The 144,179-nt window shown below is 41.8% G+C and overlaps 1 protein-coding gene and 2 long non-coding RNA genes across 5 annotated transcripts; 2 read left to right on the top strand and 1 right to left on the bottom strand.

Moving 5' to 3' along the window:
• Positions 1–35,620: 35,620 nt before the first annotated feature.
• Positions 35,621–100,414, top strand: LOC132387631 (uncharacterized). 2 transcript variants are annotated; one of them, XR_009509958.1, is made up of 4 exons: positions 35,621–35,808; positions 96,236–96,345; positions 98,603–98,783; positions 100,278–100,412. It is a non-coding gene; the product is annotated as an uncharacterized LOC132387631 (long non-coding RNA). The 2 variants fall into 2 exon arrangements; XR_009509957.1 differs by lacking the exon at positions 98,603–98,783 and having other exon boundaries at positions 100,278–100,414.
• hif1aa (hypoxia inducible factor 1 subunit alpha a) lies at positions 67,174–114,122 on the bottom strand. 2 transcript variants are annotated; one of them, XM_059959990.1, is made up of 15 exons: positions 113,815–114,122; positions 94,352–94,542; positions 92,988–93,133; positions 92,397–92,481; positions 89,932–90,044; positions 85,660–85,862; positions 83,958–84,064; positions 79,115–79,262; positions 78,518–78,735; positions 76,053–76,330; positions 75,608–75,730; positions 74,728–75,155; positions 73,577–73,694; positions 69,954–70,071; positions 67,174–68,573 (listed from the first exon to the last, which is right to left on the bottom strand). In XM_059959990.1, the coding sequence occupies exons 1-15, from the start codon at positions 113,844–113,846 to the stop codon at positions 68,422–68,424; spliced, it is 2,460 nt and encodes an 819-aa protein (XP_059815973.1). In that variant the 5' UTR covers positions 113,847–114,122; the 3' UTR covers positions 67,174–68,421. The 2 variants fall into 2 exon arrangements, with proteins under 2 accessions (XP_059815973.1, XP_059815979.1); XM_059959996.1 differs by lacking the exon at positions 113,815–114,122 and adding an exon at positions 113,582–113,710.
• A 1,630-nt stretch (positions 114,123–115,752) lies between these two features.
• Positions 115,753–128,638, top strand: LOC132387635 (uncharacterized). Its single transcript, XR_009509959.1, has 3 exons — positions 115,753–115,897; positions 125,457–125,500; positions 125,601–128,638. It is a non-coding gene; the product is annotated as an uncharacterized LOC132387635 (long non-coding RNA).
• The last annotated feature ends 15,541 nt before the right edge of the window (positions 128,639–144,179 follow it).

Below are 144,179 nucleotides of genomic sequence, written 5' to 3'. Positions count from 1 at the left end.
TATGGAAGGAGATTCAGGCAGAAAGGATAAAGATAGACCAGGTACAGAGAGAAATGGGAGAAGAGATTGAACGGATGAAATACTTAAGAGAGGAAAAGGAGTATGAGGAGTATCGGTTATACCATAGAAATAAACAGACTAGAAAGGAAAGTGGCTCATCGGGGCAGGAAGAGATGAGGCATTCAAGAGGAAGTGGAAAAAAGATAGGAGATGAGAGACTTGGAGAAACACAAGAGAGAAGGGAGTCAAGCACGAGTAAGGATCATGAGGAGTCCCTGCCACAGGTATACAGACACGGACAGGAAGAAAGAGAAGCTGACTCATTGGAGGAGCAAGAGTTAAGTGGAGAGAGAGAGGATGTGAGAATTTGTGGGGAAGAGGTAGGAGGCAGAAGCCTAGAAAAGCAGAAGGAGGCGGTAGGGGAGCGACTTGCGGAAGTAGAGAGAGAGCCAGATAAGTTACTGAGAGGGGATTGCCAGAGGAGATGTGAAAAATACTCCAGGGCCAACCAAGTATTGAATCAAGACAGAAAGGAAGGACTCCACAGGGAGACTGAGGGAAGAAGAGAACCCCGGAGACATTTGTGTGGGAGGCAGTAAAGACATACCCTGAGACAGATGGGGAGTCAGACGAGGAGGAGAGTCAGGGCAGGTGGGAAGAAGGAGGAAGAATGATGCCATTGTTAGTAAAAGGATCAGGACAAGTGCAGTATATCCCTTGGGGATCCCAGGACCTAGAAGGGCTGAAAAACACTCTGCCCAATCTACATGAAGGTGCAGGGAAATGGATTAGAGCCTTTGAAGAAGAAACAGCAGGACGATTATTGGCTATGGGAGATTTGAAGGCACTGTTGATAAGGTTGATGGGAACCTCCAAATTTAATGAACTAATGGAAATGGCTGGCATAGTAAACTCGAACGACCCAAGAACTGATGGAGATGGGTTTGACAGAGAGAGGCAGAGGGTATGGCAGGCCCTCAGAAAGCTTTATCCACCCAAAGTGGACCCCAAAGCCTTAAAAGGGGATCCACTGGGAGACACTGAAAACCCAGCAGCCTACGTAGAAAACCAGTTGAAAAGGTGGAGACTGGAGACTGAGAAAGAGGTGGAGAATAGCTTATTTATCACCACACTGTTCCGACATAGCATTTTGGACGCAATGCCTCCACAAGTAAAATCCAAACTGGAGGAAGTGGTTGGGCTAACATCAAAGACCCCACAAGAATTTAGAGACCACGTAGTCCATGCGGTTGAGAAATACCGGAAAGACAAACGAAGGCTGGCTGAGCAGCAGGAAGAGGTGCAAAGAAAGTTAATACAAATACAGCTCGAAGAACTCAAAAAGAAGGAAAAAGAGAAAAACAAAAAGATGCTGCCAGCAACCACCAGTCCAAATACAGCCATCGAACTGGACAAAGCTCTGCTATATGGAGGGACTGATCATACTGTAAGACAAGGGCTGGAAAACCCCATGCCAATAATTGTCTTTGGGGGAGCATTCCCACAAATGCCCTATCAGGAACAGACTAAATTCAAACAGCCCAGACAGGACTGGAAGTTCCAAGGAGGGGGACAGAGAAGCTATGGGCAAAGGGGACCAGTGAGGAAACGGGGAAAGAGAGGTAGAGAGATTGTGCTGGGAATGTAATCAGCCAGGTCACATGAGAAGAGATTGTCCGTTTACACTATGGCCTGTCACACACCAGCAGGAACTGATAAGAAGGGAACTAAACTTTAGCCAAGGACCAGCCTTCACAGGCCCAAGCAGACCTGTGAACCCCTATGCAAGGTATTAGGGGTGCCCCAAGAACTTGAGTGGGAAGGGACATTACCCAATGATAACAAGGGAGGCAGATGAGGAACCCATTGTTCAGGTTATGTTAGAAGGGCAACTGACACCAATGATGATAGATACTGGAGCCACGTACACTTGTGTACAGCCACAGTATGCCCGTCACCTTCCCATGTCAGGAAAGTTTATTAAGACGGTAGGGTTCTCGAAGAAAACACATGTAAAGAAGGTTTTTTCTTTGTTACTGTGTGTGTAATCAAAAGGGCTTCTTTTGTTTTGTTAACTAGCAGGAATGCTTCTTTGTTGCAAGAGAGTGCTGGGAGAATTGTATTCCTTTGTAAACCAAATGGGGATTAATGCTCTTTCTTCTGAGTCTGTAAGCTTTTGTTGACGGGCTTTTGAGAGATCGGCGCGAGGGGGTCGAGAGAGAGGACGCAATGCTGTAATCTGGGCGAGGATCGGACCCCAAGCGGGGGTCCGAGGCCGGGAGGTACTCCGAGGAGGGGGGATGAAGCTAGATGTGCTTGGTTGACCACTCGGAGGGTCCTGAGCTGTGAGTCGAGGAGTTCGGAGGGGATCGAATGGTGGCCAGAAGACTTCAGAAATTGAGCTCCAACGGTTGTGCACGAAGTGGTTTGGACTTTGATAAGTTTGGCGCCTTTTCTTTATTTTTTCTCTTCATATATACTGTATCGTTATTAATCACTTGGTTATGGTAACCTTTATAAATTGTACTCATTTAATTGCATATGGTGTACTGTCTGTTTTTTTGGCGAGGCGGGGACATCACACAGCATCCACACCAGCTGATTACCCAGTTTGGCGGGGCCGAAGGCTGCTCCCCCGAGACGGAAACGAGCTGAGTGAGCCTGAGGCGACCCAGGGGGTTACATTGTGAGGTGCTCGTCCGGGATTGATTTCTGTGGAAGCTGTGTGATCACCCTCTTTAAATTGTGTCTGCGGCGAAGAGCTGGTGTGCCTTTGTGGGTGTGAGATTGCTGGTTATCACTGCGTGTGTGTTGGGTGGGGTGGCTGCTGTTGGTAGCCTGGAGGTCGTTGTTCGAGTTCCGACTAGTGCTGACGAAATGGTGGTGGGACCATGGGCTGTCCGTACTGTTTGGAGAGTGAGGAGTGACAGGTTGGGATGTTTCAGCAGTGGTGGGCTCCGCCCGGTTGTTGGAATAATGTCCAGCCCTAAAGGGGTGGAGCGGACCCCTCAGTTGTTGCGTGAGTGGCAGTGCTTGGCTGAGGAAAAGCGACAGGGATTGGTTGAAAGTTTGAGTAGGCGGGCTGGTGACTTTGTAAGAACAGTCGGGCGCAATTACCTTGAAGTGACCGCTGCCAGTTCTGGGAAAGTGTGGGAAAATGCGTGTGGTTCGACTGGAAGTCAAATGTCGCAGCTGGGGGGCTTATCATATCCATGGCAGGAGATTGGTGGGAAGTTTTTAGGGTATCCCTTTTTGCCTAGGGGGGCAGATAAATTGCTTGTGGTGCCAAGGGAATCTGTCAAGGGGATCAGTTGTTCCGTTGATTCGAGAGGTGTCGGGAAACTTAGAGGAGGCCCAGTGGGGGAACGGCTTGGGGTCTCTGGGGGAGCACGTTCCCAGCAATGTACCAAGGAACTCCCGACAGGAGCAGACCCTATTCCTGAAGGCTTAGAGGGACCAAGCGCACAGGTGTTGTTACGTGTACAATGTCCTGGGTATGTTACTCAAAATGGCCTCTTTGGTTTGTTACAAGTAGGAATTTCTTTGTCGGATAAGTGTTTCTCTCGCCGTTGTTTCACTTTAGAATGGCTGATATGGTAATTGTATTCATTTGTTAATCAATGGGGAATGTCATTGTGTCTTGTGATGCTGGGAACTTGGGGGAGGGGTTTTCGCGGGTTTTTTTTGGAGAGGCCGAGGAAGACGCTGAGGAAGGTGGACATGTGCTGGACTGCTTGTAAGACCACCGGGGTGGTCCCAGGTGCGACGGCCGGATGGGTCGATTGGTTCGTTGATTGAGCGCCAACGAGTGCACTAAACAGACTGAACTTTGATAAGTTGGCGCCTTTTGTTTTTTTCCTTGTATATAAAGTGTATTTCATAACGGTATTTGTTGTGGGTTTGATACTGTGGGCGGGCGCGAGGCATTAACTCGATTCTCACAGCACCTGCGTGTACGGGAGGTGGGTTGGTGAGTGGCTGGATCTCCGTTTCCCCTGGACATATACCAGCCTTTTGGGTAAGTGTTACATTTGTGGGGTGCTCGTCCCGGATTGGATTGTCAGGGGCTGTGGAGTCGCGCAGGCAGCAGAGGATTGTCAGGGGCTGTGGAATCGCCCAGGCAGCAGAGCGGAGATGGACAGAGATAAGTTTGTTTGTTGGTGCCAGTTTGAAGGTGTACCAGTACAGTACGCATGCGTAGTGAGCGGAGTGGATGTTCGAGTTTCGGGAGACGCGATAGTGCGGGGTTTAAGTTCGGTGAAGGGTATGGGGCAGGTAGAATTGGTAGCTAGACGGTGTGGTAAAGAGGTAGAGTCCAGCTGGGTGTTGGTTCGTACGAGTGCTGAAGTCAGGACGGTGGAACTGCCGGCGACGGTCAGTGTACCGGGGGAGGAGGGGCCGTGGGGGCTCCACTCCTACAAGGATGAGGCTGAGGAGACATCGGAGGAGGAGTTAGAGGTGGACCCCAAGATGCACCATCAATAACTCACACTGAGATGTAAGGCGAGATATCGGCTTTTATTGACTGGAAGAAGGAACCAGGAGTGAGTGTCTATCATACAATGTCTTGGAGACTGAGGCCGAGCGTCAGGCCGCAGATCTCCTTTATACAGGGGCCTGTGGGAGGAGCCACAGGAGCAGTCAGCAGGGGCGTGTCCCGACAGGCACATAGTTCACCACACCCCAGAGAGGTGGCCGGCACTAGTAAAGGGAGGTGGGAGGAGGGAGTCGTGACTAAGCCCCGCCCCCCAGGTAGGGTGGAAGCCTCGGAGCTGGCAGCCGCACTTAATTCCCTGGTGAGGGTGGCCGAGAGGCCACGGCTGAAGCTGGGGGTGTTCTCCGGAGCCAAGCCTACTCCGGATGGGGAGGTGGACTAAGAGACCTGGATCGAGCATACATCTTTGATGTTAGAGGAGTGGCCAGGCTCGGAGGAGGAGAAGAGGCAGCGATTGGTGGGAAGTTTGAGGGGTTTAGCAGCCAAAACCGTCCGGGAGTTGAAAGCTGAGAAGCCTGGGGCCTCAGTGGAGGAATGCCTAGAAGTTTTGGAGGGAGCGTTTGGGTTGTCAGGGGAACCCTGGCTGCTTTTAGCAGAGTTTCAACGCCTGGAACAATGGAGAGGGGAAAAGTTCTCCGAGTACATATTTAGGATGGAGGGGATGCTCTCGGGGCTGCGGCGCCGGGGGGGGTTAGTGAAGGCGACTGACGTGGCTAGCGTGAGGATGAGTCAGCTATTCAGTGGCTCTCTGGAGGAGGACAAAGTGGCGTGGACTATCCGGCAGGCTTATAGGAAAGGTCCCCCTCCTTCGGGCAACTGACTAGAGAGGTGCGAGAGGAAGAGAGAGCGTTGGGGCGGAAAAGGGGCACGGGCCTACGGGAGCGATCCTCAGCGATACAGGAAGTGGTGGCTGAGTGGAGGAATGACAATCCCCCGGGGAGTAGGGAACCCCCTTTGGAGGGGAGGGACAGGGGAGATACCTACTCTCAGGGGCGATCAGTGCAGTGGATTGGGAGCAGGAGCCGTCCTGGGAGAGGAGGGGCGGCCGGCAATGTGTGCTTTAACTGTGGGAAAGAGGGGCATTTCAGGCGGGACTGTGGGCGGCCGAGGGTGTGCTATAGCTGTGGAGAGGAGGGTCACTTTAGGTGGGATTGTGAGAGACAAGGAGTCCCGCGGAGGACAAGCCCCCCTATGACTAAAAAGGGAGAGGTGTCAGGAAACTTAGGAGAGGCTCAGTGAGGGAACGGACTGGAGCCTCTGGAGGAACACGTTCCCAGAGATCAGCCGGTAGACCACCGGGTGCCCACGCCTCTGTTCCGGATGGGCTGGTAGGACCCCGTGCCAGTGTGGGTCTACGGATAGAGGGAATTTACGCAAAAGCCGTTCTTGATACGGGATCGCAGGTGACCTTATTGTACCGGTCTTTCTACAATCAATATCTAAAGCATTTGCCTGTAACACCATTTGACGCCCTGCAGATTTGGGGTGTGAGCGAGGGTGACTACCCGTACGGTGGGTGCCTATCGGTGAGATTGGAGTTCTCGGAGGGCGATGTGGGAGTGTCGGAAGCTATTGAGACGTTGGTGTTGGTGTGTCCTGACCCGGTGGAAACAGGTGGTGCTGCCCTCCTGGTGGGGACTAACTCCCCAGTTGTGCAACGGCTCCTGCGAGCTTGTAAGGAGAAAGGGGGGGGAAGACTTTCTGGAGACCCTCTCGGTGCATCCAGTGTTTCGAGCAGTGTTCGCAGAAGGGGTTGCCTTCCAAGGGCTGGACCCGGAGTGTAAACGAGGGACGGTGTGGTGTACGCAGGCGAGGCCCAAGGTGATCCGACCAGGGGAGGTAGCACTAGTGATGGGGACCCCCAGATTCCCAGGAGTGCCGACGGGAGAAGCCCTGTTAGTAGACACCCCAGACGATCTTGAAGGGGAGACCCGATTTCCGGCGGAGGCGCTGGTGAAGCCTGAAGTGCAGAGACCAGGGGTGGTACATGCAAGGCGTATAGCTATAAGTGTCAGGAACACCACGGCAAGAGAAATCACCTTTAAGAGGGGAATGCCGCTGGCACATCTGTTCCCGGTGACGGTAATGTCTAGCGCACCAGTGAGGACCCCTAACGGGGAGGGATCGGAGCATCGAAGGGAGCTGACCGCTGAAGCCTTTAACTTCGGGGATTCCCCTGTGTCGCCGGAGTGGAAACACCGGCTAGTGGAGAAGATGCTGAAGATGGAAACTGTTTTTTCTCGGGGCGAGTTTGATGTTGGCTGCGCCAAAAGCACTCGCCACACCATCCGGGTGACGGAGGACACCCCGTTCCGAGAGAGATCCCGGCGGCTGGCTCTGGCAGATGTTGAGGACGTGCGACAGCACTTGTGCAAGTTGAAGGAGGCCGGAATCATAGCTGAGTCTCGAAGTCCTTATGCGTCCCCAATAGTGGTGGCACGGAAGAAGAATGGGCGAGTGCGCATGTGTGTTGACTACAGGACGTTGAATCGGCGAACTGTCCCTGATCAATATACTGTCCCAAGAGTCGAGGATGCGTTGGCCTGCCTGAGCGGTGCGAAGTGGTTCAGTGTGCTGGATTTAAGAAGTGGGTATTACCAGATCCCGATGAGTGCGGCCGATAAAGAGAAGACCGCTTTTATCTGCCCGCTGGGGTTCTTTCAGTTCGAACGAATGTCCCAAGGCATATCGGGAGCCCCAGCCACCTTCCAGAGGCTCATGGAAAGAACTGTGGGGGATATGAATCTGTTGGAGGTGCTGGTGTACCTGTACGATTTGATAGTGTTTGGATCGACTTTGGAGGAACATGAGGAGAGGCTGTTGAAGGTGTTGGACCGGCTTAATGAAGAAGGGTTGAAGCTTTCCCTGGACAAATGCCAGTTCTGCAAGTCATCGGTTAACTACATTGGCCATATCATTTCGCGAGAGGGAGTGGCTACTGATCCAACCAAGATAGAGGCCGTGACCACCTGGCCGAGACCCCAGAAAGTGGGTGCTCTGCGCTCATTTTTGGGGTTCTGTGGGTATTACCGGCGATTTGTGAAAGGATTCGCCAAAGTGTGTCACCCGTTGACTCAGCTGTTGTGTGGCTATCCCCCGGTGGGGAAGAAGAGGACGGGGAACCAGAGGCAGGACGCTGGAGGATACTGGAACCCGGCGGAACCTTTTGGCTCGAGATGGGATGATCAATGTGAAGAGGCGTTCCGATCTTTGAAAAGGGCCCTGACCCAGGCCCCGGTGTTGGCTTTTGCCGATCCCCAGAAGCCATATGTGCTGCACACGGATGCCAGCCGAGAGGGTCTCGGGGCTGTTCTGTACCAGGAGCATGGCAAAGCATTGAGGCCAGTAGCCTTTGTCAGCCGAAGCTTGTCGCCATCGGAGAGAAACTATCCCACTCACAAGTTGGAGTTCCTGGCGCTGAAGTGGGCGGTGGTGGACAAGCTGGGCGATTACCTGTACGGAGCCAAGTTTGAGGTGAGAACGGATAACAATCCTCTCACTTATATTTTGACTTCGGCGAAGCTGGATGCCACAGGACATCGGTGGCTGGCGGCATTGTCGGTATATGATTTCAGCCTGAGGTACCGCCCCGGAAGCAAGAATGTCGATGCGGATACTTTGTCTTGTCGGGAGCCGGGGGAGGAGGAGAGGGACGAGGAGTGGGAGAGTGTCCCTGCCCCTAGAGTGAAGGCGATGTGTCAGTTTGTTATCACCGTGAAGGCTGAGGGAAGAGGGAGGCTGGAACGAGCCGTGGACTATTTGAGGGTTTTTGACGACGCCATACCCCTAGTTTACTGTAACCTGACCGCTCTGCGGACTAAACAGTTGCCGGAACTGAGTCCGGGGGAAGTGGCAACTGCTCAGCAAAATGACCCAGGCATTGGCACAGTGTGGAGAGCGGTCGAGAAGGGGGATGGGGCGTTGGCTGAGAAGACGAAACACCCATGCGTGCCTCTGTTGTTGAAGGAGTGGTCTCAGTTGAAGTTAAAGAACAAAATCTTGTACCGGGTAACGATGCCTCCAACCCCGCTGTTGGCAACTGGTCCTGCCGGAGGAGTATCGCCAGGCTGTACTCCAGCCCTTACATGATGATTCTGGACATTTGGGGGTGGAAAAGACATATGGATTACTCAAAGACCGGTTCTACTGGCCCTGGATGAGGGGGGACGTCGAAGAATACTGTAGGGGATGCCGTCGTTGCATCCAGAGGAAGACCCTGCCAGCGTTGGCGGCTCCACTGTCGCACTTGCAGAGTGCGGGACCTCTGGACCTGGTATGTATGGATTTCCTGTCGATTGAGCCTGACACCAGCAACACCACAAATGTATTAGTCATCACCGATCATTACACTCGCTATGCTCAGGCATTTCCCACCAAGGATCAGAAGGCGACGACAGTGGCGAAAGTGTTATGGGAGAAGTATTTTGTGCATTACGGCCTTCCCAGGCGAATCCATAGTGATCAGGGGCGGGACTTTGAGAGCCGCCTTATCCAGGAATTACTGACTATGCTTGGGGTTGAGAAATCCAGGACTACCCCTTACCACCCACAGGGAGACCCTCAGCCAGAGAGATTCAACAGGACCCTGTTGGATATGCTCGGGACGCTGGAGATTGGGCAGAAAAGCAGGTGGAGTCATCATATTGGACAATTGGTTCACTGTTACAATTGTACTCGCAATGAGGCTACAGGGTATTCACCCTATTATCTGATGTTCGGGCGGGAAGCGAGGTTGCCCATTGACGTGTGTTTTGGAGGTGGAGTGGGTGAATTACCTGGGAAGTCCCATCTAAAGTACGTGTCCGACATGAAGAGGGAGTTACAGTGGGCGTACGAGTTGGCCGAGGCGGCGGCTACCAAACAAAATCAGAAGAATAAGATGCGGTATGATCGAAAGGTGAAGTTTGTACAATTATTACCGGGCGACCGGGTCCTTTTACGGAATTTGGGACTCCCTGGTAAGCACAAGTTGGCAGATCGATGGGCGGCCAGCCCCTATGTAATAGAGAGCAAGATGCCGAACCTGCCCGTTTACCAGGTGAAACCTGAGGATGGAAAAGGGCCTATCAAGGTACTCCATCGGAATCACCTGCTGCCCCTGGGTCAAGCGGTGCAGGTGGATAAGGAGCCCGAGTGGGAGGTTACGCCCAGTACAAGGACTCTGCGAGGGCGCGGAGAACGGGAAGAGCCCACTGCTGAAGAGCGGGGACGGGTCCCTCACCCGGGAATGTCTACCGATTCAGAGGAGGACGACTCAGATGAGTGGGCCCTGTTCCCATTTGCTGGTGCTCCAGTACCAGGAGAGGAGGCTCCTGGCCCTTCACATACTGTATTGGGTGAGAGGAGGGAAGGTCTTGAGGGTCAGATGGAGAGGCAGCCTACATTGGTGGGAGAGAGGGTGGAACCCGAGCGTGAGCCGGAGAGATCTCAGGTGAGGGAGGACCCCTGTGAGGAAGGGGGTGCGGGTCTGTCAGGTAGACCTGGGGTGTCCGAGACAGTGGGTTCGCAGGTGACGAGGGAGCCCAGTGGGGCAGAAGGGGTATGGAGATCTCAGAGGATTAGGCGCCCCCCGGAGCGGTTGACATATGTGGTACCGGGAGAACCGAGTGTGATTTCTACTGCTCTGGGTAGTTATGTCACTGCTTTCTGCACCTGGGTTGGGTTTTGTGTGTTGCAAGAAGCTTTGGGGACCTCTAGTAATGCCATGAGGGCATGACATTTGCTGGTGGGGAGAGAATGTACAATGTCCTGGGTATGTTACTCAAAATGGCCTCTTTAGTTTGTTACAAGTAGGAATGTTTCTTTGTCGGATAAGTGTTTCTCTCGCCGTTGTTTCACTTTAGAATGGCTGATATGGTAATTGTATTCATTTGTTAATCAATGGGGAATGTCATTGTGTCTTGTGATGCTGGGAACTTGGGGGAGGGGTTTTCGTGGGTTTTTTTGGAGAGGCCGAGGAAGACGCCGAGGAAGGTGGACGTGTGCTGGACTGCTCGTAAGACCACCGGGGTGGTCCCAGGTGCGACGGACGGATGGGTCGATTGGTTCGTTGATTGAGCTCCAACGAGTGCACTAAACAGACTGAACTTTGATAAGTTGGCGCCTTTTGTTTTTTTCCTTGTGTATATATTGTATTGCCTACTATTTTTTTTAATTTTAGTAAACTCTTTAAAGTGTATTTCATAATGGTATTTGTTGTGGGTTTGATACTGTTGGCGGGCGCGAGGCATTAACTCAATTCTCACAGCACCTGCGTGTACGGGAGGTGGGTTGGAGAGTGGCTGGATCTCCTTTTTCCCCTAGACATATACCAGCCTGTTGGGTAAGTGTTACATACGGATGGATGGAAGTCAAGTTAAAGCCATCCTCGGCACCGGGACGCCGGTTAAGTTGCTGTACAGTTTGTTTTATAACCGTTATTGGAAGCATTTACCCTTGACGACATTGAGGACACTGGAGATTCGGGGTGCCAGTGCCGGTGATTATCCAGACGACGGTTGTTGGTCAGTGAAAATGGAGTTCTTAGAGGCAAATGTGGAGGAGACTGAGGTTCATGAATCGTTGATGTGTCCGGACACTGTTGAGACGGGCAGCGTTTCTGTTCTGGAGAGAACCAATATCCTGCTGGTGCGCTTGGGGGCCTGCCTGGAGGAGGCGGGTGAGCGCTGTTTGGAGGCATTGTCGATGCACCCAGAGTTTCGAGCTGCTTGTGCGGACGTGTGTAGCAGCATTGGGCTGATACCGAATTCAGACAAGAGCCAGTGGTGGTACGGCCTGGGGGAAGTATCTGAGGGTGAGACCCTCTTCGTGGACGCTGCGAAATACCACGAGGGAGGGGAGTTGACTGCTGAAGACACCTCAGAGAGAGAGAGGTTGCGGCGACTGGCCCCTACAGCCGTGGAAGACGTAGGCAACGTGTGTGTGGATTATATTGCGTTGAAGAGGCGCACTGTCAGTGACCAGAATATGGCCCTGAGGGCCAGAGAGGCGATGGCTTGTCTGAGTGGTGCGACGTGGTTTAAGGTGTTGGATCTGAGGAGTGGATGTTGCCAGATCCTGATGAGTGAGGCCGACAAAGAGAAGATGGCCGTTATAAATTCCCTAGGAGTCTTCGGGTCCGAAAAGATGCCACAGGGCATATCTGGAGCCCTTGCAACCTTCCTGCGGGGCAGGTGGAAGACCATACGGGATGTGGAGGCGTTTGGAGTTTTGGTGTATGTGGATGATCTCTTAGTATTTGGATTTGCCTCAGGAGAATATGAAGTGAGGTCGTTGCAGGAGCAGCTGAGAACTACCGAGTTAGTGTTTTCTGAACACGTGCCAGGGCTGGCAAAGGTCGCAGCTCGTGAGTGACTGTCTCTACGGAATCAAGTTTGAAATGAAGACAGAGAGACTGGAGAAAGTGATCTGGAACCATTCGCAAGACTTACAAGTTGGAGAGAATGAAGAAAGTTGTCTGACTGAGGGTAATAGCAAACTGAGAACCCAGAGAGGGGAGTTTGCGGAGGTGAAGAAATTACAGACAAATCTCAGAAGAGAGAAGCGGAAGCTTGAAGGGAACCTGAAGATGACCATCGACAGTTCAAATGAAGTGCAAAACCTGGAAGTTGATCTGGAAGAAGTCATGAGGAAGAAAAAGCTGGAGAGAAGTGCAGTGAATACTGAACAGGAGGCTGAAGAGACTGCAGGAGCAGTGCAGGCCACGTGTTTCTGTTTGGAGAAGATCAAACAGCAGCTACAGATTACAGAAATGTGGAAGAATACAGATTCGATGGATGATGTGCTGGATGTGTGGTACATGCTGCCTTTTGCTGACTTTCCCTCGATTGAGGAAGAGACCTTTGGCTCTTTGGTGTAGTGGGGAGGGTTAGCTGTGTGCAGTGGGGGGCATCAGTGAGAGGTTGAGAGAGGAGTTGGTAGTGGGCCCAGGGTATCCCCAGTTGTGTCCGAGCCTGAAGGGTTTAGGTGAGGGGGTACGGAGGTCTCAGAAGGGTTAGGGAACTCCCAGATAGTTGGCCTAAGTAGCGCCTGAGGAACAGGGCGTGAGGTTTACTGTGTGGGGAGGAGATGTCACTGTTTGTGCTTGGGTTACGGTGTGTTGGCAGGAAAGGTGGCGAGTTATTTAGTAGTCATGAGGACATGACTTTTATTTGGTGGAGTGAGAGTGTAAAGGGTTTTTTTCTTTTTTCTTTGTTACTGTGTGTGTAATCAAAAGGGCTTCTTTTGTTTTGTTAACTAGCAGGAATGCTAATTTACTGATAACGGGAATAGTATTCCTTTGTAAACCAAATGGGGATTAACGTTCTTTCTTCTGAGTCTGTAAGCTTTTGTTGACGGGCTTTTGGGAGATGGCGCGAGGGGGTCGAGAGAGAGGACGCAATGCTGTAATCTGGGTGAGGAACAGACCCCAAGCGGGGATCCGAGGCCAGAAGGCACTCCGAGGAGAGGACATGAAGCTGGATATGCTTGGTTGACCACTCGGAGGGTCCTGAGCTGCGAGTCGAGGAGTTCGGAGGGGATCGAATGGTGGCCAGAAGACTTCAGTAATTGAGCTCCAACGGTTGTGCACGAAGTGGTTTGGACTTTGACAAGTTTGGCGCCTTTTCTTTATTTTTTCTCTTCATATATACTGTATCGTTATTAATCACTTAGTTATAGTAACCTTTATAAATTGTACTCATTTAATCGCTTATGGTGTACTGTCTGTTCTTGGGCGAGGCGAGGACATCACACAGCATCCACACCAGCTGATTACCCAGTTTGGCGGGGCTGAAGGCTGCTCCCCCTAGACGAGAACGAGTGTGAGCGAGCCTGAGGTGACCCAGGGGGTTACACACAGTTGACACAGTGCACGGCTCCAGTGCAATTGAGAATGAGAAATAAAGGAATTGTTTTGCCGGTGCTAGTATTTAAAGGAACTCTGATTAATTTGTTAGGCAGAGATGCCTTATTGAAACTGGAATTAAAATTAGAATGCACCAGAAATGGGCTGAGTGTGGAAAGAGCAGGGGCTCAATTGATAGTGCGAGAAGACAAGAAGGCTAATGTCTTTTGGATAGGAGACATCGCAGATCAGATTCAGGAAATCTGGGAAAAATGGAAAAAGGGTGTGCATGCTATATTACCCAGGGCTGTAATGCCCAAATCTGAGCTACATTGTACAGTGATTTTTGACGAGACTCAGAACAGGGAGTTAGAGGAGAGATGGCACCTGGAGGTATGTACCTAACAGCACCTGGAAGGGGAGGCTGTGATAACTGGAAAGCAAGGGGCAGCTTTACAAGTTAAGTGGAACACCTTTTTAGAAAAATGGTACAGGATACCGGAGGCTGCGCCCCACGTAACGTTGTTGGTAAACATGGGATGTTAGTCTAAAGACTTAGGACCCTTAGTTAAGAGTGTTGAAACCGTAACAGTGTGGAGGAAAATCACGCCAGAGGTGTGGATATCAGAAGACAACAATTGCATTAAAATAATGGTAAGTATAGATATGGTAGGGACAGTGAGAGAGGTCGAAATAACTCCCCAACCACACATGCCCTTGCTGGGAAAGGAAAGAGGCCAGCAGAAAGATAGAAGGTTAGATGAGTTGCCGTCTATTCTGTGGTCACAGCATGACACGGACGTAGGGAAAATAAAAACAGCTAGTCCGGTGGAAATAAGGCTGAAAAAAGGAGCAATTCCACCCAGGAGACCACAATACCCTTTAAGACCAGAAGCAGAAGAGGGAATAGCATCGACAGTGCAGGGGTTGCTTGAAATAGGAGTGCTTAAAAGAACAAACAGTCCATGCAATACCCCGTTGCTGCCGGTCTTAAAGGCAGATAAACCTAAGTGGAGATTGGTGCATGATTTGCGAGCGGTAAATGATGTGGTAGAGGACTGGCCAGCGGTAGTCCCCAACCCACATGCGCTTTTGTCTAATGTTCCACCAGAAGCAAGTTACTTTTCAGTGATTGATTTGTGTTCGGCTTTCTTCAGCATTCCTCTGGCCGACCAGTGTCAGTATCTGTTTGCATTTACTTACAGAGGTGCTCAGTATACCTATACCAGAATGCCGCAAGGGTTTAAACATTCACCACACGTTTTTAATCAGGTGTTGAAGGCAGACCTAGAGGGCATGACATTGGAAAGTACATTGTTACAGTATGTGGATGACCTGTTGATTTGCTCCCACAGTAAGGAATAGTGTGAGCAGGACACCATAACTCTGTTAGAGAAGCTGGCGCACGGAGGACATAAATATCCAAAAAGAAACTGCAATTTTGCATGCAGCAAGTGGAATACTTAGGCAGGGTAATATCCAAGGGAGTGAAGGCGATAGCACCAGATCAGATTGAGGCAATAACTAAGACCCCCAAACCCCAGACTGTAGGGCAGATGATGACGTTTTTGGGAATGGCAGGGTACAGCTCAGATTGGATAGGAGAATATGCTGAGATTGTGGCACCTTTGAGAAAGATAATGAAAGAAGCAGGACATACAAATTTGAAGAACGGCTTACAGTGGAATGGAGAGGCGGAGACAGCTTTCAATACTATTAAGCAGGAATTGCAGTCAGCACCAGCATTAGCTTTGCCTGACTACGAGAAGGTTTTTCATTTGTATGTATCTAACCGACAGGAGGGTTATGTCACAGTGGTTCTAACACAAGAGACAGGCACAGGAAAAGCAAAGCAGCCAATAGCATACTACAGTACGAGACTAGATGAGGTGGCTCAGGAGTATTCACCCTGTTATCAGGGATTGGCGGCGCTGTACTATGCATATGAAAAGGCACCTGACCTCTGCGATTGGATTTACAGCTTCCTGACCAACAGAAGTCAGCAGGTAAGGATGGGACAGGTCACCTCGGATACTCGAATCACCAACACCGGCGCCCCCCAGGGGTGTGTCCTCTCTCCACTGCTGTTCTCCCTCTACACCAATGACTGCACCTCCTCCAACCCCTATGTGAAGCTTTTGAAGTTTGCAGACGACACCACCGTCATCAGACTCATCCAGAACAGTGATGAGTCTGCATATCGACAGCAGGTGGACCAACTGGCGCTCTGGTGCAGTCGGAACAATCTGGAGCTGAACACGCTCAAGACAAAGGAGATGATAGTGGATTTCAGGAGACATCCCCCCCCCATTATGTCCCCCCTCACAGTCCTCGGGAGCCCTGTGTCCCCCGTGGAGAACTTCAGGTTCCTGGGAACCACCATCTCTCAGGATCTGAAGTGGGAGCAGAACATCAGCTCCATCATGAAGAAGGCCCAGCAGCGGATGTACTTCCTGCGGCTCTTGAGGAAATATGGTCTGCCTCAGGAATTGCTGCTGCAGTTCTACACTGCAGTCATTGAGTCTGTCCTGTGCACCTCCATCACTGTGTGGTTTGGAGCCGCCACCAAGCAGGATAGAACCAGACTACAGCGCACAGTGAGGACTGCCGAGTGCATCATTGGAGCCTCCCTGCCCTCTATTGTGGACCTGTACTCTTCCAGGTTGAAGAAGAGGGCGGGGAACATCATAAAGGACTCCTTCCATCCTGCGCACGGACTGTTTGAACTGCTTCCGTCTGGTAGGCGCTTCAGATACCTCCAGACTAAGACTAATAGTCACTGGAGAAGTTTTTTTCCCTACTGCGGTCACTTTGCTGAACAGTTAACTGCCGGTTAACTGTCGGCTAACTATTACTTGGATTGCACTACCTGTATATATAATCTATATTTTCATTTATATTTATCATTATTATTGTTATGAGCAGAGAGACAACATCTGCCGGAAGTAAATTCCTTGGCTTCTCCCTAGAGCAAGGGGTTTAGATGGGATGGAGTTTGTTAGGTGTGTTCAGGAAGGTTTCTTGACACAATATGTAGATAAGCCTACAAGCGGAGAGGCTGTACTTGATTTGGTATTGGGAAATGAACCTGGTCAGGCATCAGATCTTACAGTGGGAGAGCATTTTGGAGTGAGTGATCATAATTCTATCTCCTCTACAATGGCATTGGAGAGAGATAGGAACAGACAAGTTAGAAAAGCTTTTAATTGGAGTAAGGAGAATTTTGAGGCTATCAGGCAGGATAAGTATAGAAGAAATGTGGCAAAGGTTCAGGGGATATTTGTGTGGAGTTCTGCATAGGTACTTTTTAATAAGACAGGGAATTTATGGTAGGGTATAGGAACCGTGATGTACAAAGGCTGTAATAAATGTAGTCAAGATGAAAAGAAAAGCTTACAGAAGGTTCAGATAGTTAGGTAATGTTAGAGATCTAGAAGATTATAAGACTAACAGAAAGGAGCTTAAGAAGGAAATTAGGAGAGCCAGAAGGGGCCATGAGAAGGCCTTGGTGGGCAAGATTAAGGAAAACCCCAAGGCATTCTACAAGTACGTGAAGAACAAGAGGATAAGATGTTAAGGAATAGGACCTATCAAGTGTGAAAGTGGGAAAGTGTGTATGGAACTGGTGGAAATAGAAGAGGTACTTAATGAATACTTTACTTCAATACTCTCGATGAAAAAGGATCTTGGTGATTGTAGTGCAGACTTGCAGCAGACTGAAAAGCTTGAGCATGTAGATGTTAAGAAAGAGGATGTGCTGGAGCTTTTGGAAAGCATCAAGTTGGATAAGTCTGGATGAGATGTACCCCAGGCTACTGTGGGAGGTGAGGGAGGAGATTGCTGAGCCTCTGGAGATGATCTTAGCATCATCAATGGGGAAGGGAGAGGTTCCTAAGGATTGGAGGGTTGCGGATGTTGTTCCTTTACTCAAGAAAGGGAGTAGAGATTGCCCAGGAAATTATAGACCAGTGAGTCTTACCTCAGTGGTTGGTAAGCTGATGGAGAAGGTCCTGAGAGGCAGGATTTATGAACATTTGGAGAGGTATGAACTGATTAGGGATAGTCAGCATGGCTTTGTCAAAGGCAGGTCATGCCTTACGAGCCTGATTGAATTTTTTGAGAATGTGACTAAACACATGGATGATGGAAGAGCAGTAGATGTAGAATATATGGATTTCAACAAGGCATTTGATAAGGTACTCCATGCAAGGCTTAGTGAGAAAGTAAGGAGATATGGGATCCAGGGGGGCATTAATTTGTGGATACAGAACTGGCTTGCCCACAGAAGGCAAAGAGTGGTTATAGCCATGTCATAGTCTGCATGGAGGTCGGCAACAAATGGAGTGCCTCAGGGATCTGTTCTGGGACCCTTACTCTCAGTGATTTTTATAAATGAGCTGGATGAGGAAGTGCAGGGATGGGTTAGTAAATTTGCTGATGAAACAAAGGTTGGAGGTGTTGTGGATAGTGTGGAGGGCTGTCAAAGGTTACAGCGGGACATTGACAGGATGCAAAACTGGGCTGAGAAGTGGCAGATGGAGTTCAACCCAGATAAGTGTGAAGTGGTTCATTTTAGTAGGTCAAATATGATGGCAGAATGGTAAGACCCTTGGCAGTGTGGAGGATCAGAGGGATCTTGGAGTCTGGATTGTTGCCTGGATTGGGGAGCATGCCTTATGAAAACAGGTTCAGTGAACTCAGCCTTTTCTCCTTGGAGCGATGGAGGATGAGAGATGACCTGATAGAGGTGTATAAGATGATGAAAGGCATTGATTGTGTGGATAGTCAGAGGCTTTTTCCCAGGGCTGAAATGGGTGCCACAAGAGGACAGGTTTGAGGTGCTGGGGAGTAGGTATAGAGGTGTTGTCAGGGGTAAGTTTTTTTACTCAGAGTATTGAGTGTGTGGAATGGGTTACTGGCAACGGTGGTGGTGGCGGCTACAATAGGGTCTTTTAAGAGACTTTTGGATAGGTACATGGAGCTTAGAAAAATAGAGGGCTATGGGGAAGTGTAGTAATTTCTAAGGTAGGGTCACATTTAGCACAACTTTGTGGGCCAAAGGGCCTGTAGTGTGCTGTAGGTTTTCTATGTTTCTAGATGGTAGATTATTAAAATGAGAAGGCAGAAATTTAAAGATTTGAGGGCAAGGTGTTGACACCTGGAATGAACTGCCAAAGTAGACTGTAGAAGCAGATAGAGTTACAATATATAAAATATAGGTACTGAGACAGGACCTAACTCATAGAGGGTACAGCAAATGGGAATAGCATATTTGGACATCACAGTCAACACAGAAGAGGTGAATTGAAAGAGCCCATTTCTGAGCTGAATGGTTCTATAATAATATCCAAAAGAATCAACTTTAGGTTTCTGTAATCCCCAGGAACTGTTAAACCATAAAGCCAAATAATAAAGACTCAAAGCTACACAACAGGGAACTGAGATGCTTCAGTAACAACCCGCTGAAGGAACTCGGTGGATCGAGTAGCATCTTTAGGCGGAAAGGAATCATCGGAGTGTCAGGCCGGAATCCCTGCACCAGAACCAAGAATGATGACGGGAAGGAGCTGGCATAAAGAGGAGGTGATGGGCGCCATAGATGGTTGGTGGATCGAGCAGGAGGTGAATGATAATGGACAATTGGGGAAGGGTGGAGAGTGGAGACAGGTTGATGACAGATGGAGGCAAAAATGAAGGTGGAGACAGGTACATTTACTTCCAGGCCCTCTAAAATATTTCTGTCAATCAATAACAAAACAATTGAAGAGGAGTTAATGTAATTGCTGAAATGACCTTTCCCACAATAGAGAAGCACCAAACAAACAAATTACTGTATATGGTAACCTAGATACACCAAGTGGAACATCGTGGTTTAAAATGTTATATGCGTCAATGTGCAACAATAGGGTAAGTTTAGAGGTTAGGACTACAAGATTTTAAAACTGGTACCATACGCATTAATTCACATTTCTGAGTGCGACAAAGACTTAAAAATCAGTACCCAGGATAAGATTTTTTGAGGAGTTTTAAGGTTCTATAACATAGGAAGAAAATTAAAGGGACAGAGGGAGTCAAATTAAATGAAAACCAACAGAATACTGAAAAGAAAAGAAATTTGACAAGTCAGTGTTGGACCAGTGAAGATTAAAAGTTGATTTGATGGGATGATTAAAATTCAGAAAAAGAGTTTAAAGTGGTCCTGATGAAGGGTCTTGGTCCAAATCATTGACTGTACTCTTTTCCATAGGTGTGACCTGCTGAGTTCCTCCAGCGTTATGTGGGTGTTGCTTAAAATGTTCTTGACAGGATCAAGAAGAAATATTTTTACACAGGATAAAACTCGGGCAGATAATCATGAAGGGCATATAATCATGAAGGACAGAAGGTGGAAGCCAAGTTAAGAACTCTTCACAAGACTTCATTCCAAACTGTGCAGACCCCAGACAAACTGCTGTCGTATAAGAAAAACAAAAGAGTTCTCCAGCTGATAAGTAATTTCTAGCCAAAATTAAAACTAATTGTTTCAAATCAAACTGCTACATTGAACAAATTTCCCTTATCTTCGAAAACATGAAAGGTTTTAAAAATATTTTTTGAAAACAAAGATAACTAACCGTGATAACTAAAATAGATAACCATGAGTTCTGCCCGATATGGGTTTCTTTAGAAGCTAACTCTGTTAATAAATTTTCTATTATTTCTCTTCTTGGATCCTCACTTCCTCTTTCTTTTAGTAAACTAACTGATAATTTGGTAGTTAAACATACTTTGAGGATTTGGGTACAATTTAAGAAATTCTTTGGTCTATTGAGATTTTCTTTGTCTAGTCACATTAGTTTTAACTTTTTTTAAACCTTTGGTGACCGATTCAGTTTTTAAAGAATGGGACAGATTGGGTATTAAATGCTTCCAGGATTTGTTTGTTGGAGGAAGTCTTCTTTCATTTGAGCAAATCTCAGCTAAATATAGTTTACCCAAAACTCATTTTTCTCCTTATTTACAAATTAGAGACTTTCTGCATTCTCAACTATATACATTTCCTATAAGTTCTGATAAGGACTTATTAGATGTAATTCTTAATTTGAAACCTTTTTATAATGGTTCAATATCCAATATTTATGTTATATTGATAGAAATGAGAAACGTTCCTATAGACAAAATTAAAAATCTTTGGGAACAAGATTTACAGACTTCAATTTCTGAGGAAAGTTGGAATGAAATTTTTAAATTGGTTAACAGTTCATTGTTATGTGCCCATCAGTCCCTTTTACAATTTAAAGTGGTTCATAGGGCTCACATGTCTAAAGAAAAGCTATCTCGTTTTTATTCGGATATCCCCTTTCTGTGATAGATGTAATAATGGAGAAGCTTCATTAATTCACATGTTTTGGACATGTCCGAGCCTTGAAAGATACTGGAAGGAAGTATTCCAAATTTTCTCGGTACTTTGCAAGGTGAATTTTAAGTCTAACCCTTTGACCGCATTATTTGGTATTGTTGGAGGAAAATACTTTATTTTGGAGGCACCTGATTTGCATATTATGGCTTTTACTTCCCTTATAGCTAGGAGGGCGCTCTTGCTTAAATGGAAGGATGCTGTTCCTTCTACTCATGCTCAATGGTTACGGGATGTTATGTCATGCTTAAATTTAGAGAAGATCTGATGTTCAGTTTTTGAATCTAGCCAAGACATTTTTGAGTTATTTTCAAAACCTTTGATTTGTTGTGAAAGTACAGCTGGTGGCTAATAATATATTTTATTATATGATAAGGGTCTTTCCCTTTTTTCTTGCTTTTCCTAACAGCTCTGACTTTGGTAGTGGGTTTAGATTTTTTTTCTGTATAACAAAATTATTATATTTCAATATTACGATTTAATTTTATGAATACAGGGTTTTGTGATTGTAACTGTATTTTTAATACAAAGTATTTGGTACTATTTTATGTTTTTCTTTTGACTTATATATCTTCTTGTACTCTATACTCCTTTATGCAGAAATGAATAAAAATATTGAAAGAGAAAAAGATAGCAATAACTTTTGTTTATACAGTGCCTTTAATTCTGCAAGACACTTCACAGAAACACATTCAAACAAAAAAATAATGTTGTGCACGTACCATATTAGGACAAAATTCCAAAAACTTGCTCAGAGCTGAGTTTTGCAGAAAATCCTAATGAAGGAAAGAATAATTCCTATAAAGCACTTGAGGCCAAGTAGAGTAGTGATAGCAAATCCATCTCATATAATGTACACTTGACAAACTGTCCCAAGAGTCTGCTTCTCAACATCACAATTTCAAAGCAGTAACACTGAAAGAAATTATAAATTTAATTGGTCAATTTTTTTCTCTCAAAAGTAAACAATAATATTGTTCAGGCAATTAAATTAGAGATCCTATGATGAGACACATTCATCTCACAAATTAAAATTTGTCCTGAGGATGTTCATTATTCACTATTACAAGTTGTGCCTCAGGAATGTTCAACTAATGGAAAACATGGGTTATAAACTTAAACTCTGCATACTAGCTTTCTTTTAAAACTATATCCAAAATCTATATCTCCAGAGTTACGAGATCTTCTACACGTATATTACCTGTATCACTGCTGAACCGTTTTCATTCAGGAAAATAGTTATAAGAATATTGTGGCGACCCACTTCCTAGCGCACTCGAACCGGCTCACAAATAGCCAGCGCGCCGGCACAAAGGCCAGTCCCAAAAGGGCACTAAGTCTGCTTCACCAGCAAGGAGCAAAGCCCGCTTGTGGGACAGGACTGTGAATTCGTGCCCCCTATAGCATCCCCGCCCAGGGAGGCCAGGATCAGGAAGGCTTTAAAGCGAGGCCGCGAAGTTCGAATAAAATCTCTTTTGTAACTGCAGTTCATCGACTACGTGTCGTTATTTCAGCGCTGCATGTAGCACACCGCTACAATTGGTGACCCCGATGGCCCAAACGATATTTGGGCTGAAGATGAACGACGCCACATCTGTTCATGCAGTTTCGTTGAATCTGCCAAGTTTCTGGATGCTGCGACCTCACCTATGGTTCCAGCAAGCAGAAGCCCAATTCCACATTCGGCAGATAACCTCGGAGGACACGCATTACTACTACGTGGTGAGCTCCCCCGACCAGGACAGAGCGGCCCAGGTTGAGGAGTTCATAGAATCTCCCCCAGCGGATGGCAAATACACGGAATTCAAAGCCCTGCTCATAAGGACTTTCGGACTCTCACGGCGCGAGCGAGCTGCCCGCTTACTGCACCTGGAAGGTTTGGAAGACAGACCATCGGCTTTGGTGAATGAGATGCTGTCCCTGGCCGGAGGTCACAAGCCCTGCCTCATGTTTGAGCAGGCATTCCTGGAGCAGCTGCCTGAGGACATATGCCTGCTGCTGTCCGACGCGGATTTCAGCAACCCCTGGAGGGTGGCAGCCTGGGCAGACTTGCTGTGGAACACCAAAAAGGTGAGCGGGGCATCCATCGCACAGATCTCCGGGCCACTCTCCCAGCAGCAAACCAGTCCAGGCCCAGCAGCAGAGCCCACTAGCCCCAGAGGGAGGGGTGAAGAGACCAACAAACAATGGTGCTGTAGCCCGCCCTGCAGTTCCCGGGAAACGCCAAGGCCAGCCGCCGCTGATGGCTACAGCTGCTGGCCATCGGGATAGCCTCCTGTACGTCTGGGACAAGCAGTTGGAACGCCGCTTTTTGGTCGACACTGGAGCCGAGATCAGTGTCTTACCTCCGATGAGTTACGACACCCGCAACAGGGCACTGGGTCCCACCCTGAGAGCCGCGAACGGCAGCACAGTAAGGACCTGTGGCACTCATTTGGTGCCGCTACAGTTCAGCTCCAGCCGGTTCACGTGGGACTTCACACTGGCCACTGTAGCCCAACCGCTTCTGGGCGCGGATTTTTTGCGGGCTCACAGCCTACTGGTCGACCCGCCGAGGCAGAGACTGGTCCACGCCGAGACCTTTCAGACGTTCTCCCTGGGTGAAGCCCAGTTGCCAGCCCCTCACCTCGACCCCATCACGCTGTCCGACAACGACTTCACCAGAGTCCTGGCGGATTTCTCATCGGTTCTGGCACCGCAGTTCACGGCAGCCATGCCCAAACACGGAGTACCGCACCACATCCCGACACAGAGACCACCCCTCCACGCCCATGCTCGAAGGCTTCCCCCGGACAAGCTCCGACTGGTGAAGGAGGAGTTCCAGAGGATGGAGGAATTGGGGATCATCCGGCGGTCCGACAGCCCATGGGCCTCCCCCCTGCACATGGTGCCCAAAGCAACAGGGGGCTGGAGACTATGCGGCGACTACCACAGGCTGAACGAGGCTACCACACCGGACCTGCTACCCTGTGCCACACATTCAGGACTTTGCAGCAAACCTGCACGGTGCAGGGATCTTCTCCAAGGTAGACCTCGTCCAGGGATACCATCAAATCCCGATGCATCCGGACGACGTCCCCAAAACAGCACTCATCACCCCGTTCAGCCTTTTCGAGTTCCTCCACATGTCGTTCGGCCTGAAGAATGCTGCACAGACGTTTCAGCGGTTAATAGACGCGGTGGGACGCAACCTGGACTTCGCTTTCATCTATTTGGACAACATCCTCATAGCCAGCAGCAGTCGTCAGGAGCATCTGTCCCATCTCTGTCAACTCTACGCCCGACTGAGTGAATACGGCCTGACAATTAACCCGGCCAAATGCCAGTTCGGGCTCGACACCTTTGACTTCCTGGGCCACAGGATCACTACAGATGGGGCAACCCCTCTGCCCGCTAAGGTAGACGCAGTCCGCCATTTCCCCCAACCCACCACAATCAAAGGCCTTCAGGAATTCATGGGTATGGTAAATTTCTACCACTGCTTCCTCCCTTCAGCTGCCCGAATCATGCACCCCCTGTTCGCCCTGATGTCGGGTCCGGGCAAGGACATTACCTGGGACGAGGAGTCCACCGCCGCTTTCATTAAAACCAAAGAAGCCTTGGCAAACGCCGCGATGTTAGTGCACCCCAAAATGGACATCCCTACCGCCCTCACAGTGGATGCATCTAACACGGCAGTCAGTGGGGTGCTGGAGCAACTCATCGCGGGTCGCTGGCAACCCCTGGCGTTTTTCAGCAAACACCTGCAACCACCCAAGCTCAAATACAGTGCTTTCAACTGGGATCTGTTGGCGCTATACCTGGCAATCCAGCATTTCAGGTACTTCTTAGAAGGTAGGCCCTTCACCGCGTTCACGGACCACAAACCGCTTACTTTTGCGTTCACGAAGGTGTCCGATCCCTGGTCGTCCCGCCAGCAGTGCCATCTGTCATACATCTCTGAATACACAATGGATGTCCGGCACATCTCGGGTAAGGACAATGTCGTGGTGGACGCTCTTTCTTGCCCTAACATTCATGCCCTTTCCCAAGGGGTAGACTTTGAGGCGTTGGCGGAGGCGCAGCAGGCAGACGAGGAGATCCCGAGTTGCAGAACCGCAGTCTCCGGTTTGCAGCTCCAGGACTTCCCCGTAGGCCCAGGTGAGAGGACCCTACTCTGTGACGTCACCACCGGCCAACCCCATTCCATTGTCCCGGCAGCCTGGCGCCGGCTAGTTTTCAACTCTATTCATAACTTAGCGCACCCCTCCATCAGGACAACCATCCAGATGGTCTCCAACAGGTTTGTTTGGCACGGACTCTGCAAGCAAGTCAGTGAATGGGCTAAAACGTGCATGCACTGCCAAACAGCCAAGGTGCAGCAGCACACCAAAGCTCTGCCGCAGCAGTTCCACCCCACCCACCGGCATTTCGACCACATTCATGTGGATATTGTGGGCCCCCTGCCAGTGTCACGTGGAGCGCGGCATCTCCTCACTATCGTGGACCGGTTCACAAGATGGCCAGAGGCGATCCCGCTCACCGACACCACCTCCAAATCTTGCGCCCGGGCACTGATTGCTACCTGGGTATCTCACTTTGGTGTACCGGCCCACATTACCTCCGACAGAGGCACCTAGTTCACCTCCAGCCTGTGGTCAGCTATGGCCGGCCTTCTGGGGACACAGCTGCACCACACAACTGCCTACCACCCACAGTTGAACGGACTGGTGGAGCGTTTCCACCGTCACCTAAAGTCGGCTCTCATGGCCCGTCTGCGAGGAGCTAACTGGGTGGACAAGCTTCCCTGGGTCCTGCTCGGAATCCGCACGGTGCCCAAAGATGACCTGCACGCTTCGTTGGCTGAGTTGGTATACGGCGCGCCCCTGGTCGTCCCCGGGGAGTTCATACCAGCCCCAAGGGGGCACGAGGAAGAACCCGCAGCAGTCTTGGGCAGACTACACGAGAGGCTCAGTGACCTGGCCCCCATACCCACTTCGCAGCATGGGCAGAACCCGACCTGCGTACCAAAAGACCTGCAGAACTGTATGTTTGTGTTGGTACGAAGGGGCGGACATCGGGCACTGCTACAGTGGCCCTACGAGGGGCCGTTTACGGTGATCGGAAACAACAGGTCCACATTTGTGCTGGACGTTGCGGGGAGAGAGGAGGTTTTCACGGTGGACCAACTCAAACCGGCCCATGTGGATGCAACCAGTCGAGTTTCCGGCACTGCGGCGCAGAGGCCGACCTCCTAAACAGGGTCCGGCCCAGACTGTGGACATTGGGGGGTGTATCGCCAGTTCTGGGGGGGGGGGGGCGGATTATGTGGCCACCCACTTCCTAGCGCACTTGAACCGGCTCACAAATAGCCAACGCACCGGCATAAAGGCCTGTCCCAAAAGGGCGCCAAGTCTGCTTCACCAGCAAGGGGAAAAGCCCGTGTGTGGGACAGGACTGTGAATACGTGCCCCCTATAACATCCCCGCCTGGGGAGGCCAGGATCAGGAAGGCTTTAAAGCGAGGCAGTGAAGTTTGAATAAAATCTCTTTTGTAACTGCAGTTCATCGACTACGTGTCATTATTTCAGCGCTGCGTGTAGCACACCGCTACAATATCAACAATGTCCAAGAACAATAAGAGCCTAAAAAACCGAGATCTCATGGGGCAACATTACATCTTTGAGACAGTTACTTACAAACTCATCCCTTACAAATATGGAAATATTGTTTTGGATGTGACATTAACAACAAATGCAGATTGCGGGACACTTCGTCAAACACCTCGCTCCGTCTGCCACCCAGTTCAACTCTGCTTCACATTCCCATTCGGATATGTCCATAAATGGCCTCCTCTACTGCCATAATGAGGCCAAACACAGGTTGGAGGAGCAACACCTCATATACCGTCTGGGTAGTCCCCAGCCTCTTGGCATGAACATTGAATTCTCCAACTTCCAGTAATTCCTTCTCCCATCCCAGTTTCCCTCTGCTTCCTCCTCCTCCTCCTCCAGCTGCCTATCACCTCTCTCATGGTTCCGCCTCCTTCTACTACCCATAGTGCTTTCCCCTTACATTCCTTCTTCACCTTTCCTGCCTATCCCCCCTGCTTCCCCTTCCCCCACCCCTTGATCTTTCCTCTTATTGGTTTTTCAGCTGGCACCTACCAGCCTTCTCCTTCCCACCCTCCCCCCCCCCCACCTTCGTTATAGGCCCCTGCTCCCTCCCTCTTCAGTCCTGACGAAGGGTCTCAGCCCGAAATGTTGACTGTTTGTTTCCATGGATGCGGCCCAACCTGCTGAGTTCCTTCAGCTTGTTTATACGTGTTGCTTTGACCACAGCATGTACAGTGTACTTTGTGTTTGAGCAGGAATACTCAGCCATTTTCCTGGGAATTCTGAAATAGCATCAGGTCTCAGGCATATTGCAGAAGGGCATTAGAAATTACCATACTTTTCAAAATCAGGGAGATGAGATCAGCTAAAATTCCTTTTAGTCATCTCCATCCAGTGATTCATTTTGATGAGTGTATGACAGTTGACAGGAACAACGAATAAGAAACCCTTTTCCAGGAATAGAAAAAAGAAACAAATTTAACTTTATTTTCAAGAACAAGCTTCACTTGTGTAGGACCTTTATTATTAACTATTTATAAAAGTGGGCAAGAGATTATTGCATCATATGTTATTGGACTTGTAACCCAAAGGCTTAGGTCAAGGTTTTCAAAGCAGGAGTTCAAATCCTGGAGGAACGCTGAAGAATTCAAATTCAATTACTTAAATCCTCTGGCATTTAAAACTTTAATAATTAATTATAATCATGAATCTACTAGCTTATTGTAGAAAATATTTGGCTCCCAAATGATATGGGTGAGGAAAGAACTTCCATGATTACCTATGCCATAGACCCACAGTAAAGTACAGCACAGAAACAGGCCTTTTGGCCCATCTAGTCCATGCCAAACTATTTAACCTGCCTATACCCATCAACCTGCATTGAGGACCATAGCACCCCATATCCCTGGAATCCATGTAGCTATCCAAATTTCTCTCCAACTTTGAAATCCATCTTGCATGCACCACTTGCACTGTCAGTTCAATCCACACTCATGCAATCCTCTGAGTGAAGAAGTTTCTCCTCACGGTTCCTTAAACTTTTCACCATTCACCCTTAACCCACCCGTCTCTCATTGTAGACCCAACCAACCTCAGAGGAAAAAGCCCGCTTGTATTTACCCTATTGATACCCCTCATAATTTTGTATACCTCTATCATATCTCCCCACAATATTCTACCTAGGGAATACAGTCTTAACCTATTGAATTTTTCTTTATTCAGATTCAGATTCAGTTTGTTGTCATTTAGAAACCACAAATGTAATGCAGTTAAAAAATGAGACAACATTCCTCCAGAATGATATCACAAAAGCAGATGACAAAACAGACTACACCAGAAAATCCACATAACGTTTGGCAATCCCCAATCCAGAGTCCGGAGTGGCTGCTGCGTATTAATATTGCGCTACCATCTTAGCGCGTTCCCTGGAAAGGAGCTCCAATACCACCAAACAAAACAAGACCAAAAACTAAAGCTACAAGACCTGCACAAAAACCACATAGTTACAACAGTGAAAATTATAGCATAATTGATAAAAAAAATAGACCATGGGCACAGTGAAAGTAGTCCATAGATGTTAAAAGACTACAAGTTCAAAAGGAACCACATCACAGTTTCCACAAGTCCTCAGGGTCCCGATAGACTCGTCATCCCACACAGAAGGCAGAAGGGAATACCCCTGCTATGGACTTCCACGGCGCCACCCGACCCAACCTCGTAGACACATCACACAGTGAAAGCGCTCCGACCGCAGCGGACTCCGAGTCCGTTGAACCTCCAAGCCTCCGACCATCCCCTCCGGCACAGCCTCTCAGAGCACCATTCTCTGCCGAGCGCACTAAGACACCCCCGCCAATGGCCACTGGTAACGCGACCCTGAGGACTGGGGGCCTGTTCTTCCCAGAAGAGTCCCGGACCTCACAGCAGCAGCAGCAATGAAGAGGGTCTTCCTGGAGATTTCCAGATGTTCCTCCATGCTCCCACATACGTTTTTCATCCGATTATGATTGCACATGGCACCCGGCTTCACAAATAACAGATAATCAGCTCCAGAATGGCCGCTGCAAGCTGCGTCGCGCTGCCATCTTGGATGAATTTATAACTCAGGTTCTCCAGTTCCAGCAACATCCTTGTAAATTTTCTGTGTACTCTTTCAACGTTATTTACATCTTTCCTGTAGGTTAGTAACTAAAACTGCAAATTATGCCTGACCAACATTTTATACAACTTCAACATAACATCCCATCTCCTGTACTCAAAATGTTGATTTATGAAGGTCAATGTGCCAAAAACCTTCTTTACAACCCAGTCTACCTGTGACACCACTTTCAATAAAATATGGACCTGTATTCTAGATCCTTCTATTCTACCACACTCTCTAATGCCGTAACATTGACTGTGTAAAACCTACCCTGGTTGGTTCTACTGAAGGGCAAAACCTCGCACTTAACTGCATTAAATTCCATCTGCCAGTTTTTCAGCCCATTTTTTCAGATGGTCCAGATCCCTCTACACAGTCTCTAATAATCTTCCTTTCTGCCCACTACACCCCCAGTCTGCATGTCATCCACATATTTGCTGATCCAGTTAACCACGTTGTCATCCAGATCCTTGATATAGATAAGAAACAACTCTGGACGGAGCACTGAACCCTGTGGCACTCCACTAGTCACAGGCCTCCAGTAAGAAAGACCACCACTCCCTGGCTATAGTCCACATCTATCCAAATGTTCATATATCTTAGAATACCTTCCAATAACTTTCCCATCACGTATGTCAGACTCACAGACCTATAATTTCCTGGTTTATATTTAGAGCCTTTCTTAAACAGCGGAACAACACTAGCTATTCTGCAATCCTCCGGTACCTCACCTGTTGCCAAGGATGGCTTAAATGGTAGGGTCCCTGCAACTTCTTCACTTGCCTCCCACAGGGTCAAAGGGAATACTTTGTCAGGCCCTAGGGAATTATCCACCCTAATCTGGCTGAAGACTGCAAATACCTCCTCCTCTGTAATCTGAATGTGGTCTGTGACCTCACTTCCATGTCCGTCTCCTACGTAAATATAGGTGGAAAAAAAACATTTAAAATCTCCCCTATTTCTTTTGGCTCCACACAGATTACAATTCTGTTCTTCCAGAGGACCAATTTAGTTCCTAACAATCCTTTTGCTCTTAAAGTATCTGTAGAAGCCCTTAGGATTCTCCTTCCCCTTGTCTGCTAGAGCAACCTCGTGCCTTCCTTTAACCCTCCTGATTTTTTCTTAAGTGTTCTCGTGCATTTCTTATACTCCATAAGCACCTCATTTGTTCCTACCTGCCTATACCTGCTATGCATCTCCTTTTTTTCTTAAATCTCAATATCTCTTGAATACCAAGGTTCCCTAAACCTGTTTATCTTTACCTTTCATTCTAACAGGCATTTATAAATTTTGCAATCTTAAAATTTCACTTTTGAAGGCCTCCCACTTATCAAGTACACCTTTGCCAGAAAACAACCTGTCCAATCCACACTTGCCAGATCTTTTCTGTTTCCATCAAAATTCAGAATCTCAAACTGCAAACCAGACACCTATCTTTTTCCCTATTTACTTTGAAACTAATGGCATTGTGGTCACTGGATGCAAAGTGTTCCCTGACACAAACCTCTGTCACCTGCCCTGACTCATTTCCTAACAGCAGATCAAGTATTGCACACTCTTTTGTTGGGACATCTACATACTGATTAAGGAAACTTTCTTGAACATATTTAATGAACTCTGTCTCATCTAATTCTTTTACAGTATGGGAATCCCAGTCAATATGTGGTAGGTTAAAATGACCTACTATAACAACCTTACGTTTTTTGTTCCTTTAATCCCTCTCATCTGTCATGTCTAAATCAATGGAACCCCAGAATATTGTGCTGCCAGTCCTGCCCTTTCTGTAACTGTCTCATAATCATTACAATATCATAATTTCGGGTGTTGACCATACCCTGAGCTCATCTGCCTTTCCTGCAATACTTCTTGCATTGAAGTATACACAGCTCAGGACATTAGTCACACCATGCTCAACCTTCTGATTCCTGACTTTGTCTGAGGTCTTAACAACATCATCTCCACAACTTCTCCACTGTGTGTTCTGCCACTCGGTTCCTATCCCTTGCATCTCTAATTTAACCCCCCCCCCCCCCCGCTGTGCAGCACTAGCAAACCTTCTCGCTAGGATATTACTCCCCCTCCAGTTGAGGTGCAAACCATCTCATCTGTACAGGTCCCAGCTTCCCCGGAAGAGAGCCCAAGATCTGAAGATCTAAAACCCTCCCTCCTGCACCATCTCCTTAGCCATGTGTTAAACTCTATGATCTTCTTATTTCTGGCCTCACCAGCACGTGGCACAGGTAGCAATCTTGAGATCACAACCAAAGAGGTCCTGCCCTTTCACTTAGAACCTAACTCCCTGAACTCCCTTCGCAGAACCTCACCACTCTTCCTATCTTTGTCATTGGTACCCACATGGACCATGACCTCTGGTTGTTAACCCTCCCACTTAAGAATGCTGAGGACTCTATTGGAGATGCCCTGGACCTTGGCACCCGGGAAGCAATAATATGTACCATCCGGGAATCTCATTCTCATCCACAGAACTCCTTTTTGTTCCTCTAACTAATGAACCCCCAATCATCAGAGCTACCCTTTTCTCCCCACTTCCCTTCTGAATCACAGAGCCAGACTCATGCCAAAGAGTTGACCACTGTAACTTTCCTCTGCTATGTCATTCCCCCTCCAACAGAATCCAAAGAACTGTTAAGGGGGATGAACCCAGAGGTACTCTGCACTCCCTTCTTGTCTACTCTTTCCCCTTCTTGTCACCCGTTCTCCTGTGTCCTCCATCTAGGGTGCAACTACCTCTCTGTATGTCCTATCTATCACCAACTCAGTCTCCCAAAGGATCCGGAGTTCATCCGGTTCCAGCTCCAGTTTCTTAATGCGGAGTGTTAGAAGCTGCAGCTAGATGCATTTCTCCAGGTGTAGTCATCAGAGCCACTGGAGGCCTCCCTGTCTTCCACATCCCACAAGAGGAGCATTCAACCAGCCTGCCTTACATCCCTACGGTTCTAAATGTGCAAATATAAAGAAGGAAAACAATTAATAAACTGGGGGAAAAATATGTATCTACAACCTTTTTGCCTTCTCTCACACAAGCTTCTCTTCTCTTGAGCCTTAAAGAAAAGCCTAATGGTTTTCCCTTACTTGTCTTGGAAGTGATGTGATAATGGCTGCAATCAGTATCACCAAACTGTACGACAAAGTGAGATAAGTATGTGTTTTTTCAGCCATCATTCACATCACTGCATCCAACATAAACCACACCCATCCTCAATGACACTAATGTTTTCTTAAAAACATTTGGGATTTTTTTCTATCAGGGGAAAACTACCTCCCAGGCAGATCATGCTTGCAGAATCCGGCTGATTCAGCCTGACTGCATCCTTTCAGTGATAGGGGTATGATGAAACATGATTAACCACTACCCAGAAGAAATGCTTAGGTACGATGGACCTTTAAGTTCTCATAATCCATCACCCTTGGAACTTTGGTGGTTTTGGACTGGCAGATTTTACAGTCTGTTAGCCCTATTAATACTCCAACAAACTAATTTATTTATACATTTTATAGGGTAGTATAATAATTTTTTTCAGAGAACCCAGTGAGGTACAGCTTGCCCCAACTCCAGTGTTAAAATTATCCACGTTGCCACATCCCAGTGTTCCCAGCCTTGATCCTGGCTCTTGCCACGCGCACAGTCCATGGTCCGGACAGTGGACCTAGGTGCACATCCAATCCACACTCCAGAGCCCTGCACGAAGGGTAGGCCAGGCACCAAACCATCAGATTTTCTGAACACCTGAGTACCAGGTATCTGAGTTTTATTGCACTCTAGTTGAGAGTGCAGTAATATTGCATTGTTAACCAAATCTTGTCAAAACCACAAAGAATGCAACAGCCAGACCCGGTCAGTAAACATGCTGCTGCAAGCAGGTTTCTTATGGCATACAGTACATGTACTTGTGTAGGAGACAATAAACTCAACTTTGCCTTCGAGAAAACTGAGATTAACATTAAGTTTTGCCCTCATTAGTCCACCTGTCTCAGATGCCTCTACCTTAATAATACTGATAGGAAAAGTAACCGTTGAGCCTGTGGAGGCAAATTCTCATCTTCACACAGAGCTCATGTGGTGCTACTGCCAGTTTGATGGAATGGATGCCGAATATATGGAGCACTAAACTGATTGACTTTTAGAGACTGTGCAGCCATCGCTAGAATCTGTAATCTCTTTCCTCTCATTCTACGTTGACCAACAACTTCATGAGACTGACTCCAGGTGAAGGATGGATGCGTGAGAACAGAACAGTATCAGAAGTTCCTAAAACTAACTTGCCAAGCGGATGAAGATAAAGTACAGGATTTTCTACATAATAAGCAACATGTATAATCTCCCACACAGTCACTGATCACTTTCCTCTAGAGATCCTCTCTCCAGTTTCCATCTTTAAACATTACGCAGGCTGCCTTCAATACATTCTTAAGATCAACAAACAGATGGAACCAGTCATATTCCTTCTTACCTTATCATTTCCCCTTGTCCAGTCCCCTACGGCTTACATCTATGACCCCCTCTGGCATCCTTTTCAACTTGGATAGTTTCCAATTTCCTGGTCCCAGATAGCTCATTTCATTAAGACCATTCACTTTCACCAGACCTACAACCCATCCCAAGCTGACCTACCATGAATCAGGGCCAGAAAACAGTCTTCCTCCTTTGTAATCTTCTCTTGTTTGACCAAACATATTTGTGCATTTAAAGAAAGCCAGTTTTGTTCTATTCTCCACATTTTTTCTCAAACCCTTTCTTCTTCAAGCAAGAGAAATGGTTTGGTTTTCTTTGTCTTAACTCTGCCCCCGGCCTTCCTGTTTAATGAATCACCTTCCAGAATTTGCCACTTTCAATCAGAATCAGGTTAAAATCTCCCTGGCATATGTCATGAAATATGTTGTTCTGCGGCAGTACCCATGGACCTGTACGCAAAGATTCACGGCCAATCGGTGTCATCTTGTACATTGATGTGAAAACACCGACAGTTTCATCATAGTCTCCTTCCATCACCTATGCAAACATTTCAAGAAGATTATTCCCTTTTTTCAGCTCTGGTTTACTCCCTCCATCTCCACCAACAGTAATTTCCCTTCCCCAAGCATTTTCCAAGGCAAATAGGAAATATACAATAAGAATCCTTTCCCATCATCTTGAGATCTGCACATTCCTTTCAGGGCAAGGCAGTGATTCACTTACATTCTTCCGATTTTGTGCATTGTGCTCACAACCTGGTGTGCTTCACATTGTAGAGTGCAAGTGCAAGCTGGGTGATCACCTTGCAGAACAACTTTCAAGGATTCTTAATATATCAAAATAAACTTTGACTCAGCCAAGCCCAAGCCCAGCTGCAAGAGGAGGAAGGTTAGGCAAGGGGCCAGCAACCCCATTCTGTAAAAGCCCAGAGCTATAGAAATGCCAACAGAAGCTCCAAAGATCTCCTCCCTGCGAGAGGAAGGATCTTTACCTAGATGGGTTATACCTGGGGACAACCTGAAACACTAGCCCAGGACAGAGGACTCTGGCGAGTTGCAGTGGGCAGCCGTATGCTCCAGTCCGGGTGATGGGCTCAGACAAAACAAACTTCATTCATAATAAACTAATTATTTTTCATCATGCTTGAGAATTGGAATCAGGTTCGTCCAATTGTCAAGGATGATCCCGAACTCCCCCCACCCCCCCACTTCTCACTCGCGTTCTGATCGCTATACAGCGCCTTTAGTTCCTTACACAGTAAACATAACGACCTCGGTATGAAATAGAAAGATCACACTTGATTTTTCCATAACAATGCAATTTTCCACGCCATACTGCCCGATTCCCTCAAGGTTCAGAAATTAGCTGATCTGTGTTTTGAATGAGTACAATAACTGAGCCTGAGAAACCCAAAGGTTCACAACTCAATGACTTTTCTCTATCTCAGAACTGAATGAACTATCTCGTATGGTTGGTTGACGGTCATGACAGTTGGTTCTAGAAACCAACTGAAGCAACATCCTCCCTTGTATGCAGCCTGTCAACACCTAAAATAGTTACAACAGACTCAGCCCACTGAATTTCTCTTTGTACAGGCAACTGGTTATTCCCGGAACCTGTGAAGGGACATTTCTCTGCACTCCTAACAGCACGTACCTTAAGAGACCACAAATGAAATTACGCGAGGGCTTGTTTAATGAGTCAGTGGGAGGTTCGTGAGATGGTGTATTCAGGGTGGCTCTCAGGCTTGAAAAAAGGCAGAGGCAACAATGTTGAAAAAGTGAAAGGAAGTAGTAATGAAATAACACATAATAGCAAAACGTACGCTAAATTGTTTTGTTAGACTAGTACGGCCATCACAGAATGCACGTTTTTAATGGTGCATTTTCCGCCATTTCTTCCCCCACCCCTATCGAGCAAAATCCGGGTGTGGTTCGGATTGCCAGTGCGGTTAACTGGTGAGATACCACCCGGACCCGGGCTTACGGCTAAACTCCGGCACCAGCCCCGTGCTCTTGTTGATACACGGTGTCGCTGCGATTTGATTGGTCTTTTCGACCGCTTTTGGGGGTCGGCTTGCTGCACTTGTTTTGGGTGCGATTGGCGGAATTGAGTTCCCCTCCGGCTGATGGTGGGCGTAGCTAAACATGATTGGTCGCCGTTCTTGCAGAAGGCCCATTCTGCGAAGTGATTGGTTAGTATGTGCAGCACCGGTGCAGATCCCTGCTGAATATTAGGCACGGCTGTAGTGTTAACGTTGGAGTAAAGTATCCTTGAACGTAGTAAATTTGGGAGTTTTCCTACAAATGATGACCGAGGTGGTGATACTGTGATATTCTCCAGTCCGGTAGGGAACTCAAAGTTGATGTGCTTTCGGCAACACGAGTAAGACATGGCAAAAGAGTCCTTTTCATTGTGCACTTCATGTATTTGATAAATGCTGCTGTTAAACTTCGTTGTGAGTAGCGTGATGAGAAAATGCATTTCTTGTTTTCGGCGTAAATTGTATCTCCTTTCAAATGCTTCTTCCCCCCCCCCCCCCCACATCCAAACATGAAACAAGGTAAGTAATATAATTCAATGCTTTAATTTACCCGCGCCGTCGGTACCAGAATCGAAGTGGAATGAGTTTGTCATGGCCCTTTCTTATCTACGCCCATCCTCGCTAGAAGTAATGAATGCTTATTTTTTTTATGTATTAGCAACGAGAAATGTGTGATACAATGATCTGTTGACTGATGTTTATGATAAATATTTGAAATGCAGAGTTCATTGGGAAGTGGGGTTAAATGCGTGGTCTAAAGAGAATAGGTGGAATGGTTATGTTGTTGCCATGTCAGTGGTTGGTTCATATTGCAATCTGCGTACAAACAAAAAGTTGATAAATTATGTGAAATTTTAGTTATTTTATAAATGACCATTTATGCTGTTCTGTTACTGGAATTTGGTTTTGTGATTACTGCAGATTATATTTGAATGGATCTGTGGTGAAAAGTTAGAATCCTTACATTGTATCATGGATGTTCAAAAACTACACAATAAATGCATTGTGAGAATGATTAATGAGGAGCCCAGCGATTTCATAAATGTTTCTTCATTCACCTAGTTGTAGCTTAGTGGAAAAATTGTAACTAGAAAATCATATCTATTCAAACTGATGCAGATCACCATGCGATCAAATATTGCTTGGAGCATATTGGTAAATATTAATGTCGTTCTCATGTTTTGTGTGGAAAGAATTGTACTGAGTAAGCTGTAAATGCTCAAAGACTCTGGGATGAATTGTCTTTCACTTTTTAATGATCTTTGACATCCTTTCTTTCCTGAATGTTGTTTAAGTACCACACAAGTTCTGTAAAATCGCACAACTGGTGACCTTCATTCCTGGAAATCCAGTTCCTCCATCTGTTGTTGACAATGAGTGAAAAATTTAGCTTGGGCTAATGATATGAACGAATGCTTATGTGCAACACCAATTCTATTCTTAAATATCCAGTGCTCTTCAAGACAGTTTGATGCCATGGATACATGGATAGTTTTACAGTGGGTATATTCCAAACACTCTGATTTCATGGAAAAGTACAGGTTAATCATTGATTTGCCAATTTGTTCAAGGTGATTGATGAATTTTTTTGGTGGTAGTCTTTCTGTGGACTGGCAAAACTCAGTTACTAATGATCATGCAAATAATTTGAACAAAAGTGGAAGTGCAGTGAATTGAGAACGTCGGCTGGTACATGTTATGGAAGCCAGTGCTAGAGAGTAGGGTTACAGGGATGCAGTAACTGTGATACTAGATATCTATAAAGGACCTACTAGGTTAGTGTTAATAGATTTGGATGGAGCAATATAACATGTCCAAATCAATAGATGAAGCCAGACAGGGCAAAATGAAATTCAGAGCTGGGAATGGCAATTTACACAAGTAAAGTGAATGATCAAAAATGTGGCAAATGGTTTTCATTGGTAACATGTGGTATAACCCACATTGTACTCAAAGGTAAACATTAAAATATTTTCCTCGTGGGACAAAAGGAATTGTGTGCCAGAGCACGTAACGTTAAAAGACAAAACATTGGTACAAACTATAATTTAAATCTTAGTCCAGCCTATTTGGAATATATATCTTCTGAGGTTTCAACACGAGGGAGCATTGGTTAGATCCCTAATGAAGTACAAAGTTCAGGTATTGTATTGGCATTCTGGTCTAGACAAGCTTTGTATCAATTCTAGCTTTGTATCAATTATCAAGCAGTTTCACCAATTAGGGTTGCAAATGGTTACATTTTGTGAAATCTAAAATTCACAGGCTTTGCATTTATAGAAGAATGCAAGATCTTTAATAAAGTAGGCATGTTTAGAATATCTATAGATGGAAAAATGTAGTAGAAGGAAATATACTTAAAATGAATCTGGTTTACTTAGAGCTGAAATAGTATTGTGGAAATCTGGCACTTTCTCAGAGTAGTAGGATTTTGGGTTAGTTGGAAGTGTGAGTGACTATATTTAATAATCCAAGTCTATCGAGGCATGAATAAGTACAGTTAAGGTATTAGCAGGCCATAATTGGACCGAATGCCAGAGCAGGCTGGACAGACTGAATGCTCTCTACATATTTTGCTTCTGCAGAGTGCCATTATGTTAGGAATCTTATTTGTTAGAACATAGAAATCTATGGCACATTAAAAGCCCCTTGGCCCACAATGTTGTGCCGACCATGTAACCTACTCTAGAAACTGCCTAGAATTTCCCTACTGCAAAACCCTCAATTTTTCTAAGCTCCATGTTTCTAAGAGTCTCTTAAATGACCCTATTGTATTCACCTCCCCCACAGTTGCCAGCAGCACATTCCAAGCACCCACCATTTACCTCTGACATTCCTTCTGTATCTACTTCCAATCACCTTAAAACTCTGCCCACTTGTGTTAGCCATTTCAGGAAATGGCTGGGAAAAAGCCTCTGTCTAACCCCATGATCAATGCCTCTCATTTTATACACCTCTATCAGGTCACCTCTCATCCTCCGTCGCTCCAAGGAGAAAAGGCCAAGTTGACTCAACCTATTCTCATATGGCATGCTCCCCAATCCAGGCAACATCCTTGTAAATCTCCTCAGCACTCTTTCTATCGTATCCACATCCTACATATAGTGAGGTGACTGGAAAAGAACACATTTCTCCAAGTAACCACTGTAACCAATGTTGTTGCATTTTTCATTGGACTTCATAATGCCAGATTCAATAAACATTGCCTAACTTGGAACTTTGAACCTGAGTTTGTTTATATATTAACCTCAACCTTTTGTGTTTTAACCATCAGTTTGCTTAAGGTGTCATATTTCGACCCTAAGTCAGAAAGTTATGTGATAAAGTTCCAACTCCTTCAAGAATTGGGAATGCAGTTTCATTTGCCAAGTGGTGGGTTATCTGAGATGCTATGTTTTAGATGGGAGACTAACCTTATGGTTGGGTGGATGCAGAGTTACTAGGTCACCTGCAAGTGACTTTGGGTCTCGCCAGATCACCTGGAACGTACCATGTAAGCTGTTGTATTGTGTCAGGATCCGATAAATTGACATGCTTTTTCAGTGAAAGCTTGCTGCTGCTTCTATCTCTCTGCCCCCATCTCTCTTTCATCTGGTCTGGGTTTTATTTTAATGCTACATATTGCTGGTGATGTCTTATACCCTCCTAATGTAATGAGAGTGTCAATCTGCTTCCTAATAATACGTTTCCTAAAATGCAGGAGATCCGAGATTGTTTGTCTAGAAGAGGGACTTTCATGTAATGCCTTGGCCAGCAACACTGGATTTTGCAATCACCTTTTTCTGCCTTGGCCAAATGCTAATGTCTCTAGTCCCAAACCTAGGGCAAAGAAAATATTATTCCTCTTTATCAGCTCTTTATAGCAAACGGAGAACACTTGGGATGACAGGGGAAAGTGTTGCTCACATTAGCCCCTTGGTTACATAAACTTGTTTTATGTATGGAGCCCTGGGGGCTGGCTGGGGGCGGTCGGTCCTGGAGTAGGTGGCCTGCGTTGGAGGGTTAGTGGGCGGGTGATGAATGGATACAAAAGGGGGCTTGTTGTTGCTGCTTGTGTTCTGTGGAAAGTTGTGGGCATGCTATGTTGGCACAGGAATGTGTGGTGAAACAGCTTCAGCACATCTTTGGGTGTGCTGATCGTTAGCACAAATGATGCACTTCACTTTATGTTTCCATGTACATCTGATAAATAATTCTGAATCTGTCTCAATATTGAGGTTTTAGTTGGAGATTAATTTTTTTTCCAAATTGGACTTCTATTAATTTGAAGTTCTTTAGTGACAGCCTACTTAATCCTCACCATTTGATTTTGTATTTTGACATGTGGCTCCCACACCTCAATTCGTATCCTTTCATCAGATTGGTGGTGTCCTCCACTGAAGCTTGTTTTTAAGGAAAACGTGCACAGCGATAGCAGATGTTGTTAGATGCCACCAGAGGTGGTCCAGATCTCGTGGAGCCCGCTGTGTGTCACAGCCTGGCGTGGGGAATTAGAATTCTCATAGTGCTTTACTGGGCTGTTCTTGGAAAGAGTTTTCCAAAGTTTATGTTCTTGCTCGATGTCGCAAAACATTCATTACTGGAAGGGAAACTGGAAGTTGCGGTGTCTTTAATTGCTGCATCCTGTACTCGTACAAGCAAGGACTCTGAACCCTACCCATCCTTTCAAACTGCCGTTGAGCGTAGATTTTCTGTTCTCATCAATTATGTATTAGGTTACTACCTTTGGATTTAATCGTGGATTTATGACTAACGTCGTTTTCAAACGTATTCCCAAATCCTTAGCAATTTCCGCTGCTTTTACTAACTGTTCTTGCGTGCGTACCTATAACGCAATCCAATCGTTGAATTTCGCCCATCCCTCAAAGTTAGACACTCCCCTTGGTTCTTGAAAGTTGCAGTCGTACCATGCGTTTCAGCACGTACGCATGGTTTGATTTGAGCTGGCGAGTGCGACGAGCGGTTCGGGCTGTTCTTGTGCTCGGCTCCCCTGGGGAGGCAAGTGCCTGTGATCACGTACTCCAGGGGGGCGGAGATATTGGCCGCTGCGCCGTGCATGCAGAAACAGATGGGCTGCGAATGATATGCACGGTCTGGTCTGGTCTGGAAGTGCATTTGTCGTTCCTGAAAACCATCGATCGATGCACTGCCGACTTGTTCAGCAATGATCTCTAATGGGGGGGGGGGCTTTAAATTTGTTTTAGAAGATGTTTAATAGATGAGAAAATTAAGTCAATTTTGTCAAAACAATTAAATAGGAATATGACGTCAAGCTGAAAATATTAGGAAATCTGTAGCAATAGCATTCCTAAAGTTCTATTCGCACTGTAAACCAAATCAGCATTTGACACACTGCCCTCACCCTACCCCAACCTCTTCCCGCCAAGAGCCTCTGAATTCACCTTGTTAACCAAGCTTTTACCTACGATTCTGAAACTTTCCCTTCAGTTGGGTGACAGGCTTTGAGGAGCACCTTGAGATGTTGTAAACATTAAACGTGCTTATATAAATGTAAGGCATTTAGAGTGAAGTTAATATGTCAGACGTGAGAAATCAAGTATAAGTGCTGTGTCTATTAATCTGTCCACTTGCAGTAGATGGGAATTAATGTTCCATTAAATGTTGTACTAATGATGCTTCAGCCCAATTTAAAAGTGAAATGTGTTAAGATTTACACTTTGACAATACCAGCAACTTGCTGGTCAGATTGCTAATACATGACTCATCTGCAAAACCTTTCTTTCCCTTTCCTTGCCATTCAAACAAGTGGATGTTCTGGCCATGTATAGGCTCTATGTGACTTCTGTCATTCCACTCAACTTGATGCAAAGATCACCTTTCTGCTAAGGTGATCCCTTTCAAAATCTAAACACAAAAATACAACTGCAGATGATTCCTGATGAAAGGTCTCGGCCCGAAACGTTGGCTACTCTTTTCTCACGGATGCTGCCTGACCTGCTGAGTTCTTCCAGCGTTGTGTCCCTTTCAAGATCTTTTGTATCATTGAAACAGTCAAAACATGGAAGTGAAATCTCATGGTTTACATTAAGAACTCTTAAAATACTACCCTCTTGATGAATATAGTTTTGCTTGATGCATTTCTTTTCTCACCAGTCCAATGTTAAGAGAAGCCCAAATAATTGGCAGCATTGTAGTGTAGTGGTTAGTCTAAAGCCAGCAAAAACGGGTTCAGTTCTGCCACTGTACCTTCTCATGTCCTCTTCCTGTAACCTTTGACACCCTCAATAAATCAAAAACCTATCAAACTGAAAGTTCAAAAGTTAATTTATTATCATGTACAACCCTGAGGTTAATTTTCCTGCAGGCATGCTCGATAAATCTATAGTAGAATTCAATGAAAGACCACACCAACTTGGGTGTTTAACCCAGACACAAACGAGAAAATCTGCAGATGCTGGAAATCCGAGCAACACACACAAAATGCTGGAGGAGCTCAGCAGGCCAGGCAACATCTATGGAAAAGAGTAAACAGTCAATGTTTTGGGTAGAAACCCTTCTGCAGGACTGGAGGAAAAAAAGCTGAGGAGTAGGTTTAACAGGTGGGGGGAGGGGAGAGAGAAACACCAGGTGACGGGTGAGACCTGGAGGGGGAGGGATGAAATAAAGAGCTGGGAAGTTGATGGTGAAAGAGTCGGAAGGCAGGCGGTGGTGAGCTGGTACCAGCCTCCACATCCAGCACACAATTCTCCGAAACTTCTGCCACCTCCAACAGGATCCCATCACAAAGCACATCTACCCCCCCCCCCACCCCAATTTTCTGCTGGCCAAAGAGTTCACTCCCTACATGACTCTCTTGTCCATTTGTCCCTCCCCACTGATCTACTCCTGACACTTACCCTTGTAAGCAGAACAAGTGCTACACCTGCCCCTACATCTCCTACCTCACTACCATTCAGGGCCCTAAACAGTTTTTGCAGCTGAGGCAACACTTCACCCGTGAGTCTGTTGGGGTCACATACTGTGTCCGGTGTTCCTGGTGTGGCCTCCTGTATATTGGTGAGACCTGACATAAATTGGGAGACTGCTTTGCCGGGCGCCTATGCTCCACCCACCAGAAAAAGCAGGATCTCCCAGTGGCCACCCATCTTATGTCCACTTCCCATTCCAATTATGTCCATCCATGGCCCCCTCCATTGTTGTGATGAGGCACACTTAGGTTGGAGGAACATCACCTTGTATTCTGTTTGAGCAACCTCCAACCTGATGGCATGAAAATTAATTTCTCAAACTTCCGGTAATGCCCCTCATTCACCCTCCTTATCTCCTTGCCTGCCCAACACCTCACTCTGGTGCTCCTACCCCCTCTTCTTTTCCATGGCTTTCTCTTCTTCACCAACTTCCCAGCTCTTTACTTCATTCCTCTCTCTTCCGGTTTCACCTATCACCTTGTGTTTCTCTCTCTCCTCCCCCCACCTTTTAAATCTCCTCCTCATCTTTTTTTCTCCAGTCCTTCTGAAGGGCCTCAGCTGAAACGTTGACTGTACTCTTTTCCTAGTTGCTGCCTGGCCTCGGAGTTCCTCCAGCATTTTGCGTATGTTCACCAGTGCCTTAGAAAGCCTCAGCATTACATCATTGCTTTTATATTCTAATCCTCTCGAGATGAATGATAACATTACATTTGCCTTCCTCACCACTGACTCAACCTGCAAGTTAATCTTTAGGGAATCCTGCATGAGAACTCCCAAATCCCTTTGCACCTCAAATTTTTGAATTTTCTCTCCTTTTCAAACACAGTCCCTGCTTTTATTTCTTCTACCAAAGTGCATGACCATACACTTCCCAACACTGTATTCTATCTGCCACTTCTTTGCTCTTTCTCCTAATGTAAGCCCTTGTGCAGCTCTTCAATACTACCTGCACTTTCACCCGTTTTTGTATTGTCTGCAAACTTGGTCAAAAAGCCATCAATTCTGACATCTAGATCATTGACATACAATGTAAAAAGAAGTTGTCCCAATACCGACCCAAGCAGAAATGTTGAAAGAGTTCAGCCCATCAAGCAGTGTTGTGGAAAGAGAAACCAGTTAATGTTATCTGGCATTAAGTGAACATTGCTCAGGCTGATAATGATCTGATATTCCTTTGGGTAATAGTAGGTGGGGTGAGCTGGAGAGAAATCAAATAGATAATATTACAGGCTTGGGAACCAACTTAAAAAAAACGCTTCCATATTTCTTTAAATAGACTGTTTCCGTGCTCTTGGAGCAGTTGCTGATATCTGCCTCAAGTTTCCTGACACCTCATTTCTGCTTTGCTGCTGTTTTGATTTTGGGCTGTTTATTGCAAATATTGGGGAAAACTAAAACTTCTGCAAAGTGCAAAGACAGAAGTTTTTGCAAAGAATTATTGATAAAACTTGCATTCCATGTTTTGAGTTTACAGTGACATTCACTTTTAATTCATATTGTAGTTCATCACAAAAGATACTTGAGTTCTTGCTTAAGAACCCAAGTTCCATTGTTTCTTACTGCATTCTGACAGTAGGATTCTGCCCTCTACTCTCTTCTATGTAGTCATTCACCCCTTGGGTCCTATGTATAGGGGCCACCATATAGGGGCTCTTCCTCATACTTTCAGCAGAGGGCTTTACAGAATGAATGGCTGTCTCTGTCTAGTTGAGACTCAGATTATGCAGCATAGACCTAAGCCTTTGTACAGTCCAGTTACATATCTATACTTAACTCTTGGATCATAAACTAAGAACTCAGGAACCTAATAGCAGGAGTTGGCCACCAGGCCCCTCAGAAGCTTGCTGTGTCATTAAATGTGATTAAGACTGATTGATCTATGCTGGGCTCATCTTCTCTTGTGTTCCAGTTCACCATAAACCTCAATTTCTGAATCTTCTAATCCATCTCTGCCTTAAACATGTCTAACAATCTGGCCTCTGTTACCATTGGGGACAGAGTTCCAGAGATTCACTACCCTCTGAAAGAAGACATTTATATGTGTTGTAATTTCAAATGAACAGTCTCTTATTTTGCATCAGTCTTCATTGTGGAAGACACCAGCAGTGTGTCAGGTGTTGAAGGGTGTGAAGGAAGAGAAGTGGGTGCAGTTACTATTACAAGGGAGAAGGTGCTGAAAAAGCTGAAAGACCTAAGGGCACATCAGTCATCCGAGCCAGATGACCTGCACCCTAGGGTTCTGAAAAAGAACGTGATAGAGATTGTGGAGGCATTAGTAATGATCTTTCAAAAATCATTGGCCTCTGGCATAGTGCCAGAGGACTGGACAATTGCAAGTGTCACTCCACTCTTTAGGAAAGGAGGGAGGCAGCAGAAAGGAAACTATAGACCAGTTAGCCAGACCTCAGTGGTTGGGAAGATGTTGGAGTCAATTGTTAAGGATGAGCTTGTGGGGTACTTGGTGACACAACAAGATGGGACACAGTCAGCATGGTTTCCTTAAGGGAAAATCCTGTCTAAGAAACTTGTTGGAATTCTTTGAGGAGATTACAAGTAGGATAGATAAAGTGGATGCACTGGATGTTGTATATTTGGACTTTCAGAAGGCCTTTGACAAGGTGCCACACATGAGGCTGCTTAACAAGTTAAGAGCCTATGGCAGGGGTCAGCAACCTTTACCACTGAAAGAGCCACTTGGACCCGTTTCCCACAGAAAAGAAAACACTGGGAGCCGCAAAACCCGTTTGACATTTAAAATGAAATAACACTGCATACAACTTTTTGTTTTGCCTTTATGCTATGTATAAACAAACTATAATGTGTTGCATTTATGAAATTGATGAACTCCTGCAGAGAAAACGAAATTACATTTCTGCATGCAACAAAAACATTTTGAACTCCGAAAAAAAGACGTTGGGTTGAAGGTTACTTTTAGGTAAAATACTCAACGTCTATTTGAGTCCTTCTTGTATTTATGAAAAACGCCAAACTTAAATTTGCCGCCAGCTGCAAACCAAAAATAACGTCAGCCAGCTGTCAACCTGAAAAATAAAAGGACTATTTCACTGAACAATGGAAACATATGAATATACGTAAAATAATAGGCAATTAAAATATTTATCATACTTGGTCAGGTTGACTCACACCTGACAATGCAGTCGTATTCAGTAGGGATGGATCGATGCTTAGGGGAGTGACCGGGAAGGATGATGTGTTTTTTTCCTCTCTGAACTCACAGAAGCGTTTCCCAAACGATGTTTGCATTGCGATGATTGCAGAATGTAAATACTCCGAATTTATCATGTCGTGACATTGTTTGAACTCTCTCAAATTGGGGAAGTGAGACAATGTGCCTTTTTGTAAATCTCTGGCAAGCAACGTCAACTTGCGCTCGAATGCCAAAACATCCTCCAACATGTGCAGGGCTGTACCCCGTTGAAGAGCTGTGTTCAGCGTGTTCAGGTGCGCTGTCATGTCTACCATGAAGTGTAGCTTTTCCAGCCACTCTGGCTGTTCCAGCTCAGGAAAGTTGAGCCCTTTGCTGCCCAGGAAAGTTTTCACTTCTTCCAGACACGCGACAAAGCGTTTCAGCACCTCCCCTCTGGACAGCCAGCGATAAAAACACGTTGTAGCAGTTGCTACACGCAGTCAGTAAACTACAATCAAAGATAGCTTTATTCGAACTAAACAGCCTTTTAAGCCTCCCTCAACCCGCCCCCCCATGGGCGCGGATGCTGCAAAAGACACGTACTCACAAACCCCCGTAGGCTATCTCCCTTAGCCTGAACGCTGGCTAATTGTGAGCCGGTTCCAATGTGCCAGGAAATGGGTCGCCACAACGTCTTATTTAGATTGTACAAGATCACCATAATCTTCAAATTTAGATTTACATTTCAAAAACTAACAAACTAACATAAAATACATTTTAATTAAATACTGACCATGTAGCGGTGTGCTACACGCAGCGCTAAAATTACGACACGGAGTCGGTAACTGCAGTCGAAGGAAAAAACCTTATTCGAAATCTTCAGCCTCACTTTTAAGCCTCCCTCAACCTGCCCCCCATGGCGCAGAGGCTCCAAAGCTCTGTGCTCGCAAACCCCCGTAGGCTATCTAATTGTGAATCGGTTCGGATGTGCCAGGAAAAGGGTCGCCACAACCAATTATTTCCCAAAGCAACAGGGAGCCGCAGCACAGACGTAAAAGAGCCACATGTGGCTCCGGAGCCGCGGGTTGCCGACCCCCGGCCTATGGTATTACAGGAAAGTTACGACATGGTTAGAGCATTGGCTCACTAGGAAGCAGCGAACGGGAATAAAAGGATCCTTTTCTGGTTGGCTGCCAGTGATTAGTGATGTTCCACAGGGGTCGGTGTTGGGACTGATTCTTTTATGCTGTATATCAGTGATTTAGATGATGGAATAGATGGCTTTGTTGCCAAGTTTGCAGATGACATGAAAATTGGTGGAGGGGCAGGTAGTATTGAGGAAACAGTAGTTTGCAGAAGGACTTGGATTAGGAGAATGGTGGAAGAAATAAATGTGCAGACTATTTTCTAAATGGGGAGAAAATCCAAAAATCTGAAATGCAAGGGGACTTGGGAGTCTTTGCGCAGAACATCATAAAGGTTAACTTGCATGTCGAGTTGGTGGTGAGAAAGGAAAATGCAATGTTCACATTCATTTAAAGAAGTCTAGGGATGTGATGCTGAGGATTTATAAGGCATGGCTGAGGCCTCACCTTGAGTATTATGAACAGTTTTGGGCTCCTCATCTAAGAAAAGCTGTGCTGGCATTGGAGAGATTTCAGAGGAGGTTCACAAGGATGGCTCTGGGAATGAAAGGGTTATCATACGGGGAATGTTTGATGGCTCTGGTCAGTACTCACTGGAATTTAGAAGGATGGGGTGGGGGGGGAATCTCATTGAAACCTTCCGAATGTTGAAAGGTCTAGACCAGGGGTCGGCAACCCGTGGCTCCGGAGCCGCATGCGACTCTTTCATCTCTGTGCTGCGGCTCCCTATGGCTTTGGAAGATAAATGATGACTATTTAATTAAAATGTATTTTATGTTAGTTTGTTAGTTTTTGAAATGTAATTCTAAATTTGAAGATTATGGTGATCTTGTACAATCTAAATAAAATGTGTTTTTTGTCACTATTAATATACGTCACCACTGCCAGTGCCTGACACCCACCAGTGCGCGATTTCTTTAATTTTTCGATCCAAGGTAGGCTAACTATGGAGAATTCTTAAAAAAGAAAAGTGACTGAAGAAAACAGAACGTTTAATGATACGTGGGCAGATTCATTTGCTTTCACTGCTGACAAGACTGGTTTACCAGTATGCTTAATATGCAATGAGAAACTAGCAAACAACAAAAAGTCAAAAGTCGCAAGGCATTTCCAGAATAAACACGCAGCCTTTGCTCAAAAATATCCGGATGGAGATGAGAGAAAAAAAGCCATTTCGGAACTGATGCAGAAGGTTGATCTGAGCAAAAATCATTTCAAGAAGTGGATGATGTCTGGAAAATCAACTACATATGCTAGTTTTGTTGTCGCTCAGGAAATAGTCAGGCACGGGAAGCAGTTTACATATGGTGAATATATAAAAGAATCTTTCATTAAGATTTCAGAACATCTATTCACGGACTTTAAAACCAAGAGTGAAATTGTGCAGAAAATCAGGGATATGCCCCTCTCTGCAAAGACTGTCAAAGACAGGACCATAAAAATGGCAGAAGACATAACAAGACAGTAAATTAAAGACATCAATTCAGCTGTGGCCTACTCAATTGCCTGTGACGAGTCTAAAGACAAAGGTGATATTGAACAAATAGCGCTGTTCTGCCAGTATGTAAACTTTGTCGGGCCACAGGAAGAAATGATTGAGTTGATACCTCTAAAAGGCCGAACACGGGGGGAGGACATCTGTGAGGTTGTCTTGAATTGATTAAGAGCCAAAGTAATAAAGACCACCCACCTGGTGTCAGTAGCTACTGATGGGGCACCAAGTATGACAGGAGCGCACAAGAAATTTGTGGCTTTACTGCAGAAGTCGCTGGACAGAAAGCTGCTGACTTTTCACTGCATCTTGCACCAAGAGGCACTGTGCGCTCAAACATTTCCTCCGGAATGCACAGAAGTAATGGATGTTGTCATTCAGATTGTCAATAAAATAATGGCAAAAAGTTTAAATCACCGTCAATTCCGTTTGTTACTGGACGAGCTGGAAAGCGCATATTCTGATCTCCTGCCGGTCCGGTGTCTTTCCAGAGGGGAGGTGCTGAAACGCTTTGTCGCGTGTCTGGAAGAAGTGAAAACTTTCCTGGGCAGCAAAGGGCTCACCTTTCCTGAGCTGGAACAGCCAGAGTGGCTGGAAAAGCTACACTTCATGGTAGACATGACAGCGCACCTGAACACGCTGAACACAGCTCTTCAGGGGAAAGGACGCACTGCCCTGCACATGTTGGAGGATGTTCTGGCATTCGAGCGCAAGTTGACAGTGCTTGCCAGAAATTTACAGAAAGGCACATTGTCTCACTTCCCCAATTTGAGACAGTTCAAACAAGCTCACGACATGATAAATTCGGAGTATTTACATTCTGCAATCATCACAATGCAAACATCGTTTGGGAAACGCTTCTGTGAGTTCAGAGAGGTAAAAAACACATTATCCTCCCCGGTCACTCCTCGAAGCATCGATCCATCCCTACTGAATACCACTGCATTGGCAGGTGTGAGTCAACCTGATCTTGAGATGGAACTGGCCGAAATAGCCGACAAAGACATGTGGGTGTCCAAGTTTAGACGCTTGACAGCAGAGCTTGAAGATGTTGCCCGTCAGAAGGCCGTTCTTGCTCAGAATCACAAATGGAGTGATATTGAAAACCTCCGCAAACCGGACAAACTTGTATTCGAAACATGGAATGCTATCCCTGACATTTATGTAAACATTAAAAAGTATGCACTTGGAGTCCTGTCGATCTTTGGATCCACATATGTATGTGAGCAGGTGTTCTCCAACACGAACTTTATTAAAAACAAATATCGCGCACGCCTCACAGATGACAGCTTGCCATCCTGTGTAAAGATGAAGGTGACGTCATACAGCCCTGATGTGCAGACGCTGTGCGCTGAGGTCCAGGAGCAGAAATCCCATTAACCAAGTATGATAAATATTTGAATTGCCTATTATTTTACGTATATTCATATTTTTTCATTGTTCAGTGAAATAGCCCTTTTATTTTTCAGGTTGACAACTGGCTGACGTTATTTTAGGTTTGCTGCTGGCGGACAATTTAAGTTCGGCGTTTTTCATAAATACAAGAAGGACTCAAATAGACATTATTTTACTTAAAAGTAACTTTCAACCCAACGTCTTTTTTTCAGAGTTCAAAATGTTTTTGTTGCATGCAGAAATTTCGTTTTCTCTGCAGGAGTTCATCGATTTCATAAATGCAACACATTATAGTTTGTTTATACGTAGCATAAAGGCAAAAAAAAAATACGTTGTATGCAGTATTATTTCATTTTAAATGTCAAATGGGTTTTGTGGCTCCCAGTGTTTTCTTTTCTGTGGGAAACGGGTCCAAATGGCTCTTTCAGTGGTAAAGGTTGCCGACCCCTGGTCTAGACAGAATAGATGTGGAAAGGATGTTTCCCATGGTGGGGGAGTCTAGGACTAGAGGGCACAGCCTCAGGATAGAAGGGCAACTATTTATAACAGAGATGTGGAGGAATTTCTTTAGCTGAAGGGTGGTGAATTTGTGAAATTTATTACCATAGGCAGTTGTGGAGGCTGTCGTGGTTTCTCGTGCCCCACAAATGATTAGGAGACGCAGAAGGTTCTTCAAGAAGGGTTAAACTTTAATTTGTAAATCAAATCTGAGACGGTCATTGAGCTAGTCGCTGATTGCCCACTGATCTTTGGACACAGCATTTTTTAATAGCAATCTCCTGGTCCAGTTGCTATAGTTGCATATCACACGTGCCACACGTACATCTTGTCACTATTGTTTCTACCCATTGACTTAATCATGTTCTAATCTACATCTCTTAGCTACCTCTCATTAACACACCATTGTCTTTTACATTCCTAAGATTTAATTATCTAGCAAATAGCAAGTTTACGTTCTTAATACTTGTGACTTAATCATGTTCTAATCTACATCTCTTAGCTACATTTCGTTAACACACCATTGTCTTCTACATTCTTAATATTTCATTCTGCTAAATTGGGTACATGCATAGCAAATAGCAAACTCAGAACTGACCAATGTTCTAATCTACATCTCTTTAGCTACCTTTAAACACACCATTGTCTTCTACATTCCTAGGATTTCATTTTGGATACATGCATAGCAAACTGACTACATAGTTTTGGTTACACAGCAAATAATGCAACTTTTATACTCCAATAAGGCCAGGTTGTTGGTGTATTTTAAGGTAGAACTTGATGGATTCTGGGGTTGGATATGGCATCAAAGGTTATGTGGTGAAGGCTGGGGAGTGGGGCTGAGGACTGGGTGGGGGGGGGGGGTGGAGTGTTTTGGGAAGGATCAGCCATGATTGAATGGCGGAGAAGACTCAATGGACCAGATGGCCTAATTCTGCTCCTATGTCTTATGGTCTTATTTTGCAGTTATGGCACCAAGTTGGTGACCTTCCAATGAATTAAAGCATTTATTCATCAAGCGCTCGTAGGGTCTCATGTTTGAATGTCAAGTCAAAGTCGAGATTATTTTCAGATGCATGAATGAACAAGTGCAATAAAAAGCTTACTTGCAACAGCATCAGAAGCACGTAGCGTCATGTAAGCAGAATATAGTTGAAAACAAAACATTTCAAAATGTTTGTGTGTCTTTTATTGCTTAATTATAGAGATGAAGAATGCTTCCTCTGCAGAATTAACAATGGAAAGCAAGGAGGTGCAGAAAAATCATGTCCATAAATTGTGGAAAACAGGAGTCGGAGAGAAGGGGAAATTCAAGAATATTATAATAGAGGAAAACAAATTATTGGAAGAGCGGACTGTCTGTAGTCCTGAGAAATATCAATCTTTGTCTTTATATAAAAAAAATTGGCTAGTTGACTTCAATCTTAAAATATTTCAAGATTCAAAAATGGCTCTACTAAACTGGAAAACGTCAAATGTACTCTTATTCAAAAAGTGAGGAAGGTGGAACAGAGGAAACTGCAGGCCACTTAATGTCTGCCATACTGAAAATGTTAGGAGCTATTATTTTAAACCTACTGTAGGAGAACACTTACTTTAAAAAAAAACAAAGGAGTCAGACAAAGTCATAGATTTTTAATTATTTGGAGACATAGTATTCTGGCCTAACGAGCCCTCGACACACAATTACACCCATTTGGCTTATTAGCCCACTGGTCGGTACATCTTTGTAATGTGGGAGGAAACCAGAGCACCTGAAGGAAACCCATGAGGTCATGGTGACAACATACAAACTCAATACAGACCCTGGTGGAGTTCTTTTTAAGAATTAAATTGAACCTTGAATGAAGGAGGAACCGGAGGACATTATACTTGGATTTGCAGAAGGAATTTGATGAGACGCTGCATCTGAGGTTATCATGGAATTTTTTTTTTAAATGTGTAAGAAGTAATGCATTGACATGAATGGAAGACTTTCTGGAGTACTGTACAATATTGGTCTCGTTTAATGACAAATATTTTAGGCATTGAAATTGGTCCAGAAAAGATTTACCATACCAATATTTGGAATGGATGAGTTGTCTTATGAAGAAAGGTTGGACAGATTAAACTTTTGTGGATTTAATTGAATCATATAAACTCTTGAGAGGTATTGGCAGGATGAATGTAGGGAGGATTATTTCTCTTCTGAGGTAATCTGGACCTAAATGGTGTTTGGAAGAAGGTACAGAGGAGATGTTAGGGGACAGTTTTTTACGCAGAGAGTGGTGAGTGCATGGAATGGGATGCCGTCAACTTTGGTGGAGGCAGATACAATAGGGTATTTTAAGAGACTCCTGGACAGGTACATGGAGCTCAGAAAAATAGAGGGCTATGGGTAACCCTAGGTAATTTCTAAGGTATGGACATGTTCAGCACAGCATTGTGGGCCGAAGCGCCTCTATTGTGCTGTAGGTTTTCTATGCTTCTAAATGTCACTACTAAAATTAAGGGGGTCGTGTATTTAGGACAGATGATGTGGTATGTTTTCTCTCAGGGTAAGAAGGTTTTGAACTTTTCTTCAAAAGCTGAGTGAATAGTTTATAAGGCAGATGCGGGTAGCTTCCAGTAGGCAAGGTTTAAAGGTCACTGGGAGCAGTCAGGAATGCAACTGGAGTTACAATCAGATCAGCCACCAAACTAAATGCTTGAAGGGCCAACTAGCATACCCACTTCTCTTCCTAGTTTGTATGTTCTACATTTATGGCATTAAGTAATGTATTACAAAAAAAATTTCTGTCTGTTTTATTTTGTGGTAATAGCAAGTTAACACTAAGTAGATCATAAACACGAGAAAGTCTGCATATGCTAGAAATCTAAGGCAACACACATAAAACAGTTGACGTTTTGGCCTAGTCCTGAAGAAGGGTCTCAGCCTGAAATGTCAGCTATTTATTCATTTCCATAGATTCTGTTTGACCTGCTGATTTCCTCCAGCATTTTGTGTATTACCATAAGCATATTAATCTTTAATGTACAATCTCCTTAAAATAAAGGAAACTACATGTATACTATTGTAAAAGGTTACTGAAAGTTATATTGAGTATCAAATGTCAATAGCAGGTTTTTGAGGAATTAATGGGGGTTATATTTTGAAAAGTACCATTTAATTGCAAGGCTACAGCTTGCCCTCCAATATGTTTGGCTTTTATAATGAGACTTGGCTCAAAGCTAGATGACTATCAAGTAAATTTCTTGCTCAATGTGATACTGCACCTGAGAATGTAAATTTGATTCCTGCTCAGCAGCGAGTTTTGCAAGAGTAGGTACAGCAGTTAAATTTGGCATTCTTGGGCTTTTGATAGTGGCTGGAGAGAGGTTAATGCTGCTTCAGACTTGTAAATGCTACTGAAAGTAAGATTTCTGTGTTGCCTTGGGATATATTTGGGGTTGTCTTTTTTTTGTATATATACAGTACCATCTTATCAACATTGCAAGCACTCCCTTTTGGGTGTGTTTGTCTGGCGAAGGGCACTGTGGTATTCAGTAGAAACATGTTGGATTGTTTAAGCAGAAAAGCAGGAAAAGGGTGCTTAAATGTGCCACCTTGTGTGCGAACTGTCTGCCTTGTGTACTGTAATCAAATGGCTCACAGGCCCCATTAATCTTGGGACTTGTGGAGTGTACCAGTTTGCTAGGTCACTTATTTTGGTGCAAGAACAAATGGTGGCTGTGCACACAAGTGAAATTTTACATGCCTTTGATTGTATTAATGTATTTAATGTTGGATACCGGTAACTAGTCTTTGCAAACCAATTGCCAATTTGTTTCAGTGGGTCAACACATGCATGCACACTTTCAGATGGGGCCAGTAGGTTTAAACATAAAGACAGCAAACCCAATTGACTGTGGAAAGAGATTTTTCTCTTTCATTTACAGGAAATAGAAGGTTAGGGTGAGGAGGGACGGCTAATGCAGATAACGCAGAAATAAGCAACTACGGCTGAACTTACTTGGGGACAAGTTGTCAATGATGGCTGTTAGCTGAAAATATTCAGTGCTGCAAATGAGATCTGAGACTCTTAACATATATTAAATAATTTAAGATATGACATGAGGAAAAAGTTGTCTTTGTTCAGATTCTCAAAGAAACTTTGGGTATGTGATGGTTTAATTGATTGAAAAGCATTGTATTATGTGATGTTCAAAATCTGCAGCTGAACATATTTTACAATAAAATTAGAGAAAAGACATTTCCTAATAAAGCTCTTGCTCATCTTAATTCCATCTTGGTATTTTATTTGTTTGAATTGCCATTGTCACCGCAAAGTGGCAGTGCATGGTCTAACCAGTGGTGCAAAAGATTGTCTTGGACGTTTGTATTTTGATTGCCAGACCCTATGGAACATTAAGGCAGAATACTGCAGGTCTCGTTGTTCGGTTCATTAGCAAAACCAATGACGGGGAAAGCTGTGTTGTTTCAGTTGTTGTGTTACAGTGTCACCTGTTGCAGCCAGCCAGAAGAGGAGTTGCCAAGGCAGTGTGGGAGAGAGCAGAGTCCTCAGTGGGTGCACAGAGTTTGGCCTAGCCCTTCCCACCTGTGCTGCCTTTTAGTGTTCAATCAGTGAAAGTCTAGCTGGGCCAGAGCAACGTCCCATGCACCTTCAATCTACAGACCATGTCACTCAGGGACTTTGGCTGTTTATATTTTTGTAAACGTACTTTTTTCTGCTGTCGGAACTACCGGTATTTGTGCTATATGTTGATGGCACTGCACTTTGCAGCTTGGCCCTGGAGGTACATTTTATTTTGAGCTGCATGATGAACGACAATTAAGCTTGAAGTTTCTTTAGGTGAAATTGTCATATATTTTTATATTTTAATTTTTCATTGCTCAGTTCTATTTAAATTCCATTTGAAGCTAATACAATTTCCTTACAAAGAACAAGGGATCTAACTCAACAAATAACTTTGTTTGCAGTGAGGCTCCTAACATGTCAGATTTCGGTAGTTAATGATGAAAAAAAATCATAAATTTTAATAAAATTAATAGTTATAAGTCAATAGTCATAATTTTCTATTATTTAAATTGGCTCTGTGTGAGGAGTCAGAGCCAAACATCCATTTTCTGTGTCCTTGCCATCCACCAGCTACCAATTAAAGTCATTTACAGGCATTTAATCTGTGGCCTTTCGTGACTTGGCAATAAATCTCACTAAAATATTGTGAGTACCCATTTATACCACCCATATAGGCAGTGCATTCCAGATTCCAGATACCCTGTAGTGAAAGGTTTCTTCCTTGGGTCACCATCAGTCCTTTTATGCCTGTACCCTCTAATTTCAGACATTCTTGTGATGGGATGTCATCCCCCCATCCCTTTGTTCTGACCTCTGTGCTCGCTCTTTCCAGTCCTGATGAAGGGTTTTGTCCTGAAACGTCAACTTTTCATCTCCCTCCATTGATAATGAGCTTCTCCAGATTTCCACTATCTGCAGCCTCTCTTGCATCTCAGCTATGGTAGGTAGTGTCCAATAACCTACCTTTGCTGTGCCCATCGCGATTTTGTATCCTGCTACCAGGTCTTTCCTTAGCCGGCCTTGTTTGTAAGGAAACAAATCCAGTCTCTCCCTGTGCCCAAGAGTCACCGCACTCTCAAACACAATCATGACGACTTTCTTAAAATGTAACGATCAGAACGGTACACACTGCCCTGAGCTATGGTATAAGCCAGGGGTCGGCAACGTTTACCACTGAAAGAGCCAATATGGACCCATTTCCCACAGAAAAGAAAACACTGGGAGCCACAAAATGAAATAACACTGCATACAACGGTTTTTTTTTGCCTTTATGCTATGTATAAACAAACTATAATGTGTTGCATTTATGAAATTGATGAACTCCTGCAGAGAAAACGAAATTACATTTCTGCATGCAACAAAAACATTTTGAACTCCGAAAAAAAGACGTTGGGTTGAAGGTTACTCCGTAGGTAGCCTACCTTGGATCGAAGAATTAAAAGAAAGCGCGCACTGGCGCGCATTGGCAGTTGTGATGTATATTAATAGCGATAAAAAACACGTTGTAGCGGTGTGCTACACGCAGCGCTAAAATAAAGACTGCAGTCAAAGGTAACTTTATTCGAACTAAACAGCCTTGCTTTAAAGCCTCCCTCAACCCGTCCCCGTGGGCGCGGATGCTCCAAAAGACACGTACTCACAAACCCCCGTAGGCTATCTCCCTTAGTCGGAACGGTAGCTAATTGTGAGCCGGTTCGGATGTGCCAGGAAACGGTGTCTCCGCAAAGTTTTCATATTGTACAAGATCACCATAATCTTCAAATTTCGAATTACATTTCAAAAGCTAACAAACCACGGGGAGCCGCATCACAGAGATCAAAGAGCCGCATGTGGCTCTGGAGCCGCAGGTTGCCGACCTCTGGTATAAGCAATGTATCATAACATCTCCACTTCTGAGAATAAGAGCAAGTAGTCTGGATGAGTTTGTCTTCCTGTGCTGCCACCTTCTGGAATCCTTGGACAAGTACATTAACATCCCACCATTGCCTATGATATGGCTGTTTATGTCATGAATATTTGCCCTTACAGTATTCACTCCCCAAAATTTTCAGGTACAGAATAAAATTATGATTCCAGACATTGAGGGTAAAAGGTAAATACAGAATCACTTTTTCTTTTCAACTTGTGTCTTTTGATGCAAGTCCAAATGACAGTATTACAGAATATTGCAATATGGTCTATTTTCTGGAATGCAGTACTCTACCCAATTACATGGGGATCACTGTTCCTTTCCAGGACCAAGCCAATAATTTTCCATGCCCTTTTTTAGTCTCCAGAGTGCACTAACTTACAATTAAGTAGCTTTAGTGTAATTAGTTTTACAATTTGAAATAAAATATGAAAACCAGTTAATGCTCTCCATAACCAGCTCTCAAGATCAGGGGCCCACAGTCCCCTCAGTAGGGGTTCATGACATATAAAAAAAAGTTGGGAACCCCTGATCTAGATGATCCCACCTGAAGCTTGATCATACAAAAGAAGAAAAATAAAGACCCTAATCAAAGTCTGTATTAGTCTAAATTATTAAATTTCGCCTTTGATCATATTTTGACTTTCATACTTCTTGGCTTCATCACTTCAAACTTAATTCATATCTGTTGAAATGATTAATATTTCTCTCTTGCCAACTTCTACACCATCCAATCCACAAAGCCCTGTTTCCAAGTGTGGTGTTTGCAGGTGTGTCGATGGTGTTGAGCTCTCCTTCCACCACTCACTGGCCACTCTGTTGCTCCACTTTGCATATTCAGAATTGAATGACGTGCTTCAGCGATCCCAAGACATCCAGCCTGACTCTTTCTGATTTGTTTATTCAAGCTACTGTAGTTGTGAAGTTGAACAAAGGCAGCGTTAATTTTGTGTGCTGGAACTGGGGGATGTGCTAATTTTAATTTTGGTTTTGTAAAATTGTTTTTTTTTAAATAACTTTCTTATATTGGTCAGCAGCTTTTAAGGTTTAGTACAGAGTGCGGAACTTTGTCTGTCCCCTTTAGCACTGATTCTCAATGGCTTGTTGGCCATCTAGTGGCTGATTTAGTTCCAGTCAAGCTAATTCTTGTGCTCACCCGTGGTTCAAAATTCAAAGTAACTCTTACTATCAGATTACATATATGTCACCATGTGCAGTCCTGAGATTCATTTTCCTGTACACTTCAATGATAGAGCAAATGAACGTAATGATTCCCTTTTATTCAAGAGCCTGATGGTTGAAGGATAGTAACAGTTCTTGAACTTGGTGGTGCAAGTTCTGAGGCAGTTGCACCTTCCACCTGCTGGCAGCAGAGAGCATGACCTGGGCAGTGGAGATCTCTGGTGATGGATGCTGCTTTCCTGTCGATGTCAGTGGCATCATTCTAAGGCAAGGATTTTACAAAAAGATATATTGAAGTTCCAAAACCTGGGGTAAGCTATTTATTGAGCAAGTCAGTTGCAACTTTCTGCAGGTTGCTTTTATTTTAAATGGCTTGCACTGTACTGTTGCCACAAAGCAACAAACTTCACAACAGCACACACAAAATGCTGGAGGAGATCAGCAGGTCAGGTAGCAGCTATGGTGAGGAATAAACAGCAATATTTCGCATGTTCCTCCAGCATTTTGTGTGTTTTACTCAAGATTTCCAGAATCTGCAGAATCGCAATGATAATAAACCTGGTTCTGATTCTTTGCTGAATGTTTACTTCATCAAAGTACGCAAATAAGGGAATTTGAAGATAATGAAATTGGGACCAGTATATCATTGCCATTTTTTCTCCTTTGTAGTTTTGCATTTTTTTACAGCAGGAATATAAAAGCATTGGTTTCACCCAATTTCTTTGTTTTGAGGTCTTTGAAATTAGGTCAGAGGGCTTAGTCTCTGTTGATATCATTAACATAGTGGATTACTGGGGCTCTTGACAGAAATTTTTGAATCATCTTTGGGCTCGTTTAGGGTGACAGATGCCTGGAGGTCAGTGAATGTGATGCCTTGTACTCGAGAAAGGCAGATAATCACACAGCAGTATCATCAGGCAGGGAGATTATTTGGAAAATAGTGAGGGACAGGATTAGTCTACAGTTGAAGTGCAGAATTCGATCAAATGTAGATTCAATAACTTTGTTAAAGCAAGACTGTAAGAATAATTTGACTTTTTTGAAGAAATTACTGAATTTGTCAAAGTCCTTGTAGTTGTTCACTTGGACAAGATTCAACATGGGAGGATGGTGAAAAAGTTGGAGCCCGTGGGATCCAGAGCAGTGGTAACAGAATCTGAAATTAGCTTGGTGATTGAAAGTAGCTGATGGTGCTCCTTGTGCATTTGGAAGTCTGTGGCTGGTGGTAAACCACGTTGAGCAGGGCTGGGACCCTTGTTAGAACTTGGAAATGAATGTTCAAGTTAGTTGTAAGTTCACAGATGACTCAAATTAGTGGAGTTTGTTGATGGTACAGAGGGCAGTCTTTGGCTATAGAACAGTAGTTTTGTTTTTGATAATATTAGTAGTGTAATAGAGCTTAGAACATAGAACAGTACAGCACAGGAACGGGTCCTTTGGCTCATGGTAATGTGCTGAATCAGGTAAAGAGCAAATCAAAAACACCCAAACACCAATTGCCCCTACCAACACAATGTCCATATCCCTCCATCTTCCTCACATCCATGTGCCTATCCAAATGTCTCTTGAAAGCCTCTAATGTATTTGCCTCTACAACTGTACCAGGCAGCGCATTCCACGCATCCATGACTCTGAATAAAAAAAAACTAGCCCCTCTTATCTCCTTGGAACCCGCCTGCTCTCACCTTCAATACACGCCGTCTGGTATTGGGCATTTCAGCACTGGGAAGCTGATAAGCCCTGTCTACTCTATCTATGCCTCTCATAATCTTCTAAACCTCTATCAGATCTGCCCTCGGCCTCCAGCGCTCCAGAGAAGACAACCCAGGTGTATCCAGCACATGCCCTCTTAACCAGGCAGCATCCTTAATATCAGATGGAATTTAATTCTGAAAAATGTGATGCATTTCAAGAGCTGGTAAGGGTAGGACATGCAGAGTGAAGGGGAAGGCCCTTGGAAGCAAAGAGGAACATGGGACTTTCATGTATCTGTCCAAGAATCACAGAGAAGGTGGTTAAAAAGATATATATAATATTTGCTTTCATTAGTTTGGCTCTGGAAAATAAGAGCAGAAAAGTCATTGTAAAATCATGTAAACATCAGTTGAGCTGAGTAATATGTCTTTAGGAAGGACAGATTGTGTAGTAGATTATGCAGTGTGACTCATTAGAATAACTGCTCTGATAGTGTTTCAGTTGTGAGGAGAAATTGGGGCTGGATTTGGCTTCCTTGGGGCAGAGAAGGCTGAGGAAGAATCTAGATTTAGAAGTGGTAACTGATGTCTGGTTCTTCGCTTGCAAAGATCAGGAAGGAAGAAGAGTCCTCAGAAGTGTCAGCACGGTTATTGGTTTCTCTGGAGGCCAGTTCTGGATCTGCAGACTCTAGAGTGGCAGGGACATGGGAACAGCTGGGATGTGGGTGCTCGGGTAGTAGGACCCATCCTGCATCTCCTCTTCTCTTCAGCAGTGGCTCTTCTGGATTCCTCAAAATTCTTGGCTGCTTCGTGGATCACCATTCTCCACTGGTCTCTGGCACAAGCCAGTTGCTGCCAGTATTTGACCTCTATCTCCTTAAGGGAGAGCTGCTGCTTAAATTGGCCTTGTACCCATTTCTGGAAGTCGCACATTACGAAAGAGATAAGAGTTTAGGCAGGTTACAGAAGAGATTTATCAAAACAATTGTAGGCATGGGGAATTCGAGTCAATTAAAAAAAAATGTGATTCTTCGTGAAACAGAAGACATTCGTGAGGGGATCTGAGAGGTATTTGCAATCATGGTATTTCTTGAACATGGTATTTGGAATGATGATGTTGTGGCCATTACAGGGGCAGGACTGACTGCTTGATGTTCTGGCTTTTAGATGTTTCAAAAGGGATAAGGAGGGGGGTAAAAGAGATGGAAGGAATGTATGGCATTGTTAATCAGGGATTCTATCACAGCTGCAGAATCAAGGAGGGGTTGTCTACTGAGTCAACGTGGTTAGATATCAGAAACAGGAAGGGAGCAGACATTATATTGAGAGTATTTAATAGGTCTCCAGTAAACACTTGGACAGTGAGAAGCAGATAGGTCAGCTTCTGATTTGCGGTGGGCTATTTCAAGGGTGAAGAGACAATTTCGAACGAGGTTGGAGGTGACATCGGATGCACGGCAACTCTGGCAGGGTTTGCTAGACATTACTTCCTACAAAGCAAAACCCAATAGCATGAATGACAGTGATGCTTCACTACCAGATGAACTCAGCAACTTCTATGCCTGGTTTGAAAGAGAGAATATAACTACAGCTGTGAAGATCCCTGCTGCTCCCAATGACCCTGTGATCTCTGTCTCAGAGGCTGATGTTAGGCTGTCTTTAAAGAGGGTGGACCCTCCCAAGGTGGAAGGTCCCAACTGAGTAACTGGTAAGGCTCTGAAAACCTGTGCCAAACAACTGGCAGGAGTATTCAAGAACATTTTCAACTTCTCATTGCTATAGGCAGAAGTTCCCACTTGCTTCAAAGAGGCAACAATTATACCAGTGCCTAAGATAAATAATGTGAGCTGCCTCATTGACTGTCGCCCGGATGCACTCACATCTACAGTGATGAAATGCTTTGAAAGGTTGGTCATGACTAGACTAAACTCCTGCCTCAGCAAGAACCTGGACCCGTTGCAATTTGCCTATCGCTACAATAGGTCAATGGCAGACGCAATCTCAATGGCTCTTCATACGACTTTAGACCACCTGGACAACACAAACACCTATGATAGGATGCTGTTCATTGACTATAGGTCAGTATTTAATGCCATCATTCCCACAATCCTGACTGAGAAGATGGAGAACCTTGGTTCTGTACGTCCCTCTGCAATTGGATCCTCGACTTCCTAATCGGAAGACCACAGTCTGGTCTGGTGATAACACCTCTTCCTCACTGATGATCAACACTGGTGTACCTCAGGGGTGTGTACTTAGTCCACTGCTCTTGATACCCATGACTGTGGTTAGGCATAGCTCAAACACCATCTATAAATTTGCTGATGATTGTTGGTAGAATCTCAGGTGGTGATGAGAGGGCATACAGGAGCAAGCTATGCCAACTAGTGGAGTGGTGTCTCAGCAACAACCTGGCACTCAACATCAGTAAGACAAAAGAGTTGATTGTGGACCTCAGGAAGGGTAAGACAAAGGAACACATGCCTATCCTCAGAGGGATCAGAAGTGGAGAGAGTGAGCAGCTTCAAGTTCCTGGGTGTTAAGATCTCTGAGGATCTAACCTGGTCCCAACATATCAATGCAGTTATAAAAAAGGCAAGACTGACTATACTTCATTAGGAGTTTGAAGAGATTTGGTATGTCAACAAAAACACTCAAAAACTTCTACAGATATACCATGGAGAGCATTTTGACAGGCTGCATCACTGTCTAGTACGGGGGGAGGTGTTACTGCATCGGACTGAAAGAAGCTGCAGAGGGTTGTAAATTTAGTTGCTCCATCTTGAGTACTAGCCTACAGAGTACACAGGACATCTTCAAGGAGCGGTGTCTCAGAAAGGCAGCGTCCGTTATTAAGGACCTCCAGCACCCAGGGTATGCTCCTTTCTCACTGTTACCATACTCAGTGATTCATGGACAGCTTCTTCCCCTCTGCCATCCAGTTCCTAAATGGATATTTAATCCTTGAACACTACCTAACTTTTAAAATATATTATTTCTGTTTATTTGCATGAATTTGAATCTATTCAATATACGTGTACAGTAATTTATTTATTATTATTTTTCCTTCTATAATGAATTGAAAATACACGTGGACTGAGATGTTAACTGTCCTGTGCTATCATCAGTGGGATCATCAGTTGATCCGCCACCTGACTTCAGGAGTTTCGGCCCGTTTATGATCAGGACTCCCTCGAGGCGGTGGGCCAGCAGAGCTAAAGCACCACCTCCCACTGATGAGCTTAACAACTTGGCATCTGCCTCTATCAGAGTTGCTGGTCGCTTCCATCCAACAGATAGTTCACTCTTCAGGTGTCTGTGCAGCTACTGATGAGTTTACAAAAGATGGATACACTGTCCAACTATCTGCCCCTCTGGATGTACTTAGTCCGCACCCATGATGATCCTTCCTCTGCTGCCTCAGCTACAGCCCTGCTGGTTGACTTGATCTCTCTTCTATATTTTATTTTTCCTTCTATATTATATTTTACATTGAACTGCTACTGCTAATTTAACAAATTTCATGATGTGCATTTTGGAAAGGTGCAAAAATAACAGGAATTTTGCCATGGGGACTTCAACTTCCCTAAAGATGATTGGCACCTTAGTGCAAATGGTTTAGTTGGGGCAGAATTAGTTAGGTGTGTCCGGGAAGGATTCCTGACAACATTGTGTGGACAAACTGTCTAGCGGAGAGGCCATACTGGATCAAGTACTAGCTAATGAACCTGGCCAGGTGACAGACCACCTCTTGGAGGATGAATATTTTGGAGATCATAACCACAATTCCCTAACCTTTAGCATAGCCATGGACAAGGATAGGAGTAGAGTATGGGGAAGTTTAATTGGGGAAGGATTAATTATTGATGGAACTGGGCAGGAACAGTGGAGTGTAAAATGGGGACAGATGCTCTCAGAGAAATGCATCACAGTAGTGTGGAGATTGTTGGGGGAGCACCTGCTTGTGATTCTGGACTGGTCTATGCCACTGGGGCGGTGAAAGGACAGTAGGGTGACGGAACCATCTTTAACAAGAGGTGGAACATTTAGTCAAGAAGAAGGGGAGTATACATGACTTAGGAAAAAATAATCAGACAGGGCTCTTGTGATTTGTAAACTAGCTAGGAAGGAGCTTAAGAAAATTAGGAGAGTTACAAGGGGACATGAAGGCCTTGAAGGATTAAAGAAACCCCAAGGCATTCTACATGTACGTGAATAACAGGAGGATGACTAAAAGTAAGGGTAGGATGGCTCAGGGATAAAAGAAGAAACCTGCCTTGAGTAGGAGAAGATAGGAAGGTGCTTAATAAAATCTTTGCTTCAGTATTCATCATGGAGGGGGTCTTTGAATGAGAGTCCACCATAGAATAGGCAATGTGCTGGAACATGTCGAGGTTAAGAGCCAGTTTTATAGCTTCCGAAGAGTAGGATAGATACGTCCCCGGGGTGTTGGATAAATATATAATCCTAGTTATTATGGGAAACAAAGGATAAGATTGCTGGGACATTTAGGAGTACTACCTGGGGACTGGAGGATGGAATATGTTGTTTCTTTGTTCAAGAAAGATGGGGATTATCCTGGGAATTATAGACCAGTGCATCATTGGTGGACAAACTAATGCAGCAAATTCTTGGGGACAGATTGCAAGCATTTGAAGGATAGTCTCATTGGGGATAACTAACATGACTTTGTGAGGGACAGGTTGTACCTCATGAGCTCGATTGGCTTTTTTTAAAAAAGGAGGTGACAAAGGAAATTGATGAAGGTGCAGTAATGGATATGGATTTTATTAAGGCATTTGACAAGGTTCCCTGTGATCATGAAGCCTGGGATCCATGGAAACTTGGTTGCCTGGATTCAGGTTTGGCATGTCCACATAAGGCAGGTGTTACTAGATGGATCGTCTTCTGCTTGTAGGTCAGTAACTAGTGCTGTTCCACAGGACAATAGACAATAGGTACAGAAGTAGACCATTTGGCCCCTCGAGTCTGCACTACCATTCTGAGATCATGGCTGATCATTCACTATCAATACCCAGTCCCTGCCTTGTCCCCATATCCCTTGATTCCCCTATCCGTCAGATATCTATCTAGCTCCTTCTTGAAAGGAATTTGTTTTGGGACCCCTGCTCTTTCTGAGATTTTATATATGACTTGGATGACAAAGTGGAAGGATGGGTAAGTTCACAGATGTCAAAGATTGGTGAAGTGGGTAGTATAGGAGGTTGTCATAGGTTACAGTGCGATATAGACAGGATGTGGAGGTGGGTGGAGAAGTGGTGTATTGAGTTCAATACATAAAGTGTGAAGTGATACATTTTGTAAGATTGAACTTGAAGCCAGAGTACCAGATTAATGGCAGGACTCATAGCAGTACGGAGGAACAAAGGGATCTTGATGTCCATGGCCAAAGTTGCTTCACACCTTGATGGACTGGTTAAGAAAGCATATGATGTGTTGGCTTTCATTAGTTGGGGAACTGTGTTCAAGAGCTGCAAGGTAATGTTGCGCTCGATAAAACTCTAATTAGACCACACTGAGTACTATGTTCAGTTGTGGTTGCCTCATCATAGGAAGGATTTAGAAGCTCTAGAGAAATGTAGAGATTTATCAGGATGCTACCTGGATTAGAGAATATATCTTATGAGGAAAGGTTGAGCATGCTAGGGCTTTTCTCTGCAGTGAAAGAGGATGAGAGGCAATTTGATAGAAGTGTATAAGATTGAGAGCTAAGGATAGAGTGGACAGCTAGCATCTTTCTCCCAGGGTGGCAATGGCCAATACCAGAGCACACGTCACAAGGTGAGCAAGATGTCACAGGTAGGTTCTCTACATAGTATGTACCTGGAATGCTCTGCTAAGTGTGGTGATAAACAGGCTGGCATAATAGGGATATTTAAGAGACTCTTGCTGATATAGGCCTTGGATGTAAGAAAAATAGAATGAGCTGTGTAAGTGGAAAGCATTAGATTGATTGTGGAGTAGCTTTGTATAAGTCAGCACAACATTGTAGGTTGAAGGGCTCTACTGTTCTATTTCCACTAGCAGAAGGATCAAACAACAAGGGAAGTGGAATGTGAATAATTGGCAAAGGAAACACGGGTAACAAAACTTCTGTTGAAAAATGCTTACACTCCAAAATAAACTTCCCAGAATGGTCAAATATGCAAATTCACTGGGAAGGGGGTCCTCCTTCCATGTTTTTTTTCCCTTTCTGTAATTTGGTGAAATTGACACTTCAAACACCTATTCTCTGATTTTTTTTTTCTTCTGTTTTTAGCCAGTTTGGCAAGGAGGTGGCGTATCCTGGGTTGAGTGTAAGGCTTATGTATATTGACTCTCAAATTACGAATATGTCAATTGGCAGTAAAATCCATTTGGTTTCAATTTTTATTTTGGCCAAATTAGACAGCTTGAATGTTGCACTCGCACCAAAAAAAGTGAGGGGGATATATGGCAGATGAAAAAAAATTGCTGACTTGAAAATTGGAGATTTGGAATGCAACTTGCAGATTTGAATGGTTGTTCTGCAACAATAAATGAAGTGGAGCAGCCTTGTGCAATCGGTGCCAAACAGGCACAGCTAAACCAATTAGTTAAATTTATTTTCAGTTTTTAAATTATACAAAATATAAACTATTGTCAGCATTTTTTACCCTTGTACTGAACTTGTAGAATGAGCCCATACAGCACCTACTATCCACGTGACCACTATCCTAATCCCATTTGCCTATATTAGGCTGTACCCCTTTACTCTTTCCCTATCTGAATCTTCATTTGATTATCTCTAGCATTTTTATTTTTAAATTCTATGTAGGTAAGGTCTATCAATCAGAAAATTTATTTTTTTTCCCCTCAGTAACACATTGTTTTGTACTAAACTCATATCACCTGATTCACTTTATACAGTAAAACTTTAGATAATCCAGGAAACTTGAGACTTAGTAGATCTGGGCTGGTAGGTTTTAAATGAGCTATTGCATATTGTACTGTTATTATCGAAGTATATGTTGGAATAGTACCTAAGAGAGTATATAAGAAATCACTGGATGTTTACAATGCTATATTTGTAGCTATGTCAAGCACTTGCCAAAGCTAGGGATGTTTTTATTTGGAACAAGAATTCAGGGAAAATTGGAATTGTGAAGAGCATAGATAGTATGCATAGGAAAATACTTTTAAAAAAACAGTAATTTTTTTAAACTGGGAAGATGAACAGGGGTAATTTTTCAAGTGGTGGTATCTGAGAGTAACAAGTTACGGAATGTCAGCTGTTCTCTTGGTACTTAAAAATTCTATTAAATTATAATAGCAAATAACTGCTATTTTGAATACAGTGTATACATACTGTGGGAGCTACAGTCACATTGAAGTTAGCACACTTACAGCTGGGGCAGAGTCAAGAGTTCCTGTGAGGAGTCTATGTATGCACTCCCCCGTGGAATGTGTGGGTTTCCCCTTGGTGCTCTGGTTTCCTCCCAAAGTCCAATGATGTACCAGGTCAGTTAATTGGGCACGTTTAGGTTAGGTTAATCAGAGTTGTTACAGGAGCAGGCTCAACGAGCCTACTCTGCACTAAATAAATATGATAGTAAGCAATAGATTACTTGCATCTTAAAACATTTATATCATGAGTTTAATAAGCAGCATACAGGTTCTAAATAGGATTTATTTTCAGTTAATAACTCTGGTTCCAGAACAGTAAATTTAATATGCTGTAAAATCTTTAAAAATAAATAGCACTGACACACTGTGTGAGCCTGGTCCACATATAATGTTTATTGATGTAATGAAACAATACAGTTAGTGTTAGATCCAACCACAAATAGCAAAGGATGACTGAGCAAAAACAATCCAAGTTGTACGATACAATCTCACGCACAAAGAATTTTGGGATAACTTCAAGAACTGGTGTAAGGCCAGGAAATGGTAGGGGTAGGAACGTGGTGTCAAAGGGATAGAGAAACAAAAAGGAACTTACAACCTACATGATACTTTAATTGGGAATTAAGTGACAAAGTGCTTTAGAACTGAGACAGACTAAATAACCAAACTAGGTCTTCTAATACAATGGAATCGTTACATTTACACTCTGTACTACCTAAACAATGCAGAAAAAGCAGCAGCATTTAGACTTAAGTGTTGCTTTGATATTATAGCATGAACCTCCACTACTACAGTAGGAATTACATGCACTGGAGAACAAATGACTAATAATATTAAACTTCACATTAAAAGAGACATTGCCCATATTTAAGTTGCCAACATTCTGTTTCCAACAAACAGCTGCTTAAAAGGAAGTTGGTTCTTTTAACTGTTCAATATAAGCCTTTCTAGATTAAAAATGACAAGTACAAAGTGATTATTTATGTATGCATTCCATTCCTAACCTTCATCTTAAACTAAGTAACTAAAAAAATCAAGTTGGAGCTCCTCTTTCGTAAAAACTACATATATAACTGCAAAACATATTGCATAAAGTACTGCTGGTACTTAATAAGAAAATATATTTTGTGCAATTGTGGCTACAATTAACAGCTGGCAAAGCAACAGGCAGAAATTCTGCAGTGAATCATATAAACATAATCTTTCCCATCCAGGTTAAAGAATGGTCACTAAAAGGTGCTATATCCCTTTTAGTCTTTACTCAGTCTTAGAGTAACAGCTATTATAAATTCAAGAATTAGAGACACAGATTTCAGTGCTCATTAAAACAGACCACCAAAATGTATTTACTTATACATTGTCATTCCACCTTCCCAGTGGATCCCAGGGATGTCCATCTACCTACAAACATCAAGTATCGGAAAGATATTTCAAACCAACTGGACCAAAACTGCAAATGAAGAGCAGGTATGGATGGGGTCAGTGGAGGAGCACCGCTAACTGAAAAACTGCAGTTGTAGCCAGGCTTTTATAATAATCAGATTTAGAAAATATAAATAGACTGCTTTGGGTGCTGGGGCTTTGCCATTGTCCATTATTTTGTTCAGGTCTGTGACCTTAATTGACCTGATCCAATGCTCTAAGCACTTCTTCACCCTGAAGCAGGGTTCTGTTGCCTTGGATAGGCGCATTCACTTCACAGTCATAGTTGGTAAGTGTTGGCAAGCTACTGTCCTCTGCTGAATGAGCCAAAAGTCTGGCTACTATATCTGAAAGTAAAAGATTAAAAGTAAGACAAAATATTAATCTTAACAGTTCTAAAATTTTCAAAAATTAATCATTTTGAATTGAGGTTAAATTGTCTACAATGGAATTCAGTCATATCTAATAATTTAGCCTAACTTGCCGTACTGTAACAACAGGTTGAAGAAACATTTAAAAAAAAATCTCATCACTTAAATACATTCAAAGCAGATCAATTTTCTGGAATCAATGAAATAGCTTAGACTTAAATGACTTAACTGACCTTTAGTTCTGCACTCTTGGCTAGCTAGAACTTGCCCTTCATTTTTCTAGATTCCAGAGAATACAGGCTTCAAGTGCTAGAACTCTCCTTCTAAACCAACCTTCAATCTCAATGTGATAAATCTTTGCTCTGTACCTTTTTAAGTAGGTGACCAAAATGGTACACAATACGCAGATGTGGTTACACCGAGCTGTATTGAACTGTGAGTGACATCCGTTCCTCTTGTACTTGAAATTCCCTTGCAATAAATACAACCTGCCTGTCATAACACCGATATATTAGCTATAGTGCAAGGAAACTATGGAATATCGCTTTCTTCAGCAATAACTTCTCATCCACCTACCCCACTACTGCCCGCTCACTTTAAGTTGTCTATCTCCTCTTGCATCCTCATCAATAATGATACTCCTACTTAGTTTCACGTCAAGGAAATTGAGTATAACAGTTGAGGCCCAAGCACTGATCCACTATCAAAGCTACCAACAATGGAACAATGTTTTTATTCTTACTGTTTTTTTTAATTAAACAATCTACACCAGTACACAGCCCCTAATTACATATGTAGTAACTTTGTTCACCAACATCCAATGTAGAATCTTGTGTTGCTTGAAAATCCATAGCTAATGTTCCTTCTCATCCACTTTACTAGACATATTCTCAAAAATAGTTAAATTAGTCATTCTTTTGCATCTCTGCTGATACTTCTCAAATGTCTTGGTATCACATTCTTTATTACAGATTCTTTTTCAGTATTCCTTCTCTCAAATAGTGGGGTCACAATTGCTATGCTTCAGTTTGCAGAAAATCTGGGGATGATGGAGTTGGAGGAGTGGGGAACTGGAGACTGAATGGCATTATCAGCTGAGTGATGGTGTTAAAGGTTCCCCTTCTATTAATTTTGTGGTCATCCTTTGAACTATGATGTGCTCCCAATGTCTGAGTTTTCCTTTCCCTACAGATCTAAATTTGCCAGAAAAAAATCAACAAGACATAAAGTACAGGTTTCTGTTCCATTTTTTTGATTGTTATATACAGAAATGTATGCCAGAAACAATTAGGGATGAGAAACAGATAATGGGACAAGGAAATTATTTTGTTCTTGCGTCTCCAAAACTATACTCACCAGTGGGTAACAAGACAAGTGTCTTCTGTTCACTGTTGATAGCATTAAATCCTTTTGCACGCTTTGAAGTTTGCGGTGTAGTCATTTGAAGGTTAGTGTCACTTGGGAATAATAACTCCTGTTCAAACAAACAGTTTCACATTGATACATCATTCACTGGTAACTCAACATTAAACAAAATTAACACTTTTGCACGTCATTCTTAAATTTGTTTAAAACATTTAAAATAGTTAAATACTCAATTGTATTTCACTACTTTAAATAACAGTCCTATTTACAGCATTCAACGTATTCCCAATGTGTATGGATTACAAATTCTTATAAGGCACAGTAATTTCAAAGAATACACAAAATGTTCAGAAAGATAGGTTATGAAGCATACATGTGTGGAGGGAGAAAAACAAAAGTTGAAATTGCAGGTGAATGACTGAACTTAACAGTTGTAGAATACGAATGTTGAAAAACTTAACCTTAAACTTAACAGGATTCATATTTCTTGACTCCATTTTTCCTATCTACTTACATAATAGCACATGATGCCATAGTCATTTTGAGTTTCTTGGTTTTATGTACATCAAATTTCACCATGGACATCCAATCTTTCTATACCTTTGCTTCTCCTATGAAAAGAAGCCCAACCAACCCTCCAACAGAATACTTTCTCGTTTTGATAATTTGCCATCAACTCCAATATCCAAGTTTTAGCTACAAGAATCCACATGGGTCACGGCACCCTCTGTTCTTTTTCAGTTCTACTCAGGACCTCTCTCCTTCACCCCTTTCCAGTACATCAATGATTGTTTTGTACACAGAAACTCACGTTTCTTCATACTTATTACTATGCTCCTGCCTTCACCTGATCCAACTCTTCCCTCTTATGGCATCTCTATTTCAGACGTTAATAATCAACATAAATTACAAGCTCAGACTCATAAATGTCTCTGACAACAGTTCATCTCTTGCTCTTCATTTCATAAGAATTTCAATCCATCTGTTCTAAATATGAAAATTTCCATACTAGTTTTTCCAATGTTTCTTTTCCCCTTTGGCTATTTCCTCTTCATCATGATTACAATACTGCTCGGGTCACTTCCTTACCAGCCATCAACGTCACGAATAACATTCCTCTTCTCTTCACTTTTCAATTTGACAGATTCTGCACACAGTAGATCATTCTCCATGATCATTGTTGATGTAATGTCACTCCAAAAGGACAATTCCCATCTAACAATACTTGCTCTAGAAACTCAAATACTCCTTCGACATGCTTTGACTTTCAATTTAAATGCTTTGTATTCAGTGCTGCCATGGGTTTCTTCGAAGTAAAAGAGACTACATACTATGGGCTGTCAGAGCAACATAAAGCTTCCAGTTGCCTGTCACTAATCTCTGTCCACTATAACATGCTTGGAACAGTGTCTTTCAACTAAAGTGCCTATCAAAAGTATACGGCTGCAACCCCCTTTGGAAATTTTCATGTTTTGGCTTTTTTGATACCGATCAACAAAAAAAGACACTTGTGTCAAAGTGGATACAGATCTCTACAAAGTGATCTAAATTAATTACAAATATAAAACATAAAATAATTGACTGCAAATGCAATTCTCTATGCTCATTCACATCCCAGTTTACTTTTACTTGAGGTAGATCAGCTGAGCAAAGCACGTCCTCTTCACTCTCTCAGCTAATACCAACTATTTTCTGTACCACACCCCCTGCCCAAATTATTCGGCGTCCCAGTCTCCCATCAGCTATTTCATTCCACTACAACCTACCAATGTAAAACCCAATTTTTAAAAACCATTAAGTTTAGTCTGAATAGTAAATAACTCTATCATCTGCAGTTTGTTTTACCTCAGACCAATATCCATGACTATATTTATAGAAATGGATGCAAATCACCCTATAACCACAGGTCGAAGTTAAGAACTACATGCAATAAATGGAATACCTTGATGGTTCCATTACAAATCATGATTAATAACTATAAATCTACATTTTGGCTTTAAATTGGTTAGTGCAGTAACACATAATTTATTCTTTTAATTGCACTGTACTTGGAATATTCTTAGAGGATCTGCACCTATGAGTTTTATTAATCCAGTTCCATTTAGATGTATAAATGGTTAAGGTTGTCACATACTATAAATTCATCCTAGCACAATTATTGTTAGTTTTTGATACATACTGATTTCAATTAATATTTCAAATATCAATTAATTTATTTCCCCTAAATTAGGCTTCAGACCCCATTCAGTAGAACGAGATGAGACAAAGTTAGTTTAGCTACTGTAACTTTTTTTTTACAAAGATAACATACTCAGGAAATTGCCACTTGGCATTCTGAATCTGCTCCATGACCAATTGTTTTCAATTGTGTAAGTGCTGACTATGACTTTGAGTAAGTTTTCATCTTTTTGCTTATCAAGAATCTACCTGTGTCTGTCCTAAATATTCAAAGATACTGTAACAATTTGGATAACACACCTGCTTTTTGTTCCCTGCCAAAATGGTCAATTATATATAATTGTTCATCTAAATAATTATCCATATACAGTACTTCACTAACCTCTTGAGTACTCTTCATAATTTTCTACCTATCTGTGACTATTCAGTGCCTTGATCCAGGTCATTAATATAAACTGGAGCAAGTGGAAACCCACCATTATTTCCGTGGGCAATCAGAAACATACCTGTCTACTGTTAGCCATAAAATAAGATTAGCTTTATGTGTCTTATGTAGATGCTGTGAAATGCATTGTATTGTGTCAATGACCAACACAGTCCAAGGATTGTGCTGGGGGCAGCCGGCAAGCTTCCAGTGCCAAAATAGTGTGCCCCCCAACTCTGTAACTCTAACCATACATTTTTGGAATGTGGGAGGAAACCACAGCAACTGGAGGAACCCATGCAGTCATGGGGAGAACTTGGAAACTTCTTACAGAGAGAGACAAGAATGAAACCTCATTCTCTGATCAGAATTCGATTCCCACTATTGTCTGTAAGGAGTTTGTATGTCTGTCAAAATATTATCTTAAATACAAACTACTTTTAATTTCCACCATAACTTTTGATGCAGCACCTGAAAGTGGCTTCTGGAAATCTACCAGATTACTAGTATTTAAATAAGAATGTCCCATTATAACATATTTTAACAACACCCCCACTACAAACCACTGGCCTGTAGTTTATTACTTTGTCACCTTTTTTGACTAAATTGTATTTGCTGTTTTTCAATCTATGGAACGACCACTGAATCCAGAAAATTGAAAGCAAGTATTAACAATCCCATTAACTTTTGGGATGAATTCCACTAGAGTCCAGTGATCTATCAGCCTGCTCAGTACCGCTTCCTAATTCTCAATTAGCAGCTATTTCTGAAAGGTTCCTTATTTCTACTTCAGTAAAGACTGACACAAACTGCCTGTTTACTTCTTCTGTCACCAACTTGTTTTCCATTTTTCCCATTCCTTTATAACCTCAATCCATTCTAGCTATGGTAGAGACATACTACATTTGTCCAATAGTATTTATTCCTTCTGAAACCCCAATAAAACACACTGTGTGGAAGGAATCGGAATAATTAAGCAAATTTATCAAGAGGTGTGTAAAAGTACACGTACAATTCCAACTGCTTGGAACAGAGAAGCTGCATTTTCCAGTTTGCGTTTCCTGGGTGAATTGTGCAAAGCCACTGGATGAGGACTTGTCTCTTCAGTCGGAGATGTTCCTTTTGCAGACCTTTGAGCAACCAGAACAGTTTTAGTGCAATTTCATTATTAAATATACAACAATATTAGACTTATAAAATCCTCTGCATGTTCTTTAAATACACTATACACATATACAAACTTTAGCTTTACTACACTGCCATATTTCCTTTTTCCCATACGAATTTTGCAGTGAATCCTTTTACTCAGTAAAGGCTGAATTTTACACAGTGGAAAACTTGTACACTGGGTGCAAATATGTATTAAGAGTAGGCTAGGAATACTAGCCCCCAGAAAACCACAATCACCTATTGACACACAAATGGATGCACAATACAGTTATTAATTAACCACATCACTGGCTTAAAATGAGTTGGAAGAAACTAGTATATTATCTTAAAAGACCTTCAGAGAATAGTACTTCAGTAAATAAAATAAGTAAACAGCATCCAAGGTAATATTTGTTTTGGGGTGGGCATAGGGAAATGTGTCACAGCAGAGTTTCATGGCCAGTGCTAGACAAAGACATGGTATTTTGAATTAGTTCATATCTTTTTCCCTTCCTCCGCCATTTTTTATGTTCATTGAGAAAGAATGAACTAACTGGACCTCTGTCGAATAGAGAATGTGAAGACCTGAACTGAGGTCTTCGAAATGTTGCAATTCTGTCTACTGAGTTTTTCCACTTCTGCTGAACAGCAAATTTAGATTAGTCAATAATGTATTTTGCCAGTTTAATATATACATATTAGCTTCAAAACAACACTTTTCATTAATTAGTGTGGATAGTATTAATGCATTTAGAAAGAAACTTGATGAGCTTGACAAGGAACGATTGTTGTGAAAAGGAATGGTTGAGCCAATTAATCTGTTTCTGATCTACATATTATGTGTAATTCTCTCAGTTCACGTGCTGGCTGACTGTAATTAAAGCCATACAAATGAAATCTGTCCACATCTTGCAAAGGTGCACATACATATTACCATCCCAAAACTGATCATCTGACTACATGCAGAAGGGATCAATTCCTCAAGTAAATACTGAGAACGATCAATCAATTTACCTTTTACTATAATTAAGCAATGCCTTCACTGGAGATACAGGACTCGGTGAATGTGAAGTATCACTCTGCTGTGACAGTGGTCCTTTTCTTCCAGGTCGGACAGGTGAAGTCATTCTGCTGTTGTCCTTGCAATATGATGAATCTTGGGTACTATTCATTTCACTTGTATGTATGCAAGACTTAACTGCAACCGTAGGCTCAATCTTTAAAGCCACCTGCTTTATTGCTTGCATATTCTTGTGTGGAGTGTTATTAATAGATCTTTCAGCTTGTGGAAAGATGTCAACCACATTGTTTAAACTTTGTGCGCTGGGAGGTGTGGCTGGAGAATCAGCAAGTGGTGACAGTTGGTCCAGTGATCGTAGTTGAAAATCATCATCCATTGGGATGTATGGAGCCAGCATCTCCAAATCCAAGTTATCAATATCCTGGAGAAATTAACCATTTAAATATATTAAGACTGGCATAAATTTGCCCTTGGCTTAAAATAGACTGAAACTAAATTTACACCATCAATCTAATTCAAAATATCTTGGTTTAATTATTTCATAATTATATCTATTGTGAAATGAAATTACAAAAACAGAAACCATCTCTCTGAATTCCATCTTCACAATAAATGATCTATTTTCAAAGTAAACACTTGAATTAAATGTGACTCAGGGTACCTTAACTAAAAGTGTGCTCAAGTAGCTGGCTTGGTAGGTTATACAATAAGAATGTTCAGGAACTTTCTGGACTACTCTGATGTACCTTGATGTTTTGAGTTTTCTTAGACCATAAGACATTTGGCCCATTGAATCTGCCTTGCTCTGTAATGTACTATTACGATAATGGCATTATTTGGAATACAATTCGTTATAGAGGTATTTTGTCATACCTGAACCGAGAAAGGATTCTTGGCTTCTGGATCATTTGCAAAAAGCTTTTCCACTATGTCCAGTTTGAACTCATTGGAAATGTCAGTGTCAACATTAAAGCAGTAGGGTGAGGTACTACTTGGCTGTGAAGATAATTAATAATGATTAGATGGAGTAAAAACAAATGAAGCAATTAATAAAGTACTGTTACCATTGAATTTGTGAACAAAAATATGAACATCTCTTGTATAGGGAAATAAAGTCAAACCGTAGAACTTAAATATATCCAACCTAACTGCAGCACAGTAATGGTTGAAGATACATGTGTGCATGTTTCATTTCAAAAAATACATCAGTGAAGATTTCTAAATGTAGAGTTCCTTTTAGCCGTTACAATATGTTCTGACACAAATTTAGAGGAATTGAATTAAATGATATTTGAAAAGTTTGCTGAAGAACACTTACTTGTGTTGAATTCTGACTGCTGCAAGGACAGGAAGTGCTGCTTGATTGTTCATTCATTTGTGGAATGGTAAATGAAAATTCCAGTGGCTCCTGGTTTGTTTCAAGTTTGATCATTGATTCTAAATTCAAGGACGACTCTGTGCTACTGCATAACGGCTTTGCTGTATCTGGATGAGGGAGGGGTGAAAGTGCCAGGTCTACTGTCTTCCGGTCAGTGGAGGAGGGCAACATGACATCATTGTAAAGAGGGACATCATCAAACTGCTGCATTTCTGAATCTAAAACAAAATTTCAGCTACATTTAGACTTCATGAACTTACTGTTCCCCTCTTAATTCAAGAAAATTTACGTTAAAATCTTTTCATTAGTATAAACTCATGTTATTGGTAATATTTTGAGCAATGAAGACACAAGTTAGAAATCTGCTGAAGCTGAATCTTACAAGTTTTAATTAACCCTTTCTAATCCCTTGATTGATACTAATTTCTCAAGCAAACTGTTAAATATGTTGATGGATGTCTGTGTCTTCATCTTTGGAAAATGTCTGTAAATGATTTAAGTACTTTATAAGTCAATGTTACAGAATTCCAAAGGACATCACTGACAAAATTTGAATTCCAATTTCTGTAAATGAACCCTTGACTGGAGACATTTTATGAAGTTCAAAGAAGATTAAATAAGCTATATTCTATGCGCTTTGTATTGTGGATGTGCACAGTGGAGCCACTGACAAGCTCAAGTTTCCACCCAAATAGGTGATCCCCTGTAACCTATACTTACATTGTCTTTGTTCTTAAATATGATAATGAGCTTAGATGACATATGAATATAAGATATTTTGCCACAACAAATCAGAAGCCATACATGTGCCATTCTTGTAATGCTTAGAGCACAATTGTCAAGTTAAAATTTTTCGGCCTTTCAGAGAATAATTTGCTATCAAAGGTAACAAAACCAAGACTATAGTCCATTCATATACAAGTTGACTACCCCATATCCAAAATTCAGATTGTTTTGAATGCTGACATGACATCATGAATGGAAAACTCCACAAGGCACTGGGAATGTTTCCAGATGATGCACAGGTCTCTATGCATCAGACAGTTCTGAGAAGTGACCTCACATATGTAATGAATAGAAATGAATGAAAAATTGATAAGATGCATTAAGTGAAAAATGAAGATCTCGATCATGTCTCGTTAGCATCAAAGTGAACATAATGCCACTTAACGGTATGTTGATCATGAAACAAGAAAAGGTCTAGCACAACAAAATGAAAATTGAAGGCAATTGTGAAATTTAAGTCGGCTGGTTGCAGAAATTTAAGAAAATGCACAGCATTACATTTTTAAAGTGTCTGCTGATCATGAAAATCTAACACCAGAACAAGTCTACAATGCGGATAAGTTAATATAGCTTACAATAAAACCTTAAAAAACATAGTAAAATAAAAGTAAAGTATACTGTCAACCTGGTATCATAAATGAAAGCCTACTGTTGTTTGTTATTCAATAGCTGAATGGCTATTTGCCCAGTGCAGCTGCTAAGTAAATACTGTATGTATGATGAGTAAGTGTAAAACAAAAACCGCTTACCTGTAGCGCAAAGAGTCAGTCAGAAATGACGGCAATCTCAAGCTATCTCATTATACATCACAAAATCTGGAAAAATCCAAAACACTTCCCGCCCCACAGGGTACTCAACCTGTACTTTGTACACTCACTGGAGTTTCTTACATAGAAAGGTGATCTTGAAATATATTAATTCTTAGGGACTTGATAAGACAGATGTTGAGAGAATGCATGAAACCCATCAGCCTACTCAATTGAGGTAGTTTCTTCTAAGGGCCATTAATCTTTAGCATTCTCTACTATAGATATATTGGATATATTCAAAGTCAGGATAGAGATTTTTATTTTAGAATGGAGTCAAGGATTAAGCAGCAAAGTGAAAATGAAGTCAAAATCAGATGAACTATGATCTTGGTTAATGGTGGTGTAAAATTGAGAGGTGATATGGCCTTTTACTACTATCTACCTCACAGCACACGATAGTTATTCACTGGATGTAAAGGAACAGACCTATCAAAAATACCTTTTTCTCTGTCACATCCCTGGAAAACTAATGTTGTGCAACAAGGTTGCCTGTTGGGAAAGAAAATTAATCAGGCTGGAACTCTCAATACTTGGAATACTCAATACTCAGCACTTGGAATGGCCGTAGCCTTTACATATTTATCTTTGGTTTATCAAAATTTGCTCAAAACAGAGTATTTCAATACTAATGCAAATCTGTTATCCTTATTCCTTAGAACCATAAAGAAAAGTTGAAATGAATCTTGCTCTGAGGGCTTTATATTTCATTGCTTAATCAGCTTCTATTTATGAAAGAAATATCTACTCACAAAATGAGTGGCTAGGATTCAAAATCAATAAAACACAGTATGCATGGAGATAACTTCCTACCTGAGGGGCTGAAGTCCAGTGAGACAACTGTATCACCAGCAGCAGGTGCAAGTTGAGTCAAAGCCTCTGGTTCCTCCTTCAGTTTGTCAAAAAGATCATTAGCCTCTTCATTTGTCGATTGATCAGCTGTTTTAGTAGGTTCCTCAGACTTATCGGCAGGTACTGGTACACGCTCTGTCTGATCCAGTGAAAGAACCACTTCTTTTTCAACTAGACCACTGGAAGAAATATTAGAATATTTATCCTGTGATTCACTATAAGGTAGATGCTCCTATTTCACATCTTTTCAAAAGAAGCTACAACTTGAGAAAGACAAGTTTTCTGCATTTTAAAAAAATAGTACATTAAGTTGTCACTTTCCAGATTTTGTCACACATTCTATGTCAAAATTAGGGCAAACTGGTTCAGGAAGGGATACACTCAGCATTACAATGATCTCGATTCATCCCTCCTAATGTTTGTATTAATGGGTATGTACACAGAAACAAAGGAAATAACATTTATAGGCCTATCCTTCCAAATGTTTAGTTATTAAGGACATACAATCCTTCTACCATGTACAAAAATAATTACTGTATTTTTATTATAGATCCTTACCTCAAAACGTAGTTCACACAAACAATGCACTGAGGTTGGGAATTTTTTGCATTGTAGATGACTGTGGCTTGAGTTTCAACCCAAACATAACCACCTTCCTTGCCTAACATCCTGTACTGGCCTGTAGTGGCTTGGCCTTTAGTAAACACTTAAGGAAAAAACAGACATGATTAATTGTGGTAAAGATGTCAAAGAAGCCTCTTCAGCTAATAGTAAGGCTTTCACAATCAAAAGCTGTCACAAGCAACCAGGCTTTTTACTGTGACGTTCATGAGTATGAGGAGAACCTGCATTTATAAGCTATTCACAGAAACCATTTTGGAAATCTAATTGGCCAGATTTGCGTGTAGCTGGAATAGATACCATCATTGCTTAAAGGTGGCATATGGGTGAAATGGTGGAAAATGTTTTCCACCAGAAAAGATCAAAACATGGTAGAGATCCTTAATGATATATACTGCCTCCAGAGAGCGCTCTTCGCGCTGCTGCCATCAGGAAATGGGTATAGTAGGTATAGGTCCCACACTATCAAGTTCAAGTAAAGTACTTGGAGCTATGATGTTGAGGCCATTACAAAGACTTGGATGGCTCAGGGGCACGAATGGTTACTTAGAGTGCCAGGCTTTAGATGTTTCAGAAAGGATAGGGAGGGAGGCAAAAGAGTGGGGGCATGGCACTGCTGATCAGAGATAGTGTCACGACTACAGAAAAGGAGGAAGTCATGGAGGGATTATCTACTGAGTCTCTGTGGGTAGAAGTTAGAAACAGGAAAAGATCAATAATTTTACTGGTTTTTTTTAATAGACCATCCAATAGTATCAGGGACATCGAGCAAATAGGGTGACAAGATTATGGAACGATGTAATAATAACAAGGTTGTTGTGATGGGAGATTTTACTTTCCCCAATATTGATTGGTATCTCCCTAGAGTAAGAGGTTTAGATGGGGTGGAGTTTGTTAGATGTGTTCAGGAAGGTTTTCTTTCACAATATGTAAATAAGCCAACAAGCGGAGAGGTTGTACTTGATCTGGTATTGGGAAATGAATCTGGTCAGGTGTCAGGTCTTTCAATGGAAGAGCATTTTGGAGATAGTGATCACAATTCTATCTCCTTTACCATAGCATTGGAGAGGGATAGGAGCAGACAAGTCAGGAAAATGTTCAATTGGAGTAAAGGGAAATATGAAGCTATCAGACAGGAACGGAAGCATAAATTGGGAGCAGATGTTCTCGGAAATGTACAGCAGAAACGTGGCAAATATTCAGGGGATATTTGAATGATGTTCTGCATAGGTACGTTCCAATGAGAAAGAGAAAGGATGGTAGGGTACAGGAACCATGGTGTACAAAGGCTGTTGTAAATCTGGTCAAGAAAAAAGAGCTTATGAAAGGTTCAAAAAAGTAGGTAATGATAGAAATCTAGAAAATTATAAGGCTAGCAGGAAGGAGCTTAAGAATGAAAATAGGAGAGCCTTGGCAAGCAGAATTAAGGAAAAGTCCAAGGCATTTGACAAGTATTTGAAGAGCTAGAGGATAAGACGTGAGAGAATGGGACCAATCATGTGTAACAGTGGAAAAGTGTGCATGGAACCAGAGGAGGTAGCAGGGGTACTTAATGAATACTTTGCTTCAGTATTCACAATGGGAAAAGGACCTTGGCAATTTTAAGGATGACTTACAGCAGATTGAAAAGCTTGAGCATATAGACATTTAGAAAGAGGAGGTGCTGGAGCTCTTGGAAAGCATCAAGTTGGATAAGTCATCAGGACCGGACAAGATGTACCACAGGCTACTGTGTGAGGCAAGGGAGGAGATTGCTGCACCTCTGGCAATGATCTTTGCATCATCAATGGGGACAGGAGAAGGTCCAGAGGATTGGAGGGTTGCAGATGTTGTCTTATTCAAGAAAGGGAGTAGAAATTGCCCAGCAAATTACAGACCAGTGTTTGGTAAGTTGATGGAGAAGATCCTGTGAGGCAGGATTTAAGAACTTTTGGACAGGCATAATATGATTAGGAATAGTCAGCATGGCTTTGTCAAGGGTAGGTCGTGCCTTATGAGACAATCAATTTTTTGAGGATGTGGCCAAACATATTGATGAAGTAGAGCAGTTGATGTAGTCTATAAGGATTTCAGCAAGGCATTTGATAAGGTACCCCATGCAAGGCGTACTGGAAAGTAAGGAGGCATGGGATCCAAGGGGACCTTGCATTGTGGACCAGAACTGGCTTGCCCACAGAAGGCAGAGTGGCTGTCGACAGGTCACACTCTGTATGGAAGTTGGTGACCAGTGGTGTGCCTCAGGGATCTGTTCTAGGACCCCTTCTCTTTGTGATTTTTAATAAATAACCTGGTTGAGGAAGTGGAGGGATGGGTTAGTAAATTTTCTGATGACACAAAAGTTGGGGGTGTTATGGATAATGTGGAGGGCTGTCAGGTTACAGCGGGACATCAACAGGATGCAAAACTGGGCTGAGAAGTGGCAGATGGAGTTCAACCCAGGTAAGTGTGAAGTGGTTCATTTTGGTAGGTCAAATATCATGGCAGAATATAGTATTAATGGTAAGACCCCAGGATCAGAGGGATCTTGGGGTCCGAGCCCACAGGACACTCAAAGCTGCTGCACAGGTGGACTGTGTGATTAAGAAGGCAGACAGTGCACTGGCCTTCTTCAACTGTGGGATTAAGTTCAAGAGCTAAGAGGTAATGTTGCAGCTATATAGGACCCTGGTCAGACCCCTCTTGGAGTACTGTGCTCAGTTCAGGTCACTTCACTACAGGAAGGATGTGGAAACTATAGGGTGCAGAGGAGATTTACAAGGATGCTGTCTGGATTGGGGAGCATGCCTTATGAAAATAGGTTGAGTGAACGCGGCCTTTTCTCCTTGGAGTGACAGAGGATGAGAGGTGACCTGATAGAGGTGTATAAGATGATGAGAGGCTTTGATCATGTGGATAGTCAGAGGCTTTTTCCCAGGGCTGAAATGGCCAACACAAGAGGACACAGTCGTAAGGTGCTTGGAAGTAGGTACAGAGATGTCGGGGGTAAGTTTTTTAAAAAAACGCAGAGAGTGGTGAGCGCGCAGAATGGGCAGTCCGGTCTCGGTGGTGAAGGCAGAGACAATAGGGTCTTTTAAGAGACTCTTGGATAGATAGATGAAGCTTAGAAAAATAGAGGGCTAAGGGCAACCCTGGATAATTTCTAAAGTAAGTACATGTTTGGTTAAAATTGTGGGCCAAATGGCCTATATTTTGCTGTAGGTTTTCTATGTTTCTATTATCTTCACCCATCAGGCTCCTGAACCATTGTTATCTTCATTCACCTCAACAATGAACTGATTCCACAACCTATGGACCCATTTTCAAGGACTCCACAACTAGTCAGTTTATTTATTTATAACTGCACAGATTGTCTTCCTTTGCACATTGTTGTTCATCAGTATTTGTTTCTCATTGATTCTATTATATTTCATTGTTCTACTGAGAATACCCATAAGAAAATTATTATTAGGGTGGTACAGTCGATTCTGATTAATTGGGACAGAAAAATGTTGCTGAATAATTTCTAAGCAGCGTCAAGTTGCGTGACCTTGTGTGGCAATTAGCCACTATAGCTGCTCAGAGCGAACAGTTTTTATATAGTATCGGCTGTGTGTATGTGTGTTCAGAAAGCAATGATTTTGTCACAGATAGCTGGCAAGAAATAAGTAGTAAGACAATTTAGAACTGTTTTGCTCACTGCAGTTTCAAGCATTCAGGCTTGCAGATGCCAGAAACAGCTGGGAGTCAAAATGAAACAATTTCACTATTTCAACAAGATAGGAACTACAAAAATTTGAAAGATGCGATCATTAAAAGCATTGTACGTAGGCAGTCCATTATCTGCACTAAATGTCTGTCTGTGTTATGTTGTTCACTTACAGTCAATCAAATCAACATAGCAAAGTGTTGGCTGCCTGTCGTATCTGATGATGACAGTGAAACCTGTGCGGGAGAGTTTTTAAAGTGGAAATGCCATTGCGCTAGGACAGTACTGCACTCTTGACCATAAAAGTCTGGGGCAAATGTTACTAGTAATCACAAACTGGGGTCTTCCTTAGTTGCAGTGGATAATCATGACTACTTCTGAGCCGTATCATGCCCTTTGCTCTCCATGAAGCATTGTAGAACCGGCTTTCTGGCCACTGGATCTCACAGTTGATTTCATCCGCTCAGCCCATCAGAGCTGACTTCACGTGCTAGGACACCCTACTTTACCAGGGTATGAGGCCCGTTGGCTACCGTCACTTGGTCTACGCTGCCTGTTGAAGCAGTGTGTTGGCATATGGCTACTGTACATAAAAGCAGCTACTTGGAGACACAGTTGAGAGCTGAGTATCCAGTGGGGACAAAAGGTGAGTGAGCTGCCCCATAATGGACACAACAAACCTTTTACCAGAGGTGCAATTCCTCCCAAAACACCCCATACACAGCAGCAAATATTGCATGAATTGCTCTTGTAGATAACCATTATGAAATAATAGTTTTATAATATTGTAGTTGCTTTGGTAGTATTCTAATTTATTCTGTATTTCATTTAAATGCATAATTAGTTACTCAGTTAAACAGCAGTTTTGTCTTTTTTTAAAAATAACCTTTTTAACTATTTACATGGAACTTTGGCCAATAGGGTTAAAATGTACTGGTCCAGATGTGTCCCAATTAACTGGAATCCACTGTATATGGTGACATATAGGTACTTGATAATAAATTGATTTTGAATATTTTTGTCATCTTCTGATCCATACATCAATAAAAATTGAGGAAAGAGAACAGCAAGAAGTTACCCAAATAGTATACTTACAGTCATGATGTGTTTTGGTCAGATGGTCTGAATCCATGGCATGGTAATACTCATAGACTGAACGACCCAGTAATTCTTCTGGTTGGTAACCCATTAACTCTGTTATTCTGCAAGGAAGATTAAAGGACTACATGAGAAAATTGCCTTGGTGCGCTGTACAATGCAGTACTGCATTTCTTTCAATTCAGAATTATGTTTATTCAAAAATAGTGTATTCGAGACAATTTCTGAAATAGTATTTTCCAGTGTTAACTTGTTGGTTGGGACTGCTTTTCCCTGGTCTTATCCTGATCAATTACAAACAGACTCTCCTCCGCACAGTCATCTGTCACTAAGCATCTTTTCCTTTCTTCATTAATGTGATTTCCCTCATAAATTTCTGCAGTCAGCCTGTTTCCTCAAATACACTGATAATGCTCAAAACTATGTTGCCCCGTCTTCACTTAGCAGCTGCTTAACTTTTAAAGTGTCATACAGCATGAGCAGTAAGTGTTTTATTTTGCATAAATATTTCAAGCACACAAACATCATTGTTTCATCCACAATCATAGCATCTTACATTCTAAGATGAACTTCAGAATACATTCCCACATTACGTCCAGTGATTCACATTCATATATCACTAAAACTGGTGTTTCTAAGATGACCGGCTGATCAAGGTTTTAGCCTTTGGAATTTTCTTTTTAAACTCCTTTCACTGTCATTTTTCTTCCAAATTCAATTTTGACTTTATTTCCTGCAATGAGAGGCTTCTCAAAATGAACTTTTAAATACCAAATACTGAATTATCTGCCCAATTCTGCGATGTGCCTTGTTGTTTCCCGATGTTTAAAGCACAAAATAAAAGTTGGATTGCAGTGGTTTACTAATGTGGCTATCATCCCTTGTGGATAGCCACATAAGCAATAAATGCCAGGCTAATAATTCTGACTTCCAGTCACTGAAAGACATCCAAGCAAATAATGTTACTGATTTTAATCGGACTCAGTTCCTTTTAAAAGTTGTAATTGGAAACCCTGTCATTTAGTAAACCGTGGTTAGCTTATCAAAATTTCAGACTCCGTTTATCCCTGTCTTCTTGCTCCTTTAGAAAACACCTGATATGAATTCATGACTTACGGATACCCATAAATATGAACAAGCTCATGTTATTAAACCTGAAAGTATGAATGCCAGAACTAGTTTCTACTATTATGCTCTTCCCCCCCCCCCCCCCCTTTACTAATTGCTCTTATCAGTCATGTGTGCTCTTGATGCTATTTATTGCAATACTGTAGAGGTATGGTAATCATAATAATTTTTCTTTGTATATTCTGAGTTAAAAAAAGAGCTAAATTTGAGGACTTACTCCATGCCAGCCGGTTAATTTTTGAATTGAACTAGCCTAAATATTTGAAATATTCCTATCAGTTTAAATATCAGGACACAGCAACTCTCTTCAGTCCCAATTAAAACAAATTATCTATAAACCCTAATTGTCTAATTTAACTGAACTCTTAAAAATTCAAAATTGTAAATTCATTTCTCAGCATTAAACCTTCATGATACAAAAGTAGGCTTCCAAAGCTGTTAGACCGGTCTTTTCCGTTAAGAACAAGTATAAACCCATTGAACAATTGATCTAGACTAAAACTTAAGAATGATTCAAACACAGCAGACTCAAATACATATACAGCATTATTTTTTAACTCTTTTAACTTGCCTCTCATCACAATAGGAGAATTTCATGTCCAGGCTATGACGACTTAAAAACGTCTTGCTGTCCAGTTTGACCTCTATGTTGGACGGGTGTGGAATAGGTTCACAGATCAAAACCAGACAGGTCATAGGAGGCTCCTTGTGACCACAGTGTGTCTGCTCATTACTGGATTTGTATACTCGAATGTGTCCCGTGCAATGAAGCACCTACAAAAGACAAATCCGTATTTGGAAGTTGCTAGGATTTGTGTCCTTAAGTGTAGTTAAATTGTCAAATTATTTTAACTTGGATATTGAAAATATTTCTTTCTTTTTCAATCTTTTTATTGAGTTTCATATATATATAAAAAAAACATAACATAATAATGAATAGGTTATGAATACAATAGACTTGAAATTGCATTAATAATAGGATAATAATATCCTATTATTATCCTATTAAAAAAAGGTACATTAATCAATCAAGTCTATGTAATTATATATGAAAAAAAATAATCGTCAAAAGAAAAGGAAAAAAAAATTTGAAAATATATAAAAGAAAACATATATTGAAAAAAAAACCACTAAACTAAACTAACATGGGCAATAATAACAGTTTATAAGTATATGATAGTGTCAAAAAACTCCAGAACTCCACACCTGAACAAGAATAAGCAGAGAGAAGGTCTGGAAAAGGCCAAATTAATTCATATGAAAATGTCAAGTTTCTTCAAATTTAATTGATGAGTCAAAAATAGTGCTTCTAATTTTTTCCAAGCTCAGATAAGAAATAGTTTGAGAAAACCACTGAGACGTGGTAGGAGGATTTACTTCTTTCCAATTTTGTAATATAGACCTTCTGGCCATCAATGTTACAAAAGCAATCATTCGTCTGATTGAAGGGGAAAACTGATTACCATCCTCATTTGGTATACCAAAAATTGCAGTAATAAAATGAGGTTGTAAATCGATATTCCAAATTGAGGAAATGGTAACAAATATGTCCTTCCAATAGTTATGTAAAGTGGGACATGACCAAAACATGTGGGTCAATGAAGCCACTTCTGAATGACATCTGTCACATTGAGGGTTAATATGAGAATAGAATCGAGCAAGCTTATCTTTAGACATATAAGCTCTATGTACAATTTTAAATTGTATTAAAGCATGTTTAGCACATATAGAAGAGGAATTAACCATTTGTAAAATTTTTTCCCATTTATCTGTTGATATATTGTATCGAAGTTCTTTTTCCCATTCTTGTTTAATTCTATCTGATATTTCTGGTTGTATCTTCATAATCACATTATAAATAAAAGCTACTAATCCCTTCTGACAAGGATTTAAGGTAAAAATCAAATCTGAGAAATCCATTGAAGTTGAATTGGGAAAAGATGGTAGAGCTTTATGTAAGAAATTTCTGATTTGTAAATATCTGAAAAAATTAGATTTAGGTAATTTAAATTTGTTGGAAAGTTGGTCAAAAGACATCAAAGTACCTTCAAAAAAAAAATCACGAAAACATTTTATACCTTTCCTTTTCCATATGCTAAAAGCTTGATCTGTCAATGAAGGTTTGAAAAAAAAATTAAGTAAAATAGGGCTATCAAGAACAAAGTTTTTCAGAGTAAAAAACTTACAAAATTGAAAACAAATTCGTAGTGTATGTTTGATAACGGGATTAGATATCTGTTTATTGAATTTAACTAAATCAGCAGGAAGAAAAAAAACCAAGAACGGAGAATAGAGAATATCCCTTTACCTCACTGCATTCCAAATTTACCCACTGTGGACACAATGGTGAGTCCAAATCTAATTCCCAATACGTTAGGTTACGAATATTATTCGCCCAATAGTAAAATCTAAAGTTAGGTAAAGCTAAACCACCATCTTTTTTAGATTTTTGTAATTGCCTTTTACTTAACCTGGGGTTTTTATTTTGCCACACAAATGAGGAAATTTTTGAATCAATGTTGTCAAAAAAAGATTTAGGAATAAAAATTGGTAAGGCTTGAAATAAATATAAAAATTTCGGTAAGATCATCATTTTAATCGCATTAATCCGACCAACTAATGATAGGAATAAGGGAGACCATCTTGTAGTAAGTTGTTGAATTTGATGAAGCATAGGTAAAAAATTCAGTCTAAATAAGTCTTTATATTTCTTGGTAATTTTTATACCTAAATAGATAAAGTTATCAGTAACAACTTTAAATGGTATCCTGTCATTCAATAAAGTTTGCGCGTTTAAGGGGAATAATTCACTCTTATCTAAGTTTAATTTATAACCAGAAAAGCTACCAAATTGAGCCAACAAGGATAAAATAGCGGGAATAGACCTGTCAGGATCAGAAATATATAACAGCAAGTCATCAGCATAAAGTGATAATTTGTATAACCTCATTACGGGTAATACCAAAAATATTAGGAGATTCACGAATAGCAATGGCTAAAGGTTCTAATGCGATATTAAATAATAAAGGACTTAAAGGACAACCTTGTCTCGTACCACGAGATAATTGAAAAAAAGAGGATCTATAATTATTTGTAAGAACAGAAGCAACAGGTTTATAATATATTAATTTAATCCATGATATAAAATTAGGACTAAAATTAAAATTTCTCAATGCATTAAATAAGTATGTCCATTCAACTCTATCAAAAGCTTTTTCAGCATCTAATGAGATAACACATTCTGGGGTTGTGGGTGATGAAGTATAAATTATATTAATCAATTTTCTAACATTAAAAAAGGAATACCGATTCCTAATGAAACCAGTTTGATCTTCTGAAATAATCTGTGATAGTACCTTTTCTAATCTAATGGCTAAAATTTTTGTAAGAATCTTAGAATCTACATTTAATAATGATATAGGGCGATAAGATGCACATAAAGTAGGATCTTTATTTTTTTTAAGAATTAGAGAGATAGTAGCTTCATAAAAAGATTGAGGTAATCTCTTCTTAGCAAACGCATCATTAAAGATTTCACATAACCAAGGGGAAAGCAAAAAAGAAAAAGTTTTAAAAAAATTCTACAATATAACCATCAGGGCCAGGAGCTTTCCCTGAATTCATTGATGAGATAGCCTCTCTTATTTCGGCCATAGAGATAGGAGCATCAAGCAAGCTACTATCTTCATTTATCAGTTTAGGAATATTCAAATTGTTAAAAAAATTATCCATCATGGACAGGTCACCATCAAATTCTGATTGATATAAAGATTTATAAAAATCTTGAAAAGTGTTATTGATTTCTTTATGATCAGTAGTTAAATTACCGTCTTGTTTACGAATTTTAATAATTTGTCGCTTAGTCGAAATAGCTTTTAATTGATTAGCTAACAATTTACCAGTTCGATCACTATGAATATAAAATTGAGCCCTGGTCTTGATTAATTGATTCTCAATTGAAGAAGATAATAATAAGCTATGTTCCATTTGAAGCTCAACTCTCTTCTTATAAAGTTCTTTGGTTGAAAATATTTGTCTTCCTGCAACACCAAACCTTTGCAGAATTTACCCTCATAAATAATCAGTGACTTTAATAGCAGTACTCTTCTTTAAATACTCTGGAAGAACAGTTTTAAAGTTGGTCTACCTCAATTTTACTTAAAATGGAGTTAACACTGACTCTCCAAATTCAGTTTTACCTCCTTCCTGATGATATATATTGAGTATCATATCAAGCCCTTTCAAACTCGAGTTGTTTACAGGTGTGTTTACTCATTTACACTTCAAGTTAACCTTCCACTTTGGAGGATATGGAGATGGTATCCAGAAGCTTTCAAATACAGGACACTTTACTTACAAGAATTATATTCTAAGTTTTCCATTATCCATTTTTTTTTGTTGATTCCTACTCTCCAATGAATCTATTTAGCTTCTAGTTTAAAATTGCAGATTCATCTTTAAACTGTTGCAGTATTATTTCCATTGTATACATACTCCTATTTTGTTTGCTTTTTTTCTCCCATGTGGCATATTTGCCCACATTAAACTTTTATTATTATTATTCTGTCCATATATAAATTTTAAAAAACCCAACTGTTGCTTCTGAATCCAGTACCTTTATCAACCGGAAGTTTCTTATTCTTTTTAGATTTACCTTCTATTCCCCAGATATTGTTGGAGTGCTTAACCTAACATATATGTTGTTTGTATTTAAGATAGTCACATCCATTTGTAATTTCGTGACCTCTTAGAAATCATTAAGTTGGCTGTTTGGGGTTGCATGGCCAAATCTGCTCAATCAAGAAAGATAACAATATCTCGAGATTAGAATTAAACTTCATACCTTCCATGTTGCAGATTTAATATTAACAGTACGCCCCCGACTTGTCAAAGTACATTTCATCCGCAAGAAAAAGTTACGCTCTGTATTCTGATCCTTCCCTTTCTTCAAAAGTCCTAAGTTAAGATACCATAGAGAGTTAGAAATATGTTCCCGTAACAGAAACAGTATTTCATATGATCATGGGATGGCCACTTGGCCAACAACTACATATTGTGCAATCCAATCACTTCCATTCATCAGCTTCTCTTTTATTCATTCAGGGGATAAGGACTTCATGGGTTCAGCTAACATTTAATTGTCCCATCACAAAGAGTCCTTGAGATCCCAGTGGTGAGCTGTCTTCTCAACTGCTGTAGTCCTTGTGGAGTGAGTATACCCACAATGCTATTAGGGAGGGAATTTCAGGATTTTGACTTTGTCATAGTGAAGGAACAATGTTATTTATAACATCATAACTCATTTTTTTATTATTTCCCTCAACTGCCTATCCCATTTGTTATTTATACCAGCACTGTCACAGGCAGTTAGGAATTCTTCCTTTCATTCACCCCTTGTGTTGTCCAAAATGTTATGGTCAGTACTATGAACAGCTTGGCTATCCGATTGAAAGTTATACTCCTCTAAAGCTGTGGTCAAATATGAGGAGTTGCACTTTGAAAGATCTAATGAAAAAAGACACATTTAATGGCAGGACTCTTAACGTTGATGTGCAAAGGGACCTTCGGGTCCAAAGTCATAACTCCGTGAAAGTGGCTACACAAGCCAATAAGGTGATAAAGAGGTAATGTTCAAATCTTGCCTTTATTAGTCAAGAAATTGAGGTCAATAGTCGGAAAGTTACGTTGCACGTTTATAAAACTCCAGTTAGATTGTATGTGGAACATTGCATTCCATTCTTGCTGTCCCATTATAGCAGGGGTTCCCAACCTGGGGTCCAGGGGGTGTGAGATGGAATTTCAGGGGGTGCGAGATGGAATTTCAGGGGGTGCGACAAAGAGTGACTTGTGTGCGTGAGTCATCATTCAGCCAGCTGCCAGTGTACCTTGAGAAGTGGCAGTAACGTTTGTCCCAAGCACACTCCAGTCTCCTGCTGCCCGAGTCGAGAGACATAAATTTACTCCAGTCTCCCGCTGCCTAAGTCAGCTTTGAGGATTCTCATCAGTGTTACCTGGGAGTTACACCTAAGAGTTGAGGAGTCTCATCAATTTACTGTTTACAATTTTTTCTGAATAAATTGGAATCTAATTGCTCAATTTATATTTGCATTTTATGCAGAGTTAAAAGCTTATTTTTTAAGTTCAATTTGTTCACCCGCAGTATTGTATGTGGTTCAATAATTAGAAATTAGACTACTTCATCTTCAAATGTGATAATACTTTTGTAGGGGGTGCGAACATTAATCAAACCTAGGGGTGTGGGGCATAGAAAAGGTTGGGAACCACTGCATTATAGGAAGGATGTTGAGGCTTTGGAGAGGGTGTAGAAAATGCTTACCAGGATGCTGCCTGGATTAGTGAGTATGTGCTGCAAGAGGAGTTCGGAAAAATTTGTACAGTTTTCTCTACAGCGGTAGAGAGGTTTATAAGACTGAGAGGCACAGAGAGTAGAAAGCCAGCATCTTTTCCTCCAGGGTTGTAAATATCTGATGTGAATTTAAGGTGAGAAGGGGTAAATTCAGTGGAAATGTGTAAATCATTGTTTTTAAAGAGAGAGAGAGTGATGGGTGCCTGGAATGTGCTCTCTAAAGGTTGAGGTGGTGGTGTTCAAGAGGTTCTTAGACATGCATGTGAATGTGCTGAAGTGGGAGGATACGAATTTGTCGGCAGAAGGGTTTAGTTTAGTCGGGCAGAGACTACTGTTAATTAGCTAAGCACTACACTGCAGGCCAAAGCGCTTGCTCCTGTGCTGTACAGTTCTATGTTCTATCAAATCTCCCTTAAATCCCTCACTCCAGGAAGAACTTAAGCTTTGTAATTTTTGATATTAATATCTCATACCCCTCAATGCCCATGGACTAGAAATAAGCAGTTATTTTATTTCAAGATCATCAATAAAACTCAGACCTTCAACCGGACACTGTGGCCAAAGCAAATTTATATAATTTAACACTAGGAAATCTAAAGAAATATTTACTTAACCAATGACCTTGTGGTTTTTTAAATTACACTAATTTTAGAGTATTTAGTTTTCTTATGTCACCTTGTTTTGATCCAACAATACGACAATGCTCAATTACGGACATGTAGCAAGGATACAAAAGATTACTGCAATAATTGAGAATAGACATTAGAAGTTACAAAGAGATCAGCTATGATCTTTTTGAATGATGGAACAGGCTGAAGGGGCTAAGCGGCCTGCTATTCCAGATTTATATGAAAATGTATTTAAAGAGAAATCACACAAATATACGATGCAAGCCACAACTATGTGTACTTAGTACTATAATACTAATACAGTTGTCTTACCCTGTCTATGTGAAAGCATTTCCCGCATCTCTTCATGATCACAGGGGTGAGTGAAGTCAAAGATACTGTGCCCAATCAGTTCAAACTGTTTAATAAAAATATTGATAGTTATAGGTAGTTAAGAATCTGGAGAGTTAAAACATGGCTATTAAAACAGGGGACATTAGCAACAACTAGTAAACTAATTGAAGACGACATTGCTTTTAATAATTAAGGTCAAAACAGTATATTCAGAACATAATTTGGAGCAAAAAATGCTGATGGAAATTCCGAAAAAACAAAAACTGCTGAAAGTATGGAACGGGTCAAGCATGTGGGGAGAGTCAAGATAAATTATTTGGATCAGGTATCAGAATCAGTTGACTGGCTCTTGACTCAAGCATTCTGATTTTCAGCTTACTGATGCTACTTGACATGCTACATGCTTTCAGCATTTTGTATTTGTACTAAAAAATATCAGATTCAAGAGCAATGACTGTACACTACCAAGGTGAACAAATCTTACTACGAAACTGTAGCATATCTCCCATTTTCTTTGTACAAAGGATCACAACGACATAGTACTCACGTAGCAAACATAATTATCTATACCTGCGTGAGACCCATGCACTTGTTGACATTCTCAGACATGTAGATCATATCTCCATCCTGTGTTAACACCATGACAAATCCCTCCAGAGCCTTCAAGTAAAAGCTGTTGAGTTGTTTCTCCAAGTCAGCTTCCACCTCAGCATCCCCTATACATGTTAGATACAAATCAGAGGAAATTTATTTTGTCAAGTCAATTAGTAATTTCAAACATGAAAACTTAATGCCTGATTTGAGAACAAAAGAAAGGCATTTATGTAACACCATACGCTGAAAGTTTGAACATTTTAAACAAAGCTTGTAATAAAGTTTGCTATACTTCTGCAGCCATATTGTACAGAGAAAACATAGTTGTACATCTGTAGATCTGAGATCAAAACAACAGCTGAACACTATCCAACACTAGAAACTGAACTTCTCACGCTTTCATATGAAGCTACCTGAAGCACTTACCAGTATTCCAAATAACTGAGTTCTTGGTCAATTACCAGAGCAAGACAAGGGGATAGTAAAAGGACTTGCATATTAAAGAATTTGTATTTATTTGGGATCTTTTATAGTTTAAAAAGTCCCTGTGAAGTAGCTTGAGATATATCATTTTAATGTCAGGAAACTAAAATCAAAGACATTAAAAATGCACAGATAATCAAGGAGGCACAAAAGATTGAGATGTAGAAAAGTGACTTTGCCCAAGGTTATAAAAGTAGAGGTGTGAGCACAGAGACAGGATAATCATGAAGAGATTTAACAATCTTCTTAAAGGCATTTTATGTTAAAAGGCAGAAGGAAGAAGGATCAGTGGACTTGCAGAAATCTGTAACAGAGACAAAGTTATGGAAAGGCTCAACTCTATGGAATAAAGGAAGCTAGCAAGAATTACACTAGAATAGTCACTCATGCACAAGGGTGGGAATTTCAGCAGCACTTAAAAGGTGAGTTCAGATTTATGCAGTGTAATTAGTAAAAAAAAATTGTTTCTCTTGATTTGGACTTGGGATTGAGACTTTTTTTATTTATCATATAAGTGAAGCATAATTCAATGCAAGCCTGAATGTATTCTGAACTTATAATACACATGAACTAATTTCCATTCTGTTATAATTCATCATTTGAAAAAAATCAAAATATGGACAAGTGTACATTGATTTCCAAAAGGTTTAAGGAACTAAAAGATAAAAGTAATTTGCTAATATTTTCACACGTGCAGCATGTTAAATAGTCACTATAGAAAATAAAAACTGATTGTGAACAGGGCTTTCTGTTTCTAGCTCATGTTCTCTTTACATCTCATGCAAGTCACAAATGAGCAGACAATATTCATCTGCATTTATTAAAATAACTAGCTGATTGAATTACAAACAGCTTACGATCACTGAGCAGTTTCCTCATGCGTAAGTAGCTGATAGTGAGCCTCATGATGGAGGCTTTGTCCAGGTGAGAGGTGACACTGTGCGGAAGTGGCAGTTCATGGGCCAACTCATAGAAGACCTCTGATTCTTTGCTTCTTCGACACCTGGCAGCATCACGACTCTTCTCCTTTCGTTTCTCTGAGCTACCTCTGTTGAAATTAAAAATAGAACCATTAGAAACCCATTTGGGAGATATCTCACACAAGTGATAAATAGGTTAACAATCTTAAATTCATAGCAATTTAGCAGCAAAAGCAAGTAACTTTGCCCCTTGACCCTCTTGGCCTTTCAATGATCTGCGGTGATCAAACTCCATGTAACTAAATGAGAAGGGATTTGTGTTAACCAATTTTAGATTTAAAATTAGTAACTGACCTTTCATCAAATGGTTGCATATGGCTCTGGCAACATTCGAGCAGCCTGACACCAATCAGGACAAAGCACTCCACTTGACTGACACTGTAACCAACAAACTACACATTCAGTATCTCTACAAAATCTTCCTACAGTTACAGTACTTAACTCGGTTACTGACCTCTTAAACCTGCAGACTCAGCTGTCAAGTAGCAAAAAGATATCAGGCCCATGGGAACACCATTACTTGCCTGTTTCCTTTAAGTATTATACCAGCCCAACCTAGAAAAGTATTCCTTCATCCTTCACACACAAGATGCTGGTGGAACACAGCAGGCCAGGCAGCCCCAGTCCTGACGAAGGGTCTCGGCCCGAAACGTTGACAGTGCTTCTCCTTATAGATGCTGCCAGGCCTGCTGTATTCCACCAGCATTTTCTGTGTGTTTTTTGAATTTCCAGCATCTGCAGATTTCTTAGTGTTTGTTCCTTCATCCTTGCCAGGTTTAAATCTGAAACATTTATTCAGTCTTTCACAGAAGGATCACAACAATCCTAGATTATGAGGATGGACATTTCAGTAATAGTTGACCTTGGTAGCAATACCCCAAATAAAATAAAATTAACAAGTTAGGTTATCAATTAGGTTCTTTCTCCTTGTGTCTGAATCTACTGCTCATACTGCTGTTGAGTGGTTTGTTACCTTTGTTGTTTTAAACAAATTGTTTAGAAAAACATTCAAAAGGATATATAATTGCCATTCACATTGTTGTGGGTCTAAACTCAGATCAGACAAAAATGGATGGTAGATGGTTTGTTTCTCCACATTCTGGTAGTTTTAGATTCTTCTATCTTTGGAAAATGATTGTTACCCCTCTGCACTTCGGAATTTTTATAAATTGGTCAGATTACCCTCATCCTCCTTTATTCCAGTAAGAACAATTCTAGCGGATCTAATCTCGGAATCAGATTTCATGAATTTCAATTGAGAGTTCATAACATATGCCGGTGATATTAAATCTGATTCTAATCTAACCTCTCCTTATAACTAAATTCCTTTTATTTCAGGCAGCATTCCAGTGAATCTCTTCTGCACAATCATGTGCTTTCCATAGTTCAGGGGCTAGAACCGCACACAATATTCTAAGTGTGACCTAACCAACATCTTGTACAGCTTCACTACTCTATCCATTTTCAAGGAGCTATGAACTAGGACTACGGTTGTTTCTATAAATCAACACTACTCCCTGCCAATCCACTACATTAGATGACCTACAAAGCTTAACCTCTCACTTGTCTAGATCAAATTCCATTTACCATTGCTCTCCCCAACTTTCAGATTGAATTTTTGATTAAATGGCATTAGTATTTTAAATAGTGTTAAGATTTCAAAATCTTGAATTTTTTGTATTTCATGAGGTATTTTGATGGGGTTGATAACTAGAGGGTATACCTTAGCTGATTATCAAACTTCTCAATTTTTCCCCCCAGATATTTGGTTCTCATATCATCCATTCCTGCTGAAGCTTGAGCATGGATTGAAAAGGAAGTTCTTACATTCAGTAGGCAAGAGCAACAGTGAATAGATCAGCAGTGAGTAGGTAGGTCACTACTAAGTATAAAGTATGTATGGGTCTCTGTTAAATCATTATGTTCAGTGATTAATTAATTCACCTGCTCCCTAAAGGTTTCAGTGTTCCTTTACCTGAATTATATAAAGAATTATAATGCTCTATTTACAATTCAAATTCAATTCCTTCTACCCAAAAAATGCTTGCATTAATAGTATAGATGACTTGGTGCAACCTAGTTTAGTATCTACGTGAACTCTACTTCATAAAAACACAAAGCAAACATTATTTTAGTTCAATTTCAAATGACCTAATAAATAGTCATGATTACCTGGGTCCGGTCCAAAATGGGAGAAGAAAATGAGTTGACCTCATTCTTGCATTCTATTGGAAGATTCACTTCCTTAATTCCCATCCTCACCAGTAGAGGGGGCTTTAACAAAACTTTTGAACTTCAAAATACAAGTTGGACAGAGGTTCAAAGATAGTTTCTGATATTTAGTATGGAAAAATCTGCAATTTAAGCAACTCAGATTCTTAAACGATGGATCAATTTACAATTAATATTCTAAGAATATGTGTATTAGGTTAAAATTCCTAGAACTTTAAAGTGGATTAAAAGAAAATCCATAGATGAAGAGTACTAGTAATTTGATACTTTACAAAAGGTTTAATTGGACTGTCCCACATTTGCATAATGCATTTGGATGATAATTAATGCATAATGCATAATAATTTATAAACTGCCTTTTAAAAACTCATCTGCATCCCTTCAAATAGTGGGGCATACATCCCTAAGTATCTCATTTCCTGCCCATGATACAAAAATAATTGTCATAATTTTTCTGCATTGTATTATCAACCAAAATTCCAAAGTAACCATTTGCTTTTAAGTTTATTGCTAACTACAATAAGTTATTGAATAAGTTACACTTTAAGAAGTTATACCAAATTTGCAAGCAATGTGCGTAACTGTAGTCCAAATTATATACACATATTAAAAAGGGCAGATGTCCCATTCCCCTACCAGTAAGGAAAAACATTGGTACATCCCTCCTGCTCTGGAAAACTATTTACAACCCCATTCGTAATTTTTATTCCATAGCCTATTTCCAATCCATAATCTCAATGTTCCTTCAACCAAGAGGAACTAATTTGGCTGTTGTCATATGCCTGTCCATAAACACCAACAAACTAGATTACTCTCACTGAGTCCATTAATTACAAAGATCAAGCAAACACTATTTGTTTCTTTTAACAGTTCCCCACTGGCTTTCCTTTATTTACCCATACTTTTCTGAATACCCAATGAATTTGTTTTGGATGAGTTTCTGAGTGTCTCAGAATTTTAGCATGAGTGTTAGTCCGAATGGGTTGAGTTGATAGATTCATGCTACTTTGTTTCTTTTTAAACTTCAAACTTGCAAACTTTCACTGCGTCCACCACCTCATAAAAACGTCTTTACATTTTTGTTTTGCTTGTCTACATATGTGATGTCTACAGATCATTAAGCTATTTACTACCAGGGAGCTTTTCTACATTTCATCCTTTTTAAGCTACAAACTCAATCTTTCCAAGAACTTTGTTTCATTGTCCTTTATCCCCCTCCTTCTCAGAGGTGTCTCTTAATCATGTTTCTGGACTAAATTCTAAATTCCTCATTCATTTTTTTCAGTTCTAATTTTTAATTCAAGCACACCTAGGCGGGAGTCTTTTCCATTTCCCTTGTTGTCCTCCTTTGTTATGTATTTTAGCCCTGACTTTTCTCGACCTTTTAATGTTGCCTAAGTAACTCCTCCTCCATCCAACTTCATTCCCTGAATTACATCTAGCAAAGCTTCCTTGTTCATTAGGTGAGGGGGGAAATCGTGTCTGCATACAAATCTGAAATTCCCTCTCTCTGCTTTTATCTTATTTACAACCATGTAAATAATTAATGTCATCTCCTATCAGTTTGCTCTCAACCCTGTTCTACTACAAAGTCTCCTGAAGTACATATGAAATAATTTAACTTTTCTGATGAGAATCAATTCTTACCAAATATATTGTTTCTCTTTACCAATACTACCCAATACTTTTTCCTCTTTTCCAAAACCCAATGTTTCACCACATCCCTTTCTCCTTCAGTACACTTTAAACAACTAACATTAGGGTTAAAAGATCTGCAACAATCATGAACCCCCCCCCCCCCCCCCCCCCCCCCCCGGGAAGATAGATTGTTACAGCATCAGATTGCTAGTGTAAAGTTCTTTGTAGCAATGCACAAATTGAATAATTTTGTTTCAGCAAGCTCAAAGAAAACGGAAGGCCAACCAAAAAAAGTGGAAAGCTGGATATCCGGAATCAAAGTCACATAATTATCTTGTACTCCAAAAAAAATGTACATTGATAAGACATCAATTTTCCTGACTTGCAACTTCTGTATCTAACAAAATGGATACACCAAGGACTGCAGCTGTTCATGTAGGTAAGAGTTACTGCATCAGAGCAAGAGCTGCAGATTCAATGGGCACCATCAGTACGGTGGTTTGTACAAACATATATCCTCCCTATGATTATGTGCATTTCCTCCAGGTGGCCTGGTTTCCTCTCATATCTCAAAGACATGTAAATTGGCTACTGTAAATTGTTCCTAGTGTGTAGGTCAGCTGGAGAGTAGGAGGCACATTCATGAGAATGTGGAAATAATAAAAACTGGTTATGGTTAAATTAGGGATATTATCAGCATTCTTCAGTGGTCTAAAGGGCTTGTTTTCGTACAACTGAAAAAAAATACACTGTCAAACTGGTCTTACCAAGAATATGGCGGAAAACAGTTTTGATCAGATTCTACTTGGAAATGTTGAGACTGGGAACTACACCCCAAGAATTAAGGAGAGCAATATTCTGATAGAGGTTGCGAGTTCAATTGTAAGGTGCTATCTGAACTTGATAAACCCTCTTGAATTTAAAACACAAAGAAGTTGTCTGTAGCATATCAAATGGCTGTGTAAGATTGATACAGAGAAACCATTCTCCTGAAGGAAAACTTAACACAAGAAGGGATGCCTTTAAAATAACAGCAAGTATTTCTCCCATTTAGTTTAAAACTTAAGGAGAGCCAAAGAGCTGGATTAACTGATTTTTTTAAAACTGTTAGTTATTTTGCACAGCAACTGAAGAAATGTACAGATCAAAGATTCTCAAGTTAATTGACAGAAAAAGCTCCAGTTGAACAGTCCAGTTACTTATTTAAAAAATGTAGATAAATATTTTAATCATCTAAAGGTTAAAAGAAACTGCCCCAAATTGTTTACTACACTAGAGCAAGTACTGTATAATGGACCAAATTGGCTTCCTCAACCATTATTGATCCCGAATAGCATTGGTTAAAATATAAATACACTAAAATAAAATGAAAACAAAATAGAAAAGAAAATACAACAGACGACTAATCAGCATCAGCAATACTTTCCAAATGGCTATGAATTCCGTTCAAGTGTCTGACAATGTCAAAAGCAGTTTCTACTGGTATTTTTTATGAAAATAAAGACACATAACTGAGTCATTCAAATCTTTCTAATTCAAGAAACTAACTTACTACCCATTACGCTGATGGCATTTAGGGCAGCAATGAAGATCCTCCATCTGTGTGTATAGAAGGATTCTTCATTGCTGTTTCCTTAACAATTTCTTTTTGAGCAGTCAGGGTTGTTAACCCCGAGCTGAAATCCCGAACTTAGGGAGGACCAGTGGACCACTCTTAGCCTGAACTCTAGCCTTTCACCTGTTTGGCATGGACGACCCTACCAAGAGCCAAAGCACAAGGCCCTGACTCCTGCCAACATAGCCCTCCAGGTCATTGAGGCGTGCAAGCCTCCAAATCTTACGACAAGGTTGTGATCTTCTTCGAGGCAATTCTAGGAAGCAAGTATGTATTTCATTAAAAATTTTTATAAATGTGGTATTTTTTAATTTTCAGACTTAAAACTCTTGTACTCAATTGCTAAAGAACAATGTAAAGATCCAATGAGGAAAAAAGCACTAAAGATTTGATCGAAGCATGTACATGAACAAAAGAATGGATTCTTCAGCGTCCTCAACAATCTGACGCCCAAGAAACAAATGGAGGGGATATAATTAACCACAAAGAGGCAATCAGGATGCAATGGAAAAACACTTCGACACTTCTCAAATGGGACTATCATAACCGAAGTTCATTTTGAGTCCATTACAAAACTTTTGGCACATGGATGAAAGAAAAATGGAGGGTTATGGTCTGTGTAGAAGGGAAGGTTTACATTGATTATGGAGCAGATTAAAAGTTCGGCACAACATCAAAGTGGCATACTGTGCAGTACAGTTCCGTGTACCTAGTCCGGCCTTTTCACCACTGCAGACTGACAATGGAGGCTGAAAAAGTCATTTGCCAATTGATGCACAGGATACCTGGAATATAATGTAATCCCTGATAAAACAGAGGGAAGAGCAGAACAAAGTCCTAAAATACCCTCACACCAATCACATCCCGCCCTATTTTCAGCAATGTCGGCAGACCCCACGTTTCATCAGCTACCCAAAAATCCATGAGAGGAAACAAGTTGTTTTCAATCCCAAGAGATTGCCTAAGAGATGGTGGTGACTAAAGAGATTTTAACTGAAACCTAAACTCAATAGAACTGAAAAAAACAGACTCCAATTGCATAGAACAAGATGCCACTGGGATACATCTACATTTCTTCCAGGATTCTGAGATTTATAACTGGAAAATTGATGAATTTTCATGATTTATGTTGAATAAATGGAACAATTATGTTTTAAACTAATCTGATCTATGACTGAAAACTATTTTAAACTGGCTATAGAACAAGGGGAGAAAAAATTCTCAATTTTAGATCCAGGACCAATATTAAATATACAGATGAAAGAAATAAATATTTAACAGAAAGGAATCAAAATACATAGTGAAAATAACTGGCAAAGCAATTATCTATTAGCTCAAATGCAATCAAATGAACTCGATGGTTGTTGATTCTAACAATTGACCTCCTTTCCTAATAACAACCTTCCAAATAGCATTCAAGTACAGGACCTTACTTCTAAAATGTAAACAGATGAAATATTTGTACAGACTCTTACCAGGACTTATTTATAAGAATGAAACAGCGATCTGTCTTACAACAGGCAATGATGAATGTTATTTCAGAGTTCTCTGAAAGACGTCAACGAGAATCAACTGATTCAATCCTAGAGGGGTTGAGACATTGGTAACTGTAGAATAGGCATGCCATATTTTCACATGACAAATAGCATTCAACTCATGAAAATTTGACCAAAGATGCATAGGACAAACTAGCCAAGTATACTAACAGAGAGGATTGTCAAGCATTCACGCTTATTTGGGATTCATTAAATTAGGATAACACTAAGACTTGTACCACATGTGTAGCTAACGTATTTGCTATAGACTTAGAGGATTCTGATTCACAATCCAAGTTTCAGACTTTAGCAAGACTTAACAAACATTCAAAATAACAAAGTAATCAAAAAGTAAATATACACAGGTTGCAAGGAAGAATATTAAATTGGATCCAAATTTGATTCGCTGGCAAGAAACAGAGGGTTAATGATAGTGAGACATTTTTGTGAGTAGGTGATTTGGATTTGCGGAACTCTGCTGATCAGTATCTGGTACCAAAGCATGATGGCAACTTTATAGATGATAAGAAAAAGTTGAGTAAAGAAAATCCATTTAGAATAGTGCAAGAAGTGCAATCAAGGAAGGAAATACTTAATGAATGGAAGCACTCCAGGAAGTGCAATGTCCATAGATCCTAAAATGGAGCACAGGCCAACAGTTGGCCATAAAGGCATATGGAATGCTTTCCCATTATTAATGCAAGCACAGACTATCAGAGCAGGGAGGTTATTTTTCAACTGTATGCAACTCAAATTGCCACAGGTTCAGTTTTCTGGTAACCACAAAGCAGACAGGATGCAAATGCACTGGAGAGGGTGTAGAGGCAATTAACAAAGATGTTGCCAGCACTGTAATTTTCTAGATTAATGGGGGGGGGGGGGGAAGAAAAAAAAAACTGATGAACCAGGAATGTCTCCTTTGGGACAGAGGAGTCTGAAGAAAGACATAATTGTACACACTCAGTCATTAGGGTCCTACACAAAATAAATAGTAGGGGCACATTTCAGTGGAGAGGTCAAGAGAAACACAAAAGCAGCATATATTTCAAAAGGGTTTGCAAGATGATCATGTTATTTCTCTTCAGAGTGTGCCAAAAGTTTGAAACTCATAAACTGGTAAAAGTGATAAAGACAGAAACTTTGTTTAAAATGCCTGGATATGTAGTGATTAAAGTGTGACAGGAACTAAACTGGATAATTTTCTCTTGCTCTCGACAGACATGAGGGGTCAAACAGAATGTAAATCAGATTTTCTGTGATTCTTTATTTAATCAACTAATTTAATATATAACCCAAGTTGAAATTGCCTTGAGGTAACATTAAATTACATGACACAGCTACACAACTAATGCAAGCTGACACAATTTAAAGGTGTATTTTCCTTCCTGGTACCATCACCCTTTCATTTTTTGGGACAGAAAGTTCAGAATAAATTTCTCAGACCTCAGTTGCAGACAACTATGTTGGTTTCCTTAGATTTAGTGGAATGTGGTGCTGAGATGAATCTATTATTAAATTAATAGAACACATCCAAGAATCAGAATCTGATTAAAACCAGACACTGATCTATCAATTGCTAAAGCAAACCCCTTCATTAGCAACCTTACTTTCTGAAACATCTTTACTTGTTATCACCTTCCTCCTCCTCTTCAGATCCACCAAAAGAAAAAATGCACCTTAAAAGTTCAAATTGTGATTCAATTTTTAATAACATTTAAATAATAACATGGATCTTTCAAAACATAATATTTATATCTAACAAACTGTTAAGTGCAAGCATCTGAATAATTACTAGATTGACTTAAAGAACCATCAGCAAGGAATTGCCATTTCAATAACTGACACACATGAGAATACTGAAAATATGTCTGTCTAACATGTCAAAACTACCAATTATGATGAAATCACCAGAAGGCATATTTAAAAACATTTCTCATTTAAAATTTAATAATGAGTCTGCAGATAATGTTATTATTTTCCTGTTTTATTGACCAGACTTGCTAAACTTCACTGTACATATTAAAAATTTGTGTACAATACAAATGGATAATAAATTCAGTAAATCAATTATACAGGTGTTATGTTTTATGAGACTCATACATCAAGAATCAATCCAAAGGGAACAGATGAAAAGTGAAAGTATAAATGGATTTACATTTATGCTTTATTTGTACTCAACTCATCTCCCCCACAACAAAACAAATATATTTGTCTAATGCCTCTATGCAGCACACCATTTGAAGATGACAATTCACAAGTGTTATCAATAAAAAGAAGAAAAATTAAAGAGGGGTTCAGTAAGTTAATTTCAATGGCAGGTGAAATAATGGAGATTAAGAAAGCCTTGAATTAGAAGTATGGATATCAAAGTTAGCAAGGTCTAGATAACTGACCCAAGTTACTAAGTAGGTAAGAAATGAATGTGTTGAAATAGAAGTGAGATTAAATGATTAAGGGCAAATGAGCTAGTGTAGGATTTAGTGATCTTAGTGATGACAAGATAAACATTTGGAGGCTCAAGCTCAAATATTACATTGTATTTGCAAGATGGCAATTTACTGCCTGGGAGGGTGCAAAATTTAAGAAGGGGGTCAGTGTTTGATAATTGATAGACTACAAATAAAAGCTATACTGGCCAACGCATCATCAAAGAAACAATGGAAAGAATACTTAATTATGCCATTGTTAGCAATGGTTAATAACTTTAATCTGTTACTGAGCCTATACCATTATTGTCTGAAAAATGAATAAAATTAATGAAGGAATGAAAAATAAATGAATTATAGAGCTAGCTCTGCAAATCAAATTCTAGGAATTTAAAGAATCGTTCAACAAGGGGGAGAAGAGCTAAGCTACTCTGCAGTTCTGCATTCTTCACTTTCAGTGGGAAAATTCCAATTCTGTAGATGGAAGAATTTGTCATTCCTATGATAGGATATCTGTCTGATATCTTCTTTAGACCAATAAATATTCTTTAAAAATTGGCTGAGAGCCAGAAAAAAAAACAATAATTAAAATGTACTATGGTAATATAAACGATTTTCTTTGTGTACTAAGCTTAAACCAATGCCCTATTTATTCTACAAATGGACAGGAAATCTTTATTAATATAATTGTGAGTAATAATCTTATTTTCAGACCATAACTGACAGTCAAAACATTTGAACTTCAAAAGAAATTCTGTTTGCTCAAAACTATCAGTAATTTTAAAACAGCTAGTAAACAAAATCATGTTATATATAGAACAAAGCTCTTCGAAGTTTACTCAAGTGGCCATTAATAACGCCAATACGTGCAAAGTGTGATTTAATAAAAACTACTGGAATCTCAATAATTTCACACTTTTATAGGAAGATGACATTCAGTCAATCAAATCCATGCTGGTTCCCATTACAGTACTATTCGCCTATTCTTACTTCATCAATTGCACCACATTTCCCCTACCAATACGGATGTCTGGATAATTTACAATAACCATTTAACATATCAACTAGCACATGTTTGAGTTGTAAGAAAACTGATACACACGGGAAAACTGAAGGATAGGATTGGATGTTGCTGGAACTGCAAGCCACATCAAGTAGTGTCTTATATAGAAACTGTAAATTATGACATAATTTATACCCTTTGGCTATTGTGCAAAGATTACCTTGACGTACAAAAAAGCTGGATGAATTCAGCAGGTCGGGCAGCATCCGTTGAAAGAAGCAGTCAATGTTTCAGGTCGAGACCCTTCATCAGGACGTCCTGACGAAAGATCTCGACCTGAAACTTTGACTGCTTCTTTCAATGCATGCTGCCTGACCTGCTGAGTTCACCCAGCTTTTTTGTATGTCTTGATTTGACCACAGCATCTGCAGTGCACAGCACCTTCATTGCCAATGACAGAGGAAGCCTTATCAATATGTGCTGGTTGACATGTAAATAGTTAGCAAAAGCTTTCATCCACATTGCAGTGTCGTTTCATTTTTAAAACAAGATCAACCAAGACATCTAGAAGTTGAAGCCCATTGTCCAAAGCTATGGATCTAGGAGTCTGAAATCCACTGCAACAATTGGAAACCTGTTATCCACGTGTCCACTGGAGGCCCAGAGGCCGGCCCTACGGTTGGAGAACTGTCTGTCTGGGTGGACGGGTAAGAAGAAGGGACTTGTTTTGTTTATTGTATTCTGTGTTGTTCTGCCGAGCATCGTGGGCATGCTTTGTTAGTGACGGAATTAGACAACAGTTGCGGGCTGCCCCCAGCACATCCTAGGCATGCTGGCTGTTAACACACAATGACACCACTCTTGGGGTGGAGAAGCAACACCACATATTCTGTCCAGGTAGCACCCAACAAAAAAAAGTTATGGGTTTTATATCCTGCTTGATGATTTTTTTTAAAAAACATTGATTTTTCCTTCCAGTATTTTTTTTCCTTTCTCTTTTTCCTCTCCCTCTCCCCTCTTCTATTCCTTACACTGGCCTCTTTCCTCTTATCCTCACCTCCCTCAGGTGCCCCTACTTCATCACTTTCTCCTATGGTCCATTTTCCTCTCATGTCAGATTCCTTCTTCTCCAGTCCTTTACCTTTCCTACTCACCTGGCTTCATCTATCACTTTCCAGCTTGTCCTCCTTCCCCTCACATTTTTATTCCAGTGTCTTCCCTGTTCCAAAACATTGACCGTTTACTTCCATCGATGCTGTCCAACTTGTTGACTTCCTTCAGCATTTTAGATGTGCTGTATGTGCAAAATCTCTTTAGTTTATGCATTTCACTGTATGCTTCAATGTGTATATGATAAATTAGTCTAAAACTGATATGAATCTGAATATAGTGACAAGCAGCACCTTCAGATTAAAAAACAAAGTGTTAATAGTCACTGGAACGAATTTGAAAAATAGTAAACTGGGAACTGGATGTGGCCCAATGTCAAATAAAAATAGGTTTAAATATTTCCAGTATTTTCTATGTATTTGTTCAATATAAAATAAATTCAAGTAAACAAATATTTAACATTCCCCCAATCCTCAAATTTTCTCTCTCAAAACTAAAATTGGACCACTGCAAAATGACAACAAGCTAAAATTAACTTAGTGGCAGAAGAGTATTACTGAAATGTTAGTTTACTGCAATTTCCAATAGTAGTAACTTTTATCATTAGCATTCCAATCAATTTTTCCTTATTGACATAATCTTACCACTATATCAAAGTCATTAGCAGTGGAGAAGTTTGGTTATTTCTAAACACCAGACCACATTTCACTTGCTGACCATCCTTGCTTAATGCCCTTTACCCTAATGCACACACATCTACAACCAGCACACCCTTCAACTTCTAAAAATCCTTTAATCTGTAATATTTAAATCCTGATCATCCTTGAGTTGCAGCAAATCTCTGGAAGGCTTTAAGATCAACCTCTTTAAATATTTATTCTATTTCAATGCGGCATAATTTTAGACATAAAATTTCACTGATATAATTTTGTTGATGCATACTTCTAATTTTTTTTTAAACCCTTGTGGATTTTTTCCTTCAATACAGTTGAAGTTCCCCACTCCATCTACCCTCTCTGCAAAGCACAGGTCTCTCTCCATTTAGGTAAAGATGCTTTACATGTCATTATTTCAGCATTGGTCCTAGAAATTCGAGACCATTCCTTCTACATCATTCCTCCAGTCAAGCACTGAAAATGATAATCTAGCTCTCTTTGGATTGATGGAGAGTACCACACTGGGAGTAATCCAGAAATAAATTAAAATGCAAGGAAAATATGTACAAGTGTTAATTACCAAACTTGATTATGATGATGTTAGACATCTTTAATTTAGTCCATGGCACATAATGTATTTCAAACGTTTTTGAGAATGGGGATAATCCTTTCCTCCAGCAATGATGGACGTCCATGTTGGGATGGTGCCCAATTTGGAAAGGAACTTGCAGGAAGTAGTATTACAAATGCCTCTTCGAAGCAGTAAAGATTTGTAAAGTTTTGCCAAACATCAGTTTGGTGAATAGCTGCATTTAATCTTCCAGGACATTCACCCAAGGCACAGTGGCACTGCAGAAATAGTACTGGACTATCAGAGTGTGGGATAAAATTGTGTAGATGGCTATAGCCTGGATGAAGTTAAGCTTTGCCTGTTATTGAAATGGGACTTGTGAAGGACATAAACAACATTCCATCATTCCCCTAATTACACCCTCAAGATGACAAAGAAGGACTTTCTGGAGTCTGGAAGCAATTTCCTATATGTACAACATTTAGAATTTGGTGTGCTTTGGTAATGAAAAGGGATTATTTTTATTTACTATACCAATATCTGCCATACATTTAAAGACAAAGTAAATGCCCCCAACCAAGTGTTAATTTTGTGCCAATAGCTGAGTGTGGACAACCTCTACAGTATGGAGGGTTGGGGGGGGGGGGGCAGTCCTAGTAAACAGATAGTTTTTTTTTATAACAAGAAAGGGGAACTGAAAACAAAATAATTTTTGATGATTTATTTATCTTCTCACAAAGACACTAATCCTGATAGCGAATTTTAATCTGCATCTCAAATTTCTTGGTAGTGACTTGTAAATTCTACATAACCATAAAAGATTAACTGAAACAGATCTACAACTCCTAGAAAAGATACAGATGGGTGTAAAGTCCTGAAAAAGGGAGCAAAGAGGTGTCATTCTGGTTTAACTGATTTCAGCAATGGAAACTCCAAGGACATTTAATCTTTCTCTTGCTCACAGTTAATCAGCCAAGATTCTGATCCAGAGAACTTTGCTTAAACCTGCCATCTAGAGATTAGGCTAAGGATCATGAAAAGAATACCTTACAAATTCTAACTCATCCCAAATATACAATAGCCAATTAACTTGAGGCTCTGGCCACATATCCACAAAGAAAATTACTTCTTTCAGCAAAGAGCTAGGGAAAAAAAACTGCATCTAGTAGTCCTAGAATCTTTAATGCAGCATAAAATAAATGCTCAGGAAAATACATACATGCTCTAACAAGTTCTGAAGTGATTTATAATTGACCTCATTCGGATGCAAGATCCAAAAAATCCCTTTAATATTTAGAAATATTTTGAAAGGCATGTACAACCAAGTAAACCTTATGATTTTAACATTGCTTAAAACTGGCAAACTGACACACATTGGCAAAAAGGCAGTTGATTTTATAATCACAAACTGTTTTCTAGGATCAGCGTCTCCCTCTATCTGTTTATGTTTGAAGTATCTTGCACTGCTAATGTTAATGAATAAGATTCTTTCTAATTTCTTATTTAAATTTCATATACAAGGGAAATGCAAACTATTAAGTCAATGTTTATATATGCTCACTAACAATAAGAAGCACCGCTTTCTTAAAAAACAAATTATATCACTGAACGTATGTGAAACTTTTGGTGGAAAATGGGAAGACCAGTAAAGTCACAGCTTTTTGTTTCAAAGCATTTTCTTGCTGGTTTGGGCATCTTCCAAACATAATCTCAAACAGTGGAACTACAGGACCAAGAAAAAAGGACGAACAAAGAGGGTCTCCAATACCCATCCCAGCTTCAGATTTAAACTCTGAATGCAGCAGCACTCACCTCCTAGAACTTTCAAAGTGATTGGAATAAACAGATATAAATATGAACTTTGCAACGTATTCAGTTTGGTTCTTTAAGGTTGTCATAGCTGCGGAGATGGCAAGGATAATGGGGGTTAAGTTCCCACTACCTATTGAATGTTCCCAATGGAGTGCATCACAAATAGCCTCTGACAACCAAGTCTAGCTCCTGGTCTTCATAGCTACTAAGCCTGGTGGAAACATTTCTACTAACAAAAGAAGCAAAAGTGGGTTACTGGTTCCTGAAAACCAGTCGCTTCCGGCAAATGGGACTCGCCAGCCGTGGTTGGCAGTTCATCAAGAAAGAAAACTGATCTCCAAAATTCACTGTTCCGTAGTTATACCCACTCCGAGGAAAAGCTTTAGGAATAAACCACAAGGAAAATGCCAGAACTGAAGTCCATTTGTTCAGTTTAACACTGACTGGGAATAACTTCAACACCGCTGGTGGCCAACTGTACCATCTCTGCCATTCCTTTGGATTCACTAGCTCTGTGGAGAGGGGCAAGCTGCTCCATGGGTTTGCGGATCATGTGGACAGCTAGGATACAACATTTAACTGTCAACCCTGACCAACGAGGGCCTCATTCACAGCCTCCAAATTACAGCCCCACCGCCATCACAGATTAAACATCAAGAATCTAGTACATATATTATGTATGAAACAATACACCAACAATGTTGTGAGGGCCTCACAACGTTCACCTCCCAGAATGTCTTTTCCATTACAATAGATAACTGAGGTGGTATCATATAGATAATAGATGTCAAGGAAACAAACTATATTCAAACAAAAACATTTGTGGTAACATAAACAAAGCTCATATAAAAACATAATTATGATCCATGAAAATCTAAATTCTAGGATGTTAAGCTATCAAACTTCACAAGGCCTAAAACTAGTAAAGTTCCAAAGTGCAATGATTAATCATCACCTTTTAAACATTTGTTTTTCTTAGGTTAAGTGAGTGTATACCACAACTCAAGGATGTCTCTGTGAGAAACTTATAATCAATTCTTGTTAACTTAAGACCATAAGACACAGGAGCAGAATTAGGCCATTTGGCCCATTGACTCTGCTCTACCATTTAATCATGGCTGACATTTCCCCCCCTCCTCAGCCCCACTCCCTGGCCTTCTCCCCATTACTTTTGATGCCATGTCCAATTAAGAACTCATCAACCCTTGCCTTAAATACGACCTGGCCTCCACAGCTGCCTATAGTTAACAAATTCACCACCCTCTGACTAATACAATTTCTCCACATCTGTTTCAAATGGATGGCCCTCTATTCTGAGGCTGTGCTGTCTTCTCCGAGACTCCCCGACCATGGGAAATGTCCTTTCCACATCTACTCTATATAGGTCTTTCAACATTTGAATCCCCCCTCAACCTTCTAAATTTCAGCAAGTACAGGTCTAGAGCCATTAAGCACTCCTTGTATAATCCTTTCATTCCCTGAATCATCCTTGTGAACCTCCTCTGAAACCTCTCCAATACCTGCACATCTTTTTTTAGTTGAGGAGCCCAAACATGTTCACAATACCCAAGATGAGCCTTAATGATGCCTTATAAACCTCAGCATCACATCCCTGCTCTTCTATTCTGGACCTCTTGAAATGAATGCTAACATTGCATACATCTTTCTCACTATCAACTCAATCTGCAAGTTAACCTTTCAGTTGTTCTGCACAAGGACTCAGATTCTGTCTCAGATTTTTAAATTTTCTCATTTAGAAAACAGTCTGCATACTTATTTCTATACTAAAGTGTATGACCATGCATTTTCCAAAATCGTATTTCATTTGCCACTTTTTTGCCCATTCTCCTTTATCTATCTAGGTCATTCTCCATCCTACGTGTTTCCTCAACACAACCTGCCCCTCCCAATCTTCATATCATCTGCAAACTTGGCAACAAAGCCATCTATTCCATCATCCAAATCATTTATATACAGCATAAAAAGAAGCAGTCCCAACACCAAACCAGCAGAACACCACTAGTTGTTGGCAGCCAACCAGAAAAGGATCATTTTATTTCCACTTGCTACCTCCTATGAATCAGCCAATACTCTAACCATGCCAGCAACTTTCCTGTAAAACCATGAGCTCTTAACTTGGTAAGCAGCCTAACGTGTGTCACCTTGTCAAAGGCCTTCTGAAAGTCCAAATATACAACATCTACTGCATCCCCTTTATCTATCTTACTTATAATTTCCTCGAAGAATTCCAACAGATTTTCCCCTAAGAAAACTAAGCTGACTTTGTCCTCTGTCACCAAATACTATAAGCTCATCTTTAACAATTGACTCTAACATCTTCCCAACCATTGGAACCAGGCTAACTTGTCTATAATTTCCTTTCTGTTGCCTTCCTCCTTTCTTAAAAAGTGACATTTGCAATTTTGCAGTGCTCTGGCATCATGCCAGAGTCCAATGATTTTCGAAAGATCACTATTGATGTGATCTGGCCTCCACAATCTCCACCGCTACCTCCTCAGAACTGTACAGTGCAATTCATCTGGTCCAGGTGACTTATGTACTCTCAGGTCTTTCAGCTTTTTGAGCACCTTCTCCCTTGTAATAGTAACTGCACTCACTTCTCTTCCCTCACAACCTTTCAACATCTGCCACACTGCTAGCGTCTTCCACCATGAAAAGTAACCCAAAATACTCATTTAGTTCATCTGCCATCGCCTTGTACCTGTTATTATTTCTCCAGCCTCATTTTCTAGCAGTCTTATATCCATCCACTCTCATCTCGCTTTTAATTTTTTACATTCTTGAAAAAGATTTTGCTATCCACTTTGATTTCATTTGCTGGTTTGCTTTCATATTTCATCTTTTCCCTCCTAATGATTCTTCTAGTTGTTCTCAGTAGGTTTTTAAAAGCTTCCCAATCCTGTCTTCCCACTAATTTTTGTGTTGTATTCCCTCTCTTTTGCCTTTACATTAACTTTGACTTCCCTGGTCAGCCATATTTGTACTATTTTGCTATTTGAATATTTTTGTTTTTGGAATACATCTATCCTGCACCATCCTCATTTCCCCCAGAAACTCATGCCATTTTTTGTAACTTCTGTTCCATGACACTGATAATTCTCAGAAATTGTACATTTTTATTTCAGATTTATATGTAATTTTGATTAGTTCTTTATGAATATACTGTTGGTGGCTGGTGAAAATACTCTTACCAGGAAATGGCTACCCAACTTTAAATGCGAGAATGGAAATTACAATGGACATTTACAAAATGGAGAAGATAACAGCATTTGTTAATCATAAGTTGGAACAATTTGATTCATATTGGGAAGAATGGTTTAATTACATAGTACCTCATAGGCTTGATTTTATTCCCACAAATCAATGAATATGTTGTAATAAAAAGATCACTCCCTGCTTGTACATAGTTTTCTCATTTTGCTTGTTCTTTCTTTCCTCTCTTTTCTGTAAGTGTATACCTTAAGTGGAGATTTGTGGCAAATATGACTATATGATATATATGTTTAGTATCTGAAATACATCTCATGAAAATGTTTGATGATGAACTTAAATTAAAAATAAATTACAAAAAAAAGAAACCAAGATTCTCAAGATTCAAACTGGACAAGCTAACAATTAATGAAATATACACAGTAACTTGGGTGTTCAGAACTGAGTAACCGCAGACTTGAGAATACAACACATCCAGAGTTTTGACATCCAAAGAATATATATCTTGGCAACGTTTACAGGATTCAATGTATTCTATTAATTTAGCAATGCTTTTAAGAATATATTAAGACTTGCCTCATCCAACAATAATCTCATTTTATTGAATATAAATAAACAACTAAATCTTTTCTCTAACCATTCAACATTTTCTAAATTAAAAAATCTGAATCATTCCCTGTTATGATAACCACAGTAAAAACAATTATAATAAATTGCCCATTTTCTCCAAATGAACGGAACACAGGTATATCTGTGATTTTTGATACCATTCAGTCTGAGTGGTCGCTGTAAATCAGTCTTGTTAGTGTGTAGTATATTGTTGCGAATGCGGTAAAAGATTACAGAATATAAGATTTACAACTGCCCAGAGAACAAACCTTCGTGGGTTTTAAAGCCAATACAAGCAACCCGTGAAATTAAATATAATTTCACCGTGATCACCATATTTCACCAAAGATGTTTGACCAGATTACATATTTACGTACAAATGTCTCAATCACTGACAAATCCATCAAAGACAATGACGCAAAATTTCACTTGTTTACAACACAATAATTCAGGAGGACGGTAGAAGAAAGCAAAACCTGGATACTGAGGGAGACAGCGCTTTCCACCAAACTTTGAGATCGAGTGAAGGTCACCTATTATCCCGGGCCCGACCAAAAGTACATTGCAAAGACAACCTCAAGATTATCACCCTTAATCTAAGCGGTCCAAGGTCAACCGAGAGCGGACCAGGCAGCGGCAGCCGCACAGAACCCTCCAGCACACCCCTACCTCCATCCCCTGGCGCCCAGTCCAGGCCTCAGTCCAGCTCCGCTCAGACTCAACTTCACAAAATGGCGACGCGGGGCCTGAGGCGAGTTCCAGGATTGCACCCTGCCACTCTCGCTGCCGGCACTCGGAGGAGACGCTGCCCGCGGACGGCTCACCGATCCATCCACAGGTAGCGGCCAACCGGCCGCTCACGGTCAGCTCCACTACGTCCCGCCAGTCACGGGCACACTCACCCCTTCTTCTCGCCGCCGCCGCCGACTTGCATCGCGTTATTGTCCTCGCAGCTCCCTCCTCGATCGCTCCTACCGCGGCCAGGCACGGGAACGCCGGCTATCGGCTCCGACCACTGATCGACCGTCTGCACTCTGGCTCGCTGCCGGGAAGTGGTCCCACACGTTACCGACGGTATGTCAGACCGGATGTCTTTTCTCCAGACACAACACAGAATGGCGGCTCGCAACTTACAACCACCACCAACTTTCTTTCGCTCGCTCGCTCTCTCTCGCTACACGCGCGCGCACGAGCTCGCTCCCACGGACACACACCCTCCACGCCACCCGCTTACGTCACCACCGCGCAGCCACTCGCACGACAGCCTGGCGTCACCGCCCCCCTCGCTTGCCAGCATACGTAACGCCGCGTGCCGGGAGTCCCATTGTCGCCGCGCTGGCTTCTCTCCGCTCGCGGTGTTGGCTCCTATCGATTGCCCGTTCTCGCTCCTCCGATGCTACCCGACCCGCGACTTCTGCGTTTCTTTCAGAAAATGCTATTTCAGAATCAGGTTTATTATCACCGCCATGTGCTGTGAAATCAGTTAACTTAGCAGCAGTAGTTCAATGCAATAAATAATGTAGAAGAAAAACTAACTAAATAAATCAGTTACAGTATACATATAATGAACTGATTAAAAATCGTGAAAGAACAGAAATAATATACATCAAAAGAGTGAGGTAGTGTTCACGGGATCAATGTCCATTTAAGAATTGGATGGCAGAGGGGAAGAAGCTGTTCCAGAATCGCTGAGTGTGTGCCTTCAGTCTTCTGTACCTCCTACCTGATGGTAACAGTGAGAAAAGGACATGCCCTGGGTGCTGGAGGTCCTTAATAATGGACACTGCCTTTCTGAGACATTGCTCCTTGAAGACGTCCTGGGTACTTTGTAGCCTAATATCCAAACAAGATGGAGCCGACTAAATTTACAACTCTCCACAGCTTTTTTCGGTCCTGTGCAGTAGCATTCCCCCCCCCCCCCCCCACCCCCACCATACCAGACAGTGATGCAGCCTGTCAGAATGCTCTGCACGGTACCTCTATAGAAGTTTGAGTGTTTTTTTTTGACATACCAAATCTCTTCAAACTCCTAATGAAGTATAGCCGCTGCCTTGCTTTCTTTATAACTACATCGATATGTTGGGACCAGGTTAGGTCCTCAGAGATCTTAACTCCCAGGAACTTGAAACTCTCTCCACTTCTGATCCCTCTATGAGGATTGGTATGCATCCCTTCGATTTACCCTTCCTGAAGACCACAATCAGCTCTTTCCTCTTACTGGTGCTGAGTGCCAGGTTGTTGCTGTGACACCACTCCACTAGTTGGCATATCTCACTCCAGTACACCCTCTTGTCTCCATCTCAGATTCTACCAACAATGGTTGTATCATCAGCAAATTTATAGATAGTATTTTAGCTATGCCTAGCCATACAGTCATGGGTATTGAGAGAGTAGAGCAGTGGGCTAAGCACACACACCTGAGATGCGCCAATGTTGATCATCAGCGAGGAGGAGATGTTATCACCAATATGCACAGATTGTGGTCTTCTGGTTAGGAAGTCAAGGATCCTGTACCGTATAGCCTACATTATAATAAGGGACTACTGTATGTTTTAGTAACACGTCGTTGCATGCGCTATTAGGCGCATATTGATCTGTATGTGTGTCAAGTTCGGACTCTACTAGTAAAGAACCATGAAACTTAGTTCCCCTCTTCAGCGTTTTTATTAATAACAGTTGTGTGAACAGGCCACATACACAACAGATCCAATTGCAGAGGAAGGTACAGAGGCCCAGGTTCTGCAACTTCTCAGTCAGGATTGTGGGAATGATAGTGTTAAACGCTGAGCTATAGTCGATGAACAGCATCCTGACACAGGTGTTTGTGTTATCCAGGGGTCTAAAACCGCGTGAAGAGCCATTGAGATTGCATCTGCCGTTGACCTGTTGTGGCAATAAGCAAACTGCAGGGGGTCCAGGTCCTTGCTGAGGCAGGAGTTCAGCCTAATCGTGAACAAGCTCTCAAAGCATTTCATCACTGTCCATGTGAGTGCTACTGGGCGATAGTCATTAAGGCAGCTCATGTTATTCTTAGGCACTGGTATAATTTATTTATCTACTGAAAATATTATTTGTTAGACACATTGGCATTTTAAGAGAATATTTTGAAAAAATAACCAAACAGCATCATCAGCAGGTAAAAGAGAAGCTTACACAGGTTAATAAAGTTATGTTTATTGACTCTTAACACATTTCATGACATATGCGGTGATATTAAACCTGTCTGATTGGGATTTTAAATCATGATATTGGAGTTTCGTTATTATTGTCACATATTGAGGCAGTAAAAAGCTTGAATGATTTTTGTCAAATCTACATTGAAACATACATTATTTGCGTCTAGGACCAACACAATCCAAGGAGTTTGCTGGGCAGCCAGTAAATGTCACCAGACTATCTGGGCGAACATAGCATTCCCTCATGTATGTCCGTAATTATAAAATCACGGAGTAATACAATACATAAACGGGTATTTTGGCCTAACCTGTTTGTGCTAATAAAGTTGCTCACCTAAGTTAGTTCCATTTGTTTGTATTTGACTTATATCCCTCTAAACCTTTCCTATGCAAAACTTATTCAAATGTTCTTTTAAAAACATTCTTTTAAATGTTTTATTTTTATGCCAGTTCTCAGTATGGCTGCTCCTTCCAAATATGAGATACTTCTGAGTCCCTTTGAAATTTTTCCCTCTCACCTTAAACCCACATCTCTAGTTTTTGGTTCTTTTTCCCTGTGAAAAGAATTGTGTGCGTTCACCCTATCTGTAGATCTTGTTATCTATAACGTCACCCTTCAGTCCCCTATGTTCCAACAAAGTTCCAGCTTGACCAGCTTCTCCCTGTGGGACACAAATCTTCATCTCCTTTATAGAAAATAAACTTTCTCCATCATCATCAGAAACCTGTTACGATTTTGTATAAATAATTTACTTGTAGCACAAATTGTCAAAAGGACCAGCACTCAACCTCACATTAAATTTTGCTAAAAAATGCCACTAATGGGTATCTAGTGGAAGGAGTAGTCCGTTTACCACTTGTATCAATCAAGATGAAAGTTATATTTTCCATGAACAAGCATTATATTTCAAATCAAAATTCAGAAAGAAAAGTGTTTTTAGCTATTCAAGGCATTTTAGAATATTTGGCAGCCAATTAAACACTTTGGAAACAGTAAAGAACCTTTGAACCCATATTTCTGTTTGTGTTTGAGATATCATTTCTACCATTGTCTGCAAGGAGCTTGTATGTTCCTCCCCTTTGAGTTTCCTCCAGGTGATTTGATTTCCTCCCACAGTCCAAAGATGTACCGGTTGGTAGGTTAATTGGTCGTCGTAAATTGTCCTAGGATTAAAATCCAGGATTTCTTGAGTGGCATGACTCAAAGGACCGGAAGGGTCTTTTCTGTGCTGTATGTCAATCAATCAATCAATCAATCAATAAATATCAAGGATAATTATCAACAAAAATAACTAACAAGCATAATTATTTTAACAGACTGTAATGATTATGAACACATTCTTTACTGGAAATATAAGTTCAGTTGCATTGGTTTTTTGGAATAATTTGTTCTTTTGATTGCAATGCATTATACAAGTCAAACAGGAAATGTATATTTTACATAAGGTGGGGTGAATGAATAGATTTCAAAGGCAGGGCGGCAGCAAACAGAAACTGAAGTGCTTCTCACATCCTGGGATGTCTACACTCTGCAAGATGGTGATAGATGGTTTAACTGATGTCAAATAATCTCAAGGTCCAACAACGTTACACTTGACACTTCGCACCATCACCTCTTGGGTCCCCTGAGCCATCATCCTTCTCCCACCCCACCCTCCCTGAATACCCCGACCCTCCTCTCTCCTCTGGCACAACCAAACCTTTCCCCCCTCTGATCACCATGACTTCACCATTCCCTCCAATTCTCCTCTCTGAGGTACCGTCCTCAGCAAGGGCCTTTCCTTTGTCCCCCTTTGCACACAGCTCAGTGATCTCAGTGCCTGCCATGACACCAAACGCTCCTTTCATCAACTCCATCTCCGAGCCCACTTCTTCTGCAAGGATTCCACACCCCGTGATGATCACCCCTTCTCCCATCTCCAGCCCTCCTCCTCTTCTTGGACACCCCGCTCTGGTTCCCTGCCTGCTCTGGATCTTTTCATCTTGAATTGCTGATGAGACGTCAACTGGCTCAGCATCAGCACTCCTCTCTCCTCCTCTGAACTCTCCACTCTCTCTGCACCAATCCCAACCTTACCATCAAACCCGCTGACCAAGGAGGTGTTGCTGTAGTGTGGCACACTGACCTTTACCTCGCTGAGACCAAGTGGCAACTCTCAGACACCTCCTTATACCTACCCCTAGAAAGAGGACCCCATCCTGGACCATCAGAAAACTGTCTGTGACACCATCACTGACCTCATCATCTCTGGAGAATTCCCATTCACTGACAACAAACTCATAGTTCCCTTACCCCACACTGCTCGCTTCTACCTCATACCCAGGATCCGCAAACTAGACTGTCCGGGTCGGCTTATTGTCTCTGTCTGCTCCTGCCCCACCGACCCCGTGTCCTCAGTACCTCAATTCCACTCTATTCCCTGTGGTTCAGTCCCTTCCCACCTACATCTGCAACTTCTCATGCCCTCGATCTGCCGAGTAACTGTCAATTGTCTTGTCCTGATTGCCTCATCCCATGATGTTCAGTCCCTATACACTTCTATCCCCCATCAAGAAGGCCTCAAAGCTCTTTGCTTCTTTCTTGACAAAAGAACCAATCAATTACCCTCTACCACCACCCTCCTCTGTTGGGCAGAACTGGTCCTCACACTCAACAGGTTTTCCTTAGGCTCTTCTCACTTTCTCCAGACTCAAGGGGTAGCCACAGACAACCGCATGGGCCCCAGTTTTGCCTGCCTCTTCGTTGACTATGTGGAATAGTCTGTTCCTAACCCTTCCTGGTAATACTTCCCGACTCTTCCTCTGCTACATTGATGACTGCATTGGTGCTGCTTCAGGCACTCGTGCTGAGCTCATCAATTTCATCAACTGTGCCTCGAGCTTCCCAGCCCTTAAATTCACTTGGGCCATCTCTGACACCTCCCTCCCCATTCTTGATCTCTCTGCCTCCATTTTTGGAGGCAAACTGCGAACTGACATCTTTTATAAACCCACTGTCCCCTGTTCTCAGTTCCTTTGCCTCCATCATATCTGTTCCCAGGATCCAGCTTTACTTTCCAGGACCTCCAAGATGTCCCCCTTCTTCAAGGAACGGGGTTTCCCTCCTTCTACTATTGACCCGCGTCTACTCTATTCCTGAACATCCATGCTCATCCCATTGTCTGCCACCTTACCAGTGACAGAATTCCTCTTGTCCTTACCTATCACCCCGTGAGCCTCTACATCCAACATATCATCCTCCTCTAGTCCGCCATCCCAAAGGCATCCTACCACTAAAGAGATGTTTACTCCCTCGCCACTCCGTGTTCCATAGGGATTGCATTCGTCCCTCCCAGTACTTATCCCTACAAGTGGCCCAAGTCCTACATTCACCTCCTCCCTCACCTCTATTCAGGGCCCCAAACAGTCCTTCCAGATGAGGCAACACTTCACCTATAAGTCTGCTGGGGTCGTCTATTGTGTCCGATGGTCCCGATGCGGTCACCTCTACATTGGTGAGACCTGTCGTAAATTGGGGGATCTTGTTGAGCACCTCTGCTCCATCCGCCAAAAGTGGAACTTCCTGGTGGCCAAACATTTTAATTCCAAATCCCATTCCCATTCCGTCATGTCGGTCCATGGCCTCCTCTGGTGCCAAGGTGCGGCCACCCTCGAGGTGGAGGAGCAGCACCTTATGTTCTGTCTAGGTAGCCTCCAACCTTTTCCTATCCAGTAAAAATTCCTCTCCCCCCCCCCCCCCCCCGTTCTTCCTCTATTCCCCACTCGAACCTTTCACCTCTTCTCAATGCTCCTGAATCCCCACCTCCTTCTCATTCTCCTATGGTTCTCTTTCCTCTCCTTTGAGATTCACCTTTCTCCAGTCCTTTACCTTTCCCTCCCACCTGGCTTGTCCTTCCAGCTAGCCTCCTTCCCCTCCTTGCAGCTTTTTATTCTGTCACCTTGCCCCTTCCTTCTCTGTCCTGAAGAAGGATCTCAGCCCAAAACTTTGAGTGTTTATTCATTCCCATAGCTGTTATCTGACCTTGCTGAGTTTTTCCAGCATTTTGTGAGGGTTGCTTAACATTACACTCATGGTTTTTATCTTGCAGAGTTTCAGCCTGGAATTGATGAGCTGGACTCTGAGACTCAAACACCACATTGCATCAGGAAGGGAGCAGCTATTCTTTCCATTTAGTTCCTCGAAGCCAAGGTTCTTTACAGATCTGGATTCAGCCCATGTAACAACACAGATGAAGGGATGACACAGAAAGAAAGGACTGTGTATGAATTTCCTAACCATTACAGAAAGGTCATTGCAGAATAACCAAGTTTGGGAAGACAGTGTTGAGAAGAATTAAATGGAAAAGTTGGCTGGCAGCCTGAATAATGAAGTAGAGAGAAAGAAACCAGAAAAAAACTCTAATAGAATCAGTTTGGTTGGTGCTAAGAAATAGTAAAAGGCAAAGGAGGATGAATTTGTGTTGCGCAATGAGGAATTCTGATTGAAATGTGTTCATTTGAAATATTAATTAATTTTTGCTCCCTCCGCTTCCCTTTCTCTTGCTCTCTCCTACCCCTCCCCTAACCTCACAGATACCGAATATCAGCATTTTCTGTTTTAAAACATCTACAATCTTTTTTTTTCAAGGGAGGACATAATATTATACAATTTTATGTAAAGATTGAAAGTGATATAATTTAATTTGAAGTCAGGGTCTTACACATGAACAAACCTGTCTTATGCAATGTTTGTTGTTTTAAAAAGAAAGGCAAATCCAGCTAATGACAGTTGTCAGGGTTTTGCTCCATTTCCATTATTGGAAACATTTTTACTTGAAACTTATTGAATCAGTTATTCTCTTGTAGAAGCCCTACAGTGACTTCAGGCTAGCACGAGGCACCACTGTCACTTCCTTCAAAAATGGTGTCACAGTAGACAGGGTAGTGAAGTAAGCATTTACCATGCATGCTTAAGATTAGGAGTTGGGATGTCATGTTGCAGTTGTATAAGATTTTGGTGAGGTGCACCAGAAGTGCTATGTATCATTTAAACCACTCCTTTATAGGAAAGGTACAATTAAGTGGGATAGAGTGCAGTTAAGATAATGTTGCAAGGACTAAACAGTCTAAATTATAGGGAGGTGTTTGGGAGGCTCAGGTTCTATTCCTTAGTGGAGAGGAGACAGAGGGTGATCTTAAAGAGGTGTATAAAATTAAAGCAGGATGGGCATAATCAGTGAATGCACACAATCTTTTCCAGGAAAGGGAATGAGAAAGTAAAGGTCATTGGTTACAGATAAGAAGGGAAAGATTTATAAGGGACCTGACAGGTTGGTGCATATTTGGAACAAGCTGCTAGAGGAAGTGATTGGAGTGGGAAAATCGGACAAGTATATGGATTGGAAAGATTTGGAGGGATATGAGCCAAATGTGAGCAATTGGGACTAGGTTAGATGGCAACTTTGGAAAGCACGGACTGACATATGACGTGAGATTCGTTGTTTTAGACCATGACCATAAAATATAAGAGCAGAATTGGGCCCCATTTCATCATTTTTCCTCTCAGCCCCAATCTCCTGCATTCTCCCCGTTTTCCTTCATGCCCTGACCAATCAAGAATCTTTCAATCTCTGCCTTAAATATACATAAAGGCTTGGCCTCCACAGCTGCCTGGGGCAATGAACTTCACAGATTTGCCACTCGCTGGCTAAAGAAATTCCTCTTAATCTCTGTTCTAAAAGGATGCCCCTCTATTCTGAGGCTGTGTCCTCTGGTCTTAGATTCTCCCACCATAGGAAACATCCTCTCCACATCCACTCTATCAACCCTTTCACTATTTGATAGGTTTCAATGAGATCACCCCTCATTCTTCTGAATTCTAGTGAATACAGGCCCACAGCCATCAGACACTCTTCATATGACAAGTCATTCAATCCTGGAATTATTTTTGTGAACCTCCTTTGAACCCTCTCCAGTTTCAGCACATTCTTTCTAAGATAAGGGGCTCAAAACTGCTCACAATATCCAAGTGAGGCCTCACCAGTGCTTTACAAAGTCTCAACATTACATCCTCGCTTTTACATTCTAGTCCTCTTCAAATGAATGCTGACATCACATTTGCCTTCCTCACCACCAATTCAACCTGCAAATTAATCTTTAAGGAATCCTACGCAAGGACTCCCCAACAACACACACAAAATGCTGACGAAGGGTCTCGGCCTGAAACATCGACAGTGCTTCTCCTTATAGATGCTGCCTAGCCTGCTGTGTTCCACCAGCATTTTGTGTGTGTTGTTTGAATTTCCAGCATCTGCAGATTTCCTCATGTTTGAACAAGGACTCCCCAGTTCCTTTTTGCACCTCAGATTTTTGTATTTTTCTCTCCATTTAGAATATAGTCAACCTTTCATTTCTTCTATCAAATTGCATGACCATACACCTCCTGACAATATATTCCATCTGCCACTTCTTTGCCCATTCTCCTAATCTAAGTCCTTCCGTAGCCTCTCCACATCTCGAAAACTACCTGCCCTCCACCTATCTTCATATTGTCTAAAAACTTAGCAACAAAGCCATCAATTCTATCATGCAAATCCCCGATGTATGTCGTAAAAAGAATTAGTCCCAAGACAGATCCCTGCAGAACACCACAAGTCACCAACAGCCAATCAGAAAAGGCGCCCTTTATTTCCACTCTTTGCCAGTCAGCCACTGCTTTATCCGTACTAGAATCTTTCCTGAAATACCATGGGCTTGTAGCTTGTTAAGCAGCCTCCTGTGTGGCATCTTGTAAAAAGTCTTCTGAAAATCCAAGTACACAACATCAATCAATTCTCCTTTGCCTATCCTGCTTGTTATTTCTTCAACGAATTCCAACAGAGTTGTCAAGTAAGATTTTCCCTTGGGAAACCATGCTGACCTTGACCTGTTTTATCATGTGCCTCCAAGTATTCCAAAACCACATCCTTAAAAATCGACTCCAACATCTTCCCAATCACTGAGGTCAGACTAAATGGCCTATAATTTCCTTTCTTTTGCTTTTCTCCTTTCTTGAAGAGTGGAGTGACATTTGCAATTTTCCAGTTTTCTGGAACTATTCCAGTATCTTGTGATTCTTGAAAGATCTTTACTAATGCATCTACAATCTTTTCAACCACCTCTTTCAGAACCCTGCAGTGTAAACCATCTGGTCCAGGTGACTTATCTACCTTCAGACCTTTCAGTTTCCCAAGAAACTTCTCTCTACTAAAGGTAACTTCACACACTTAATGACCCTTGACTCCTGCTCGCATCTGCCATAGTGAAGACTGATGCAAAATACTTATTTAGTTCGTCCGGCATATCCTTGTCCCCTATTGCTATCTCTCCAGTGTCATTTTCCAGTGATATAATATCTCCTCTCTCCTCTCTTTTAGCCTTTCTGTATCTGGAGAAACTCTTTTATATTTTTGGCTATCTTGCTTTCGTATTCCATCTTTACCTCTTTAACGACCATTTTAGCTGCCTTCTGTTGGTATTTAAAAGCTTCCCAATCCTCTAACTTCCCACATTTTTGATTTATTATATGCTCTCTCTTTGGCTTTTATTTTGGCTTTGACTTCTCTTGTTAAACGTGACTGTGTCATCTTACCTTTAGAATAATTCTTCCTCTTTGGGATGTATATATCCTGTATTCTCTAAGGTGCTTCCAGAAGCTCCAGCCAATGCTGCTCTGCCTCATTCCTGTCAGCATTCTTTTCCAATTAATTCCGGCCAATTGCTCTCTTATAACTCTATAATTCCCTTTACTCCACTGTAATACTGAAACATCTGACTTTATCTTCTTCTCAAATTTCAGGGTGAATTTGATCATGTTATGATCACTTTCCCCTAAGGGTTTTTTTTTACCTTAAGCTCTCTAATGAATTCCAGTTCATTGTTCAAGACCCAATCCAGATACCCTGGCGAGCTCAACCATGAGCTGATTTAAAAAGCCACCTTGTAGGCATTCTAGAAATCCCACCTCTTGGAACCCGGCACCATCCTGATTTTCCCAATCTAACTGCATATCGAAATCCCCTGTGACTATTGTAACGTTGCCCTTTTGGCATGGATTTTCTATCTCCTGTTGTAATTTGTAGACGACATCCTTTCAGGTCTGTATACATCTCCCATCCAAGACTTTTTTGCCCTTGCAGTTCCTTCACTCTATCTAGACTGATTCTATACCTTCCAACCCTATGTCACCTCTTTCTAACGATTTGGTCCCGCAGTCACGTGCGGACTAAGGGGTTGAGGATGCAACCTTGTGGAGCACCAGTGTGTAGAATTTGGAAATGGCTCAACAGGAGATAGAGTAAGTAGTACCTTCCAATAAGTGTGGATGTAAGTTGAACATGGCACTTCTTTATGAATTCCAATCACAATTATTCCAGTGTTTTCTTTTGGATTTGGTTGGTGAATAAGTTGCTGAATGTTCATTCGAGAGCCTGAAGGCTGTGAGCTACAAATGCATTTTGAGTTTGCCAATCCAGAGAAGACATGTCAGGCTTCCCAATCTTCCAAGTTCTGCACATTGGGAGGTAGTACAAGTCCAGGTCAGTGGCAAACTGACCTGAAAATTTTAGATACGTAGTATGATGGTAACAACTTAATAAGGATATAATTTTTGACGTTAAACGAACTCTAGCACAGGCCACAATCTGAACAGCGAATGTGCACAAAAATAAGACGTCAAAAGAAAGTACTTTAAAAATTAATTATTTTCACTGAACTTTTTCATTAGGTGTCCCATGCTAACATTATAAACATTCCCAAACAGGAGCCCTTGCCCCATGGGGTGGCATGGTAGTGTAGCAGTTAGTGTAACACTATTACAGTGCCAGTAACATGGGTTCAATTCCTGGCTCTGTCTGCAGGGGGTTTGTACGTTGTCTCTGTGATTGAGTGGGTTTCCTGTTGGTGCTCTGGTTTCCTCTCACAATCTAAAGACACATGGGTTAGTAGATCAATAGGTCACATGGGTGTAATTGGGAGGCAAAGTCTCATTGGTGTGCTGTATCTCCAAATAAAAATAAAATAAATCACAAGGAAACCCAGTGTCAGTATGCTATCATTTTATATTATCTATTTTATTTAGAGATACAGCACAGAACAATGGTCGTCCAATGATCACAGCCCAGCAACCCACATATTTAACCCTAGCCTAATCACAGGACAATTTACAATAACTAATTAACCTGCTAATTGGTATGTCTTTGAACTGTGGAAGGAAACCAGAGCACTTGGAGACACCCACACACTCACAGGGAGAACGCACAAACTTCTTACAGCCAGTGCCAAACTTGAACTCCCGAATGCACCGACCTACAATAGCGTTTCTCTAACGTTGCACTACTGTTTTAATCTAGAAGGTGCTGACGCCAACTCCTATAAAGGTGTGTTGTACAATCCAGTAAGTTAAGCTACTTCAAATATAAGTTAATTGTCATTGACTAATCAGAATCAAGTTTATTCTCATGGCCTTATATGATGTGAAATTTGTTTTTTTGCAGCAGCAGTACAAGATTCAAGATTCACAATTCATTTATTATGAAAGAATGTATAAATTGTACAACTTTGAGATTTGCTTGCACACAGCTAAACACAAGGCAAGAAACCCAAAAAAAAACATTTAGAGAAGAAAAATAAAAATAAAAATGAAAGACCAACCCTCGATGCGCAAGAGAAAAAAAAAACAAAGCATGCAAACAATTGAAGCGAACAACAGCATTTTGAACCAAAATTCAGGCCTCAGATCCGAACCTCGGAGAATGCTCAAAGCTTCGCTTATCAGTTCATCAGGCATGGAGCACAGCATCCGGGGCAGTCTTCAGAGTCCTAACAGCGTGGAGATAACCATCACCGAGAACAAGTGAAATCTGATTTTGCCTCCGATCCCAGCACCCTGTCTTTTCACAAACAGGAATAAATCTACAGATACTGAAAATGCAAGCAACGCACACAAAATGCTGGAGTAACTCAGCCGGCCAGGCAGCATCTATAGAAAAAAAGGACAGTCAACGTTTCAGGCCAAAACTCTTCAGTGTCCATCAGGTCCATGTTAAATCCAGCAGAGGTATTTCATCAGTCCCTTTTTTCTATTTGTTTTCCTGTGGCCTTTTTCTTGGTATTTTTTTCCCTCCAACATATCCATCAATTCCCTGTTGGATAAACAAGAGGCCCCGGACACCAGAATCTGAAGTAACAATCTGCTGAAGTAATTCTGCAGGCTGAGCAGCCCCTGTCATTCTTTTAGATGTCAGACAGTAGATAACAAACTTTCTCAGTCTTTTCTAATATGAAATCATAGCAATCAATCTTGATGCACTGGCAGTATAGCTACATATCATTCCTCAAGTTCAGAGACTAAAATTGCACCCGGTATTCAAATGTACACACATAAGCTCTGTACAATGTTAGCAACGCCTCTTTATTTTACTACAGTCCAGTGGATCTGACGTTGTGAAGTGCTTCAGGAAGCTGGTCAGGGTATGCATCAACTCCAGCTTCCCAGACAGCCTCAACCCACTGAAATTTGCCTACCACTGAAATGGGTCCAGGACAAACAGCACCTCCCTCACCATACACTCCTTTCTGGAGCATCTAAACAGTAAAGACACCTACGCCAGACAATTGTTTATTGATTACAACTCCTCATTCAATGCTTTTTACTCCAGAGAAACATATCACTAAACTCCGGACCTTGGAAGTCAATGCCTCTCTCTGCAAATGGATCATTGTTTTTCTGACCAACAGAACACAGTCAGCAAGCATAGGCAGCAATACCTCTGCCAGAATTATTCGAAACATTGGAACTCCACAATGTTGCGTAGCACACTAATCTACTCCCTGTACACTTATGACTGAGCAGCCAGATTCCGCGTGAAAATCTTGGAGCAAGTTGATTCAATGTCCAGAATAATGGAAAGTAACCTAAGCTCCCTTTCTCATTCACTGTCCAGCAATGTTTGCTGAGTGGGTAAGTGTGAACATTAGATGAAAATAGGTTTGTATTTGTTCCAATGGCTGTACAGTCTGCCAACATCCACTGTGAAAAATAACTGCGTAAAAGCATAGCGAATGAAGTATCAGAAAGAAATTAGTATCTGTGAAATTGTGCCTAACAAAGAGTTAAGTCCTGAAAGGAAACATGGTTGAAATGAGTGGAGAAACATGGGCATTTTGAGGAATACCGTATAGGGGTAGCTCTTGAATGTGAAAATAATTCAAATCATACACTTCCATTTCTAACTTAGTAAGTACTGCCATATTAACAAGCTTTATGCTCAGGACTCTTATGATAAAACCTCATTCCAAGCTGATGCAGAGTCAAAATTTACTGCTCTTAGTTCAGATAGTGTACTAAGTTCATTACAAAGCCTTAAGTAAATTTCATACTTCAATTTTCAGAGTTCAAAGTTTAAAGTGAAATTTATTTTCAGAGTGCATACAGGTCACCACATACAACCCTGAGATTCTTTTACTGCGGGCGTACTCAGCAAATTTATAAAATGGTAACTGTAAACAGGACCTGCAAAGTATAAACATCAGGAACTGTAAACTGTCAACAAACTGTGCAAATGCTGACAATAAATAAATAATAATAAATAATGAGGATGAAATAACAAGATAAAGAGAGTCCTTAAATGAGAGTAGCTATCCCCTTTTGTTCAAGAGCCTGATGGTTAAGGGGTAGTAACTGTTCTTGAACCCAGAGATGTGAGTCCTGAGGCACTTGTACCTCTACCTGATGGTAGCAGCGAGAAAAGAGCATGGCCTGCGTGGTGAGGATCTTTGGTGATTGATGCTGCTTTTCTACAGCAATGTTTCATGCAGATGCGCTCAGTGGTTGGGAGGGTTTTAGTAATGATGTCCTGGGCCGAATCTATTACCTTTTGTTGGATTTTCTGCTCAAAGAAAATACCATACCAGGCCGTAATGCAGCCAGGCCGTATACCAGGCCGTAATGCAGCCAGTCAGCACACTTTCCATCACACTTCTATAGAAGTTTACCAAGGTTTTTGATGACATGTTAAATCTCCCCAGATTCCTGAGGAAGTAGAGGCACTGTCATGCTTTCTTCACAACTATATGGTGAGTTCAGGACAGATCCTCTCAGATAGTGACACCCAGGAATTTAAGGTTACTTATTCTCTCCACCTCTGATCCTCAGATGATTGCTGACTCATCAACTGGTTTCCCTCTCCTGAAGTCTACTATCAGTTCCTTAGTCTTATCGACATTAAGTGAGAGCTTATTGTTATTACACTACCCAGCCAAATTTTTAATCTTCCTCCTATATGCTGATTCATCACCACCTTTGATACAGCCCAGAACAGTGGTGTCATCTGCAAACTTTTATATGGTGTTGGAGCTGTACTTAGCCATACAATCATAGGTGTAAAGTGAGCAGAGCACGGAGTAAAGTACATGTCCCTGGCGTGCTTCTGTGCTGATAGAGATTGTGGAGGAAACACGAGGAAACCTGCAGATGCTGGAAATTCAAACAACAACACACACAAAATGCTGGTGGAACACAGCAGGCCAGGCAGCATCTATAGGGAGAAGCGCTGTCGACGTTTCGGGCCGAGACCCTTAGTCAGGACTAACCGAAAGGAAAGATAGTAAGAGATTTGAAAGTTGTGGGGGGAGGGGGAAATGTGAAATGATAGGAGAAGACCGGAGGGGGTGGGAGCTGGAAAGGTGATTGGCGAAAGTGATACAGAGCTGGAGAAGGGGAAGGATCATGGGACGGGAGGCCGCAGGAGAAAGAAAGGGTGGGGGGAGCACCAGAGGGAGATGGAGAACAGGCAAACAACTAACTATGTCAGGGATGGGGTAAGAAGGGGAGGGGCATTAACAGAAGTTAGAGAAGTCAATGTTCATGCCATCAGGTTGGAGGCTACCCAGCCGGTATATAAGGTGTTGTTCCTCCAACCTGAGTTTGGATTCATTTTGACAATAGAGGAGGCCACGGATAGACATATCGGAATGGGAATGGGACGTGGAATTAAAATGTGTGGGCACTGGGAGATCCTGCTTTTTCTGGCGGACCCAGCGTAGGTGTTCAGCGAAACGGTCTCCCGGTCTGCGTCCGGTCTCACCAATACATAAAAGGCCACACCGGGAGCACCGGATGCAGTATACCACACCAGACAAAACCCACTATCCCACTACCAAACACATTTTTCCCTCCCCCCTCTTTCTGCTTTTCACAGGGATCGCTCCCTACACGACTCCATTGTCCACTCGTTTCCCCCCCCCCCCCATCCCTTCCCACCGATCTCCCTCCTGGCACTTATCCTTGTAAACGGAACAAGTGCTACACCTGCCCTTACACTTCCTCCCTCACCAACATTCAGGGCCCCAGACAGTCCTTCCAGGTGAGGCGACACTTCACCTGTGAGTCGGCTGGTGTGGTATACTGCGTCCGGTTCTCTCACTGTGGCCTTTTATATATTGGTGAGACCCAACGCAGACTGGGAGACCTTTTCGCTGAACACCTACGCTCGGTCCGCCAGAAAAAGCAGGATCTCCTAGTGGCCACACATTTTAATTCCACGTCCCATTCCCATTCCGATATGCCTATCCATGGCCTCCTCTATTGTCAAAATGAATCCAAACTCAGGTTGAAGAGGAATAAACTTAGCTTCATCCCAGTCCCTCCGGTCTTCTCCTATCATTTTGCATTTCCCCCTCCCCCCACTACTTTCAAATCTCTTACTATCTTTCCTTTCGGTTAGTCCTGATGAAGGGTCTCGGCCCGAAATGTCGACAGCGCTTCTCCTTATAGATGCTGCCTGGCCTGCTGTGTTCTACCAGCATTTTGTGTGTGTTGAGATTGTGGAGGAGATGTTTTTGCCAATCTGAACTGACTGGGGGTCTGCCTATGAGGAAATCCAGGATCCAAGTGCACAAGAGGGTATTGAGGCCCAGGTCTTGGAGTTTCCTGATTAGTTTTGAAGGATGATGGTATTGAATGCCGAGCTGTAATTGATAAAGAGTATCCTGAGGTATCCATCTTTGCTGTTCAGATGTTCCAAGATTGTGTGAAGACACAAGATAGCATCTGCTGTAGACCGTTTGCTTTTGTAGGTGAATTGGAGCAAATCCAAGTCCCCACTCAGATAGGACCTAATATGCTTCAATACCAGCCTCTCAAAACACTTCATCACTGTGGATGTAGGTACCCCTGGGTGATAACCAACGTGCCATTGAGGCAAAATGTTCCGGTAAAAGCAACAAAATTTTATTCCTTTCAAGCAATTTGTTATGTTAAGTAACTTCAGACACTTGCAAAATAATTCCACATCATTTATTTAAAACAATATTTTTCCACTGCTCATTCTCCCCAGAGGATGGCAATTCATGCTAGGGATAATGTTTCACAAATATTTCCTCTATCTTGATATTTCAAGTGAGAAAAATGAGAATGGGTGTAAATGGGTGTCAATTTGTATGTCATTCTAAAGCTGATTGGAAAGATTTTGAATTTGTCTGGTATGGTTGATGCATATATATCCAATCATTCATATTATAACGGAATTAAATGCAAAGAGGCCATGAAACCCATCCCATACACCAAAGGTCTTTCCACTGTGGCACACATTTCTGCTTTCTCTCCACAGACTTCTCAGTTTTAAATCTAATTACCTCTGAAAGGTATATTGAATTTGTGTTCTGTACCAAAATGAGGTAGTGACCCAAACTCTAAGTAATGTCATTACAGTCCACAAACTTCTGCTATATTCTTTCTAAAATCTGTTGCTCCTGGGCACTTTTCATTCACCCTGCAGAATTAGTTTCTCCATCTTTACACTACTGAAGCTTTTCAATTTTGGACACCTCTTTTTCATCTACATTCTACCATAGACTTCTCTCATAAGTTTTGCTTGAAAATTTTGCTTGAATGTAAACAGTGCTATCAGAAGCCATGTGCCTATCTTTTATCTAGTAGGTCCCCTCATGTCACACACTCATTTGTATGCAATGCATCATATTGAACTGGCAACAGATCACCCCATAGTAGTAAGATATGGATTTCCAAACCTGTAGGTTTCTGAATCAACTGTTTGGAAGTAATGAAGAGCTGAGAGAGGTCTAAACATCTTGCCATGCAGAGAGCAGGTAGAATAAAGGAAACATTACCTCAAGTCTCTCTATATCACTTCATGTTATTGACAATGAATAGAAGAATCTGGAAAACTGCATTTAAGAATATGAGAAAATTGTGCATAAAAGCAGCTTTAGGCATGGTATATTGTGGTATTAATCACTTCTCATTACTTCACATTGGTTAATTGGCTCCAGCACTTCCATGTGCAATTTATCTCAAACATCTTGCACTTCACAGTGGCTGGGAGCCAATCAGGCAAGATGGTAGCCTGCCTAAAGTTCTGGATATCAATAGGTTATCCCCTCCTCAGGTTTTCACTTTCTGGGTCAACATGTCTTATTTTAGAGCATGAAGCCGTGTGCAAAGACCACTGAACTTTTAATGGATTTCTGCTGAGTTTCTCAACTTTTTCCAGGTTGTTGGAGCAGCCACCATATAAGTTTAATATGCTTAAAGAAGTCGAAATCCATGTTTCAAACAATAATAACATTTAGTCCATGGAGGGAGCTTGTCATGTTGCCCTGCTTCAGCAACTAAAGTCAAATTATTGCTGAAGACTTTGTCAATCTCATGACTGCCCAACAAGTTTGCATAATTATGTCATTTATCTGAATCAGCTATGACTCATGACTAGTTGGGAATTTATTTGCATTGGGATTGAACTTCTGAATTATCAGTAATATTATGAACTTTAAAAAAAAATACACAGCATTTACTAGAATTGAAATGCAAATTGGAAAGGTACCCAAGCAAAAATTACTTCCATCTTATATTAGCTAAAATTATTGCAACACAGAAGGAAAACATCAGTCAGGTCATCCCTACTAATAGAAAATGGACCACAGAAATCCTTCAGCACAGTATCATTTGGCCCATGATGTTGTGTTGATTTTTTAAATTAATCCAAGATCAATTTAACCTTGTCCTCTCACACAGCCCTCCATTTTTCTTTCATCTATGTACCTATCTAAGAGTCTCTTAAATGTCCCTAATATATCTGCTTCTAGCACCACCCCTAGCACTGCCTTCCTTGAACTTACTACTCTCTGTGTGAAAGAAATTTACCTCCGACACCACCCCCCCCACTACATTTTCCTCCAATCACCTTAAAATTATGCCCTCTCATATCAGCCATTGCTGTTTTGGGGGTAAAAAGGTGCTGGCTGTTCACTCTATCTATGCCTTTATCCTCTTGTCCACTTCTATCAAGACACTTCTCATCTTCTTTCACATGGCCTATCAGTGGCATCAACAGAGCATTATCAAGAGGGATTTCTCGCAGGTTGGTGGCAGTTATTTAAAAAGGGAGCTTCGAGAACATTTCTCCATTCCACACGGCCTATCAGCGGCTATAACTGAAGCACCAGTTGTAAGTTAGATAGCAGGGAAGGTTCAGGCACAAAAGGGAAACACTGCCTAGTGGAGCAGTCATCAAAGGAGTGATCTGAGGCAGAGTGGTAGGGCTTTGGCTCATTCAGGCTTTGGTGATAACGGGTCGAGGCAAGGTAAGATAGCTGTGAGGATGATGCACCATCAATAACTCTTGGAGACGTGAGGCAAGATATAGGCTTTTATTGGCTGGAAGAAAGAACAAGCAGCAATTGACCACTACACTGCATCCTGGAGACTGAGGCCGGGGCGGAGTCCCCAATCGCCTTTATACCAGGGTCCGTGGGAGGAGCCACAGGAGCAGTCAGTGGGGGGGGGGGGGGAGGCGTGTCCAGACAGGTATATGTAGTTCACCACAGAGGAATAGAACCAGGAAGTATGTCTGATGTCTGTGAGGCCGGTGTTCTGTGCTGGGCGTCAGATATGGGAAGTTCGGGACACTCCCAGCCTCCCGGACGGCCACATCTGCGCTTTGTGTGTCAAGCTGCAGCTCCTTAGGGACCCCGTTAGGGAACTGGATATACAGCTCGATAACCTTTGCAGACATCCCACCCTGCAAATAGCTTTTCTATTTTTTTTTAAACTTTCCTTGTACTGTGACGTGGCTTGCTTGGCAGGTTTGAGCATTTTGCCGGAAGTCTCAACCTCATTGCAGTCTGTGTCAATGAATTTGTTAATTTTGCAAGATATCAGATTCACAAGTGTTTTTATGAGACAGCTGACTTCTGAATTCTGTCTTAATGTGACACACCATGCTGAATGCCCTTTCTATATCACAATTAGAATCTGGCAGCACCAAAAGCAGCTTCATCGACTGGCAGAGCTCTTTGAATCTCAGCTGCCCTGTACGCACAGATTTTACTCTGGACAGTTTCCTCCATAAATTGTCAACTGTCAAACTTTTGTAGTTTGGTACCAGTCCTTCAAGGTTAGTTGAGGAGTAATCCAGGACTTCCAAGTGGAGCTGTTCTCTTGCAATTGCCTTGATCTCATTTGGAAATCTCTCTGCCAAAGTCAAAATCTGCTTTGGATTCACCTCACCTTGGCTCTCTGTATTGACCACTGACAGATTTTTCAAGATTTGGTCTCTCATTGGGAACTTCACCAAGATATTTTGGAAGCACCTGACATAGAATGTTCTGGCATCTTTGAAGAACTGCAAGTGGGTCTTGTAAGAAGTCTCGTAAGGGGGGGAACTCTTGTGCTTCCCCGCTTAGCAACTGCCTCCTTGCCAGGTGTCCAGTAAAAAGCTCTTCATCTGGGCAGTGAATTTCAGGGTTACTCACATCGATCTCCTGAACGTTCTGTTCTCTCAATACCTTTGGCTCAATAAATCTGCTTGCTACATCGCGCAGGAGCTCTCCTACACTCTGATCCAACTTGAAGAGGATAGGTGCTTTGTTTTGAAAAATCAAATTGAATTTTTCAAAACATTGTGTGACATTATGGAGAAAGCAAGTTTTCGTTTGGGGGTCTTTCAGCCTCTTCTGAACATGAGATGACTTCTGATTCTCACTCTTTGACTGAAAATATGAAATAAGGGCTGGGCATGGGTGGAGCAGATGGTCCAAACCTTTTCCTAAAGAAAGCCAGCGTGTAGGACAATGCTTTTGTACTCTGCTGGGCAATACTGCAGAACTCCTGAAACTGGTTTAGGTCCTCTCTTCGTCTGGAACTTTTCTCAGAGTAGTGTTAGATGTCAATGAGCAGTTCTTCAGGTGATATTGAGAGCACCTTAGCAGCAGTTTTGGCACAAATGTTCACCAGGTGACTTGGGCAGCCAACGCTGTAAATATGAGGGGCCTGTGCTTTCACTCTTGATAGGACAGAGTTGTTTTTGCCAATCATCACATTGCAGTTGATACTGCTAAATCCTACACAATTAGACCATTCAAGGTCTTTGTCACGCATGAATGATTCCACGCAGTTGAGTATGTTTTCAGCTTTGGCATCATTGCACACTGGCATGTCTATAAATCCAACTGTTACCTTATCCTGTGTTTCATTATAGTACCTGGCTAAAATGGCCCATTCCTTCTCACTCATAATATCACTGCTTTCATCAGCCAAAATACTGTATGGCCTTTTTTCTGTCTGGATGAACTTGTACAGATCCTCTGAACATTCAGGTTCAAGAGCCATGCTCACAAAAGCAGCTGTCTTGGTTGATGAGCAGGTATAGTTTTTTGCTATTACTGAATCAGGAAACATTTTCCTGAATAGCTTGCCTGTGTGCTTACGCCCCTGGAATGGCAGATTATGCTCAACAATGAAAGATGTAAAGTACACCTCAGCTTTAGTGACCTTCTCTGTCAGACTTTGTTTTTTTGCTGAAAAGAACTGTGAAATACTTGAGCAGCCTTCTCTGTGCTTAGCCTCCCTAATATGTTGTGGTCCCTAAAAGAAATAAAAGCATAAGGTATATCCTTATTATATTGTCTTATGTGATACTTCCTTTAGTGATTTTGTCTAATCTGTAGACCAAGTTGGGTATATGCAGAAAATGCGACATTAAAATATGTGCTTATGTTATCATGGAGTCATTTTTTTTATTCTATTACAACTTTAAGCAAGTCTACGGGGAGTTTGACCTCATCACGCAGAACCTCAATAGAGTAACTCCTTAGAAGCTAGCCAGCTGGTTTAAATAACGTTAGCTATGCTAATGTACGAATGGCATCTATTAAACTCACCTCAACATGTCTTTTACAGTCATTTAACCCACCATGGGCAATAGAAAAGTTACTTGCAAACAGTGCAGCGAGCGACACTGTCGTTATTTTTGAGCCCTATTAGGCAGGGGTACATTTCAGTGTAGTCTGGGGTGAAGTATGTTTTATATGTTCTTGTTTTGGAACACTCTGCCATGGCGGTGCAGGACACAAAACTGAACTGATGGACAATGAAAGAGAGACAGAGGTCGACCGTAAAGCCCGCCCACAGAGAAAACTGATTGGTCTACTTAGCATGAAGAGAGACCAATCAGGATGTTCCCTCTCCCTCTCAAAAAAAAATCAATTTCCGGGATATTGTATATAATTTGTGGGCGTGAGGGAGCTGCTGTCAATATGTGGGGGACTCCTGGAACTTCCGGGAGAGGTGAGATGTCTGCCTTTGTCTGGTTAGGGAAAGTGAGGAGGTGATAGAAAGGAGCTATAGGCAAATAGTTACATCAGGGCCTTGGGAGACAGATAAGTGGGTAACAGTCAGCTTCTGCTCACTGGAATTCAGAAGAATGAAGGGTGACCTCATTGAAACCTATCAAATGTTGAAGGCATCAATTGAGCAGATGTGGAGAGGAAGTTTCCTATGGTGGGGAAGTCTAAGACCAGAGGACATGACCTCAGAATAGAAGGCCATCCTTTTAGAATGAAGATGAGAAGGAATGTCTTTTACTAGAGAGTGTTGAATCTGTGGAAATTATTGCCACAGGCGGCAGTGAAGGCCAAGTCATTGGGTATATTTAAAGAAAAGGTTGAAAGACTCTTGATTAGTCAGGGTATAAAGGGATATGGAGAGAATGAAGGAGTTTGGGGCTTAGAGGATAAATGGATCAGCTATGATGAAATGCCAGAACCTAATTCTGCTCCTATATCTTACGATCTTATAGTCTAATGATGGCATGGGAAGGAGTTTCAGTGATAGATTGGCTTAACAAGAGAGTAGGATTACGCAATCATAGAAGCATTGAATTTGTATAGAATTACAACTACAACATATTCAACCTGCAGGTGGTTCAAAAGTGGTCTGTAGGTTATTTCATATCATTGTTAGTTTGTTGAGTTGGCATTCATTGTACAAAAACTTGCATCACTACACTCACTAAAGAAGTGTGTGATGCAAGAGCAAAATCTTCCAGGAAGTTATAACTGAAGAAAGTTGCTAGAATTCAATGGAGTGAAAGGGGAAGTGGTAAAATACACCAATCCCTTTTTTTTTGTCTAATAGGGTCAAGGCAAGAGGTTTGCTCAATAACTGTCCGTTGAAATGTTGCACAATTTTCTTTAAATCTTTCTCAAAGGTTCAATAGAATTTATGTCAATAAGCTTAACTAACTCAAAATTACAAACCCTGGATGTGTGGAGTGAATTTGAAGAAGCCATGGAGTTTCACACATTGCTCAGAGTGTACTAGATTGTCAGCTGGGCTGAAGTATTTATGAGACTTTGGGCCAGATAATGCTGGGCCCAGGCCTGACTTAGAAAGTTGAAGAATTTGTATGCGAGGAAGTAAATCACAAATTATACATGCAGCTATCATCTTCAGTATATACTGAACAAGGCTTTGTAGTCAAAATCATTTACAGTTTACCTTGCCATCAAACAGACAGTAAGATTTTGTGGGCTCTTAACCTGACTGTTGCTCCTATCCAGTTTCTGATCAAGGAGGGCATCTTTCACCCTTATGTCTACTTGTGTGTGAATAGGCCAATAAGCATTAATCATCTTCCCTCAATCAGACTGAAGACCTATCACTGTCACACAGAGTCTAAATCAGTGAATACCAGGCAGGTACAAGCTGGATTCAAATAATGCACTGAAAGAAAAGTTGTGATTGGAAAATATAGGTAAGTTTATGAAAGATAAAAGAGCCAGACAAAAAAAATAGTAAAAACTGGCAAACATTTTCAACAATTTTATTGCTGGTGGAATAAGACTGCATTTGTAACATTATTTTTAGGCCAGAAAGGCTGTTTCACATCATGTTAAAAATTCATTTTCACTTTCATTAGGTGTGTGTGTGTGCGCACACACTCACACACACACACACACACACACACACACACACACACACACAATTATTGCCCCAGTATTGTGATTCATCAACACTCGTCAGTCTCCATGTTCAACATGTAAAACTGGATAGGTATTAAGTTCCTTCAACCACACATGAATATACCAAAATCATCATGAAATGCCATTCTCCAGCCAGCTCCCCTGCAAACTTTACAGAACTAAAACAAGCTCTTTGAAACTCTGGTCATATATGATTTCAAGATAAGCTTCAGACCTCTTAACAGCAGCATCTTTGAGACTGATTATTTCCATCTCAGTTAAATTGTAGCTTCTGTATTTAATATCCCATATTTAATCAATTATGAAAACATCAGATTATGTATTGAGAACAAGAGCTGTGATGTTATATTACAGATGTGTGGAACATAGATAAATCTGGACCTGGAATTTTGAGTACAATTCTGGTCACCATATTATAGGAAGGATATGGTTAAACTGGAGGGACTGCAGAAAAGATTCATCAGGATATTGCCCGGATGGGAAGGCTTGAGCTCCAAGGAAAGACTGGATAAGCTGTGATTGTGTTCCCTGGAATGAAGTGATTAGCTTGCAGAGTTTTATTAAATTCTGAGTGAAAAAAATAAGATGATTAGCAGCAGTCTGTTTAGCGGAGTCAAAAGTTAGAAGTTTATAGTGGGAGAGGAAAGATTTAAAGAATGAAGGGGGCAAGATTTTCTGTAGTGTGGATTGAGATGCCAGAGATGTTGTTAGAGATTGAAACAGCGAGGTTGAACAGACAAGTCACCTTTATCGGCATGGACCATTTGGGCTATATAAACCTGTGACACTATTTCTCCATCATTCTACTTTCTATAAATCTGAAGCCACCTAGACTTCTTGTTGACCTTCTAATTTACACCAAGTCATGTTCACCATCCATCGTCTTGTCAACCTACTTTGACTCCTGGTTAATCAACTCCACAATTTAAAAATTTCCACCCTTGTTTTATTAATGGATCCTTCCATTGTCTTATCCACTTTCTTTCTACCACATCTTCTGTTCTATAAACCATATACATACATTTTCTAGTTCCCTTGTATTCTCAGTTTATTGTACACCATTAGATATTTGCCTTCAGATGCCTAAGCTCTGGAATTGCTTCCCTAAATCTCTTGTTTATTCACTACCTTCTGAGCCACCTTGGGATACTTTGAAATTCCAAATGGACTAAATGTATCCAAGTCTCTGATGCAGTTTGTAATGAAAAGGCAACACATTTGCTTCCTTCCATTTTCATGTCTCAGTGGATGTTAGCACACACAAAATGCTGGAGGAATTTGGCAGACCAGGCAGCATCTATGGAGAAGAGTGAACAGTCAACGTTTCAGGCCAAGACTCCTCATCAAGACTGAAAAGGAAGGAGAGAGGTCAGAGTAAGAAGGTGGGGGGAGCAGAGGAAGAAGTACAAGGTGGTAGGTGATAGCTGGACCCAAAGGGAGGGGAGTGGTTAAGTAAAGAGCTGGGTTGTTGATTGATGAAGGTGCTAAAGGCTGGATTATATGGGAGATGGCAAAAGACAATGGAGGAAAGGGGAAGGGTGGACTACCACCACACTACAAAATCTGCTGACTGCTTAAGTTTTGCAACCTGAAAGTTACATACACCCTGAACCACAATCTGTTAACCCTCATAAATCGCCCATCAGTTCTAGCCCCAGTTGAGAAGACTGCACAAAAGGTGCATCAACTAGTGGGCCATCTAGAAGTTACAAATCCACCATATTCATTTGAATCTGGAGTCCATGGGTGAGGGAAAAGAGAGAAGGAGCAACTGTCTAATTTGTATAACATTCCATTTGTGAAACACTATAATGTTGGGTAAGTTGGAATCAAAAACCAGTACACAAATGTTTAATTGCACAATTGGGAGGCCGTTAAGAAAATTGGAAATAGGGGGCAGTTCGGGTGTAGCCTAGATACATTTCTACAGTGAGAAATGTAAGGCAGTAAAATCATTTTTCCCTTGATGACTTATTGTGGTAAACCATGTATATCGGTCTGGACACGCCCCTCTGCTGACTGCTCCTGTGGCTCCTCCCACAGACCCCTGGATAAAGGCGATTGTGTCACTGCTCCTCCCACAGTCCAGGGCAATCATCCAGCATGGACGTGATTCGTTTTACTGCTAATAAAAGGTTTTCAGTCTTTACTCCACTTCCAGCCTTTTGGAATTATTGATAGTGCATCACCCATAATCAAAGAAAGTTGTACAACAGATATTACATCAATAACACCTGACAATTAGTGACTTTACCACCATCAGGGACAAGGGCAGCAGGCACAGAGGAACACAATCAGCCTCAGACTCCCCCTCCACGTAGCACACCACCCTGACCTAGAAATATACTGCTATTCCTACGCTTTTCCTGAGTTTAAATCATGGAATTTCCCCATTCAAATCCAACAGTTTAGGAAGATCTTCTCAGTCAATTACGATTGGGCAATAAACATTCCTAATGTTTAACACCATCCTGAAAATGTTTTGTGAAAGAAACAACTGGGGACCAGGTTCAATAGGGAAGTAAAGGAGAAGGAAAATAGCGGAGGACAGAACACAAAGAAGGATTGTTTGAAGGCAAGGATCAAAATGTCTTCCCCAGGAATGAAAACAGTAAAGAGCAACTAAGTGAGGTGAGATTGATCAGGGACAAGAGAAAAGAGATATATGTATGGAGGTAGAAAACATGACATTGCAACTAATGAGGAATTTCGTCAGCTTTTACAAAAGAAGAAATTGTAATTCAGTTACTAGATGTGTTAAAAAATGATTTTAAAAAATGTTCTGTGATTTCAATACAGGAAAGCTATCTTTGATTGCTGTTGGAAATGGAAGATTTGGCAGTGGTACCAGAGGTCTGGAGATTTGAAGATCTCCTCATATGTTAATACTACAACATTGTTTTAGATCTCTCAGCTTGTACTCACTGGAGATTAGAAGAATGAGCGAGGATCTCATTGAAACCTATTAAATATTAAAGAGCCTAGATCAAGTGGACAGGGGAGGATGTTTCCTTTGGTGGGAGAGTCTAGCACCAGGAGGGATGAAAAGATTTTTCTTTAGTCAGGCGGTGGTGAATATGATGAATTCATTGCCTCAGGCAGTTGTAGAGGCCAAGTCATGGGGTATATTTAAAGCAGAGGTAGATAGTTTCTCGATTAGTGAGGCTGTCAAAGGTGATGGAGAGAAGACAGGGGAATGGTCTATCCTGCTTGTCATGTCCTCAAATAATTCCAACAGATTTGTCAGGCAACATTAGAAAACCATGCTGGCTCTCATCTATTTTATCATGTGCCTTCAAGTACCCGGTACCTCATCCTTAATAATAGACTCCAAAATCTTTCCAACCACTGAAGTCAGGCTAACTGGTCTATAATTTTCATTCTTTTGCCTTCCCCCCACTTCCTAAAGAATAGAGTGACATTTGCAGTTTCAAGTCCTCTGGAAACATTCCAGAATCTAATAATTCTTGAAAGATCATTACTAATGCATCCACAATCTCTTTATCTACCTCTTTCAGAACCTTGGGCTGTAGTCCATCCAGTTGAGGTGACTTATCCACCTTCAGACCTTTCAGCTGCCCAAGCACCTTCTCCTTAGTAATAGCAATGAGGCTCTCTTCTACCCCCTACTCTCTCACATTTCTGGTATTCTGCTAATGTCTTCCACAGTGAAGACTGATGCAAAATACTTTAAGTTTGTTCGCTATTTCTTTGTCCCTCAATACTACTCTCCAGCATCATTCTCCAGTTGTCCGATATCCACTTTTGTCTTTCTTTTACTCTTTATATATTAGAAAAGAATGTTGTATCCTCTTTTATATTATTGGCTAGCTTATCTTCATATTTCATCTTTTCTCCCTTTAGGCTTTTTTAGTTGCTTTCTGTTGGTTTTTAAAAGCTTCTCAATACTCTAAATTCCCAATAATTATTGCAACACTATAGTCACTCCCTTTTGCTGTTATGCTGACTTTGATTTCCCTTGTCAGCCATGGTTGCCTTATCCTCTGGTAAGAATATTTCTTCATCTTTGGGATGCATCTTTCCTGTGTCTTCTAAATTTCCCTAGAAATACCAGCCCTTGCTGTTTTTCCATCATCCCTGCAAGTGTCCCTTTTCAATCAACTTTGGCCAGCTCCTCTCTCATGCCTCTATAATTCCCCTTACTCCAGTGTAATAATAATGCATCTAATTTTAGCTTCCCCATCTCAAATTACAGGTGAATTCTATCATATTATGATCACTGGCTCCTAAAGGTTTCTTTATCTTAAGCTCCATAATCAAATCTGGGTCATTACATACCCCCAAATTATTGTTCTCCTAGTGGGCTCAAATACAGGCTGCCCAAAATTGCCATCTTGTATGCATTCTTCAAATTCCATCTTTTGGCATCCAGCACCAACCTGATTTTCCCCAATCTAGGTGCATATTCAGATCTCCCATGATTATCGCAATGTTACCCTTTTTACTTGCCTTTTCTATCTTCCATTGCAATTCGTAGCCCACATCCTGTCTACTGTTTGGAGGTCTGTGTATAACTCCCATTGGGTTCTTTTTACACTTGCAGTTCCATAACTCTACCCACAAAGACGCTACATCTTCCAGTCCTATGTCACCTCTTTCTAAGGATTTGATTTCATTTTTTTTTAAACCAACAGAACCACCCCACCCCCTCTGCCTACCTTCCTGCCCTTTCAATACAATATGTATCCTTGGATGTTAAGCTCCCAACTATAACGATCTTTCAGCCATGACTCAGTTGCCAACAACATCATACCTGCCAATCTTTTAACTGAGCTACAAGATCACCTGCCTTATTCCGTAAACTGTGAGTATTCAAATGTAACACTTTCAGTTCTTTATTTATAATCCTTTTTTATTTTGGCCCCATTAAACTCATTCCTCTGACTGCTATTTTGCCCTGACATCAGTCTATCCTTCCTCACAGTCCCACTACACACTGCATCTGCCAATTACCCCATCCTCAGCCTTATCACTTCAGTTCCCATCTCCCTGCCAAATTAGTTTAAACCCTTCTCCACAGCTCTAGCAAACCTCGCTGCAAGGATGTTGGTTCCCATCGGGTTCAGGTGTAACCTTGTCAGGAGCGGACATGGAATGGACCCAAATGCAGGACGCAGGCACTGAAGTGCTAGGGGTAGGACAGGATGGGGATGCCATGGCATGCTAGGGGTAATGCAGGCAGGGCTGGATCCCAGAGGTCAGGCAAGGCAGGAGGATCCCAGAAGTCATGGAAGGCAGAAGAGCCCCCTGGGGTGAGTGCATAACTGCTGGACAGGGCCACCTCCCAGGCAGGAAAACAGAGGCCCCAGCAAGATGCAGAACCCTGGGCAGGTGCAGGCACAACCTGTTGGGAGTAATGGGTGGAAAGGGTAGGAGTCCCCAGGGCTGGCCACATCCTGGGCAGGACCTCCTCCCAGGCAGAGACATGGGGGCCTGGGCAGGTGCAGGGCTCAACCCATCTGAGGTGGGAGGTAGGAAGGGGACCAAGTCCTCCCACCAGGCAACAGCAGACAGCCTGGCTTCCCCAACAGAAGAAAGGGACAGGAAGAGACAGAACCACCCAAGGGGTAACAGCAACAGCCTGGCTTACCCAATGGAGGCAAGGGAACAGAAGGGAGCTGGGTCCAGGGCGAGCAGCAGGACAACCAGGATACACCAGTAAATAGGGAGAAGCAAGCAAGCAGACAGCACAGGCAAGGTGAATACAGCAGAACAGTGGGACCACCACACACAAGAGAAGCATGAAAACAAGACGAACCTGGACAGAAATGATACAGAGCAGAACCAGATTCAAAGGAGACAGAACAAGACAACCCCCCAACTAGGCTCTGTCAATGAGCCCCTTATAAACACCTGCCCCCTAATAGGCAACAGGTGTACCTCCTTAAGCCAAGATGATCCAATGGCTCCGGGTGACAGGAGGGCTGGGTGCAAGGCCTGGAGTCCGGAGTCCACGGACTGGAGCAAGACCCGGAAGGCGGGCTCTGGACCGGACCCTAACAAATCTGTCCTTATTGTACAGTGCATACCTTCCCCAGAGGAAATCCCAATGATCCAGAAATCTGAAATCTTGCCCCTGCACCAATTCTTCAGCCACATATTTCTCTGCTAGATCACCCTGTTCTTACTCTCACTGGCACATGGCCCAGGCAGCAATACAGAGATTACTACCCTGAACACCCCATTTTTCAGCTTTCTGCATAACTCCCTATATTCTCTCTCCAGGACCTCCTCCTCTTTCCTATCTATGTTGCTGGTACCAATATGTATTATGACTCCACTCCCAATGCCCCCCCACACCCTCTTTAGAACACTGTGATTCATGACATTCCTGACTCTGGCACCATGGAGGTAACGTACTATGCAGGTGTCTCTATCGTGTCTACAGAATCTGCTTTCTGCTCCTTTATTATGGAATCCCTTATCACTACTGCAGTCCCCTTCTCAGCCCTTCCCTTCTAAGTGCCAGACTCAGTGCTAGAGACCTGGTTGCTGCTGTTTGCCCCGGTATGTTGATTTCCCCCCCAAACAGTATCCAAAGTGGTATACTTACTATTGAGGGGATAAGCAGGGCTGTGTGCTAAATCTGTTGCTTGACATTCCATTCAAGCATGATTGCATGACCAAACACACAAGCAATCACATCGTCATGTTTGCTGATGACATGTCTGTGGTGGGTGGGGTTCATCACCAGCAGTGATGAGACAGCCTGCAGAGAGAAGGTGGAAGATCTTGAGGCCTGGTGGCAGGCAACAACCTCTTCCTTAATG

The sequence above is a fragment of the Hypanus sabinus genome, chromosome 2, assembly GCF_030144855.1.
Source record: "Hypanus sabinus isolate sHypSab1 chromosome 2, sHypSab1.hap1, whole genome shotgun sequence".
Taxonomy (NCBI): Eukaryota; Metazoa; Chordata; class Chondrichthyes; order Myliobatiformes; family Dasyatidae; genus Hypanus; species Hypanus sabinus.
This window is presented reverse-complemented; position numbering and strand designations above follow the sequence as displayed.

Excerpts from the sequence above, each read along its gene's own strand:
- hif1aa (XM_059959990.1), bottom strand. The coding sequence starts at position 113,846 with ATGCAAGTCGGCGGCGGCGGCGAGAAGAAGGG. Across the intron at positions 90,045-92,396 it reads AATGCTTTCACATAGACAGG|GACTTTTGAAGAAAGGGAAG; the intron begins GTAAGACAACTG and ends ATCTTAACTTAG. Across the intron at positions 79,263-83,957 it reads GACCAAAACACATCATGACT|TGTTTACTAAAGGCCAAGCC; the intron begins GTAAGTATACTA and ends TTTTTCCTTAAG.